This window comes from Barbatula barbatula, assembly GCF_947034865.1.
Source record: "Barbatula barbatula genome assembly, chromosome: 10".
Classification (NCBI taxonomy): Eukaryota; Metazoa; Chordata; class Actinopteri; order Cypriniformes; family Nemacheilidae; genus Barbatula; species Barbatula barbatula.
This window is the reverse complement of record NC_136773.1, coordinates 2,800,164-2,944,342: the sequence shown is the minus strand read 5'-3', so window position 1 is coordinate 2,944,342 and position 144,179 is coordinate 2,800,164. Positions and strand designations below refer to the sequence as shown.

At 39.4% G+C, this 144,179-nt stretch overlaps 4 protein-coding genes across 7 annotated transcripts; 1 reads left to right on the top strand and 3 right to left on the bottom strand.

Annotated features, from left to right (window-relative positions):
* Window positions 1–55,454: 55,454 nt before the first annotated feature.
* Window positions 55,455–63,658, bottom strand: treh (trehalase (brush-border membrane glycoprotein)). Its single transcript, XM_079466303.1, has 15 exons — window positions 63,467–63,658; window positions 62,995–63,095; window positions 62,762–62,909; window positions 62,236–62,323; window positions 62,051–62,151; window positions 61,201–61,293; window positions 60,769–60,885; window positions 60,561–60,683; window positions 60,440–60,489; window positions 59,701–59,901; window positions 58,390–58,607; window positions 57,895–58,006; window positions 57,323–57,435; window positions 56,010–56,060; window positions 55,455–55,725 (listed from the first exon to the last, which is right to left on the bottom strand). The coding sequence occupies exons 1-15, from the start codon at window positions 63,544–63,546 to the stop codon at window positions 55,579–55,581; spliced, it is 1,743 nt and encodes a 580-aa protein (XP_079322429.1). The 5' UTR covers window positions 63,547–63,658; the 3' UTR covers window positions 55,455–55,578.
* A 2,437-nt stretch (window positions 63,659–66,095) lies between these two features.
* Window positions 66,096–75,915, bottom strand: ddx6 (DEAD (Asp-Glu-Ala-Asp) box helicase 6). Its single transcript, XM_079465849.1, has 14 exons — window positions 75,805–75,915; window positions 70,545–71,152; window positions 70,403–70,466; window positions 70,198–70,302; window positions 69,981–70,110; window positions 69,748–69,894; window positions 69,573–69,667; window positions 69,364–69,486; window positions 69,164–69,292; window positions 68,937–69,053; window positions 68,674–68,737; window positions 68,203–68,304; window positions 67,940–68,124; window positions 66,096–67,813 (listed from the first exon to the last, which is right to left on the bottom strand). The coding sequence occupies exons 2-13, from the start codon at window positions 70,751–70,753 to the stop codon at window positions 67,949–67,951; spliced, it is 1,461 nt and encodes a 486-aa protein (XP_079321975.1). The 5' UTR covers window positions 70,754–71,152; window positions 75,805–75,915; the 3' UTR covers window positions 66,096–67,813; window positions 67,940–67,948.
* Window positions 75,916–84,994: 9,079 nt separating this feature from the next.
* Window positions 84,995–88,590, top strand: cxcr5 (chemokine (C-X-C motif) receptor 5). Its single transcript, XM_079465933.1, has 2 exons — window positions 84,995–85,111; window positions 86,755–88,590. The coding sequence occupies exons 1-2, from the start codon at window positions 85,046–85,048 to the stop codon at window positions 87,814–87,816; spliced, it is 1,128 nt and encodes a 375-aa protein (XP_079322059.1). The 5' UTR covers window positions 84,995–85,045; the 3' UTR covers window positions 87,817–88,590.
* Window positions 88,549–123,830, bottom strand: bcl9l (bcl9 like). 4 transcript variants are annotated; one of them, XM_079465930.1, is made up of 9 exons: window positions 123,474–123,830; window positions 101,230–101,294; window positions 100,585–100,980; window positions 97,299–97,424; window positions 94,846–95,020; window positions 94,636–94,720; window positions 91,901–94,307; window positions 90,602–90,859; window positions 88,549–90,353 (listed from the first exon to the last, which is right to left on the bottom strand). In XM_079465930.1, the coding sequence occupies exons 3-9, from the start codon at window positions 100,970–100,972 to the stop codon at window positions 89,143–89,145; spliced, it is 4,650 nt and encodes a 1,549-aa protein (XP_079322056.1). In that variant the 5' UTR covers window positions 100,973–100,980; window positions 101,230–101,294; window positions 123,474–123,830; the 3' UTR covers window positions 88,549–89,142. The 4 variants fall into 4 exon arrangements, with proteins under 4 accessions (XP_079322056.1, XP_079322057.1, XP_079322058.1 ...); XM_079465931.1 differs by having other exon boundaries at window positions 100,585–100,958; window positions 123,474–123,787; XM_079465932.1 differs by having other exon boundaries at window positions 97,299–97,421; window positions 100,585–100,958; window positions 123,474–123,777.
* Between the last annotated feature and the right edge of the window lie 20,349 nt (window positions 123,831–144,179).

The following is a 144,179-nucleotide window of genomic DNA, read 5'->3' as shown; positions in this document are numbered from 1 at the left end:
CCACAAACACAATTATTTACCATGACGATGATCAATTAAAATACAATAACTAGCTACAGAATATGTGTTGGTATAGAATTCCGAGCCGAGGCAAAGCGCTGCAAAGCTCCTCCCTCTCGTGACGTCAAATGATGCGATGTCGAAAAAGCCTTTTTGTTAGTTTTTGAAGACTGTCAAAGAAACTATCACTTCTTCATATTTTTTTATAATTTAAATCAGACATTAACTTTTCACATGGCATATATTTTTATTGAAGGTAATGTATGTATTTTATTATGTAGACAAAGCTTTCTGACACTGGGCAGTACGTTCCGCTCCAGAAATCCTTGATAGTCTTGGGATGTCATTGTACCCTGCACGGATTCAAGACACCCTGTGCCAGATGCAGCAAAGCAGCCCCAGAACATAACCGAGCCTCCTCCATGTTTCACAGTAGGTATGGTGTTCTTTTCTTTGTATCCTTCTTTTCTGCGTCTGTGAACATAGAGCTGATGTGACTCGCCAGAAAGCTCCAGTTTTTTTCTCACCTGTCCAACGAACATTCTACCCAGAAGGTTTGTCAATATGCATTTAGTCAAATTCCAAAAGCGCTTTTTTATGATTCGCCTTCAACAGTGGTCGTCTTTCATTAGGTACTCTTTTGCTCAAACAGCATTGGATGGTGCGATTTGACACTGATGTCCCTTGGACCTTGGATTTCACCTCTTATCTCTTTGGTTGTTGTTCTGGGCTCTTTGGTTACCATTCGTATTATCCGTCTCTTCAATCTGTCTTAAATTTTCCTCTTGCGGCCATGTCCAGGGAGGTGGTCTACAGTCCCATGGAGCTTAAACTTCTGAATAATATGTGCAACAGTAGTCACAGGAACATCAAGCTTGGAGATGGCCCTCATAGCCTTTACCATTAACATGCTTGTCTATACTTGTCTTTCTAATCTCTTGAGACAACTCTCTCCTTAGCTTCTTGTGGTCCATGTTCAGTGTTGTGCACACCATGATACCAAAATCACTTTTCACCCTTTAAATGGCCAGATTGGCTGATTACAAGTTTGAGGACACTCTTTAGTTTAACATGTCCCTATGGTCGAATTATTTTCAATCTTTTTTCTGGGTACCATCAATTTTGTCCAGGACAGTTTCTTTAGTTTGTTCATTAGTAAATGCTTCTGTTGAACCACAATTCAAAAGCAATGACTGATTTCATTAGTTAATTTTCAGCAGATTTTTATCTATTATTACTTTGGTTAATTTCAAGTTATTTCAGTGACCATTGTGGGTTTTCCATTCTTTCATGGAGGGTACCAACAAGTTTGTCCACGTCTGTAAGTGTACATGAATTATCACATCCATAACGACACATATTCCTCATAATTGGCACATTTATTTATGTTCTATGAAGAGCCACCCATTCTCCATTTGTTGGGTATTATTCCTTCTGGTTTGTGCATTTTAATTCCCAGAAATCCTACAAACCTACGTTGTCTCTTAAACGTTCGTGCTTTTTGTCACATCCATAACTCGTGATTTTTCTCTCTCTTACAATAGAAAACTTGTGCATATACAGATATTTTTCTGGACTCTATCAAGGGTTCAGTAAAATATATAAACAGATAATTCAGTGTATTTATATTTCTATTATAGAAACTATAACTATTACTTACTATTTATATTTCAAAATAAGAACTTATAAGAATATAAGTATGAGTTCATATTATAATATATTTTGACTGGAAATGTCACATGCATAATTGCCCATTTGGCTAATATATAACATCTGATCAACATTTGTCCGGATATTTTGTTCATATTTTCAACCATAAATTGTTTATGATTGTTTATAAAAAAGTGTGCTTTTGCTACCTTTTAAAAGAAATGCCAGCTTAGCTTGACATTTTGTTATCTAATGAAAAACAGTCGTGCATTTTATGTGTGCTGTCAGTGTCCAGACACTCTAAATGCAAACCGTATAAAAAAAAGTAAATTTATATTCATAATTGCCGCAGTCGTTTTCTCCGTTTGGGCGTGCAATACATTTGACCGCTTCCTCTTTTCACTTAATTTGTTTTTGGATCACTTTGTTGTTGATAATGTACGGTGGCCCTTGTATAAGGCCCATGACAGACCTGGAACAAGTGCTGTCTGATTGTGGAGCTTGATAGCTAGAGCTGGATAGATTAGCTCTCATAAATGTCAACACTTGTTGACCCTTGAAAAACAGACATAATTATCCTCTGTCGAGTGAGTCTGCCAGTGTTTTACCTAATGCGTGTCTGCCGAGTTAGACAAAACATGTTTTTCGAAACTTTGTCAACCTTATTTAGAAGGGTTCCTATTTTGCCTGTTTTACTAAATCTTTATTAAGATTATGAAGTGCTAAACGATCTGTTTTCAGTCTTTTGTGATTGGTATACAACTTACAGTGTGTGTTGAGATGTCCCGCACATTAGCCTATCGGTGATCCAGGGGGCAGGGACATTTGGGGATTCATGATGTCACCAACCCAGGAAAAAGTTAGTTTTTGCTGTTCATTGTTGTAGTTTTTAAGTGATTTATGGTAAAGTAAATATCGTACTTTTCTGTGAACTGTGAGCATTGTACTGTTAATGCTCAAACAGCTAAACTACTCATTTTAAACGAAATTCCACCAGACCTTTCTGGTGGAATTCTGGTGTAAGGTCTTTTAGACAAAATGATAATGATCATTGAAAATAAAATGAATAAGGTGATCTTGGAGCTCAACTAGTATTGTGTTAGCAGCGTAATGACATCATATAGCTGTATTGGTAACACTTTACAGTAAGGTACTATTTGTTAACAATTTACATTTAGTCATTTAGCAGATGCTTTTATCCAAAGGGACTTACAGAGAGTTCAAAGAGCAATAAAGCGATACATCAATGAGCGGGAAAGCGACTTATGAGAAGGCAATGCAACGCCCATTTGCTGAACGCAGGGTTCTTGATGGGGTGTCGGAAGGTGTTAAAGTATGCCGGTTTGATCCAGTGATAGCCCTGTAGGCAAGCATCAGCGACTTGAATCTGATACGGGCTTCAACCGGTAGAGTGGAGAAAGATGATATGAGCTCTTTTGGGCTGTTGGAAGACGAGGCGTGCTGCTGCATTCTGAACCGGCTGGAGTGGTGCGATAGCCTTTGCAGACAGGAGAGCATTGCAGTAGTCCAACCTTGAGATCATCAGGGCCTGGACAAGGAGTCCTGCAGCACGTTCAGTGAGATAGGGGTCTAACCTTTCAATGGTAAAAAGGCAAAATGGCATGACCGCGTTGTTTTTGCAATGTGATCATTGAAGGAGAGCTGTTCATTAAATGATGCTGTTTTGGAAGGAGGGATTGTTGTATTGCCAAGTTGGATGGTGAGATCGTGTTGCACCTTGGGGTGTGCCGGAAACACGAGTAGTTCTGTCTTGGCAGGGTTCAACTGGAGGTGATGCCCAGTTCATCCAAACTGTCTTCTAGGCAGGCTGTAATGCGAGCTGCTACAGTGGTATCATTTGGGTGAAATGAGATGTAAATCTGGGTGTCGTCAGCATAACAGTGATAGGAGAAGCCGTTTGCACGTATGATGGGTCCCAAGGATGTAGCACTACCAAAAGCGATGTGCGGTCGCAACACACGATAACAGATGTGTTTTCCATGTTTCTTCTGGGAGATTGTGCCTGATAGCTCCGCCCACACAGCATTCTCATTTGATGGAATTTTTGCACCTCATGAATATTAGTCATCAAAAAGGGATCAAGAAACATTCAGAAATTATATGAGAAGTCCTTCAGTTTCTCAAGTAAAGCCATTAAAAACCTACGATGCTTGAAGCAGGGTGCGCAGACATAGAAAAACTGTTCGGATTGTACGTGTTTTCGTTATACGTGAATCACAGGGAATGCTATAAAATTGAATAATGTGACCCTCATATGCTTAACATTTCAGAAACAAAATCTCGTTCCCCAGAGGTCCACATTTATCAAATGATTCCCCATCAGTCAGACTTCATTCACAAGGACTGTTAAATAGACCCCCCTCCGTGGAAGCACTCGGGGAGGTTAAAGGTCAGAGAGGCTTGTTTCTAAGGGGGATGTGTGATGCGGCCGCTTTTGTGTCGAAGCAACACATTACATACGCAGACACCTATTGATTCTGAACAGCTCTTGTTGTGATTTTGTTCCCCAGAACAATCGCAGCATGTGCCGCGGTAACACTCATGCGCACAGCGGGAGAACGGCGGCTTCCTCAGAAATGTCAAAAGTGAGTCATTCGGATAATAAATGCCTTCGGAAACAAGCCCTTTGTTTGTTATTTCTGCCTGATTCTGTCAGGAAAACCCCACAAGGTTACGCTTCTGAAATGAAGACATCAAAAAAGAAGCCAGTTATTTGTGCATCTCAACTGTACATGTGCTCTCTGTACATAAATAAATCAACAGCGTACCTTCCCTTTGTTCCCACTTTCCCAGAATCCAGTTTGCTTGTCTTCAATAGTTACATTAGTAATCTTAGCTCTGTGTGTGTTTCAATCAACATGAAAAAGGGATAGTTCACCCAAAAATTTTAATTCAGTCATCACACTCATGTTCCTCAAAACCTTTGTTACTATTTCTTCTGTGGAACACAAAAGAAGATATTTAGAGAAACGTCTCAGTGGTTTTGTACCATACAATGGAAATCAATGGGGTTCAATGTTGTTTGGTTAGCAAAATTCTTCAAAAACATCCTTTACGTCTCAAACTGATCAAGCCAAGCATTGACCGCTACGTATTGTTACATTGTAAAGGTCATATTGAACTTCTAATATTTGCTTTTCACAAAGGGTTAATAGTGAATGTACAGGATTCATAACTCGGCACGTAAAAAAACATCAGACTAGATAAAAACCATCCAGCCATTTTCTTTGTATATGCATGTCAGTCCATACCCACTCATCCTAGTTAACACCCGGAGAGGCACGCATTCACCACATAGAGACTTGGATGGGACTTCAGGCTAGTATTTTAATCCATGATGACCTCCTCTTACCACACACCGGCAAGGTCATGGGGTCTAGTGAGGAGGAGAAAGCATTAGGGCAATTAGACTGAGCTACCTTGTCATGGGAGAAGTGGTGGTGAGGCGAGCAGTCAGATGTTTCTTTACCACCCACTCCCTCTCTGTTCATCACAATGCCGCTGTAATTTAGAGTGTCACACAAGCGTCACCCTGTGGTCGTTGCGTGCGCCACAGCTGACACTTTTTCACTCCGGGCTTGCTGTGACACAAATGGGTGTGTGCTTCGGTGTGATTCTTTAAAGGAGCAATCGATCAGCGCCGTTATGAGAAGACGCTTAAATCATTAATAGAACTGTCTGGAGATGAGCACAATTTCAGCGAATTAGCTTATAGCCATTGGGTTTTATTAAGGCCCGGAGGACAGTATGTGAAACCTGTAGTATTATGAAGGAGTTTTAAGAAAGAGGACAAGGGTCGCGGTGTCATACGGAGGGACACGTGGAATTTGTGTGGGATTTGTACATTGGAGAAAGGTCTCGGTAAGCATGACCTTGAAGCCCAAGGATAGCCGGTTGGTTCATGTAGCCTTGAAAATAACGAACCTGCGTTCTGTCATCTTTATTTTGGGCACAGAGTTTTTTTCTGATCTGTAAATAGTGCACTTTGGTGTACCGATTGCATCAGAAGGTGGCACTTTAATATGTACCGTGGCACTGAAAATTGGCAATCTGCAACTTTTGCTTCTTTTTCTCTGTTCGTAACAAAATTGCAGTATTCTTACAAAATGTTATTTATGAAATTTGAGTTCTGGCACTGCTCCCTCGTACTGTTGAATCTGGGTTGCCAGGTATGTGTTACAAAACCAGCCAAACGGCCATTTAAAACTAGCTCGAAAAAATGCAGATTTGGCAACAATGTCTGTTTTTTTGGTTTACAGGTGTAACCATGCAAATACAAATAAATCTTTCTCATGAAATCTTACCCGCCCTCTTAAAAATACAGTGGCTTGCGAAAGTATTCAAACCCCTTTGTTTTATTATTTTATTTTATATCATTTTTATATATTTTATATAACATAACATATTTTGTTATGTTACTGGCTTATGTTTAACTGCTTTAAATTACATTTTTTATTATTTTACACTCCACACACTATAATGAGGAAAAACTAAAAAGAGATTTGACAACCTATGCAATGTATTTGCGAAGTATTCAAATCCTTAAGTGCAAAGCAGCTAAATAAAATAAAAAAGTGAACGGGGTTGAATACTTTTGCCATCAAAAGTAAAGTAAGATGAGAAGAATACTTTATTTTTAACAGAAAACAAATGGTAGCTCTATATGGTTCTTTAAACCTTTGTGGTATCATTGTCCAAATTACACGGGCTACATTCAGAAAACCGTGGCATGGTTACATGTTCCAAGAGCCCATTGGTTCATTTCCAGAATGCCACTGTAACACGTTCTGGTACTTTTCGTAAGTGAGGAACTCTGAATTATGATCTCCATTTTCAATTATGTTTTGAATCACCACTTAGCAAAGACATCTTCATTATGAAGCATTGGTTATAATGGCTCATTATGCAAAGAAGTGAGGCTCTGCCGTCCAAAAATAAATTGGAAGGGCTTTGGCCATTGTTAGATCTGCAAGTGTAGACAGAAGTCGTGTAAAGTGGATGGCTGCTCTTGGCACGCACCGCCTGGCATTTACATACGGATCCAGCTGCAACGGCTCTCTGGTTCATCAGTGCATCCCACTTTGAGTTGCCTTCTTGGCCCACGTTTGGCAGCCGAGCGGCTCCAATTTCCACAATGTTACACTTCAGAAATGAGCATTTTACGCACAAGCGAAGCGAGCGGGGATGCCAAAATCCCGGAAATTAAGCGAGTTGGCACGATGTGCCCCGCTACCCCCTTACGTCCCGGCTCGGCAACCTTGAACCAGTTTGTTAGCCTCCCAAATGAGCAGCGACGGGGCAGAGATATGAATTGCATAAATAAACGAATGGGTAAACAAACCAAAGCGAAGGCCGAAGCGGGTCTCGTGGCAATCTCGGGCTCCATGGTTGATGATTAGCAAATAGCTGGAAGCACAGATAAAATTAATTTGGACATGAAAACAGCCAGCCTCAGAACTCGAATGCAAATTTTAAAGCGCCTACATGACAATCCCAAAGCGTATCTCCAGAAACCCTCTTGCTTTTTGCCTCTGGCCCCTTGATCAATGTCGAGCTCTTATATTACTTAAACATTTTCTGAGTTATTTGAATCATGTTTTTACACGGCATTCATCTGAAATCATTTGTGCAATATGAGGTCTCAAATGAAGCAAAGGAAATATATTTGCATCAGAAGAAGTGCCCTTTAAATGCCAAGCAAATGAATACACATTACCTCAGCATGCTAAACTGGCAACATCTTCCCAGACACTGGCACGAACGCTCAGGGCGGGTTAACCATGAATGTGTTTTTCTAGCGAGTCACTCTCATAAAAAAGATTTTAATGCTGGTACTGGTTAATTGGCTCAGAAAACTATTTATGCATTTCACTCCCCTCTCCTCCATCTGTCTCTTCAGTGAATATGCTGAAACATTTGTTTGAATATGGATGAAATAACTTTGTTAAAAGTTGAGAAGAACATTTAGATTATATTGTTTTTATGTCATGTTAAAGTTGCTTTTAAATACTTTCCTGAGGGTTAACCATACGCCTTACCTCCAAAATTCTACCTTGCACAGACAACCCGGTGTCAAGAAAACATTAACAATGACTGACAGCCGAAAAGTGTTTCTAATTAAAAATTGTCTAGTGATGTCACAGAGTTCTTGATACTGTATTGTGTATTAGGCAGTTGTTACGTCTTGTCTATGGTTTACAGCATCTTTAAGAACAATAAAAAACACACAATTATTAATGATAAGCTTTAGATGAAAGTCAAAAAAACTACTTAAAGTCAGTTCTGCTGTGTTTGTGTCAGTTAACAATAAAACTACTTAATCATTTATCATTCGTCCAGTGTACTTCTAAAGACACGTGACGTAATATATAACGCAAGGTAGGCTATAGCCCAACAAGATTAAGCTAAATATTAAATGTCATATGAAAACAAATACAAGCAAATTGTTCAGGCTTATTCAATGAAAATTGACAGAGCCTTAATTCAAAAATATATCCGAATGCTGCGTATTTAAAACGAGCAATTTACAAAAGGCACGATATAATAATCTTTCAGTAATATGATGTCCAAGAATGTAAGTTCAAAAATAACTTTATCGGTTTTTTTTAAAACGATGTTTAAGAAACGTTTTTTAGCATTAAGATTTTGTAACCATCTCGGAATAAGATCACACAGATCGAATGAAAATTTGTTAACAGTGCATAAAGCATATTGCACACATAATGCTATAAAAACCATAAATAAACACTAAGGTCGGTATATGATCATCATGTTTATATTTACAATGTTTTCGTTGAGAAAAACAAGCACATACATTTTTTCGATTGAATGTTTTGGAGTTAGTCTGTTGTTATTAGCATGGGCCGATATTCGGTTCCAAGGTTTACAGCGGTTTTGAAAATCCACGGTTTCAAAACCACTAAAATTCCTCGTTACACCGTCCATGCGGTATGCACAGTTTTTTTATCGTCCTCAAAGACGGAAAGTCCAGGAATCGCTCAGGTTGGGTGTAGCGAACGAGTCACATGGCCCCTCCGGTCTGTGCAAACAGTCAGTGAGTGAGAGTCACCTGTGTGCAGAATGACCGAAGGAGATGAATACTTGGAACTTGTTTCCCCGTCGAAAAAGACACAGTTTAAAAGAACGCTGGCAGTGTTCGGTTACAAATAGCAGCCGAACGCCATGACTGCAGAGGCAGCATCTGTGCATGAAGGCAGCCCAGAGAAACAGATAGGCAGCGTTACAGACTACAATACTCATTTCTCGCTAGAAATGTAATCATAAGTTGTTGAAAGTGAAAATTAAACGTATAATTTTAGAACACTATTCTCCAACGGGCGTTTCGACCGGCAATTAATTTTTTTGACCAATCACGTTCCTCGCATGTTGTTATGGAAACGACTGGTCTCTGTTATTGGATAGCTGTGAAAAAGGAGCTTGACGTGGGATGTTTTTTTCAGTAAAGTTGAACATTTTTCAACCTCAACAGACACTCAACAGCTGCAGAAAAAGACGCGGCGCTTAAATAAGCGTTTACTCCGTAGGATTATAATGGAAAACAGACGCTAACAGCTTAAAAAAAGAAGTCAAGTCAGAATAAGCCTTTACATTTACATTGGCAACCATCTAAGAGAGTTGGCATGTTTAGCATTGTTGAAAATAATACTATTTGTCTTTCTACCGAGGCAAATAACATGGCTAGTCTGAACTAGGTAAACATGCTTACGTTCCTGCATCAAGACTTGGACTGAAAAATAAATGTGTAAAAAGATAGCAGGTCTCAAAAACATTGTTCAGCTGCAGGTTCGATGACTGCTTTTTTACAGAATTGTTTTAATTGTTGAGCTGCAGGTTAAGGCTCACTTCAGCGAATGCATTTATTTTAATTATTTAACCTGACATGTTTACTGCTCCAAAATGTTCTGTTTTATTTTTAATAAAACAGATTGTGTTCCGTGGAAAAAAATGTGATTTTTATTTTAAAATAACACATTTTAGAGATGTAATAGTAATGCCGTGATACAGTCAAACCGTGATGGGTTTGCTCAAGGTTATCATACCGTCAGAATATCATACCGGCCCATGCCTAATCTGTTTACAGTAAACGGGTTTCCATCAATCTGGTTTTATTCGCATTTTGAAGTTTGGCATCAGAAACAGGTGATGTTTCCAAGTTTCTAATTAAAAACCCTTAATTCGCACAAGAAAATGTACGCTCGCTTGAAGTGGTTTTTCATTTCATTGATTGTGTTTCGTAATCGTCTACTTGCTCAAATATTGTTATATATGAAAATTATTATATTCAGTGGCTTCTCTTGCTTTTCTTACTGATTTTTAGTGGCAGTTTATTAGGAAAGTGACGACTAGTTGGAAGGAGAAACTTATTCTCATGTGTTTTATGCGATATTCCAATTTTGCACAGAAACACAGGGGCCTTCCGACGCACGGGCACGGAAAGTGCATACAGCTGTGTTTTAAAGGTTGGTCAACAATCAAGTTTATCGAAGAAGTGTTTGTATTTGTTTTGATAAAAATTATTTCAAGTTTAAACTGTGTTTAGAAGCCGACAACACTATTTTCGCATCTGACCTAAAGTTTAGTGATTAGGACTCTTGCATTCATCCATGATTTAGCTAAAGACAAATAGTAGGCTTATTTTTTTAGTTTTTGATTCACTACCACAATTACTCCGTTAACTATATTTGTTTTCATAGCCGAATTATTTACGATTTATAATAGATGTGTGTCATCACACCACACAGCTTTTACGGCATTGTTTCTGCTCTTTGTTCACACAGGGCGCTTTCCGGGACTGATCCTGTTAATGTTACTAGGTCCCCTTTCCGGAATCACTTTTCCGATCGATCCGGGATGCGTTTGCGTTCACACAGAAGGGACTCATTTCTTGGCACCCGTAATTTTCCACCAGCAGAGTAATTCCTAGTGGATCTCGTGGCCTTTTGCATGCTTTAACACTGACTGGGCTGATAGCGAGTCAGCTGAACCATAAATACCAGCACCATCCCTAGAGCTAAATGACTGGCACAGTGACAGAGAGAAACTAACTTTTTTCACATTTCTCTGAGCGCAGCCGCTCGTCATAAATCAGCGGACGCTAATGCTGTTAATCTTCTTCGCTTTGTCACATGTGATGATCAATGTTTTGTTTTTTAGGCGAAGGACAGTAATGAATCATTAACCCCAGAACGCTCTGAGGCGTGAGGCATTCTCTTGTGAAATGAAGACTGCGTCGTTCAAAAGAAAAGCTTTTTTAAAATTCAGACAGGTTTCCACCCCACTTCATTTTTAAGTAGAAATTGACCAACTTTTTGAAAACTTTTTAACTTTTTGTTCTTATTGGAGTTTGACAGCTCTAGTCCATAATCACTTTCATTAAATGGGAATAAGTGACGAGGATATATTTGTTCTTTTTAATGAAAGAACAAAACCAAAGTTAACAATGCCAGAGTGAGACTTTTAAATGAACTATCACATATATATTTTGAGTAATTCAGGAAAATAAAACTGTTATTTCAGTCACTCGGATTATTACAGCAAATTATTTTGCAACCTTTTCGCCAGTCTTATAATTAGAAAGACAGATAGCATGCTTCAAATTATGAACCCCAAATAATACCACGAGTCCAATTGCTAATGCCTTCAGACGGTTCAGAAAAGGATAAGGATGAGGGAAAAGGAAGAGAAACGTGGAAAAGGGCAAGACGGAGAAAAGGAGCATAATCAAATCCAAAACTAAACAGTACATCACATCTGGTCATTGTCTTTCAACTTTGCAATGTCAGAGGTACAAGCCAAGAAGAAGAAAGAAATAATGGTGAGTCCATCACCCATTTATCAAGAGTAAGGTGCATGAAATTGGCTTTTAACCTCGCAGTTAGGAGATTTAATTGGAAATCGTGCTTTTGCCAGGGGAGAGGAGGGGGAGGCAAGGTGTCCAAACAGTGTGATTAATGACTTTTGGGACATGAGACTTTGAGCTAATGAGAGGCAGGGGGAGGGGCCTGGGTTCAGGTAAACTAACCAAACGGGAGAGACGGACACAAATTACAGTAACGACAATGAGCAGATTATAGATGGGGGTAGCTTGTCTGGAACATGAAGCAACAGATGCCATTGTGACTGTGTTTATATAATGGCAAATATTGTTTTTACAAACATCTGACTCATTTGTTTTTCTGTGCTTAGATGCTTTAAGATATGGAGAGACACTTAAAGATAAATGAAAAATGTATTTAATTGAAACATAAACATATGGATCAATTACTTTTATGGAATAGGCATATTTAAAATGGCTTATTTTCTTAAAATAAAACAACAAAACAATAGAAAAAAGTTATCGTAAAATAAAGAGCAAAGCATTGTCGCCTTGGAATGTAAAGGCTGTATCTGAAATGATGTCAAAATTGAGTAATATACACATTCTTATCATGTGAAAACTTCTTTACATTATGTGGTGTTTTTTCGTTACGTTGTGTACATTCTGGGACTGATTTAGAAAACAAAAAAACAAAACTCTCAAGCTTGTCGTCTCACAACTGCTCAGAATGCAAATTGAACCTTCTAATACCAGACTCTGAATTGTTTTTTAAGGGATTCAAAACGTCCACTTGCATTTTTATTGTACTTTCAATTGTTTAGTTTTATTTAGGTTAGGTTTGATTAATTTATATGTTTATGAAATTGGTAAATCGTATTTGGATTGTTTTAAGTGGCACTCATGGTCGTCCATATTAAGAAATTTTTTTGCTATCTGATTTGGACCACTTAAAGACGTGGTTCTATATTCAGAACGCATCCTATTACATGCTAAATTGCATGTTAACATTTACAGTCAAATTACTTATTTTAGTGTTTTAAAATGAGTTAAAATAGGACAACGTTTATCTCTTTCTTTCTCTCTCTTTTTTATTGCCGAAATATTTTTTTAATGTGCTTGCTCAACAACTGGTTTACCTTTTTTAAGGATTGAAGCCTAAATGTGAGAGAAATTCACAGTGGGTCTGTGGTCTGGAACATGGGCAAACAGATGCCAAAATGAGTCCAGTGCCTATGGAGGAATCATCTCCAGACCAATGCAACCCACGACAGATGGACAGACAGAGGGAGAGATAGAGGGTAAACGACAAGAGCTGTCTGCACAGCTTGTTTCAATATGGTACGTCAACAGCCTTGCTGCGCTTGGAGAGACATGACAGTGTAACGGCAGGGTGCCGGGGTCACTGCCCGTTGTGGAACGGTTCCATGTGTTTTCGCTTCAGATGAAAATGTCTAATTTTATATGTCTTGTTTTTAGAACAACAACGTCTGATAAGTCATTCAACGAATAGAAAGCACCATTTCAGAGGGAAAATGTGGTTCCCTATTGATACTTCACTCATACTTTGTAGCAGGAGGCTATGGGGAAAACTTTTTTTTCTCAGATGACTGAGCTTTTATTAATGCAGTGAATACTGCACGGCTATTGGTAAGTGCAAAGTAAAACTTTGAGCCAATGGCAGCGAAGTAGCACGGATCTATGGCGATGGTGCCCGCCAATAGGGGCAAGGCTTATGGCTATATAAGCAGAAACTTTGCCGCAGGGTCCTCGGATCACTTTTCCTTCAGCAACAACCTCTACCTCGCTAACTCTGACTGAAAGCTTTGCTGTCGGAAGAGAACTAGACTCTCTGCTCAGCGACTTCGCTGATCTCAGCAGCGCTGGTTCCGGTTCCACTAGACCAAACCGAGTCATGCTTCTATTGCGCTACTTCCTCATACCCAAAAAGGATGGCGGTCTCCGCCCCATCCTCGATCTGACATCTGAACAGCCCCCTTATGAAACAGTGCTTCAAAATGATTACAATTCTCTCGCAAATATGTCCAGGGGACTAGTTCTTCTCCCTGAATCTGAAGGATGCGTACTTCCACATCCAGATAGCCCCCATCACAGACGATTCTTGAGATTCCCCTACGAAGGGGTTGCATATCAATACTTGGTACAATATCTCTGTCTCCCCGTACTTTAACAAAGTGCATGGACGTGGTTCTATCCTCTCTCAGGCAGATGAGAATCCACATTCTTAACATCCTCGACTACTGGCTTGTTCTAGCACAGTCAGAGGAAGACCTAAGTCCCACAGGTCCCTCCTTTTCAGCCATCTGGAATGCCTGGAGTGCTCTCTTGAACGTTATCGCCACGTCTTAGTCCGATCGGACAGCATGACAGTGGTGTCCTACATAAATCACCAGGGAGAACTCACCTCAAGACGTTTTCTGCAATCCCCTCCTGCGAGCAGGACCCGAGAACTAAACCTGCTCCGTCCAGTCAGAGTGCTTAAGATTTACATTGAGCATTCCACCCCCTTCAGGCAGTTGAAACAGCTTTTTTTGCTGCTGTGACCGCACCAAAGGGTCTCCGGACTCAAAGCATAGACTGTCTAAATGGATAGTTGAGCCGCTGGCATATTTTCCCTTGGTTCTTCAATGCCCCACGGGAGTCAAGTCAAGTCAGCTTTATTTATATAGCGCTTTTTACAATTTTCATTGTTACAAAGCAGCTGTACAAGAAAACATTGACTACAAGTAAAACATGAAAGGTTATGGAAGTCAAAACAGTTCAAATATCAGACACACAATAAATTACTATATGCAGAGTTAATCAAATAAGACTATCAAATTCTAGCAGCCCCCCCGGCCAGGCAAACAGTGCAAAACAGTATGCAAACGGTGGCGAGAAACCCAAAACTCCATTGGAGGAGAAAAAAAAACCTCAGAGGGAGACCAGGCCTAACCAGGGGATTCCAGATCCCATCTGGCAAAAACTGCTGCCTCTGCACAAGCTCGACAGTGCTTGCACAACAAGGCAAAATAAAAAACAAATTTAGATCATTAATAATCTAATAGCGACTGAAGTTTTGTAGAGTTAGAGCCCATTCTACTAGAGGGCATGGTCTAGTGGAGTGTCCATTGCGGATATTTGTGCGATGGCCTGCTGGGCTTCGCCTTCCACATTTACCAGATTCTACAGTCTGGACGTTCCGGCCTTACAGGCCCAGGTCCTTTCTGCTTATGACTGGACAGCTGGATCGGCAACTAGCACATTGTTGGGACGATTAACCGGATTAGGCAACCTATTAGCTTGGCTTTCTGCCTTCCGCTGGGTTTCCTGCTTCATACCCTATCCCCGAGACCCGGCTCTGGGATTAACTGGTGTTTTTCATTCAATTTGTAGCACGGCGGGATAATTCTGGTTCCCCATAGCGTCCTGCTATGCAGTACGAGTGAAGTATGGAAAGGGAACGTACTCTGTTACTATTGTAACCTGAGATAAGGGAACGAGTACTGCGTTCCTGGCCATGCTTACAAGCTGCATATGGTTGTCGCTTCAGTCGAAGTAACCTAGGGATCCTACACCAATGTGTCTGCTTATATAGCTGTATTCACTGCGTTATTAAAAGCTTTAGTCATAGGAGAAAAAATGTGTTTTCCCCAGAGTGCCCTGCTACACGTACTCGTTCCCGTATATCAGGGAACTGAGGTTAAGTTAGTAACAGACTGCGTTATTGTCAACCAGCTACTGTTGAGCCAAAACGCTCCCAGGCTAGTAAAGTAGCACCAGAGTATATTCTCTCTTAACAAATGACCTCAGGTACTGTTCAAATATACATTGAAATGAATCTACACACATCCAGCACAGCTTATAAATATCAGCAGCATATAAATCAGTCCCTTTCCACAACATATAAAAGGTGCATTTTAAACGGAGAAGTGTAATTTCCAAGCAGCAGATGAGATTCTGGAATATAAATGATGTGCTGACTGTACAAGTGTGGGCTTTGGGTAATTCCACCTGTCGACTCAATCAGCATATAAATTCAGGCCATGCGCCATTCGGTTGTTAATTTATTTCGCTGCTTGCGCATTTGTGCATCTGGGTTTGACACTGTAAATTTTTCATATCATCATTTAACGTCAACTTGTACAACAAGACACGAGTGATTCTGACAAAATGTGTGTCCATAAATAAACATGAAAAAAGTGAGAGGAAAGTTGCTGGCGAGGAAGTTTTTCCCTTCAGTGTTACACATCCTATGATTTGAACGGTCTCCCCACTCCTGAAAATAATTCCACAATAGCAGGTGTATCACATGTTTTTTTTAAATATAAAAAAGATCACTGTAGTCACTGTAGATTCTAAAAGTTTGCATAGTGTGCTTAAAAAGACAGAGCACCGATCCATCACCTCTCTCTCAAACGGACCCCAAAGCAACTTTGACATCCTCTGAAGAGTATGCTGATTTTAAACCTTGAGCCTTGAAAATAGTCATATTTTCCATAAATATATGAAAATAATAATGATGTTTTTAGTTATTTTCAAACAGTATTTTCTTCTTCCATGCCATCTGGAACTAGAGATTTGAGTCGTTTGGGGTGTTTTGTTTAATTTTTTTTTTGCTTTGTGACATTATGATTTTTTTTAAACTTCATATTTGAGCAATTTATTTTGTGTTAAGACGTTGGTGGGGTCACTATAACCCCAGACATTAAAGCTGCTGTGTGTCATTGTTTGGAGGATGCATTGACATAAAAGCAATATAATATACAGAACTATCGTCTTCAGAGGTGTATAAAGACCCGTCATAATGAAGCGTTATGTTTTTACTACCTTAGAATGAGATATTTCTATCTACATACATCGCAGATACCCTTACATGAAATTCGCCATGTTGTTCATAAATACGTTATCTGATTTGGCAAAGAAGTGAAAACCACATCTTAGTCCTGTGTCAGCCACCGTAGTGCTTCAAAAGGGAGGGGTGAAGGGTTGAACTGAGACTTTGATCGCATTACGAAACCTCTAGATGCCGTTAAGTTTATACTTATATTATTAAACATTTAACATACTTATTAAACATACTTATTACTGTGCGTTCACACCAGACATGAATGAAGCGTTAAGCGCGAGTAATTTACATGTTCAGTCAATGCAAAGACGCGATAGACATTCTGCGGAGCGAATAATACGATTCACACGAATTGAGCGTTTTGGGCATTTGACGCGTGATTCGTGCGTTGAAATATTTGAACCAATCAGGAGCTTGCTCTAGTAGTGACATGATGACGTAGCGAGCGGAGGCAGAAATCCGAAACAACAATGGAGGACTGCGCCGCTGAAGGATCTGATGGACCCAGACACGGCACCGAACGAGTCTACGATCTTTTTCAGCCTTCAATAGCATATAAAGCGCAGCTACCCTCTCAACAAAATCCTTGTCAGCCATTTCGCAAAAAGACTGGAGCCGCCTGGCAGAAGCCCCTCCCATGACGCGAATTTGTGTCTGTTGTGAAATGAAATTTACGTGCGAATGAAGCGAGTAAACTCAAAATGATCAAACGTCCAACTACTCACGAATAGTGCGATTTACCGCGTTTGGTGTGAAGGCTCTATTAGACTAATTGTCATAAAAAAGAGAAAACACAATTATTTTTTAAATCTGTCACAAACTTTACAACTTTTTGTATTTATTTATTATGCAAATAACAAACTGAACCAAAAAAATAGTCTTCATTCACATACATTAACAAAATTTTGTGTGGCCTCCTTTTGCCTTGATAAAAGCTTGCATTCTTGCCGGTATTGTTTTTACGTCTACCTTAATCTAAAAATGAATGGAATAAAACAACAAATGATTTTTGTAATCAAAGTGTTAATTTAGGGCAGTTGATGGTCTGATAAATTTGTTTAGCACTGGATGTGTATATATATATATATATATATATATGTGTGTGTGGTATAAATTGACCAAGTCCATTGACAACTGTTTTAATTGATATTGATACATGCATTTAAAAGCACCTACTGTAGTAGAATTTGTTGGGAGAAACTCAACTATGCTTTCTGCCATAGCTCAGTACAGCACAGGAGAAAAATGCATCACATAACAAGGTTTTGCTTCGGTGGTTGCAAATTTTGCTTAGGCAGCTGCAAAGAAATACGGGATAACCCTGAGTTATACACGGCTGTTCCCACAGCCAACTTTGTTGTGTCCCTGCAGAGACTGAGGACAAGTCCTTGAGCAGGTGCCAAACATCAGTGTGTGTTTTCTATATAAAAGATCAAGAGAAGTGAACTCGGGGTGCTGCAGACAGGAACAGGAGAGGAACCGGAGATTTTGAAATTAATACCTGACCCTTCCCTTCTCACCACTTTCTAATTATATTAGGATTAATTGGATGGATGGCACCTAGATTGACCAGAGCTGTGGGTATAACAGTGTTAAAAGTGTGCTGAAAGCTTTGTCGTGGAGGCCCTGCACAAGTGGGCTCAATAATCAGACTGGTTACAAGGTGCGACAATGTAGCCAGGTGTAAACGGCATGCTGCGGCAAACAGAAGCCTTTGATAGGGCCACTTTAACAGAGGGCACCGGATTAAAGACACGCTTTACCCACTTAGCCATGTGTGATGCTGGCATTGAAGTTTCCACCTGCTGCTACGCTCTCAATCGCTATCGACCCAAAGCCCTGCCCATATTGCCTGAGGCACCTCTGTGAACACCAGCAGGCCCACAGAGACCAGCTTTCCATCAGAAATTACCACCACCTCATACAAATCAGTATGTGTTTTCTCTGTGGCGGCTAAGCCATTATCCTACTTTTGTTGGCACCTGTTCATCTACAGAAACTAGTCTACAGAAAATAAATATGCTTTCAGTAAACTTCTTGTATATTCTTAAGCATACTTTATGTAGTAAATATGCAGATATCATTGCACTAGTGGTATATTTGCCCACCAATTTATAAGTGAACTTTACGTGTAAAAGTAGTAGTAAAAAGTAGACGTTAACTTTGAGTACTAGTTTACCACCACTTTTTTGTTTGGACTGCAACTATACTACAAGTGAACTCTGATTGTTAACTAGCTCAATACTAGTATTTTTGTTCACTTTAAAGTATACTTTCAGTAAATTACTGGTTTAGTCTTTTTATACTGCAAGTATGCGTGTAAGTTTGCTTTAAGTAAACATAATTTACTTATGGTTTACTATTTATACACTCTTCATACTTTTGTAGTATGCTTGCACATCAATGATGTAGTAGCAAACAGAAGGTTTAGGTTTTAAATATCACACGCATGACAGTGTTGTCAAAACAATTCATGTTCACACAGAGCGACGAAAACAAATAAAAATGCTTTATTTTGCATTCCATGCCAGTTTTTACGATATCACTTTGTAAGGTAACACTACGCGCTTAACAAACCAAATAGATCAACAACAGCACAGGCTTTCACATATTATCACATTGTCACGAATCTGCAGCAGTTTGGACGATGGAGAAAAACTTAAATAATATCAATCCAAAGCATAATATAAACAGGCAAGAAAATAGAGTAAATACAGATGAACCGTCAGTTTATTTCCTCCAGAATTATTTTCATCAAATAAAAATAGCAGGCCTATCTCAATCCAAATCTTGGCTAGTTTTTATTTAATAAAATAACATGTTTGCGTGTTGTGGGAACAGTCTTGATCCTGTTTACAGTTATACCCACGACAGAAAACGCCCTTTCAGATGGTGCGGATGTCCCGGGAATGCAGAGATATCGTCTCGGGAAGCGTGTTTCATTTGCTTTCCACCAGCCATGATTTATATCCATTAGGGGTATAATGGTACGCCAATTCGGACCGAACCATCACGAGCTGTCACGGGAACATTCCAAGTGAAGTCATCATTCCTATGCCCTACTCCCTTCGAAGGGCAGAGCCCTTGGAGTTTAGAATTCGGAGTGAACAATATCAATTTCTAAAAAATTTAATGTATTGTTTATTTCCAAACAGTTAAGTTTTGTGCTTAAGTTATGCCATTAAAACAGCGACATTGCGGACGGACACACTGCTTCTTTTTCACGGCAACATGCCAACTGAAGATAATGAGGAAATTACATCGCTTCCTTTGCCAAGTGCCTTCCAAACGTCTTCATAATGGCACGCAAATGCCCTGTTTGCTCCAAAGTTTAAACTCCAAGGGCTCCACGCTTCGAAGGAGTAGGGCATAGGAATGATGACTATATTTGGAATGTTCCCTGTAACGGTTCGGAATGAATACACGTACTGTTACACCCCTAATATCCATGGAGGGCTAAAGAGATCTTAGCCAAAAAATATATAAATCTGATTTGCTATACTGCTATATAGACCAGTGGTTCTCAGATTTCTTCAGATCAAGTACTACCTTTAATAAATTGAGTTGATCCAGGTACCCCTAATGACCGCCATAGAAAAATCACACAAAACATTCAAATTAATTGTAGAGCAATGAATCTTTATCTTAAAACCTTTTCCTAAAATACCAATGTATTATTAATAATACAAACACTTCTTTATTTACCCGCTGTTATCAAACTAAAGAACATGTTTCACTGTAAGTCACTGTAGTGCACTTTAAACAGGACTCAATTACTATTAAGGGGGATTTATTTACTTTGTGAGGACTTGCTAAAAAGACTACAAACCTATATTAAAGACAAATAATGTGGAAAAATATTTAACACAGAAGATAAATAAATATATACTTAAACATCAAGTGAACAGCTGTATAACAAACTGTTACTGCAGCGGCTTGACAAAAACTAAATTGCTTTATTAGCACTTTGCATCAACAACAACAGCTTCAAACAGCGGTATAAGTGCAGAAATATATAAGATGCTTCATTTAAACGCAGCTCATCGGGAAGAGAGAGTGAGAGAATTTTGTCTTCTCCCGTTCTGTGTTTCAGCTGCCTGTCACGCGCTTGAGTTACATCGACTAATGATAAATAAACAATAATTCATTATACACAACTATTTTAAAATTGCACATAGGCTGCTGACATTTATTCCATATTTGTCATCGTATTAAATTAATTTCTGTCGTGTCACGTACCACCGGGGTCTCTTCAAGTACCACTAGTGGTACGGGTACCACAGTTTAAGAAGCACTGCTATAGACTAAACACGCAATACATACGGTAGATGCAAACTGTGCATGATGTAACAGTTTGCGATTTAAACGTTGAGATGGAGATGACAGAAGCTTTTTCAATACCCCAAAAAGCTGTTGTGGTCTAAACGGACAGCAAAACGCTTCAGTTTTAGTAGAAAAAGTTTTTTATATCCTCTAAATACTGTATATAATTTTAAACTGTACTTTAAGTAGCGAATTTGTGCTATCCGATTCAATTCCATGCTGCTTTTGTTTGCTACCCCAACATAGCTTTTCTACTTTTTACTATACAAACTTGATCATGTACATTTTTGAGACCGTATATTCAACTGTGGAAAAGATAGTTTAATAGTCTTCTCAATTAAGATTAAATGCAAGTCAAGTACACTTTTAATATATTTCCATCAAAAGATTGAGTACAGTGTAAGTCAAGGATATACGTCAAGTATAGAATGGTGTAATTTCTAATTTTGGGATGTCATTAATAGCGGTTCTCTTCGGCAATTTGGTACGATTGGGTTAATATCAGCAGCCAAGCGTACTGGAGTTCACATGAACTGCACCCCAGACCTCCCTTTTTAAGCGGACTTGGGTACAGTTCGAGGGTGCGCATTCAGGTTCGGAAGACAGCCGATTAATACTAAGGACAAAGCGGAATATATAGGTTTGCTCATGTATATTACTTGCCACTGAGTGTCTTAAAATGAAAGAAACCAGCCAGCCATGCCTTTCTGCGTACAGTATACATCAGACCATCCACAAACAAATGACACAGCTTCAGACCCGAGTCCTCAATCCATCCCTTAAATTCTTTCACTGACTTTGAGGCAGATTAGTGCTCTGTAAAAGCCAAGTGCCAACTAGATCTGCAGTCAAGTCTTCTAGTCTGCCCAGCTCACAGTGGATCTCCCATCAGTAAGATGATGTCATGCTCGCAACAGACACACATTTTGTCATCTTAACCAAGGTATTGAGTTTAAACCAAGACGTAGTGAAGAAAGTTCATTGAAAGTATGAGAAAGTGATACAATGAGCACTTAATAGTGGGTGGTACGAATAAAGAGCAAGAGGTGACCAGACACTGCTGTTGGGTACTTATCAGAATCGTTGAAAAACAGAGTTGCGACACTCGCAAAGACGTTTGTTGAAAGGATGGAATGTAGAAGGAATTCGTGTCATGGAGGGCTCTATAGTTCCAAAGATTTGGTCGAAGCCCATTTTGCCAAAGTTTTGTTTCCCAAACAGAATCGCAGGTAAATAAATTGTATAATAAAATCTCTTACTGACTGAAATTGTTTGTCTTGTTAATTTCTCAGCGTACTTTGTGCTGCATTTACTTGGAATCATTGATTATTTATTGATTAATTACTTGGTCATTTTTATGTGAATGTCTTAACATAATTTATACGAATGTAACTTTATCAAAATCTCACTGTACGGTAATACCTCTGTTTAAATCCACTGTATTATATTTCCAGTATTTAAAATGCCAAATGAGGACGTGCCATAAGCATCCTCTTTTCATAATTGTTGCTTAGAGGTATGAGTTATAGTATGAGATGGGTCAAATGACCTAAAATTCCTGGTTATCAAATAAAATAATTGCACCAAATGGACCTTGCCAAAGGTAACATCTATCTTTGTTTCTAAAAATCTCTATGTCAGGCCCGAAAGACCAATTGTTTCATGCAGTCATGTGGACCACAATAATACTGAGATCATTTTGCTATTGCGATACACGATATCGATAATATTTTAAATCCCTTACAATCTAACATTGGTATGTACTGATGATCATGGATGCATAAGAAACTCATTTCAATCGCACTTTGGAACCAAACTCTTCATATATTGTGTTTGTATTTGGTGAAATTTGTTGAGCTGCTTCCACCGCCTCTTTCAAACAGACTGACAGTTTGAAACTATTGAGAGCTCTTTGAACCACGCGGCGCCGAGATCAACTCGGTTATTCACAACTTTGGTACTAATTACACAGGATACTTTGCTGTGTTGTGTTAGCCACTTGTTTAAAGACACTACGAAGTAGTAGTAGATAATAGCATTCTCACAGCTTCTGCGGTCTATCTGAAAGTGTTCGAGTCAGTTGAGCCTGCAGATCTCTATCAAACAAACCATCAGGGGATAGAGCTGCTGGTCTTTTGTCTTTAAGTAAAACCGTGATGTTTGGCTACTGTATGAGGAGAGTCAGATATTCATTTTATGGTAGCTTGTATTTATAATATACAAAAGGAACATGGAGAAATAAGACAAGACAAAGGTGTAGAACGGGGAGTGTTGGGTTTGTGATTGTGTTGGGCCATGTCTTGTCCCTTGGCATTGGTCATCCAAGCTGATGTTTAAGAAATGATGCCACCTGGCTTCTTTATGCCAGGGAAATATGTCTACACGAATCATTTTTTATCACCATATATGAAAGCCTGTTTTATAATTAGATTTGGCTTTCATCTTTGTTATGAGAACGCTATTGGATTATGGATGGCAGTATTAGGAGCCGCATAAAGACTCATGAAAGCTTTTTGATTTGATAGCTCTGAAGTTCTGTTTACGTCTTGATTGGGTTTTGTATTAAAATGTTGTCAAGAGCCCAAGTCACGCATGGTTGGTGCCAAAAAGAAATCATAACTGAACCGCGAATCAGTTCAACTGTAATTACACTGACAATCAACAATCTCTTGAAAGAGCGCTTTAAAAGCAAGATATATTGGAGTGTCTTTTACTATATGAACCCGGGTTCATTAAAATATCACGTTTGATGAATACAATGAAACGCAAACCCTGAAACACAAGTCGCTAATGATTAAGAGCTTTCTGGTATAGAAGAGACAGATTATAAATCATTCTGTATGTGCTTTAGGGGGTGTAACACGCTATAAACAGTGACGAGAAGTAACAAGTCGAAGAGGATGGGTAACTAGTTAGGTCACACGTCACATTGTTTGTAGTTCATGAGTCCCTGATCATGCTGATCCTGGCTACCTGCTCGTAATGCTAAGTGATTTCCCTAAATCATGAATTTGATCCAGATAAGTATAATTGATCATAATCAACTAAATAAATCCCAATTTGGTTGGAGAATATACTACTTATTATTGTTACAACTTTGGTGGAGAACAGTGTTTAAATAATACTGTTCCTCATTGAATCCCCTACAAATGTTTATAAACGGTATTTATTTGTACCTTTATCTATAGGACAGCAGAGGCGGACAGGAACATGAAGGTAAGAGATGGGGAGTGTTATCTCACATCCGTGTGAGCCAACAGCTCATGTACAGTATAAGTGTCCGGAGCGTTAACCATAGTGCTACCGCACGGAGTATAAATATCAAATATCATTAAAATATCTTTTGAACAAACATGGCTATGCTTGTCTGTGAGACTATGTCACACCAGTACAAACAAACGTAACTCGGGTTGGACCAACATGAAGATTTCTGTTCACTTCTTATATCAATACCTTTTAAGAAAAGTTTGACTTCTTTTCCCATGAAGATTTTCAGCAAGGGATTTTATTATGTAGAAAGATTCGAGCATGAGAGGTTGTGCCAGATACCAATACAGAGACCCTGAGGCTAGTATCACTCTCACGCTCCTTCACCAGCACAGGTGAGTGCTTTAAAACAGATTTGCACCTCGTGGTTTCATTCTGAGGTAATAGGTTGCCTGGGGAAGGCTAGAGAAAGGAAAAGAATGAGGATCTAAAAAGAATAAGAGAGAGCGAGAGAGAGAGAGGGAGGTGGGGTAATAGTTAGAGATGACTTTAACAAATTGATGCACATACAGTTATACCTGTGGGCACTCAAGTCACTTCTCAAAGCAGCGCTTACCCTCCAAAACCAGGTCTGAACTCTTAATCTAAATCAATCTGAGAATATCTCACATAGTTATGTGAAACTATTTTTATAGCAAGTTTCTTTCTACCATGTCACACAGATTCTGCGATTCTGATTGGACAAGAATTAGTTGTGCAATTTCAGTAAAGTCAAACCTATGACCCCATGTTTTATAATAATACTGTATGTATAGACGTTGCCTACACAGAGTGCAGATAGCCTGCCTTGTTGGCAGAGGCTCCGCCCGCCAATATCTGATTGTAATACAGAAAGTGTAAATGCTTGTCAACACCGGGGCGATAATCGCATGCGTTTATCGCCTACGTTTAACGCCTCGTGACTAAACAAAAGGGCGCCAATGTTAGTGTGCGCAACGACTCACAAAAGGCCAGGCGTAAAAGCGTCATTTAAAATAAAAGCCTCAGGATTATTGTGTTAAAAACTGTCCGAACATTGAGATTCGTTCTTTTGTTCACGAGCACCGGAGCTGCTGAAGTTACAGTAAAACACTGAGGACACATTGACAAGAGGAAGCAAGATGAATTCTTCTTCTGTGTTACAAGCAAAGGCTGCAGGCGAAATCGTCTACTTCCATACTATATAGAAGGCGAAAATGAGTCATGAATAGTATGTCCGAAACCTCGGTATGCAAAAAACAGTAGGCGAGAAATGCCAGGATGGTCTACTACTTCAGCCGAGATTTGCGAGTGTGGATCGGATGGACACTTATCTATCCCAAGATGCCATGGGAGCTGAGCAACGGTTACATTTCAAATGTGAATCAAATAAATATAGCGGACGTCCTTTTAATGTAAGTGCCAAAAAATGAATTTCTCCTGACTTAATTATGTTTTAAGCAACGCTCACGTATAGGTTGTTGTTAATATGTCATGGGTAAAAGAGCATACAGGTCACATGACCATTAAACATGGCGGACGCATTATGTCAGAAATGTATTCATACTACTCCCATTCATATTATACAGAACGTAGGGTTTTAACGGCCGGTAATTCGGTACTTAAAAAAATTCGCTTGTGAACCAGGTTATTTCTGTTTTTCATTAAGCGCCATCTGTCTGAGAGTGAAATTGCATGTTTATTCGTCTCATCGCCAGTGAAAATCGTTTGGGTATGAACATTGAAAAACCCGTCCAAAAGTTGATTTCTTATTCCTAAAGGTGTATTTACTGAAGCGCATGAGTTCAAGCGTTTTTTCAAGTCACCAGGCCAGTGGACGTTTTTCCAAAAAGACAGTTTAAATGACTAAAGTTTGAATGACAAAAATTGGGTTCTCTGGAAGATGTTTATGAAAGTCTACCTTGAGTGAGGGAACCAAAATACCATCACCTTAATCCCTCATGAATTTTAAGACGCTAACTAACAGCTGCTGGAAAAGATTTCAATATAACACAGGCAGACTGCATTATTCATGGCATTTAACTACAGAAATAATGAGTGTTACTGACCTATAACACATCCACCTGACACCTGTTAGCCATAAAGATTTAAGTTTGCTGTTTTTCTTTCCTTTTTTTACAGCAAATGGTTTTTCCCAAATTGTCCACATAGAGGTCGTTCCTTTACTTGACTTCTGTGTGTCTGAATGGCGACACTCTCCTCATGAATGGCTGCTGAATAATTCATCAGTTCAAATTATGTTGGTAAATGTTTTTATACGATGGGAAGAGATTTATCTTCAACGCCAGGGCCTGAGAGAGAAAGCTAACGTATGTATTATTCTGAAATAATGCCTGAAAATGGGAGCCTGTCTTCCACTGCAGCAAAATCGGTCGCATTTTGTATTCATAGACAGAAGAACGGTGACGATCAGAGTTCAAATGACTGCTATCCGTACACAACACATTTAGCTGTTTTCGCTCCTCCGAGTCAAGTTTTACCCCTTTCACATCATCTCGCCTTTTCCCACGTAAAAAAGACCGATTCAATCTCGCCGCTGTTTTTTTGGTTACGTCCCCACTTTGGCAGTGGAAAATAAAACTCAATATAGATAAGATATGAAGTTGTGTCGGAGTGACAGAACGCTCCATTAGAAGTGACACGCCACGGACCCGCTTCGCTATTTGCTGTGCTTATCAGAGAGAGGCCGAGTCGCATCTTCATAATATCAGTGAAGTAATGGTGTGACAGGGCTCCGAGAGAAGGATGGGCTTCATTTTGAAATCACAGATAGAAAGAGGCTTAGATTTCTTTGATATTCTGGAGCCGTCACGGCATAGGAGGCTTTTGCTGTCAGGAAAATGACCGCAGAATCTAAACTGTTCATTTGTCTGTACCTGGAAACAGATAGTTATATAGAACTTCGGAAGATGTAAACACTGGTCCCGAGGCACTTCCGGTTTCATTTTTTAAATCTTAATATAATTTGATCTGGAAAATATTAATTTAACATTTTGATTATTGATTGTGTTTTATTCAAACGTGTTAAAAAACAGAGACGGTAAGTTCCTCCAGACCAGCGTGCAACCAGCGCTGTTTACTTCATATGAAGTGGTCTATAGTTTTTAAATATCACGAAACATCAGGACAGTCGTTCAGGTTCAGGATCAAGTGAATGCTTATCATCCAGCTGGACATATTGAATGGGCATTTTTGGATTGCCATGGTAACCAAGTACTTGGTTGGTAATATTGAGCCCTGGAGGTACGCAATTTGAATACCTTGCTAATGAGCAATAACGTTCTTTTGAGTCAATCGGCTGAGCTATGAAAAGTTCTGGAAATGGCTGATAGCATACAGAAGGATGTAAGCACTCCCAAATTTTTTACTTGTAAACATCTTCAACAGTATAGTGAATGTGCTATTTATGTTTTCATGTTTAAAACATTTTTATTTGGTCAGTGATTTTGGGTGGATTGGATGCAGGTTGTATAATTGCTGTAATCTTTCATCTCCCAGCAGTTAAAGGTCTGGTGCTTTTACAAATTGAACAGGCAGGAAGTTTTTATGGGCTGCTTAGGAGTGGGCTTATAATAAACAACGTTAATAGACCCCCAAAAAATAATTACATTCTGTGATGCTGTCCGGAAACATTTATGCAAAATACAGAATTGATGTACTCATCGGACGAGCACTTTCAACCAGTTGGGATGATTTATTAAGGTCTTCATGAAATGTTTGGAACATATTTTGCTGAAAAACACTCCATGGCTGTGTAAACAAAACACTTTTTGCCACATCATGCTCACAGCAACCCGTTTTGGTCTCTTTAAAAGATTAGGGGCGCCCCCCACCCCCTTTCCATCCAGCGTGTCAACACATCAGAAGCATAGAACTGCCATGGCAATGGTTTAGCTAAATTATATTTCCTGAACACCTCTGCCGTTAGTTTCATTTTAAAGTGGCCGTTTCTGTATATCTCATGTTAATCTGGAGTATTTACAGAATAGTATCGCACCCTACAAATATCTGTCTTTTGTTATATCGCATTTGTAAAAGATACAGCTGTACGATTATTTCTGAAAACAGGCGTTCTCCAAATCCACTGTTTATATAACATTCATCACCCAAATGCAGCGAACAAACAAAACAGCTGAACTTCGCGAACGTAGTTCTCTCTCTCTCTCCTGCACACAAGTTAGTGACTTGTGCGCATGCTCCTCCAGCTCTCCATGGTTGATGCGTTGGCGTGCCGCATGCTTTTCCGGGAGAATTGTCCCATACGGTCTAAGAAAAAGATGTTACGTAACGATTTTTCATGTTCGAAAAAAACTTTCTGAAACCTGTACGAACACATAAGTCAGAAAGAATGACACACTGTTGCACCACCCCTTTAAATGTTTCAAATAATTTGTCCAAAGACTAAAATATCTGTCACAGCAAACATATCCTAATGCGCTCATGGTGTTTGTGTATGCTTGCCTAAAATCCACGGAATGCATACCTGCAGATCTCAGCGGAATTACGTGGATTTTAGCGCTTATAATGTTACACACTCAACGTGAGAGCATAACTAGTACGCTGTGACAGAATTTTCAGCGTAAGGACAAACGATTTGAGACGTTTAAAGCGAAACTTACCGCTGTGTTCACAGGCAAAACAAACAGCTTGCCACAGCTAAACATATTAACGCACATAATGTATTAACATACACACAGCGCAAGTCCAAGTGCCCATTTGCCAAATAGCATATAAATATAGAGCCAGTTTAACAATGGCTTTGAATGTTCTATTCAACCCGTGACTGATTTAGCTCCCTTCGCTATCATACATTACGTCAATTCAGACTGTTGATAAATAGTACTTAAATCGGTAGCTTCGTCTCGTTCAGTTGGTCTCGATCCCTCTTGAGGATCAACTTTGAAGCTAATCCTGCTTGTACTGTCCCAGGTTGATAAAGCACTCCGAAGTGATTTGCATAAACAAGCTGGTGTCTATTGTGTGTACGGTTGACTAGATCTAGATTAGCATGAGTGCAAAACTGGTTTTAAACACATACATGAGTTTTGACTGAATTTATAATTCTCATGATGTTTTCGTGCTAGAGCTTGTGCTAAATGCTTGACATTACTTTGCATGTAAATTGTCCTTATGTAGAGGAGATGAGTTGGAGCTGATAGTGATGTCAATTAAGTTACTATGAATTTAAAGTAAAAATTGAGAGATTAATTCAGAGCTGTAAATTTCCTAAGGGTCATAGCTATTATTATAGCTAAAGGGGATGTTTTGGAAGTTCTGCTAACCGGTTGCTTTGACATTGACCTGAATGAACATAGTTATAATTAGTTACACTTTAATACTTCTAACACTCCTTAACCTGCCTCTCTTAGATGGAGCCACTGGTAAGGGGCTGTTTTCTTAATCCATGCAGTTGATGCTGAAGAAACTTCTTCAGTGGGAGCAATGTTCTTACTTACTGTACATTTTGAACAGACAACCTGTAGGCTTTTTAACATGTTTTACACTAAATAGTTCCATTGGGGTTTACAGTAAAACAAATATTTTCAATAAAAGTCAGGGACATTTTATGACTGCAGGCCTGGGCCATTTGGAGGCTGGTTGCAAGCGACTTTTGGTCCAATTGGGTAGTGTCATAATCATTTTTCCATCCTCCATAATGTCCCAGGAATTTCAAGGCACATGCACGTGATCCAAATTAAATGTTAGACTTTTCCTAATGATACAGATGCTGAGGTTGCCATTTCCTAATATAATAGGAAGCAAGGTTGTTTGCACATGACATCACAAGCAAGATATATTTATTTTCAGTAGAAAAATCACTCCTCTTCATAACATGAGGATCATGTCCAACATGTGATGTGATTTTCTGTTTATACTGTACCTTTCACTTGTAATAGCCCAATCTTTGATCCAGTTTATTAAGGACTGCATTTCGCATGTCATCAGAACTATAACAAGCTATTGTTCCTGTGCCATAGGCAACCTGTAGACAAAGTGTGGAATTTTTGATGAAACTGATTTAGAATGATTGTATATATTTTTTACTTGCTGCATAATTCCTATCTGTATTATTTCATTATGTTGATGCCTTTACTATTATTTATTCCTTACTCTTTTGACCACTGTATACTGACAAAATATATTGAATGCACTCTACAGCAAGTAGATTCGGATAAAACTTTGTGACGGGAAGAACTACCTTTTCTATTTATCTCTTTTCAGAGAGATAAAAGCTGGTAAACAATAGCGCTTTCACAACCAGGTTGACACAGGAATGAACATAATAATAATTAATTCTGACGATGCAACAGGCTATATAAAACACATCTCTTTGGCAGGCATTGTTTACGCTCTTGTTTGTTGATAGTTTCGCCTTCTCAATGACATCACACATATCATAAAATATCAAAGCGATTACACGTCAGGAAGCAACATATAGTCTGACATTCTCTCTTGTCCACGACATGACGAATTTTAGGAGTCAAAATCCAACAAAATATCAGCAGTTTGGAAACTGTAATAATAAACAAAACGTAGGAATGTCTACATTTCTACTGTTGACAACTATGAACATTCAGTTGAATAGAGACATGTGTTTCTGAAGATAAAATTTTTTTTTAATGTCATTAGATTTGTTGAGCAACTTCAAACCCCTTTTGTTATAAACCCATGAAGTCCAAATGATGGATTTGTAATGTCGTTTCTGTTTTAATCCATTTTTAATTTATATGTATTTATACTCTTTCTTTTGTGTGGTTTCTGATTAGAAAACTGCAATTAGATAAAAAAAATCAAAGCACGCCAGTTGGTAACTTAAGAAGTCATTAAAATCTTAAATGATTAAAAAAAAGAAAATTAAATCAAAAACAATGTTGGATTCTTTCCTCGAATTCCTTTGAGCAAAAATAATGTATGACAACTTCAGCTCTGTGTGTCGGATTTAAAACAATGTTTCATCTTTCTGCTTTGTATTGGTGTCTCAAATTGGAAATACGGGTCGGTGTCATAAGAAAATAACACAAGTACATTTTAAATGGTCTTATAAACATGCCAATGTCAAGATAGAGATAAGCTGTCAAAATCACTATATATGTTTGTATTGTTTACTTTTTGTGAAAAATGGCAGGAATTGTATTTAGAACTAGCACATTTTAAACCTAAGCAATATATAATTGTTCCCTTTTGAAAGAACAATACATTTATGTAGATTATTTTGTCTTCTGATATATGTGGAATGGCTACAGATCATGCTTACAAATATGCAAGTAAGCTAGACAAAAACCACCAAGGAAAAAATGGCAAAATGTTGTGATGATGATGTTTTTTAACAATGCAAGCATTCTATCACTATTGATGTGATTATATGCTATTTACAGATATCATGCGTTTGCTGACACATCATAATGCTGCTTGATCTCACTGTGATTCATGTTAATAACTCATTGATGTTGCAAATTATACTGGATATGAAAACACTGTCAGCAAAATGCATGTATGTAAAAGGGAAAAATCACAGGACTTGATGAAAGAAACCCTAAAGGGTAGTAAAAATGTTTAATGAATGTCAAAATTATATATGTAAAAGACATTATTAGTTAACACGAGACTCGAAAAAGAAACAAAATAAATAAGAACAGAATCTAACAACATGCATGTTTTCTGCATTCTCATAAATTGAGGTCAGTAAGTACAGTGGCGGTTGTGAGATGACATTTTACTGCTAACAGCAGGAATAAACAACACTCGGATCGGCCTGAATGAGATTGGCTTTCCTCTGCAAAAGGTTACGCATGAAAATACCCCCGATCAAATCGACCAGAATATACATGTGAGCTGGTTATCTGAAATGCCTTCATAGACTGAACCTTGGTGGTTTAGTAAAATGTTTTTTTTTTAATCCCACAAAAAATGTGATTGACTTCATAATTACTTGCCGTTTTAAAACGCACATTCACGACTGAACGAAATTTGGCATCATCTCCTTAAATCTCAGAGACAAAATCTTATTTTAGCAATCTATCCACACTCAAGATAATGGCCATGACTGAGAACATATACCCGTAGATTTTAAGCCCCTCAGTCAAGCGTTCTGCAAAACGACAAACAATACGAGTGAATCAACAGTATCTAAGCCTTCTGTAAGCGCAGAGGTCGTCTCTGCTCATTTGATCCAATGTTTTCTTTTGAATAAACTGATGTAATTTCACGGCTGGCTCAATCTTGTAGACGGTGCCGAGAATTGGCTGGGTGAGATTAAGTGGGGTCCCAGCTTGTTCGATACATGCGGCCCACTGTTTAACCCAACACACGGAACAGCCGTCTCATCAATGCCCTCATTTGGGCACGCTCGCACGAATCGCTGGCACACGCTGCTGTACGCTGCTGTTTATGCTAAATAATAATTGAGATGTCACGTTGAGCTTGTTTTCTGGCACATTGGTGGTGTTTTAAATGGTAAACCGCAGATTTTGTTCTCGTGTTGCGATGCTGACATGGTTTTGAGGGGTTTCTTGATTTCTAGATGAAAAGTGAGTGGGCTTTAGTTTGACTGTCCTCATTATAAATGAAAGTCCATTCCATGCAAATTATTAATTCTGACGATGCAACAGGCTATATAAAACACGTCTCTTTGGCAGGCATTGTTTACTCTCTTGTTTGTTGCTAGTTTCGTCTTCTCAATGGCATCACACATATCATAAAATATCAAAGCGATTACACGTCAGGAAGCAACATATAGTCTGACATTCTCTTTCGTCCACGACATGATTAATTTTAGGAGTCAAAATCCAACAAAATATCAGCAATTTGTAACTATTCTATGAGGTGGATGGATATCGTATGAATTTGATCTTATTTGTTTAAGGACTATTTGCTTTTTCACCAGTGATGTAAGGTTTAGGGGTGGAGGAGCTTCAGTATGGCTTTTCTAATTAAAATAAATGCAAACTAGCCACCTCGTTATATAGTTACAAATTCTAGTGAGATCAGGGTGTCAAAATCGCACAATCAAACACAGTTATTATTCTAAAAGAAAATCTCAAGTTGTCTGAACCGGGCATAAAAGATATAAGCTTGCCTGTGTGCAGGCAGCTCTTGACCAGAATGAACTACAAAAAAGTCTGTTACAGGAGTCCATGTGATGAATAGAATTTGCGAGAGTTCAACCGCTTTTATCAACAAAGGGGCGTTTAACTCAAAGCACAACTGTAGGTTACTCGACTGGTTGGTAATCATATGTTCTGCAATATAGAGATCAGTGAGTTCACGCTAATGTCCGACTTCCTATTAGAAGGAAAGTGAAAAGATTAATAAACCGAGATCAAACCGCGGCAATAAAGATCAGTCAGAACTCAAGTTCACTGCTGGAGAATGATGGAGATTTTATAGTAGAAGTGTATGAGGTAGATTATTTCCCAAGGGATCAAGGCCCAACGCTCCTTCGCTATCAATACCTTGAGATCAAAGGCGTATATGGACTTCCTGAGCTACTTATCCAATTTGCCACCTTGTTTTTACTTTCTCGTCTCGTTTTTTTTTTTACTAACCATATCTTCAATAAACTCATCTCAAACTTCCCTTCAGTGAAAAGAGAAGACAAGACGAGAATGTGTACATCAGAAGACAAGAACAGCATGCCAACAGCTAGGCATGGGCCGATAATCGGTTCCAAGATATACCACAAAAATTCCCTGTTATTTCCATCGGGTAGGCACAGTTTTGAACTTGTCCTGAAAGACTGAAAGTGAATGAATCGCTCAGGTTGTGTGTAGCAAAGAGTGTAACGTGTCACATGGTCCCTCCCCCTCCGGTTTGTGCAAACAGTGAGTGAGTGAGAGTCACCTGTGTGCAGAATGACCGAAGGAGATGAATACTTTGTCGAAAAAAGACGTTCGGTTACAAATAGCAGCCGAACGCCATGACTTCGGGGGCAGTGCGCGAAGGCAGCCCAGAGAAACAAGTAGGCAGCGTAAAGGAAGTCTATTTGAATTATAAACACGTCTTTGCAATAACAAGTCACATTTTTTAAAACTACAAAACTAATTTCTCGCTAGAAATGCAATAAAAAAAATGTCGAGCTTGGGCCTTTTCGACCAATAACATTCCTCGAGCTTGGGCCTTTTCGACCAATAACATTCCTCGAGCTTGGGCCTTTTCGACCAATAACATTCCTCGAGCTTGGGCCTTTTCGACCAATAACATTCCTCGAGCTTGGGCCTTTTCGACCAATAACGTTCCTCGCATGTTGTTATGGAATCGACCGGTCTCTGTCATTGGTTAGCTGTGAAAAGGGAGCTTGACGTGGGGAGTTTTTTACAGAAAAGTTGAACTTTTTTTACCTCAACAATCGCTCTGAGCTGCAGAAAATGAAACAGACGCTTAAAAAAGGACACGGTTTACTCCATAGGATTATAATGGAAAACAGACGCTAACATATTAAAAAAGAAGTCAAGTCAGAACACGGCCTTTAAATTAACATTGGCAACCATCTAAGAGAGTTGGCATGTTTAGCATTGTTGAAAATAATACTATTTGTCTTTCTACCGAGGCAAATAACATGGCTAGTCAACTAGCGCAACATGAACTAGTTTGAACTAGGTAAACTTGCTTACGTTCCTGCATCAAGACTTGGACTGAAAAATAAATGTGTAAAAAGATAGCAGGTCTCAAAAGCATTGTTCAGCTGCAGGTTCGATGACTGCTTTTTTACAGAATTGTTTTAATTGTTGAGCTGCAGGTTAAGGCTCACTTCAGTGAATGCATTTATTTTAATTATTAAACCTGACATGTTTACTGCTCCAAAATGTTCTATGTTTGTTTAAAAAAATACATATTGTGATAAATAACAGATTTTAGAGATGTAATAGCGTCTCTAATACCGTGATACCGTCAAACCGTGATGGGTTTGCTCAAGGTTATCATACCGTCAGAATATCATACCGGCCCATTATCAGTGGATTCATCAGTTAAGCTTATCCTCTTGACATGGAGATCAGACCTTTGTTGTATTTGGCGTATTAGCCTCTCTATCCCAAACTGATAAAACATGCTTGAACGTTAGATGGCAAATTAAATAGGTTTTGATAGTAACCATCTTATCTCTGAAACACTCTTAGTCCCACGCTGTGAGACTGACAGACAAGTAGTGCACCAAACACTGCTATTACACCCAAACACAAGCACCGAAGCCTTTCACAATCCTCCATTGACTCCTGCTGAGAGCTTTCTCAGATGTTGCATTAACAGGGGTTTGCATGGGTGCGTGTGTCAGGTTTGGAACAGGTAGGCTACATTTTCTGAACGAAATAAGATATTAAAGGAAAACACCACCGTTTTTACATGTCACTATGTACTTCCCTCAACTTAGACGAGTTGATACATATCTTTCCCTTTTCAGTGCGTTCAGTTATTCGCTCTAATGCGCGGCATAGTGACAAACGGTGGTGTTTTCCTTTAAAATTCTGCCAACTTTTCAGTAGGGAAATTTAGACTTTAAATAAATCATTTAATGTGGGATTGCATGCACGTGAAGCCCACATTTATAGTGGATTATAGGGGCATTTGTGCTAAAATGGAGACGCAGGGTCTGGCATGCAAGAGTAGTGTGTCTTTGAATCAGGGTGACACAATAGCCCTAAACCGTTTTACTGTCCTCATAGGATGCACATTAAAAATGGCCGCCAACATAAGTATTAATTTCTTCACTAGAGAGCTGTAGCAGTTTGTGTCTTCTCACTCCTGGAACATTTCCTGGGCACCATGGGGCCAGCAGGTGGAAAGATTTGACTGAATATTGCTGAGAATCCTGCAGAAGGCCTGATAGAGAGTGTATCTAACACCGAGTGCTAGTTTCACCGTGCCATCGCTGCAGGCCAGATAGGGAGTCAGATGTAGAGACATACTGAAGGCAGGTTCATAGCTGTCCCTTGTGCTGTGGTTCACACCGGTGTTAGTGTCTGCTTTCATTTAACCCACAGATTTCATAATGAAACACTTGTAGCCCCCTTTGTCTCGTATACCCTTCAACAGCTCAGGCTAATGAAAGTCCAATTGACATAATGAGTCCACAGCAAGTCCGGCTTTGTGCAATGCAAAAGGTCAGTTTTAATAATGTAACACCTATTAAAATGAGCATCTACAACACAAAGAACAAACTTCAAAAGTGTAAGGGAACAACCCAGACAGTATCATGCTGTGCAGGGCTCCATCCAAGACATAAGATTCATATTTTCAAAAGTTTGTCGAAACATTTAGGGTAGCACTTCAAAGGCACTTAAGCAAAGTCTAGGTGTCACATGGAGATCACCATTTATGTGGCAAAAATTCTGGCAAAACAAAAGTAAAACTTCTAAATTTGTGTGGCAAAGTAAGAGTAAAACTTCTAATAAATTAAAATACTTGGTGTTTTATACACAAACATTAAACAAGCCAAAAATCATAGTAACGAGAATCTTGTGCAAAGTGCAAAGTCTTTTTTTGGATTGCAAGTGTAGTAAAGTAAAAGTAAAACGTGCAATAAATGTAAAAACTAAATGTTTTATCTACGAAAAAATAAACAAGCCAAAAATCATTGTAACGAAAGATTCTTGTCCAAAGTAAAAATTATTTATTACTTAAAAAGTGTTGTAAAGTAAAACTTGCTATATATTTAAATTCTAAAGCTATTTTATTTACAAAATAATAAAACGAGCCAATATAGTAACGAGAGATGCTTTTGCCAAGTAAAATTATTTATTTGGCTTTAAAGTGTTGCAAAGTCAAAGTAAAACTTGCGATTAAATTTTAATACTTTTTTTATTTGATTATTTAAAAAAATCAATAGTATGTAAAAAATCATAGTAATGAGAGATTAAAAAAAGTAAGATAAAAGTAAAATTCGCAATAAGTTTAAATGCAAGAAGTATTTTATTTATGAAATAATAAAACAAGGCAAAACATTACGAGAGATTTTTTGTGCAAAGTAAAAATTAGTTAATTGGGAAAAAAAATGCAGCGTGTAAAAGTAAAACTTTAAATAAATTAAAATACTAAAAGTACAAATTTGTAAAATAATTGCACTTTGATAAAGTATGCCGCTACATTTTCACATGACTGGCTTCTTCACGTGACAGGCCTCTTGGTCAGTCCTTGGCCAGTGTAGTCTGATATGGCCATTAGTCTGAAAGTCTGGCTACACAAGTCTGCTGGACAGTCGTACAAGACTAAGAAGGTCTATTTAGTATTTAAAACACAGTTCCTGGTCATTCTAGCCCTGTCAATGACCAGATAAGAGAAGCCACAGTATGTGTCTCAGTGGTTAGAGCATGGCGCTAGCACATACTTCCAAACAAATGTATAGTATAATGCAATGTGAGTCACTTTGGATACAAGCGTCTTTCCAAATGCGTAAATGTATAGCGTCCAAAATACAGCTATCAGCCCAAGATGGATTTCCCACCAGGGTCGTGACCACGTTTAAATCGATAACACAATTCACTTCCCGCAAGGCGTTTCTTCTATTCCACTGCGTGCTCTCACTCCGCTGTTAGCTTTCCGATGAGTGGCGTTTAGGAGGACAGTGGTATATCTCCCGCTGTGTGCAGCTGGTGAGGTGTGTTATCGGCTGTTTTGTGAGTCCGAAGGAAACGCAATTGAACGGGAGTTTACACAAGCGTAACGATGCAGATGGTGAATGAGGCAGCTTTCCCGGGCATCAGGAACATCGTGACAGTGTGAACAGTGTGTTTACGGGCGTCGGGTGACTGGTGTTCTGCATGCAGGTTGAGTACACAGTGTCACAGCACAACTGCAGTGTTTCAATGCACCACGCTTCTGGTTTCATTTCTTTCCTTTTGGTAGAAATGTCATAACACGATCTTAAACATTCTCTGGGTTAAATGTTTTATTTCTGTGCTTTACACAGAACCGGTTGTAGTATAGCTTGAGGGAGTAGCTTTGTCGTCATTTATTTACCCTCCTTGTGTTATGCATGACTTCTGCTTTCTTCCTTGGAGCACACCAGAAAATATTATACAGAATGTTCTCTTTTACATACAAACGCCAATGACCTAAGAAAATGACACACAAAGTAGCTTGCACGTATTGTGTGCAATATCCCACAGCCTTTTCCATTCATTGACATAACACGTATGACCTTTCAAAAGAGTCATACAAACGTTTACTGCCATTTAATATGGAGTTGTCGTCTTATAGTTTATTTGTCTTGTTTGTGTCTTCGTTTTATCTTTTTGGTTCAACAACTATTAACAGCAACATCACTTTTACAACTGGTCACTTTGTCCTACTGTCTTGTCATTTATTTTCCAGCAATTACTCTTTATCTTTTTTTGGGGAGTTATTTGACAAATTGAATTTTGTATTGTGTCCAGCTAGCTATGATGCGTCATATTAAACAACTGCAACATAATCTGACCACCGAACTTCCGTTGCTACAATGTAACTTTGTGACCTTGCCAGTTAGTAAATACAATGTTGTGACAACGTCTTCGTTGTGACTGATTCCTGCTTACTAACTGATAATTGCAAAATTTCACTTTTCCATTTGTCACAATGTGACTGGATTATGTTGCGCTTATTTATGATGTTTCCAATAAGTTACGTATTTACCAAAATAGTACGAACAAAGAATAGCCACCGGACCGTTTACGTGGCTGTTACGTGATTTATTTTACAGTTTCACAGTACTTGTTTATATGACAGTAAAGGACTTTGACCATGGCTTGATCTCAACACCATCCGCTCCCTTTCCTTTTCATGAACATTCTGACTAAAAAAATATCTTATTGTGTTGAATGGAAATCTTCTTGTGTTTGAGTGAGATAGACTTATGTTTGAGCAAATGAGTTTCGAACGGGCTATAAAAGCAAGAATCGGGAAGAGAATTAAGACGTCATGTTCACATCATAAACCTTGAGCCTTGACATTTACTCTGGAAGAAAATGTTATCAATGAGCCATACAAGCCTCCTTGCATTCTCCTCCCTCTCACATCTCTGAAGCATGAGAAGTAAAGGGTGCCTTTTCCTCTCATACATTAAAATACATCAAGATCAGAAGACTAGATACGGAGCATGGCTGTTGTCATGACAACAGTGAAAGAAGATGCTCCACTTTTATGATGCACTCTTTCTTTACAACCCTGTGCTCAAATAGCACAAAGAGTCAAAGGAAAAATGGAGGCGGAGAGGTCAGGTGCTGGCATGTACAGCACATAGCGGTGTGTTCTCACTTGACATTTATGCTTTCTTGACATCTACAATTGTCGTTGACAGAATGTTAAATGTTTTCTAATTTTTAAGTCACTTTGATTAAAAGTATCTCCTAAATGAATACGTGTAAATGTAGTTACAATTTGTGGATGTGACTAATGATTAAACAAATCAAGTACTAGATTACATTTTAAATGGATAGCTCATCGCAAAATGAAAATTCATTTACTCACCCATGTCATTTCAAACCTGCATGACTTTCTTTCTTTTGCAAAACCCAAAAGAATATATTTTGAAGAATGTTGGTAACCAAACAACAATGGTACATATTGACTTTGTATGGGCACAAAACCAGTCCATGTGAATTGGTTCCGCCATTGTTCAGTTACAAGCATTTTCTAAAATATTTTCTTTTGTGTTGTGCAGAGGAAATCAAGCCATACATGTTTGAAATGAGAAGGCCCTGTTCCTTTGCTGTTCAAGTGTTATAGAGGTATGCACACACGCACAATATGAGTGTATTACAGAGTCAGCTTTCACAGCCGATGTTAAAGTCATGGAAGCTGTTATTTGAGCGATGGTTATCCTAATGTGTGTAGCTGAATTCTAATTACCAGCTGTAGGACTGATGAAAGTGAAAGTAGTTTAGCGCGTAGCTCAGTCAAATGTTTACAATCTCTGATAACCAAACACTTCTCCAGCGGCTCTTCCTCTTCTCTATGGAAGGCCTCGCCCCTTTTTTTGGGCAGAGATTATTAAAAGCACTCGGAATAGTGACATCATGTGCCCTGGAAGTAGATGGCTGTAGTCCGATTCCAGCCGTTCTCTGTAGTCCTTGAAAAGCAAATTCTGTTAAAGACAATATCTCGCTTGGCACTTAACTTAGAGTATTAATAATACCTGCAAAATTATAAAGCTCAAACAGCAACATTAAGCACTAACAAAAGATTGAAAAATGCGATCGCGTGGAATGGGACCTTTAAGGTATCACAATATTGTCTGACATTCAGTTTATTAGATTTAAGGGTTAATATCGCAAAACTTAAAATGTTAAATAGCTTTTCACACTTCATCTTTTTATAAACCTTGGAGATCAGGTGTTTAGATTTTATATTTTATATTTGAAAATGCTTGATCTAATATTGAATTAATATATTACCCTGCAAAGGTTTTAGGCTCATTAGTATTTCTACTCCAAAAAAATTTTTAAACCAGTTATTTGTATTTGTGTCGGTGAGAAATATGAGTTCACATTTCCAAACAATCCTTTTGCCATTATTTGTAATAATTATAGACTGTATAAAACATGGACGTAAGTCTGAGGGGTTTAAGCCAAAAGTGGGCGGAGCCATCACCATCTTAGCCGTGCGAAAATGGGCAAAGAGGCAGGACATAGTTGGAGCAGAGGTGCCTGGTTGCATTAACCACCTGTCACTCAAGTGGCCACTCCCTTAAATATGCAGAATTTTGAGGCTTTACATAATTTAAAATTACCCCCTCGCAGTTGTCATGAAGGGCAAAATTAGCTTTTTTTGTATCAGGCTGTAAACACATTTTTCTGCTATAAAGTTGGACATTTTAACATAGGGCTCAATGAGATTCCGCTCTCGTTTGGAGCCAGTCTCTTGCAGCCAGACGATGAATTGCAGTTTAAGTAGATACGTGTTCGTTTCACAAGAGAGACGGGAAGGTTGCTGCTTGCTAAAACCTTCCTTAAACTTTACACAGTACTGTAGCTTTGCAGGTTGGTGTCTTCAAGCATATTTTCAATTTATTGACAATGATTGAGCAAATGTAGCATGTCCCAGTCTTGATGACCCTATCATGTTGGGTTACAACCTGTAAAGAGCTTGTCCTGGGCCTTTATTTTAATTTTAGTGATGAACTTAGTTTGTCTATTGATGTGAACAATACTGTTATAAATCTAACCTTAGTAAAAAATCAAAGCACATTATTAAGACACGTATTGAGGCTAAATCTATATATACTTTTAAATACATTTTGACAACCTTTTAGACGCTGTTAGTCTGGCGACCGGATTTAAGTGTGCAGTAGCTTAAATGCTGTGTTTTGACCCAGACAAATCAAATCTGCTGTGGGTCATAATACATGGGTGGTAGAAGCTTACATGACTTTCTGCTGCCATCCATGGACACCTGTAGTAGGTCAGTTTACAGAAGATTAAGACAAAATAATCTAGTTTTTTGATATGAGTCTACTGTTCACCAGGCCTTGGACTGCGCCTCCCAATGAAATGGTCTGTTTTTGTATAAAACCCCAGGGTCAGTGAGACATGGAGAGCCATGATATTCTTCTTCCTGCGGCGTGTAACCTTATTAAGAGTGATTAATTTAGCCACATGAATAATATAGTCCTGTCTACCCCAGGAGCCACACAGTGCACAGTCCCAATCCTAATTTACAAAGTTAAGCAACCTAGACAGGTGCCTTGACTCAAACAACAGCTGCTCCTACTTGTTATCCGAACACTGCACAACACCAAAGCAATAGACCTGTGAAGCACCTCACAAAACAGACAAAGACATGTTTGCCCTGAAGCTCTTCCTAATGTACTGTACGTGAATGAAACAACGCAGTTCAATTTGGAGATGTCACCAATCACAGACTCCAAGAAAAGCCTAGCGTATTTTAAAGTTTTGCGAAGCTTTTTTAGTCACTGTCTCTCTCTACCACTTCTTAAGCTTTTCCGGAACCCTGTCATTCCCACCTACATGCAAACGCAAGCCCACGCCAGCTGACTGCTGTTTTGGAGCTTAATGTTCTAGCATCTAAAGTGAGTGAGACATTAGCTTTACAAGCGTATCCATCAGCGCTCTCCGCCTACTGCAAATGTGCGCCACGTTCCATCAGAAATACATCATCACACCCCCCCCCCCCAATTTGACACGCATGATGTAACTTTTGCATGAAAACGAGTAAGCATTATCGAGCTTTCAGCCACCACCACACCGGCACATTCCTGTATTAGTACAATTTCTCAATCCCTGAGGGGACATCCAGCCGCTCCTCATACCAACCGTAAAGACGCTGTCTTGAGTTTCTCCAGAAACCTGTGAAGTTTGATTTGGTGGTTACAAATACCAGCGGTTTTCAAGCACCCCTGAGAACACCAGAAAATCCATCCTGCCTGAAGCTTTCTCTCCGAAAACTAGCCGAGACAAGGATATTCTCCCCATTGAAAGTCAGAGCTGGCACCGGGAAAAAAACATTAGCATTTCTATTCCAATACATCACATTGGTGGAACCTCAGCCAAGTGACATCCTCACAAAACTCTTGCTGATACATCGGAAATCCTTTAGCTTTAGCTTCTACAAAGTAGACTTGAACAGTGTCGCACGTCGACAGACTTCAGACGAATAAGTTGGCACTGAAACAAGTTGAATTTTTTTATATTGATTGATCAAATCCCATTTTTAACGACAACCAGAATTTCATTCGATTCAAGCTAAGTATTTTCAAGCAAACACTCCGGGAAAACAAGAAATTGCTTTAGATTCGACCAATTATAGCTATCAGAACTGAGCATAAGGGCATAAACATTCAAAGGATAGTGATCTCATATTCTCCAACTTGATATTAAATTCGGTTACTCTGGGAGGCTAGAAGCAATCATTTTAAAGAAATCAGACCTTGGAGTATTTTGGCTGGTACAGTGAAGGCCAAAGGGATCATTTCACTCAGAGTGACTAATATATGGGGTTTCCTCGTCACCATTCTGTCATGATTCTCGTGGTGAGACACGGAGAGAGGAGCCCAGGTACAGACAGCGGGAAAGGGGTTAACATATTTTAACAATAAATAATAAAACATAGACCCATGTGGGGGTAACAGAACAAAACAGGGATACAATAACATGACAGGACTAAAACTAACTACACTTAAACAAGACTTAAATTAACTTTTGACATGAACTACAAATAACTAAACTGACAAGACATGAACTCACCAACCAAATCACAATGAACCAGCGCAAGACAGAAGGCACAAGGGCATTAAGTAAGGGAGCAAATCAAGAGGGAAAAGGGTGTAGGGCATGAATCAATAACGAGGGTAACGAGAGGATGGGAACAAAGACGAGACCAGAGAGAGTGTCTGTAAGACCATAATAATTGCCTCTCTCCACATTAAACATGAGGTTCTGTCATGATCCTGCCACTACACTAAGAGAAACATGACATGATGCAGCAGAATCATGACACATTCATCCATCAAGTCTAAGATCTCCAATTAATAAAGCTCAAGAGGTTTGGAAGGGGGGCGGGCTGCTTGTAAAATCATGACAAGATGATCACTTAAACCCAACTGATTAAAAGATAATCAAAGAGCAAAAGTAGTGAACTCCCTATTTCGGTTAAAAGAACAGTCTGTTCTCTCTCTTCTCCCTTCTGTCGCCTTCTGCCTCTCTACTGCTCATCATTCAGATGATGTTGAGGGACCCTCGAGGATTCATGTGCTGTGTTGATGAACCAACTTCTGGATCATGTTAATCAAATCAAACGGTCTCTGACGGTTAGAGCTACTTTCGACTCTCACTTGCAGCTTGATGTTGAACTGAGATGAGACGGATAAACTGAAATAGTGAGATTTGCTGGAAGTCTTTAATAATCATTTAGGGCTTAAAGGGACCCAAGTTCACCCAAAAATGTAAATTCTGTCATGAATTACTCGACCTCAAGTTGTTCCAAATCAATTGGGCGAGTGTGTCTGATCCTCGAATAGCATCGGGAAGGTTGTTCCAGAGTTTAGCTGCTACGCATGAGAAAGCTCGACCCCCTTTGGTGGATTTAGTTATTCTAGGTGTTATCAAAAGTCCTGAGTTTTGAGATCTTAGAGAGCGTGATGGGTTGTAGTGTGATAGAAGCTCTGTTATGTAGGTAGGGGCTAAACCCTTTAAGGCTTTATAAGTGATTAAAAGAACTTTAAAGTCAATACGATACTTAATGGGTAGCCAGTGAAGGGTTGATAACATTGGGGTTATGTGATGGTATTTTCTGGTCCTGGTTAGAACTCTGAACTAACTGTAGTTTGTTTATTGATGATGCAGGACAACCACTAAGTAGAGCATTACAGTCTTGAGGTCACAAATGCATGAATAAGCTTCTCTGCGTCAGCAACACATAGAATATTTCGTAATTTGGTAACATTTCTAAGGTGGATGTCCCACATTTGTTAACTTTTTTTGTTGTGTCTTCCCAGTTTTTCACCTTTGAGAATCCACTCCAGTATAACCTGGTATGCCACAAGTCTTCACTACACAGAAACAGCAGCATAGTTACTTGCAGTGTTGCACGTGTATCGCCTCATTACATAAGTCACTTTCTCTACAGACAGTGTTCCTCAGGTCCGTCTGGCCTCAGATCGTCACTTCCAAATTCACTTTCGGCAAATGATGAATCACTTCACGGTGGCTTAGCAGAGGTGTAAAGCCAGGATCCTCTGTTAGATAGCGTCACATGGCGTCTCACAGACTGGATTATCTCATTTTTAGGATGTGGCATGACGATATCCCAATCGATGCGGCACAAACTCTCCGGCTCTGCAGGTATCGCTTGGCATGGACTACATTTACACCACTAGATCTCCTTTGCTCTCTGTCGTTCTGAAGCTTGTAGCTGCAGATGTGTTGTATTGTGTAATAAATGGTGGCAGAATTGTAATCACATAAATGCGTGAGACCAATGCACATAACATGACCACAAATGTATAAATAGAGGAATCGCTCCCGCCTATTGTTGCAGCAACGATTTTGCCTCAACAAGTAGATAGTTCAGTAAGGAGGCCATGCCCGCTTGTGAGGGAAAATAAAATACCAGTAGACAGTTTAGGATCAGTAAATGACACGCCTAGGCTTCAATAACCTTTTATGACCAAATGTTGTCTTGCGTTCTGACTTCAAATGCATTTGGATTGATATTTTAGACCAGATCTGTAATGAGACTTTCCAAACAATGAATATTAAAACAGTTCCCTCAGAAGGGCTTTACAGCACAATTCCTTAAGTAAACTGTCACACACATCCGCTTTTTATATCCACTTCCATCTCATCTGCACACCATCTGTGTAGCAGTGATAAGCGCAGCGCTCACCGTCTTTCCCTTGTTGTCCCCCACGGACTCTCTCTTCCTTGTCTTCCTGTTCCACAGACACACCTTCCCCGACTATTTGCTTGTGACAACACTTAAAGTGAGATATGGAGTCTCTCTGTCCGCCTCCTGCGGGCAGATTGTTGTTGTCAGTGACGGGTAACACTGCTATTACAGACCACACTGCATAAGTTCGGGTTGGTACAATACAGAGGCATCTGCACTTACATTTACATTTATTCATTTGGCAGACGCTTTTATCCAAATTGACTTACAAGTAGTTCTCTACAGTGACACATTACTGCAGAGCAATCAGGGGTAAGGTGCCTTGCTCAAGGGCACTTCAGTCATGACCTACTGGCACTGAGATTAGAACCGGCAACCTTCTGATCACAAGCCCAACTCTCTAACCACTAGGCCACATCTGACCCCCACTTGTATGGCAGTGGTATTGTAGGTTAATAAATTGCTGTATTAATATTTGATTAATAGTTCAATAATGCAATAATAGTAAATGGTTTTAAAACATACATCAATGTAAAGTGTTAACCATTTTATAAAGATGCATTCATTTGGTTAACTCCATTTAAAAAGCAAAAACTTTACTAATATTGAATGTAGTTGTAGTTTATTGCTTATCGAGTCAAGGGTGTGAAAAAAAGGCCAAGATACCTTTTCAAATTTTTCACAATGTTGTGTTGTGTTAATGTACTGTATGTGCACCCCCAGACTGAGAACCGTCAGATCAAGATCCATAAAACCACCCACAGTTGTCTAAATACTATCATAGCAAACCAAAGACAGGTGTAAAAACAACAGGTTTGGTGAAAATAAGAGCTTGGATATGTAAAGGAGTGCCCATAACATCAGCTTTTACAGACATTGGGCGACTGCTTTTCCAAGAAAGCTGAAATTTCAGTTTCTGTGCAGTTTGAATTCATTGAACTATTAATAGACTGTTGTTAAATGTGCCATTTCAGAAGTATGTGTTTAATGCACAAGGTGGTATTTTACTTACACGGTGAACAGAAAGAGATCAGGTGACCATTTAGCTTTATAATGGAAATACCCATGGGGAAGAAAAACATGTGAGCCAAATAAACAATTAAATAATCACTGAATTGAGCAATGTAGTGCGTAGGCTTTGAAAATGTTTTTTTTAAGCCAGACGCTTTGAAGAGAAAGCAGACAAATGTCTAAACAACTGTGTTGCCAAATAGAAAGACCTTTTAAGATACTACAAGAAGTGTTTATGTCTATGTGTTTTGATCCTTGTTGAAAACATTTTTTCTTTGAGCCGTAATCTGAATAAAAGCGGACATGCTCAACAAGATGTTACATTGTAATTAAAGGAAAATAAATAAGAAACGTCAAATGAAAAAATTGCGTATAAAGTTGACGTTCCCTGATAATTTGCATACATTAAATTAACTTTAACAGGGCAGCAAACAAAATTTATGTTGATATTGTTAAAAACTTTTTTCAATTTATTTGAATTTAATTTGAAATCAAAGTGTAATTTAAAAGCTAAATTTGATTCTAAATGATACACAAAACAGTGGCGTTTCATATCCATCATCAATACAGCGATAGCGTTGGCAAAGTTGCCTTCGGAATATCAATGTTTCCATTTCAGTCCACATTAAATCCTCCAAAAGGCAATATCAGACACCATGCACATCAATGCCCGCTAACACAAATGTATTGATATTTTAAAACTGAACTAACAGATGATTAATGCAATAAACATAACTCTAGTCATCGGGTGAGCAAATCCAGATGGAAACCAATCCAAAACCACCCTCACATCGATATGCATTTATTAAGCGTTTGTATTTAGATTAAAATTGGTTTTTGGATACTAGATTTTTAGCCATTATCTGTTCTCTAATTCTTCTATTGTAATGAATACCAAATGGTCCAGAGGCAACAGTCAATCGATACCGCTCCGCCTGATCTCTCTGCTCCAGTGAAGTTTATGAAACCGTGTGAGGTCAAAGCACTTACGCTGGAACAAGCAGCCGTACTGTTGACCAAGTGAACCACTGTGCTCGGTTGTGATGAACATGTACAGCGTATTCATGCTTTAGGAGGAAGCTATTGTGTGTCTGATATTTCACCTGTGTTTTGACTTCCATAACCTTTTATGTTTTACGTATAGTCAATGTTTTCTTGTACAGCTGCTTTGTAACAATGAAAATTGTAAAAAGCGCTATATAAATAAAGCTGACTTGACTTGACTTGACTATTAGCTCAGATCAGATTAGCTCATCGAGTAAAATAGCATTGGGTTACATCATCTCTTTCTCTAGACAGCTTTTGAGTCGACTGCTGAATGAATGGTGGTGATAAGTTGACAGTGAGTGTAAAAACATATTGTGTGTAATGGCATGTGGAAAAACCTGTTATTACATAACGTGTAAATAACGTTATTAATTTGTTATTACAAACCCGATTTCCAAAAAAAGTTGAGACACTGTACAAATTGTGAATAAGAACAGAATGCAATGATGTGGGAGTTTCAAATTTCCTTATTTTATTCCAAATACAACGTAGATGAGATATCAAATGTTTAAACTGAGAAAATGTATCATTTTTAATAAGTTGATTTGAAATTTCATGGCATCAACACATCTCAGAAAAGTTGGGACAAGGCCATGTCTACTACTGTGTGGCATCCCCTCTTCTTTTTATAACAGTCTGGGGACTGAGGAGACAAGTTGCTCAAGTTAAGTTAACTTTTTTGGAAACGGGTTTGTTAAAGTGTAGTCTTGGTACTATTAACATATCTCATCCTAATGTGCAGTTATGTTCAAAGACCCAAGCGTTCAGAGCACACAGAGAGAACAATGCTTACAAGAGACACAAACATCCATTAATGTTGTTTCGCTTAAAGGGATGGCTCAACCAAAAAAAACAATTCTGTATTCGTTCGGTGCCGCTAGGCATTCTGGGCCTCCTGTTTTATTTCTAGTCTTAGCCCCATGCGATCGCCCCTCGGTCTTATATATTTGTCCTAAAAATATCATTGTACGATGTTTAATTAAAAGTGTAGTCAAAACACATGTGACAGAACATTTACAACCTTAAAATGTTTTGTTTAAACTAAATGTCAATGGCCAAATATTTACAGTATATTAAATGGTACTACTGTATGTATAATGGTATGGTTAGTTTACATTTTATTTGACACTTTTCTAGACACAATTTTACTAGTCTCTGTTTTCATAGAAGCCAGTGATGGGAATAACAGCGTTTGATCTCACTGAAGCAGTTTTCATCCAAAGGACCTGCAACACATCGCACGGATCAACCAATGCCTAGGAGTTAGTGGTGGGAAGTAGGATGTTTGAATCTCCAGCAACATAAACTAATCTTTTTTCAAGTCATTTCGTTCGTCCGAGCGGAGTTAAATTAATGTTCCATGTTAATAGGCAAATTACCCCATAACGTTTGTTTATGCTAGATTTGATCAGATTTAAAATAAGAAATAACTTTTAATGCAGTTAGGGACAAGTTATAAGAAACAGTCATTTCATTATTTCATGACTGCCATATAAGATCTGAAGTCTGTACAAGAAACAAAAATGATTATAGCTCAACTCAAGAGACTTCAGTCATTCGTTATTTTGCTCATATATGCTGCATTTATAGAAAACATAAATTGTTAGTTCACCTGTCGAGTCCACGGGTCCGAGTCGATCGTTGTTTTTTCACGTGACAAATCCATAGGCCACTCTATGCAGACTGTAACAGAAATGATGAGTTCACTTCCCGAGTCGTTCGTTCTTTTGTCACGGGTCATGTGACAGATGCGTGTATAATGTATACATACAAAAATTACTTATTTCCTGACTTCCCTTACAAATATTCATGTAGTTAGTTTTTAACTCTTGCTTTTGATGCATTTCTGTAGTGTTATGTATTTTTATGTATTTTGAGTCATTCGGGTATGCAATAAAGGTTTAAAGGTTGTTTTTTGACAAAAAAGTCTCATGCAGTTAGCAAAGTATATAATAATAGGCTGATGATGTCATTTAAATGTGCTATTATTTAATATGAGATCACTTGTGTAATATATGCATTAGACCTGAGGCTTATATTTTATATTTTGCCAGCACATTTCTTATGCAAAACAGTTATTTATTAAGATTTTAAAACACGCGCAGAAATCCACAAGAAACTTTTATTAAAATATTCCGACAGAAAAAATAAAAAGACGGGACTTTTTAGAGAAGATGTTTATTGCACATATCGTTTGATCATATTATAATATTTCCTACGTAAAATACAACATATAACACTGTTATATGATGATCCAGGAAGCAGTCACGTGACGTTAAAGACTCGGACCAGATGATTCGTGAGACTAACTAATCATTTCTCTTTCCGGTGTGAAAGAACGAAAGGACTCTGACCTGATGACTCGAAAAAGACGATTCATTTCTGTCTCCGGTACAATGTTGCACATGCGCAGTCAACACTAAATAAACAAATCACTCTCTGAGACAACTCATATCTCATGTTCAAAAAGAACGAATCGTTCATGAACGACCCATCACTACTACGACTCAGAGAGCGATGGTAGAGCAACAACCTCAAATGTAAGTTAGCTTTCGCAAACTGGAAATAAGCACTACACTTTCCCTCATTATTGTGATGGAATGTGTATGAAACGTGCAACTTATTCCCATGAAGAAGAGGCTCCACGTTGTTGGCAAGTAAGTTAGTAGCGGAGACCTTATCCATCCGTTTCCCTTTGAAAGAGTCTTCGACCACACTAGCGTTTCCAAATTAACGTGTTTTCCAAATGCTGCCTATCCGTGCTGAAAACGGTATACATCCATGCTGCACAGTAAAACATATGACGCAACAGCCTGTGTTGGCGTTTGTTTACTTTCTGCCTGGCAATGTGAAGCAAAGCACAGACCCTCTTTAAATGGATGGAATGAGGCAGGGATGCTGCTGCGGGGAACACAAAACCATAAAATTTCCATAGCGAAAGTGAAACTATCCTCGCATTCCGCTATCATACTGCAAAGCAGGCAAAACATTAAGTTCTCGCGTTATTAAACGGTTTACTTTTGTAAGAAACGAATCAAAATGTGTAGTACCGTACAGTATAGCAGTAGTGAAGTTGGTACAGGTCTTTAGAAGCATCATTTATTTTTAGACTTATTTGTTGACCTGTTGTGGTCTGTGTAATACATAATAAAAGTTCCAATCTATTCTATTGTGTTTTATTGTTCCAGGATAGTAATGATACTATTTACAATTATAATACAGTATATTGAATTTAATAGGTGTCTCTCACATTGAAATAGTGTCGATTAGTGTACAATGTTTTATACAAATAATTGATTCTATTTAGTTTACTTTCCATTTCATTCTTTTAACATATTTAATATTTAGGGCATCCAAGTTATTATGTTTATCGCAATAGTTACATTCCCTGGTAACGAGTTACTTTTATAGTAATTAACACTTGTTACCAATTCATTCCATGAACTGATAACAATGGTTGTATTAGTCTTACTTCTTACATCCCACTAAAAAAGTCATAATCAGCTGCTGGGCCCATTATTAATCCGTAAGGAACTTTTTTTTTAATCTTTACTCTGATAAGCAGTTTATACGAGTGCTGTCCGTCACTTCTTGTGCAAGACTGAGTTCATCTAAACATACAGAGTAATGTGTTTTAAATCTAAATGAAAGTAGCGTCATGGTCGCTTTCTGAAGTATTACCTCGTGGATGTGAAGCGCTTTACCCCCCCTTAAGGCGCCCCTGCCTTTGAATATTCCCAAATCTGTATAGATGCTTTGTTCTGATGAACATAGAGAAATATATTTGGAAGAATGCTTCTAACCAAACAGTCCTTGGACCCCATTGACTAACTTTGGTAGTCACTATGGTAGAGAGAGTAATTCATAACAGAATAAAATTTTTTAGGTGAACTATGCCTTTAATAATGACCACAATAAATGTCACATTTGTATTACATTGTATTTGTGTGACATTTGTTAAGTTACATCCAGAATACATCAGAACGGTTAAGTAGTACAGAGCCCAAATGAGCTCAACTGGTCTTACAGAAATTTGTAAGTATTTTACAAGGTGGCTAATTCATATGAATTTGAACAGTGCAAATCGTACAAAACGCATTTCTGGGAGATTGTTTCAGGCGAGCAGTCTTATATGAATAGATGTGTGGTGTTTATTGATGAATATCAGACAGCTCGATAGATCACCGTAATCTTGACTTTTGGAGAAAAAGAGTAAAGAATTGCAAAACATTTACATTTAAAAGAGCAAGTTTGACATGCGTAACGTGTGTTTGCGTGGATCGCGCAAGTTGAAAAATGTAAAGTGAATTTCAAATGCGAATGAAGCGAGTAAACTAAAAATGTTCAAGCGTCGAACTACGCCCAAATAGCAAGATTTGGTGTGAACGCTCTATTAGAAATGAACAACTACCCTTTTATTTTTCTGTTCTTTTATGTCAAATAACAAAACTAAGCAATATTAACAAATATCAGCGTAAACACTATGGCCCCTACTGTTCAAAGCATGTATTGCGATTCATTAAACATCTCAACCGACTTTCATCATGTATTATAATCGATTTTCAACCGGATCACGGTGAATCGTTACATGCCAAGTTTGCTATGTAACACGGTTCAATAATAGGAAGGACGCGGCAAACAAGCTTTTAATAAAATAAACAAACAAACAAAGTAAAATGACGGCAGCACCCTCACGGTCGACTGCCGGCCACACCGGTCCTCTTTCGTCGTACCCTTCTGTCGCTCATCCTTTTATGCTCCTGGAGCTCCTCCGTAAGAGATGCGAGACCGGTCTCGGCCGTTCCCTCACAGCTCTCGTCCCACCTTGCTCGTTTCACGCTGTATTGACAATTATAATAACTTAATCCTTTACCTTACCTTCAATTATTTACCTCATATGTCTGTTGATTTAAATAATTGTTTTCTAACACAAATCAGCACATATTTCATTCATTGACAAACATGAAATACTACTTTGGCTTTTATGCATGTGTATTTCATCACTTTCTACATCCTAAAAGGACAGACTTCAAAGGCTGTAGTGTATAAAGGTGTGAAAACAGCATGCAGACTTGGATAAAGGAATCCATTTGCAATCGAAAACACTTTGATATGATCAGACATGGTTTGAACTCTCCACATTAAAGTGTTATTACACCTCACTGGCATCAGGCATTCATTTCTCTAATAACATTCGCACAAAGAGACACTCCTCCTCAGTATCACAGACCAAATCCGCCTCCTTTCAGTGGTCTCTGATGAGGTTTTTTTAATGTGTGACTTTACAATGTAACGCTGGCCATCAGACTCCAAGATCCTCGCTGAAAACGTGATAATTTGAACCCATGTGAATACACCGTTGTATAAGAAATGCGATACTGTAATTATTTGTCTTTTGACTTGTACAGTGCATCCGGAAAGTATTCACAGCGCTTCACTTCTTGTCATGTTACAGCCTTATTCCAAAATGGATTCGATAAATTATTTTCCTCAAAATTCTACAAACAATACCCCATAAAGACAACGTGAAAGATGTTTGATTGAAATCTTTGCAAATGTACATAAGAATTCACAGCCTTGGCTGTAACATGACAAAATGTGGAGCGCTGTGAATACTTTCCGGATGCACTTTGTTAAAACAATCGATTTATATTGAACCAGTTAGTATTATGTGGTGACGTTAAAAGGAAAAAGATCCAGTGGTAAACATGTAATTGCAAGCACAAGTACTGTAGATTTTTACATATTATTAGAAATATTCAAGTCATTTTAGGCTCTGGAAAAGTTGTCGTCACACTCTCGTGTACTCGAATGTTGGTAGGGTGTTGCTAAACATTACCAGCGGTTTTGGGTTTATGTTAGTGGTCCTTACAGCCTCCAAACACCAACATCTTTTGGTCCCTAGATATTTCCTATTAAAGCAGCACTATGGAACTTTTGTTGATAAATGCAATTGTCATCAATAATGTCACTTTATAAGGCAGGGGATGGGTGGGGCAGTAGTAGAGTTCGTCCAGTTAAGTTTTTTTTTCTACATAAAATTGTACCAATATCTATCCATGTACAGTATGTGTCACGATGCACACTATTAATGTTTGTTGGTAAGACATGCTTGTAAAATGTACGTAAATGTCCCAATTTAACTAAGGCCTGACCTAACCCAATCCCTGTCCGGGACACCGTCGCTACACAATACAGAAGGCCAACCTTTCAGACAGCTTTGGGTCAGGGGCCTCCCAGTTAGTCCAACTATTTGTGTGGTTTCAATTGGATGAGTATAAACGTGTAATGAGAGAAATAAAGACACTGCAGCTACCTCTCGGCTCCCGCTGCGATATATCGATGAGCAACCCCTGCAGAACCATAATCACTTAATCTTGACTCTTTTTTTTCCCTCTATTCTCCTGGGAAATACTTTTCTTGATAAAAATCTGAAACGGTGGTCATTCTTCAGACTTGGCCACTCTGACCTTCAAACACATTTGCTGGAAAGGTAGCAATAAAGCCTAGACACTTAAATGAAAGCAAATGTCAACACACACACACACACACTTATATACATTCAAATACCACCAAGATATGTGCTCAGTCATATATAGATTCAGATGCTGCGTGTGAGGAACAGAACATCATTGCAAAAGTTCTGATCGGCAATAAACCCTCTAATTGGATTAAAGCAAAATTACAATTTGTAATGTCAGCTCTGTTTCAGTCACGACGATAATCTTCTGATCCTGGAACTGTCAGAGATTAATTACCACCTCACACAATGAACTCGGAAAAAAATAACATGTTGTCTACTGGATTTTCAGCTGCGTGAGTTTCATTCCAAGCTGCTTTATTGAAATTATACATCTGGTTAAATCCAATGGAAAAAGCTGCACAGGTAAGTATATCACTGCCAAAGTTAATAGACAAATATTTAGCAAGTTTTACAAAATTCAACCCATTTCAGAACCATTAACATGTTTGGATCTGCAACATTATTTTTGTTTGAACGGTTTTCCTCCCAAATTGTCATTATTGTGATAAAAATGTCAAGTCCTAAATGTGCTTCATTCTCTTTAAATCTCAGTGGAGAGGGAGAGGAATGTGGCTTAAGGCGAAACGTGACGTGGACTTTGGAAAAACTCCTTACTGGCACTGACAAGTACGAAGAAGATTGAGTGAGGCAAGAAAGACATTCATTCTGTTATTTCTGCTTCAGCTAGGGTGACCAACAGCTAACAAATGCAGGACAGGTCATCTGTTTTTGTGGGACACTACGGGAAAGGTTGCGTAAAACTGTAATATAATAACAAATCAAAACATTCTTATACCTTTTAGCTCGTTCAAATAACTTATTTAGTCCATATACAGTTATACGGTGTATATATATATATATATATATTAGTGCTGTTCGATTAAATCGCACATTAACATTCCAATTATTTCACAATTAATGTTAAGTATATCTCCATTTTATGAATAAAAGCCAACATTCTGATATTAGTACTGCAACTGATCTCCATTAAATAGATTTATATTCTTATTTTAACATTAATTATAGCCGTTCAACATTGTTGTAAAGCTCTCAATTATAATGAAAGTATAACAGGTAGGAAATAGAGAAATTGAATTAAATTCTTTTAATGCTCAATTCTAAATTAAATGAAATAAAAGCTACAAAACACATTGAATACCTTTAAATGTGCTTTTTCACAACTCTCTGCATTTTATTTAACACTTAGAAATCTGTGTTTACGAAAATGCTCGATAAAACGGCTTTCTGACATAATCTTGTGTGTTTGTTCATTCAAGCACGAAAGAGAACTTCATACTGGTGGGCTGTCTGACAGAGATTCACTGAGACAGACTTTAGCTCGTGACTGTATACACCAGACGTTGAGTTTACTGATGGCTGTGACATTATTGCCTGCGTGGCAGGGAACTGAAGATTGGCTTGAATCGGCAAAACTGATCATGCAAAAATGGTCGGTCAATCAGTGGACCTCTATTTTGAAATCACACTTTAAAGGACTTTATATAACCACGTTCTTATTCATGTAAAGTAACCCGTTGACAACATAAACTAAATGTCAACGCATTTGATCCATTTTTGCAGATGAACGCAGCATCTGTTTATGTATGTATGTATATATATATATATATATATATATATATATATATATATATATATAGAGGCAAAGAGGGACGGGTGGTCACCCTAGCTTCACCTGTTTAATTGATGATTCGGCCATGTTCTCTCTGTTCTGAAAAGCTTGGCCTCTCTTCAGTGGTGTCAGAAGGCTAAAAGCAGAGTTGTCAAGGTGGGATAGAGGAGTCCAATCAGAACACCAGCACTCAGGACACGCCCTCCAGAGCTCAGCCTATCACCAAACTGGTTCAGCAGCTGAAGAGCGACACCATTGGTCCATCCAAATCCCAACTATGGCCGAATGAGAAGATGACCCAAGAGGTGGAGGTAATAAATTGAATAAATGCACAACTGTCTTTGCAAAAACACAATAATAATGGCGAACAATTTATGACTGATAAGAATTCCTTCCAATCCAAAAGTAAAACATGCTGATCATCACTAAGAACACCAAGCAGTTCACACAATTGCAATAAAGCCTTTTCCATGATGTAACTTTCGATGATCTGAGCGTCTCGAATGAGCTGTGCCCAGTATGGAAGCAGAATTTGAATATATGAAAAGACCATTAATACCTGAACTTCATATTCGCCGCCTCCTCCTTCGCCATCACCGTTGACATCGTACTGTAACAAGGACATAAGGTAAGGAGAAGGGCTGAGCGAGATTAATAATACAAAGTTCAAATGTGTATCATTTACGGTAGATCTCCTTACGAGGGAGACTTCCTAATTGCAAACAAATGTAGAGCAAAAAGCATGAAATCCTTTCCATTACCGATGTTCTAGGGAGCCTTCACCAGAGATTACGCTCTTTAAACATAGCGTTGCAGGTCCTGTGGTTTAAGGTTTGGAAAGTGTTTTTTTTTTTTTAATAAAGCGCAATGTGAATTGTCTTATTTTCTCCTGTAAAGCTGCTTTGGAACAAACACAGCACTGTGAGGTTTTACCTTGGCTTAGTTTTTATGGAACAGGCTAAATCATTCTAGCAAATAATATGTAATAAAAGCAGTCTCATGTTGTAAGTGGTAATATTACCGGTCTGACTAACAAAGTTTTAGTTTTGCCTTTTTATATTGGACCCAAGTTGGATAATAAAACAAGGAGACATTTGCATGCACTTCAAAGGTTGTTTCATAGAAGTGTTTTAGAGGTATGCGTGCACACACACATACACACAGTATCAGTGTATTACACAGAACAGCCGGTGTTAAAGTCATGGACGCTGTTATTCTTATAAGGCTTGTTACCAACGCAAACAAAATGTGTAAACGGCAAACTTATCTAGAATCTTCACACAGAATCTACAGACCACCATCACCACACATTTGACAGGCTGCCTGGTAAGTAAAGTACTTGATCTGATCTTATTGTCCAATGTTGCATTATGTAAATATTTGTTCAGACGTTTGGCAGTGCATAACCAACATTAGGCAATAAAATGTAACAACTCGTTTGTGGAATGAATGACAGATTCTGTGTTGACTGTCAAAATGTCATGTTTTCACTTCCTTTTCTAAACCACCATTTACAGCAATTCCAGTTAAGTAGATCTTCACTTAATACATTTATCAAAGTCACCCTGAAGGTACATTTGCTCATTTGTTCTTGGTTAATGACCCTCATATAATAATAATACATTTGACTGCAACAATTACTCCATTAGAATCCAGTTTTTGTCAAATATCTTGACATTAATAGCTTTAAATCACTGCTGACCCCAAACTTATTCTTGACTGTTGCTCAATCCAGTGTTAACAGTCTTCAGGGCAATTCAGCTAAAATAGATTTATAGCAGTCTTTGCATCATTTTACCACCGCGACACACACCTGCATTAAAAACTGTAGTGTAATATGCAAAGAAAAGTAAAACTCCATGTAGACTTTACCTTCTCATACATGGCGTCATATTTGACGTAAGCCAGCCAGTTGGTCTGAATCCAGCGTTGGGTCAAATCAAAGGCGAGCTCTTTAGCGTGGGCAGAGTCGAGTCCGGAGAGGCCTGGGTTAGAAGTGGGCGGGTCATTTAAATGGCAAATTCAACAACTACACATCATAATAGCCACTTCACAAACTCTGAGACAAGATGGGGCAGGAGGTAAATGGCATTCAGAAGGCAATAATGGGATATAGTTCACACATTTAACCCGCTGAAGATTCTTCATGTACGCTTGCTTCAAGTTATATATTTACATTTAGGCGTCCCTAAGGACACGGATACATACACAACACAGTAATATCTTTTATTGCACACAGAAAACCTTAAATTGATCCACAGCAGGGTCTACATATCCGATCACATGTTTATGGTTTAAAATGTAAGTTAAGAAACAAATCAAAACATGTTTTGTTGTCATTTGCTAGACAAATAATGAACTGAAACAACTGTCTGTATTCATGTTTTATTCCCAAATTGTTTAAAATGTGTTATGACAAGTAGCATATTTGGGAGGGCGTATACCTTCTATTATCATGTGTTGAAGAGGAGGCCAAGCATTAGGCATGTCCCATTGCTGCCCACTCGCACTCAAAGATGTGGGGACCCCATTCGGATAATCCAGACCACCACTTCCCTAAACAAAGATGCACACTCCGAATCAGACAGGATATTAAACAACAGCTTGATATCTGTGCATAGAGCGCCATCTGGTGTTACATCAGAGCTCTGCATCGATTCAAAAGGGCTTCTCACAAAAACACTGTCTTGATTATTTGTGGCTCTTTGCAAACAAACAGACAGGTGAGCAAAGGTGTTGCCCATGAGAATGTATTGGATATATAGCAATAACCATTTTAATTCACTCGCAGTGTATGGGTAAGGTGCGAATGAAAACACCATCACCTCATACGGTGGGACATCTGGAGCAGTCAGGTGAGGAGGTATCGCTCACGTCGTACAGACAACGGTAACCCGGTGTAGTCTGTAACAGGAGTGTCTTTAATGTGATAGACTTACCTTAAGGTACAGCATCGCCTGATCTCCCATCTCAGGTTTAGAGTAGCAGCGTGCCCACAGAGGTGCCATGTTAGACGGGTAGAAGGATGTGTGTCGGGACTGGGTCACCAGGCTGAAATCGAACCAGGCTTTTCTATCTGGATCCCACAGTAAACTTTCAAGTGCTTGAATCCTGGCAGAAAGCGCCTGGTCGTATTTTAAGGCTGCCTGCTCGTGACCTACAATAAACAGATCCGAGAAATTATCACACGGTGGTTTTATATAACCTACAACATCTATTTGCCCCTGTAATTCTTATGATTTTGTATTTATAGAATGGGAATAAAATCCTTTCTGTATATATATTTATATATAAACGATGTACAGTATAACATGAATATGCACATGTACATACGGACACTGATAATAAAAACATTAAATTTTGTCATCCATGTATCATAGTATTAACACTGCTGAAAAAAAACACTGGCCAAAACACTATAGAAAATCTTATGGCTTCCATTAAGGTCAATACGATTCCCATTATAACCCGTGTCTACTGGAATGTGATGGTAGGATGTTATATCCTACTGGAATAAAGCCCAAAACACTACAAACTGGATTTTTGAATTGTTAATGGTGTAACTCATTAGTTATTAGGAAAATACAACTTTTCCGTTTTCTTTAATAAAACGTGTATAAGTTACAAAAATATCAGTTCGTTCTCTATTACATGTTACTTGTTTGGACCACATGCTATTAAAACATTACTATTGTTAGAGGGTTGAAATCTACCTTAAGTAACAAAAACACAACTGACAATGTAGCATGTGCCAAGCAGGAAGTTCACGATTTCCAAAATTGTGTCACGGCAACGCACCTAATCCAGATGTCACAAAGGGACTTCATTGGTCAAGTCCCAGATACTTCTTTAAAGGCATAGTTCACCCAAAAATGAAAATTCTGTCTTTTACTTGGAACGCTTATAACCAAACCTAGCATTGTAGGAAAGCTTGATTAATAAATTATTTGTTCGGTTGAACACAAAATAAGATATTTGAAGAATGTAGGACCGCTAACAGTTCTGTGGCACTTTTGACTACCATTGTTCTGATGTCCACAAAGAAATATTACAACTCGAGGGAGAGTAATTAAGTCTTTTTATTTTTGAGTGAACCATCCCTTTAAGGGTTAAATGGGAAAACACCAGAAACTGAGCTGAAACAAGCTTTTGCTTTAAGAGCGTCACAGCTCAGTACATCTCACAGTTAGGCCATGACTGGACCCTTACATTAGCTTATGAAGGTTTTAATATAGATGTGTTTTCTTTACCCAGGGTCCTGTGGAAGGAGGCCAGCAGTCGCTCATTGCGGCACATGATGGCATTGAGGTCAGCAGGCAGGATGGAGCTGGTCTGTGTGTCACGCAGGGTGCCGCTGTTAGTGTTCTGACTGTCTATGTACCAGCGTGAAGAGAAATCCCACCCTGACTCCGCTCCGGCTTTCAGTTCTGCCCAGAGTTTCTGCTGAGCCTCTGCAGTGAATAAATAAACAGTGTAACGAATTTGTGTGATATTCACACTCACTGGTCATTTACGTGTTAATAAACAAGAGTACTGTAAAATATTAGTACAGAACAGCATACAATGTTTTACAAAATGGCAGCTGTGGTTGCCATATCACTGTAAAAAACAGCTTATTTCTGTATACACAGCACAAACTTTACATTAGTTAACTCTTTTTAGTTTTGCTTTCTTTATTCAACAAGCTGTTGTCTTTTTTATCGTATTTGTCGTTTAAGGTCTGAAATTACCCAAATCAGAGCTTAAGAGCATAATGTATAGTTTGAAAAGAATTTGTCCAATTTGACCATCGTTTCATTTCAAAACTATATGAATTTCTTTCTTCTGCAGAACACAAAAAATATTTTAAGGAAAATTGGTGACCAAACAACAAAAACCCCTTGACTATCTTTATTGATTTCCACAGAAGAAAGTCATACATGTCATTCAAAACCTGTGTAATAATTTTCATTTTTGGCTAACATCCACAAGAAGCATCTGGTTTCCTACCTATTGACAGACCCTCGGCCAGTTCTACATCATCACTGTAGGACTCAGGCCTGCACAGAACATCAGGTCATTTTCTTGGAGCAAAATGTTTTTACTCTAGGCCTGTAGAGAAGAGTCTCACCTGGGCCCTGCCACCTGTACATTATATCTATTCAAAATGTGTTTCGCTCCATTCATCACTACAGCATGAGAGCGATTCTGCATCCAGAAGCTGTACTCCTTCTCCAGCACCGGCAGAACCTCCCTTAACACACACAGATCACACGCAGAGCTGCACAGCACCACAATATTCAAGAAACCTACAGGAAAGCAATTTTTGGGAAGGTTACCTGAGGAAATCTTTATCTCCAGTGACCTCGAAGAAGCTTTCCACCATTAAGGAAAGAAACGGAGGCTGACTGCGCCTCTCATAGTAAATTCGGCCTCCGTTGGGGACAAAGCCGTACCTGAACGGAATCAGGAAGGAAATGTAGTGAAACAATAATACAATATCGATTCAGTCATTCGATACGATTGAAATGAAAGCAAGCACTGTTTAAGCTTAGCTCTTGTTTTTCATACAATAACACGAACATCCCATTTTCACTAATTCAGGTTATAATAATCAAAGGTCTATTAAAGGCCAGTATGTTGTTTAATAATACAATAAAACTGCTTATGCTTGACATGTTTGCACAGCTTTTTAATTGGATGTTTTGCTAAATTACCCTCAAGCTGTCGAGTTGCGATCTCTCACACACACATACAAGAAAAGCGCACACCTTTCCACCAGGTACATGAAGTTCAGAATCATTCCTCGAGCGGTCTCCGTCATTTCTGACAAAAGAAGACCGTTTATAATCCAATAAGAGTCCCTGAAGAACAACACAGAATTAGCAACATTAATATAAGAAAGGTTACCCTTCCCAACTCACTGCCCTGATGCTGCGGGATATGGGTGGTTGTCAGGGTCCGATACATAAAACACGCCTGTACATTCCATTTCTTGAAGTAATTTGGTCACCACCTCATGGTTAAACATGTCCTGGGACCATCCATTCAAGGTATTAGAAGAAAACCTGACCCCTGTAGGCAGGGAGAGGTATTGCGTGTGTACAGGTATGATTTGAAGTATACTTTGCAAGGCTGTGCGTTTGGCCGTTAAAGCAACACTTTGTAGTTTTTCTACCTTAGAAATAGAGACATTATTTCTGTGGTAGAACAACTCTTAACCGGTCAAAATTCCACTGACACTGCTATCTGAGCAGCCTTAGCGGCTACAAGAACACACTGTAAGGTCCGTGTCAGTTCACACAGCCCCGCCCATCCCCAGCCTGCGGAAGCCGATGTTTCTGCATTCGCTGGATCCATCAGCTTAGTAAACTAATTCATGTGTATTGCGCTGCCCACAGGGAAGCTTATACAGCGACATTATTTCCATCACTGGATTACAAGAGACAACTGCACTTATCAAACACATGGGGGAACCATAAGCAAAAGTTATATAGTGCTGCTTTAAAAAAAGAAGTAGAAGCAATAAGGAAATACACCACGTGCTTTAGGGGTTTGTATCTAATCCTCAAATATATGAAACCGCTCGTGTAATATTTAAGTGTGCTTGGAGGGACTAACCAATAATAAAGTTCCCTGAAGCGTCCACCTGGCACAACGACTGGATGTGGGGTGTAAATCTGCGAGTACAGCTCGGGGTGGTCTCTGACATCATCACGGATCTGTACGGTAAAGCCATAACATTAATATTAGATGGTTTGATATTTTCCATAAGCCATAACAACAAAGCACTTTTTAAACATTACCTTTCGACCCAATGACTTCCACAAACCATGCAGTTCTTCAGCCCAGCGACGATATTTGGGATCAGAAATCTTGGACAAGAATTTTGGGCTTTGAAAAAAAGAGGTTCATGTATTATATTATAATGTTATAAACAAAAGAATTTTAAGAGTTATTTTACACAATGTGTTTGGCCCTTTTTATTTTCCATACAGTGAAAATGAATGGGGCTTTATTGGCAGCTCAACTTGAGCCTAAAGTGATAAATCATGTCATTTCAAAACTGTACGACGATTTCTTTTGCATTACACAAAAAAAAGATATTTTGAAGAACGTTAGTAATTGAAACAACAGTGGTACCAATTGACTTCTATTGTATGAACACAAAAAACATTTTGAAGAGTGTTGCACTGGTTTTGCAGAAGAAAGTCAAACCAGTTTGAAATATCAACAGGGTGAGAAAACAATGATAGAATATGCATTTTTGGGCAAACCATCCCTTTAAGGAATCAATTCTTTTTCGTATATACCGATAACCCGTCCTCTTACTTCAGATGCCAGTCTGGAGGAGTCCACTTCTCAAACTCTTTACCCGGCTCTTCAAAGTGTACGTTCAGGAACTTCAGTAGCTCTGATGATGGGACAGTCTTGTTTGGGAACACAGAGGTCAGATTCTCAAAAGCTTCCACAACGACCTCTACAGGTGAGAAGGAAAAGCAGTGAGCAAGAGAAACCACATCACAACATTAAAGCTTTTCAGAGAGTAAACATCTTCGACCCACCAGGATGAGCAGTCAACTTCATATCTACAAAGTGCTTGTCATCATCAAACAGACGAGCCATCTGTATCTGATTGAGAATTTGTCCGGTACAGTAGATCTGACTGGTAACAAACAGACATGTAATTGACACGGTTCCTCACAGGAGAGTTCACATAAAGGTGAATAACCTTCTGCTGCTAAAAGCTGAAGTTCAAAGTTCAGCTTTACGACATTCCACCAGTGTTGTCGTTGATTCAAAGTTCAGAAAGACGAATATGTGGCTGTGGAAGTCTTTTAAATCTGACACTGAATTATACGTCACTAACGCTCGAACTACATGACTATGACTGGATCTGCACCGGCATACTTCCACAATAATTCAAGGAAGATTTCCAATGCAAGGACTGCGGCATTTAATATTGAACTCAATGTGTCCAACCTATAAGAAAAGGTTCTTCAATGGTAAAAACCTGGATGTGATGTGGGAACTAACCTGTCACACGGTTCTGGGAGTGCATCTCCATATAAGAAAAGCAGAAAAGCAGAAAAGATCTTCACAATAAGCCAGTGCATTTTCAGATAAAACCTCAGGTGGATCTGATGGCTCTAGAACTTAAGTTTAAAGCTCTGACCCGCTGATCATTGCTCGCAAACAGTTTAACAGCACTTGTCATAAAAATTTATTAACAGCGCAAAAGCAGACTGACCCGTATGAAGATAACATCACGTGGGATTTCATTAATGCCAAGTATAAGTTGTGTAACACGAACGAAATAAGGAATTTAACACAGTACTGCTTTGTTTCACTAGAAGGCAGTGTTTGTCACACAGGGTTTGGTACGGGACAGACTTCCATTGATGTAAAGAATGCTGCGTATGTTACAAAAACAACAGTCATTAAAACAGAAACTAAAAGGAACCTGGTGCCACAAACAAAACATCAAGGTTCATTAAAAGAAAAAAAACGTGGCTTTAACATTTCTGCACTTAGACTTTAGGAGTCTTACACTCTTACCACCTTTGTCAGAGCCAGTGCAAAGACACAAACCGAGTGCATTTTCTGCTACAAGCAGAAATGCAGTTGCTTTACACTCCAGTTGGTAGCTGAATGCATGAATGATTCCCCAAACATTTAAATATAGAGAAAACAGACTTTCGTAAATGGGTGTTTTGTTTCCCCGAACCTCTGATATTTTTGTCTGGTACTCGCCGATACAGATACTGATGCCTGTAACTTTTCATAGGGACAACAATGAAAATCGAATAGCTTCTTAATGACAAACAAGTCTGCCTTTAACACAGCATCAAGAATAAACAATTTGATGTGCTTTCACATAACTGACAGAAATTTGCTTTGAAAGTTTGTCACATGAGGTATGGGTGCATTTTTTCAAGTTCATGAGCTTCGTATCCGGTTCAATCCCTAATAATCGTGTCATGCTTAAAGGTACAGTGTTAAAATGAAAACCTCGCACACTTTAATGGAACTTCAGTGAGCTTTATTTTTCAACAAAAAAACCATCACAGATGTTAACCATTGCATTTACTACACGTCACATAACTTCAGTCTTTAAAATGTAGCATCACTGAGAACAATGCCAATTGAAACCGCCCAATTTCAAAAAGGAGCAAACAAAAACAACTTTGTAAATTAAATGGTCTTTTTGATATGCAACATCCAACTGGTGCTTGCTTAAGAAAACAAAAATCTCAAATTTAAGGGCAAAGTTTAGAGATCGAATTTTCCTTACCCAGAACTCCAGATGTTGATTTCAATTTTTAGTTTTCCAAATTCTCTCCATTATTTCCCACCCGCTCACCCTCAACCCCGACTGATGCATCTGAATATTCCTACTCTGAACAGACCAACAGGACTGCTAAGTGTCAAGAATCTACGGATGCATCAGGGCAGAAATCCCACCCACCCCACCCCACCCAAACAAAATATCATTTAGAAGAATGTGTGGATGTTGGTGTCAAACAAAATACGTTTTGTATACAAGGGAAACTTTGCTTTTAAACAGGCGAGATGTTCTCCACATCATTCTTCCAAATAAAAGTAAACAAAACCCCAAACCACTGTGGTCAAGAGCACAGCACAGCCAACAGATGCTGCTTCACAGCATTTTAGGATCACACAGTGCTTTTCACAACAATGGTTTTTGAAATAATAAAAACTCGAGCCTGCTGCCAACAAGCCCGTTAACCCATAAACTCTTCTCTAAAGCAGATATCTTGATTCAAGAAAAAAAATACACATGGGGAATGTGCCCACACAAAGGGTCACACACTATAGAGAAGAGAATACAAGTTTGACTCGAGCAATGCCACTGGGGAAATGTTGCACGTTATTAATATTACAAGTCAGGGAACAACTTATTTTGGCTTTAAACAGACAAGAGGACAAACAGTTTGCTTTATGGTACCTGAAAAACTCAATGCAACATTCCACAGCACACAATGACGAGCCATTAAATAAAAAAACTAAACATCTCACCTGCATGTGATTTTTATATGGGGACATAAATCAATTCATTTCAGGTAAACATCGCCAATTATCACAAAACACATATTGCATCCCTCCCAATGTCCAGCCCACCCAAAATAAACACCCCTCAAAACGGCATGGGCCCAAATTTACTCAAAAGCAGCAGAAGGGCTGAAGTGTATCAAACAAGCCCATGTCAAGCCCCCCAAAATAAGAAGCGAATCATTAAAGGCTATTAGTGTTTGGGGGGAATATTGCGCTGCAAAAAGAGAAAAAAACATTTGGTTATCAGCACCCATGAAATATCCAAGTTAAATACCCACATCCCTGCCATAATTTCTACAAAACAAAAACTCAGTCTGAACACTCGAGTGCCCAAACTGAGGAAGTGCCCCAAAACGTGTGCAGCCCGTATTATTATTGCCCAACCCCTGAACTACTGTTCAAACTTAAGTGCAGCCCACACTGCAACGGTTTAGATTCTTCTGTTAAATCTGTGCAGCATCTTAAGAACATGGTCTTATTACACAAAAAAAGACAGCTGACTTACGGTGCACTATCTCTCGGCCGCTACATTATATCGGTCCATTGTTTTGAATTCTTGGCATCCAGTTTTTTTCAATTTTTCCTTTTTCCAAAGGGGTATGTCCAAGTCAATCCCACCACCCCAAACGAGCTGTTTTAAGTCATGACCTAGTGCCAATGGCGGTGAACACAGACTCACGTAAGAGCTACACATTTCGCTCATGTTCAACTTTTTGCGCATCACCAATTCGAGCTGCACTGCAGCAAGTAGCACTATTACATGATGAAAATATTAAATTATCTCTACGATCAGAGTCGCCCGGACAAGGGGACCCTGCCGAGTGCCTCGTAAGTCAGTTACAAGCAAAAGGCTGGAAAGTAAATAAGCCTCGTGTTTTCACAACCCTTAAATGAGGCCGATTATTTGAGCTACCCAACGTCAGGAACTTCTGTCAACACTGGCTTACGGATGATGGTTAATAATTTATAGTACACAAGTGCAAATTTAACCAACCGCACCACCGGATGAAACTAGACTTTAAGGCTTTTAAGCTTATACCCAAACTCTTGAACAAAATGTTTTGAATGAAAAAAAAAAAAGTCCAAATAGCTTATTATAAAACATGAGTGGTGCGCTGCATGGAAAGCTTTTGATTTGGCTAAACTTTCCCGAGATATAGAACAAAGAACAGAATAAGCAAACAAGACTGTGCCATCCAGTGCTGACAGAGTCCTGCATTTAAAAGATCTTCTTTGCGATATTCTTCTCAAGAGTCATCCAGCCTGTTTAGCTTGTTTTAAAACAATCTATTTAAAAAAAATAAATGAAGTATTTACAAAATGTTTACAATGTGCCAGATCTGTATAAAATGGCACATTTAGGACAGAGTGCCTAACCAACAAGAATGTGAAACTGCTCTGAAATCAAAGGAAAAGGGTCCACATTCATCTAAACGGGGAGTCCTCATGGCCAGGAGAAAAGGCTTGTGAGAGTCTGGTCAAAGTCTCTTAGTGTTGGCCCACTGAAGACCGAGGAGGAAAGAGTTATGGGTCTCTAGAGGCACGGTATGTTCCATGAGCGCATGAAGGTAAAAGCCATTGAGAGCCTTGTGGGACTTTTGAAAGCTTGCCACTGGAACGTTATCCCCATCACTGTTGCCACGCTCATCGCTGATATCATCTCAGTTCTCCAGGGGGTTTCTCTCTTCACGCCAGAGACTGCGCAAATCCCATTCGCTGGTCTATCCGCTCTCTCGCTGTGAAATCCTGTCCCAAAAATCTATAGGTGGCAAACGAAAATGGATCTTCTGACATCAAACGAAACGGGCTGACAAGCAATACTAAAACGTGTAAGATCCTGGTGTCTCCAAAACAAGTGATGGGAAAGGTCATAAATTAATCAGGTTATTACTTTTGAACAAGTTAGACTGCTTCTTAAGGCACTTGTTACAAATGACTGGAAATATGAAGATGAGCCGAGGGATAGAGCGACACAGCAGGGTGTGGATGTGCTTGCAGGCGACGAGTCATCGTTTCTTTTCATGGCTGATAAATCCTCCCGTCCCCTCTATCCTCCTCGAAGTGATTCGAAGTCTTCAGGATTGAAAAAATATTGGTGCAACAGTCCTTTATTCGGCCACGAGTCCTTCCCGATTATTGGGATAACACCACAGTCCTTGTGGTGGCACCAGACGAAAAGGAAGGAGCTGGGGTAAGAAGGTGTGGGGAAAGGAAGACAGACGGAAGATATAGTTTTAAAAAAAAATCCCCTATTCCCTAGACACAGTAGGGGGAAAGACATGGAAATAGGGGAGAAGGATTGGTGATCTGTAGGGGTAGAAAACAGGAAGCCACATGAGCATGAGTCACAGAACGCTAACATCAAAAATGTCAAAAACATGTGAAAAACAATATGCTTGCTAAAGCGCTAGTACGGATGATGTTTGAACTCACCTCTCCTGCTCACAGTTTGACCTCCTCCCCACTTTCACTGTGGTACTCGGCCACATATAGACTCTTGTCAATACTGCTGGGAATGGGCTTGATCTCAGTACCCAGCTGTTCTTCAATCCCCTTCAGGTTAAAGCGGTCATCGTAGGTGATCAAGTTAATGGCAAGACCCAAGTGTCCAAAACGACCTGGGAGCAGATGAGAAGGTCAATGTGCTATTCTTTCAAACGCATGCTTGCCAAACTATCAATGCAAAGCGGACTCACCAGATCTGCCAATGCGATGGAGGTACGTCTCCCCAAGTTTGGGAAAATCAAAGTTGATCACCACATTCACAGCTTGTATATCAATTCCTCTTGTGAAGAGATCTTAAAATAAGACAAACATGGTCGATAAACATTGTAGTTATTAAACTATTGAGCGCCAAAGTGAGTTCTTAAAACAATCAATTGACAGGACCCAAAGACAAGATTCGTCTTTTTAGGTTCAGATATTCTGTACTTTTCCAAAGGTGTCTAGCAGCGCCACCTGCTGTAAAAAAGTACAAATACCAATTGCCGGCAGGGAACCGTTGATTTTTAAAAGACGAGATAACTAGTCAATGGCGGGGAAAGAGTTATCGAAACGCTGTCGTTTTTAAAATCGAAATCTACAAAATATCATCCTTATTTTTTGAATCTGTAATGGAAACCAGGCTACGGTCTAAACAAATTAAATGCAGAGTGATAAGTACTTACCAGTGCAGACGAGATTTCGGCATAACCCATTTCTGAAGTCATGGAACACACGGTTTCTGTGTTCCTAAAATAAAAAGGTGAACATGCATTAAAACATTACAAAGAGAAAAACATCATGAATGCCAAATTCCATCTGGTACTATTAGCCCAAACTAATGAAAACATCTTCCAAGGTCTTGAGAAATGATTACATAAGGATTAGCTGTATCAGTAAATTCTGCCAGGAGCAGTGAGGTAACACCACAGGCACCAGTTACACCCACCTGTCTCATCTTGGCGTGAATGTAGAAACACGAGTAACCAAGCTGAGAAATCTTCTTGGCCAAGAGCTCCACTCGCTGGGATGAATTGCAGAATATTATCGACTGATTGATCTGGAGCTAAACACACACAAACACACAAAAACTAAGAATGTAATAAAAATGCTGTTATATTCTGCAATATTCAAAAAAGTCCTACAATTGGCATTAAACACTGAAGAGATTTTTACCCTGGAGAAGAGCGTATTAAGGCAATGGACTTTCTGCCTTTCGGTTACATATGCGTAATACTGGGTGACCCCCTTGAGGGTCAGCTCCTCCATCAGGTTTATCTCATAGGGCTTCTGCAGGTGAGCGTTCTGTGCACAAAACAGGTGTAAATACACCACTAACACACCCAATATTTAAAACTCAAAACCAGTTGACTTACCATGAACTTCTGCACGCTCAGTGGGAAAGTGGCAGAATACAGCAGAATTTGCCTTTGTTTGGACAAGAAGCTGAGAAGTTCTTCCATCATCAGTACAAAGTCCTGTGACAGGAGCTTATCAGCCTACTCGGTAACACGGAGAGCACAACATCCATGAGATCTCCGTACTTCCAGGATGACAGTTATACAAGTAAAAAAATAAAACTTACCTCATCCAACACTACCATCTGTATGTGGCCGACTTTGGCCACCCCCTTTTTGATGAGGTCTAAGATTCTTCCTGGAGTGGCAATGATAACATGCACTATAACAGAATAGAAACAGCATTAGGAGACTGCTCGCAGTTTCTGAAATCATGTCAAAAGCCATGTTACGATGACTTGCCCGTTTCGTCCAGTCTCATTATGTCATCACGGAGGTTGGTTCCACCTGTGGTTGCCATGACCTTAACCCCGCCCATGTGTTTGCTGACCTGGATGCTGATCTGACTCACTTGGAGCGCCAGTTCTCTGGTGGGCACAATGACCATTGCTGCAACACCCACAAGTGTTTTAGACATTAAGCCATTTTAAAAACAAACCAAATGACCCACAAAATCTCCCCTGCTGTCACCTTACCTTGTATGCTGTCTTTCTTTAGATCAATGCGTTCAAGTAAGGGAATGAGGTAGGCGCCACTTTTTCCTGTGCCGTTCTTGGCTCTGGCCAGAATGTCCCTTCCAGACAACGCAATAGGAATGCTCTCCTCCTGCAGGAACGAGCAGATGGATCGGATTCGAGTCAGACTTGTCCAGCAAATATCTTCATTCATAATATAGAGTCGAGTGACAGTTACCTGTATAGGTGACGGTTTCTCCCAGCCCATTTCAAAGATTCCCATGAGTAGCTCCCGCTTCAGGCAGTAATCCTCAAACTCGTTTCCCTTGGTGGCCGTCACATCCTGTAAACGAATGAGAGTCATTGAGTTCCTGCTGGCACCGATTTGTCCAGAACACAAGCAGCATTTAGCTTCAGAGGCTACTGTATACAAGTGGACTTACTGAAGTTCTCATGCGCATATCCTTCGGGGGAAGCTTCAGATTCTTCTTCCAGTCATCCCCAGGTCTAAAGGGGAACAAAACAAAGGCACCCACATGAGGAATAGTTTATTGTTTTATGTATAATGGACATATAATGACTTACTTAATGATGGTGTTGGCTGTGGGCGTGGGCTGGGAGTTGCCATTGTTGACTGTGCTGGAGCCTTTAACCTGGGCAGTTTGTGTTGTTTGGGACCCCCCTCCACCACCACCACCACCAGGGCCTCCTGCTGGCTTCACAGAGCCCCTCATTTGGCCATTCTGATTCGACAGTCCCAGAATAACAGGGTTCTCCATTCTGACTGTACTCATGACTTAATATTCTCTCCTCCAAACAGTGAGCGACAAAAATAAGTGGAAATAATACTTCGCCTGATGGGCTTGAGAAAGGTGCGGCAAGGACAACCTGCAAATTATTTTGCAAGTGTCCAAAGCGCACAAAAAAGTTAAAGCAATATTTTTCAACAGTTCCTTTTTTTCTAAATATGCAAGTCTCTCATGGAGCTTCTCAATATGAATGTCATTCACGCAACAGGTCTAAGATATTTTAAGCAGGAATATTAGCTTCAATTATCCTTCCACAAATGAATGAATCACTCCTTTGCAAAAGGGACGTTTCACAGACCAAGGGCCAGGACGCCAGTGTTAGTCTTTTCAATTTTGTGGCCCATTCCTTTCTCTCCAAAGCATCAACAATTTAAGGTTTTCCACCTGCAGGAGAGAGAAAGAAACACCTTGAAGCTTATAACTAGGGATGCACGATAAATTCTCTGCCATATCAGTCTCGTCCGTAAAGAAAACATTTGGCCGATATATTATAGCAGATAAATCAAAAATAATTTAAGTTTAACCACAGTTAAAATACAGCACAGTACCACTTACTGCTATTAGCAAAACATTGTAACTGCAGGTAAAGTACGTAGATACAGAATTTATGAATGTGTTTATTATAGGAACTAAAGAATATTGTTTGAATCAGACTGATGTCTGAATGCTTTCTGTCTTGAGACCTGTTAGACTTGTTCTTCCAGAGCAAACATTGAAAGTGTTCTTAATAGCCACATCTATAACTTGTTTATTCAATAAAAAAATACACCAGGTTAAAGTATTGTTAACTAGTGTAAACTAAAGGGAGCTAATGGTTACCTTGTTTTCTGCAGTCAATGTTTTCAAATAAAAGCAGTTGTTCACTTTTGCCTTTTGTTTCAGTCTTAGGGAATTTTATATAAATATTTAGATACTGTATATCAGCCAACATATCGGTTTTCGGCTTCCAATTATAATCATCTAAATAATTAGGGCTAAACTATTATAATAAGGTGCTTGAAAATAATTTATATTAAATAATACAGAAGATACTGTGATTTAATAAAAGAAAACCAATAAATCATGGTAGCCAACACAATATAAGACAGATTAACCATAAACTATTTGCCAGGCATCAGATGATATTAGTTGATGTATTGACTGACATTTTTATAGAATTACCTCAATCATACTAGTATATTGAACGATTTGTCAAATTACGAGCCATGTAGACATGTAATAATTATGACAAAGCACTAACAAATAAACTGTGTATTATGAAAGTCATAAATCACAGAAACAGAAAGTGCATATTACATAAATATGAAAGAAAACTGGCTTTACCACACTCATGATTATTGCAGTGAATCTGCATCATCAAATTACTATGATACACATGTTTAATGCACTTAAACACTGTCTGTTAACTTACTAGACAATTTTTTTTAATAAACAAGTACAAATATAAACTATTAATATATGTATTGTCTTATATATTGTGTGAGTGCTGCATGACGTTATTAGTCTTTCCCCTTGAGGTAGCATTAATGTTAGCACACACAATAGCTGACACCGCACAGCATCATCCACACAAAACATCCAAAATAGTCCAAACAACTGACGTGCGGTCTTTAAATCGAGTAGATACAATTTTCTAGCCTTAATCACAAATGCAATAAATCGTTCAGCCCTAGTGAAAATGTACATATTGGTGCATCCTTAATTATAACGTGGATGGAATAACCATTAAAATTTACAGCAAAGACAAAAATACTATATGAAAAAACTTTCACCCAAAAGTGAAAATTCTGTCAAATGATTCGGGAGGATTAATCGTATGCTCAGTTTCTCAATGAATTACGGTTTAATTCCACCACAACCGAAAGTCAGAGGGCGCGCTCACGCAGAAACTCTACAGGCAACAGAACGAGAACCATTTAGATTCCAGGAAATGCCAATGGGCATATGCTATCGCTGTTCGTCAAACCTTTTCAGGTACTTTTATGATAATAAAGTATATTTATAATGATGGTTGAAGAGTGTTGCTTTTTCAAATGTCCCTTATAAACGAAAAAAATTATTTTAGAAAAAAAAGGAGCAGTAGTTCATTGAAGAGCTGTGCATAAAACACAATCAAAAGCATTTGCGATTTGATAATCGCACAGAAATGTATAATTGGTGTGAATCGCGATACATATCATCCCATCCCTAAAATGACTTTCGAAAGCTTGTTTCCCCAGTACGAACTAAATAAAAATGGAATTGCGATTTTAGATCTCAAAATGCTGACTTAGGATCTCAGATTTGTGACTTTATATCTCAGAATAGCAACCTTTTTTCTCAGAATTCTACGGTGTACTCTTCGTAAAATAACAATAAAGGTCAAAATTTTATATAAAATTCTGAGAAATAAGTAGGGCTGTGCAATTAATCATAATCGACAAAGTCGAGGTGAACCATTATTGTGCCGCAGACCATTATGCAAGGATCCTCGCTTTTCTTGCAGTATATATCTACATCGCAAACCTTTCCTTTACAGTGGTTCAGTATTGCCATTGAATTTAACTGAAAAATAAATGTAATGAAGAGTTTAAAAGCAAAGTTAATTTCCTATGGTGTTTTAAAGGTTAATGAGTAATCACGTTAAATGATAGTGATCTCAATATTGGCCAAAATAATCGTGATAAGGATTTGTATCATTTCTAGAGTTGCCGGATTATAAAGACTCTGTTTTGAGAAATAAGACGCAATTTTGACAAATACAGTGGCAATTCTGAAATATAAGAACCTGTAACAAACAGAAACAGTGCCCACTGAAGCAGCGCAAAGAGACGCACCAATCGCCTTGTTTGGTTGCTTTTGCCACCTTGCATTGTGCCAAGGGCTGTGACTGTGTCCATGACAACCACACCACTGCGGTGGTGAACTGCCGCCGGCATTAGTGCACGTCATTGTGCCAAATAGAAGTGATAATAACAGTTGCGTTAAGGATTGCTATTTGTAGCGATTTTCCGCTACAAAAAACGATTCACTATAGTCTCTAGGAAGTTTACTGCCATTACTCCTTGACACTATACAAATGTGGTATATTTTCCACATAAATTACTGTGGTATACAATAGTATAGCAAAAAATGAAATAAACAGAACTAGAAACAAATAGGAAAAAGGATTTGGCCTTAATTTATCCATCTGTATGCAAGATTAATGTAATTCGTAGGTTTCCTGCCAATTCATGTGAAGGATTGCAAGTTATATTTTTAATGATGACAGCAGACATTTTATACTTATATACGTACAAACCTGACACTAATAATAATTACTGCTTGCCTTTGTTCTATATATTGTACATGGAGAGTATTAACATATTTAGGTGCAGCAGACAGTAGGTAAAACACATAAGCAAACTTGACCAATCAAGATCCGAGACATTTATATTGACACTTTAAATGAAATATTAATTTGTCATTCTCTTGTCCGGAGATAAAAAATTATTTGTCCGAAGGAGCGCAAATGTGACGCGATGAATTCTTGCCATCCATTCATGGATCTTTGTTTTGCTTCAAATCATTTTCCAGTGTAGCCAATTATGATCCAACAGTTTTCGTTTATTCATATTTTTAGCCTATAATATTTTAATATCACTTTTAAATGAAGTGTTTTGTTGAAGGGTACAGAGTACAGTGCATTTATTCAGCAGTCAGTTACAGGACTAATACAGGCTATTCATTTTTTATTTAATTTTAATTTACTCGTTTTGCCAAATTTTATTGAAAGTGATATTGTATTATATTGAAAATATTACAAGCCACTTGGTTTATGAAATTGTAAAAAAAGTTTATAAATAGAAGAAATGTGAAAAACTATGTTCGGCGTTCAGAATTCTGCCTTTGTCCAAGCGTTTCATTTTTATTAGGCTTCGGCAAAGAATTTTCATTATGGTGCGTCGCTATTATAAAACTATATCTATAAATAAAGCAATTTAAAGCAGTAACACTTCCAACATTTGAAAATAAAAATGACCAAAACACCAAGCAACGAATATTTAACAAACACTGTTGTAGACGATATTATTGGATGCACGCGCTTGACCCGAAGTCAACTTCCGGTCTGTGTTAGGTCATCTCCTGACGGGTTATATATTTATTTTCTATTAAAACTACTTCGCAGCTATTGATTCTTAGTTGACGCTGAAACCCTCAATACGGTTCATCTATACGAATACAAAAATATTTAGAAAAAAGCTGAAATATGCTCAATATGAAAAGCACGCAAAGGTTAGAAAAACGAATGTGTCTTTGATGTCAAACCGGATAGGCCTCTTGATATAACTGACCTGCGATGCTTAAAAATACAAACAAACGCATTAAAACCAAAAGCACGTCAAGCCGATGCAGCAGCGCTAAAACTAAACAGCTGTTAAGTCCAATTAACATAAAACCGTGAAATCGGTTAAAGTTGGGTGGTTTTAAACGGGCCCTGAAGCACATAAACGACAACAAAGTTAACGCGTCAATGTGTTAAAATAACAACGCAGTCACAATTCCGACCATCTTCCCGTTTAACGTTTGAACTCTATCGTCTGAAGCCTATAGGCCGTTTCGACTAATTGCTAATGCTAAAGTTAGCTACGCAGCTAAACCGGTGTTCGTCACACTTTAACAAACAGAGTGAAAATAAATGCATACAACGACACCGTCTTGACTTCAGACAAACGCGTTGAAACGAAGTTTAATACATAAAGGGTGAAAATGCAAATGGACACAGAACTCGAGCTCCGTGCAAAGCTAGCGCGTCCACATAACTCACAGGCCGCACGCGCATTCAATCTGACTGACATTTGGATAACGTAAAACATTCAAATTACAATCAACACCTGACACGAACACACATTAAAATAACATTCATTTATCCATTTATGGCGACTGTCTAGATTCCGTAACGTTAGCTGGGCCAAAAATAAAGGCGAGACGGCTATATAAACACAGCCGCGAAAGCTAAACGCGAGCCCACCAAACACAGTTATAACGAACCTACATTCGACACGATGTATACTCACCGACGGTGGTTGAAAATGTCTCTCCGTGTTTTCGTGTTTGTGAGTTTGAAGTGTAGAGTTGTGACATATATTTGGGGGTGTAAAGCGAGTGTGCAAGATGGCTCCCGATCATTTTTAAACCCTCCCACAAGCGGTCACATGAGAGCCCCGTCTAATCCACAAAAACACCCTTTGTTTTAGCATTATTTATTTGGTTTCAATTCTCTTTATGAGGTGTTCGCGTCAAACGCACGTTAAAATATTTGACCGGTTTTTATAATGCTGTTTTTGTTGTGTATCTTTTTGAGCTTTTATATTGCAAGGCGTAAGGAGTTATCATCACACATTTCCCTAAAGTATAATATGATGTCATGATAAGTTAGTTCTTACCTCAGGTCTGTTTTTATCCCGACTCAAACCTGATTTCAGCTGGCACGCGAGGGGTCATTTATGAGGTGAAGACATCTGGGCTTTTCTAAATGCTGATGCTTGCTTTAATGTTTTTAATTTCACTTATTGTGGTCTCACAAAGAGAACAAACTAACTTTTTTGCTCCACTTTTCGAGATTTAGTACTCATTTCAATAGCATTGGGTCTGTTGAGGTGCACATGGCGTACTTGATTGGAACACCTGTGAGGTTTGATCTCGTCAATTATTTGCCTTTAGTATCTGAATGACTTGAACTCATCAATTACACCAAGGCCGGACTTACCATTGGGCTTGACTGGGCTCAAGCCCATGGGCCCCGCCCAATAGGGGCCCCGCCCTTTTACGTTTGATTTTTTCAATAATATGTCAGTCATTTAATTTTTATTTAAAGCTTGTTGATTGGTCTGGTATTGTTACCTGGCCCTGCCCTGCAATGAAAAATGTAATTTAATTAGCTAAATTAAATGTCAGTTTATCGGTTATTGGTAGTTACGTAGTGCCTCGTTTACTGCCGTTGAAAAAACCTGTCTCATTAGACAGTGATGGAATGGCGGACAAACGGTATCAGAGTGGCGCGCTTAAAAGAAAATTAAAGAGTGAAAGACAGCAACGCAAAAAGGAAGTTCTCGGTAAAAAAAAAAGGATTACTGGATTTTTTACACCACAACTTGATGTGCAAGCGAAGAATCCAGAGGACAACATTCCGAACCCGCTGGAAGAAACGGTTGGAGACGATCTGAATTCACGAGCAGAGCAGCCCATCAATGAATCATCATCTCTTCGGTCAGAAACAGCGACCGAACAATGTCCAACTACAGATTCTTTATCCACTGATCCTGCTCGCTGGGGTAAAATTGATGAAAACGTGCGTGCTTATTGGGCGCGAAAAGGTCCAGAATCCGTTCAAAATAAGGATGCTAATGTCAAGGCTTCTGAACGCCACTACAAACATCAGAAGAGACTGTTTTCAAAAACTCATTTCAAACTCAAGCATTTCAATAGTCAGTACTTGCCCAGAGAATGGTTGCTCTACTCACCATCCACTGGTTGTGTATTTTGTTTTGCTCGCCGCCTTTTTGGCGAGGGTGCCGGTCAATCCCTTTTTGAGTCTGGCTATAATGACTGGAAACATGCTACCAGACGCATTGCCGAGTAAGAGAATAGTGACAGTCATAGAAAGGCTATGTTTAGTGTTTAATTACATAAACAGAGCAGCAGCCGACGGAGTTATAGATTCTCAGCTTAAAAAGCAGTTCGAGTCGCAATGTAATTATTGGAGTGAAGTTTTGCAAAGAGTGGTTGCAGTTGTAAAATTTCTGTCAGAGCGGGGTTTGGCTTTCCCAGGCTCCAGTGAAATATTTGGTCGAGCTGACAATGGGAATTACATGGGAATCCTGGAACTGATCAGTGAATTCGACCCATTCTTGAAATCACACATACAGATATATGGCAATGCTGGGGTAGGAACCCCCTCATATCTCTCATCAAAAACGTGCGACGAATTTATCGAGCTAAAGAGCAATAGAGTGCTTTCTGAAATCATTGCTGAAGTGAAAGTGACAAAGTACTTTTCCATTTGCGTTGATTCAACTCCCGACATGACGCACATTGACGTCCAAGGCACTGTGCAGCAATTATGCCAATATTCAAGAGTCACTGATGAACATTGCAGAAGACAGCAAACAGAACCCGACAACACAAAATGATGCTCGGTCACTGCATTAAAAAATGAACAGACTTGAGACTGCTTTTCTTTGCACCATGTGGAATTATGTTCTCCAACGCTTTCATGGGACAAGTGTTGCACTTCAAGCTGTGGATCTGGACATGTGCAATGCTGTTGATTTGGTGAGGTCACTGCGGGAATATATTGTTGGTTTGAGAGATGAATTTGATTTGTTTGAAGACCAAGCAAAAGCGATGTCTCCCACCGTTTCAGCAACATACAAACAAGACACACAAAGACAAAGAAAACGCAAGACTCACGTGGGTGAATCTGCAACACCTGAGGTTCACTCATCAGGAAGAGAACGGTTCTCATCTGGTGTGTTTCTAGTTGTGATGGATATGCTGCTGGCTGAACTTGATCGCCGTTTTCAGTCCTATAATGACCTCAACAGCACTTTTGGTTTCCTGAACAACATATCTACCCTCTCTGCAGAACATCTTCATAAAAAAGCAGCAGATCTACAGAAGAGATACCACACTGACCTGGGAAATGAATTTTGCGAAGAAATCATCCAGTTCAAAGAATTCATCTGCCATGATGAGCCATCATCTGCTAGAGAACTTCTTTTGTGCATTAAAAAAAGAAAACTGCAGACCATCTTCCCAAACGTGGATGTTGCTTTCAGACTTTACCTGACATTACCAGTCACAAATGCAAGTGGGGAGCGCAGTTTCTCCAAACTGAAACTAGTAAAAAATAGACTAAGATCCACAATTGTACAGCAGAAATTAAATCATCTCACTCTGATGTCAATTGAGAGTGACCTTCTACGTAAAGTGGATTTTACTGATTTGATCAAAGACTTTGCTGCAAAGAAATCCAGAAGATGCCACTTCTAAATAGTACTATGTTAATATCTTTAAAATGAGATGACATACATTAAGTCATAACCTGATTACCTTTCTCTCTCTTTCTCTACATTGCCTTTTGTTGTTTTAAATGATCAGCCTCTGGATTCTGTTGTTGATGTCATGCTTTCTTAAGATATGATAGTGTACTATATTTTATTTTATTGACTGTACATTTCTAATTTGTGTGCATAGTTTAGTTTTTACTACAACACATTTACATACTGCACACACACACACAATTTATTTTGCACTTTGTTCAATTAATTATTTTGCTATATTCTTGCAATTGAAGGCACTTCCTATATTATAATTGCTATCTTATATTACATGTGTGCATTGCAATAAACACATGATCACTTTGAACTTTTTTAATCATTATTTATTTATTTATTGGAAAAAACTTTTTCAAGCTCCAATCAGTGGTCATATAAATAAATTATCACGTTGTTTGTTGGTTTTTTATTTTTTTAATTTTTATAGACTTCAGCAATTAACATAAATTATGTTATTTTGTTTAGTTGTTTGTTCAGAATCGTGATCTCTATTTTTATTCTCAGTTTATTCAGAATTGTGTTGCTCTAATACATAGCTTGTGTATCATTTTGTTCTATTTAAAGTAATGTATAGAAGGTAGGGCCCGAAAGCGACTCAAGCCCCACCACCCTAAGTCCTGCCCTGAATTACACTGACAACTGAAGGATTGATGTAAGTTTCCATTGTCATTGTGATCAACGCAGTGAGGAAAATGATTTCTCCTGTTGAAAACGGAAGGCTAAACAATATTAATAAGCAAAATATATTTACATTTAGTCATTTAGCAGACGCTTTGATCCAAAGCGACTTACAGATGAGGAAACATTGGAAGCAATTATAACAACAAAATACATAAGTGCATCAAACTAGTCCATTAAAGCCTAGCACAGTATAAAAAGCTAAGAATAGTGAGGTTAGTAAAATTTTAGTTTGATAAGAAGACAGAAAAGATAATCAGCTATATGTTGACGGAAGAGATGCGTTTTAGGTGTTTTTTAAAGATGGCAACCGAGTCTGCTGATCTTGTAGCAGCTGATAGATCATTGCACCAATGTGGAACAGATCCAGAGAAGGTACGGGAGAGTGACGTCTTTCCTTTTTGGGATGGTACCACTAGTCGTTGTTCCTTTGCAGACCGCAGTGATCTGGCAGGAACATAGATCTGCATTAGCGAGTGGAGATACGATGGTGCAGATCCGGTGTTGGTCTTGTAGGCCAGGAGCATAGCTTTGAACTTTATGCGGGCGGCAACAGGGAGCCAGTGTAACCTGATGAAGAGTGGAGTTACATGCGCTCTCTTCGGTTCATTGAAGACCACTCTTGCCGCCGCATTCTGGATCATCTGGAGAGGTTTGATTGTGCAAGCAGGAAGTCCAGCCAGAAGCGCATTGCAATAACCCAGCTTGGACCAGAGACAAGAGCCTGGACTAGGACTTGCGTAGAGTGCTCTGATAGGAAAGGTCTAATTTTCCTAATGTTGTAGAGGATGAATCTACAGGACCGGGTGGTGTTGGCAACATGACTTGGGAGGTTAAGCTGATCATCAGTTACCACCCCTGGGTTTCTGGCTGTGCTGGACGGTGTAATAGCTGATATATCCACCACCTAAATGAAAAACACAATGCCGGTTTTAGTCTGGAACCAGCCATTATTCACCCAAAAATCACAATTCTGTCATCATTTACTTACCCTCTTTGTCATTTCAAACCTGGATGACTTCCGCAGAACACAAAAGAAGATATTTTGCTTTTCTTTTTGTTAACTGGACCCCATTCACTTACATTAGTTTTGTGTCCATATAATGGAAGTGAAGGTGGGTGTTCCAGAAAGCTGGTTATGTGACATACATAAAATAATCTTTAAATAAAATAATTTAAGGTGTCTTTGTTAAACTTGACATATTTATATTGCATACTACTGTATACACTTTGAATTAGGTTTATTAAACCATCTCCTAATATCAATGGATGAATACACACACCTTACAATTTCCAACAGTTAAAAGGATGTTAATAGTGAAGTATGTTAACTGTAGAGCGATTGCATGTCATTATTCTTGTCCACTTATTGGGCAATATTTGATGCATTGGGTCAAGTTGTGGCCTGATGGTCAGAGAGCCAAACTTAAAACTCAACGGTTGTAAGTTCGATCCCCAGGCTGCCAGGATTCCAAGGCTTTCTTATATGTGACACCCAATGGGAACTATGGCACATACAGTATTTCAATTCTAATTATAACTTTAAGACCATTTACATAAAAAATACACAAAAACGAAGACTTAAGGTTTTTTCATACTTACAGTTTAGTATTGAAAGGCCTTTCTCCAAATTACAATGAGCCTTTCAGGATAGGCCGTTACCAACTCTTTTAACATTTGGAAAGCCATGGCCTTTAAGCGAAGAAAAGTCAAACCAAAAAATGAAAATGGATATTTTTGAAATACATTCATTTAAAATGGATATATTACATGGCATGTCTCCAATAGCATGAATACATCAGCAACAGTTCAAAATAAAGACGATACATTGCAAAGTCAGCTTTCACAAAACCAGACAAAAGTAGTTTTTTAAAGGAACAAATTAGAGGCTCATTATACAGCCTGTGTAAGATATAGCCTACTATATACACATAGTCAAATAATGGTTACAAATATCTCAACAACTCTAACAGAGATAGCCATGAAGAATATACATTTAAAAAATACTTATACATAGTAGCCTACATATATTTAAACTATCTCTAGATTGTAGTTTTAGAAACTGATTAATCCAATTACATAAAATGTATGTTTTTTTAACTTTGCACTTTATACACCGATGCATATTGAAATCCTTTTGAGCAGAAACGTGATTTATAACGTATCCACGGTGACTCGTGAAATCTGTGATCCATTGACAATGTCTTCATGTTGTTCCTGTGAGCGAGCCGTATAACTCTGGGTAACTTGCGGGAGGTTGATTTAACGTACCCCTCAAACCTGTTCTGGAACCGACATACCCAGAGTAAGCAAGGCTTGGGTTAAATTGAGTATATTAAACCTGAAATGAGGGATACTCCGTTTTCCATTTCAGATTGCGAGGTATGTCAAGCCCGAGAGAGCAGGGTTTCTAAAAGAGAGGTACCTAATACTCAGAGTCAGTAACCATTGTAACTTGTGAACGTAATGTGGTCCGGAGCAGGTTTTCCTTGGTAAACCCAGAGTTTCTTTGGATCTCTTCTCCTTGTTAAAGCGCAAATTCATTAATACAGTCACTCATTGCACACATTTTGATCACACAGAGACCATCTCAGTGACTAAAATGTGATGTGCTGTTATAGAGGATCCTGAATCTGAAGAGGCTGCATTCATTCATAGGGATGAACTGTGCAATTTAGGACCCGAGTGGAATTTTTTCCCTTCCCTGTGCATTTGTATTACAAGTCTACCATTTTTCTTTACAGTGAATTAGATATATCCAAATCTATCATCCATCATTACATCAATAACATCAGCCATCGTGCGTGTATTACATCAGAGCATGGTTTTCTATGGACGATGAGAAATGACTTAAGAAAGTGTATAAATATAACGCGTGAATAAAGAAATGAATACCTGCGGACATAATTGCAGAAATGAAGCGATAAATGGTAATCATTTTGACATGCAGCCGTTCCTACCCAACTCTGCTCAGAGCGGGTTTCCATCCAGCGATCAGTCTGACTTTGACACGAGAGTCTGACGCCCTATGCACCAAGACACACGCTTAAAACTAGAGCACTGATGGGAGAACATAAGATTTGTTTTATTTCTATTGTTTCGTTCATGTACTGGTTAATTTGATTGTTTATTAGCGCATTTATCTATTAACTTCAGTCATTTTCAGCACGTTAGTAAATCCACCGTATGCAGAGCGGAAAGTGTGCCTCGCTCTCAAGGGCTTTCTGCCGCCATGTTGCTTTTTCTTTGGTGCCGTTGCCATGGCGTATCATATATATAAATGTATAATATCGGAGCTCAACTGATCATGGCTTGTGTGTCTCGGTGTAAATCAACTCAGAGTTCAACCTCCTTCTTGAAACGGGTCCCTCGGTTACCAACTTGCTTTTGCGGAAGAAAGAAAATCATAAAGGCTTGAAATGAATAAAGGGTAAGCCTTGTATGGGAAACCAGGCACATATGTAAAATAATGACTGAAACTGTTTTGAGTAAAACTGATCTTTATAATAATATCTTAAGTGTAAACAACCCATCGTTTTAAACAAAGTATTTCCTGGAAACATGGTTGGCTGATTTCCATGTGTATTGTTCCATTTACCCTACGACTACACTTAAAAGTTGGCAAAAAACATACAGTATTAATCTACTAGCTGTTATAATTTTTTATATTTACAATTATTATTTAAGGTTGTCACTTTCTTTCCATCCATTTACAGTAAGAAAGCAAATAAATTTTTTTACTCAAGAAAAAACGTTTTCAATGTATGTCCAAACTTCTGTCTGTTTTGATGTGCCAACTTATGAAAAAGTGACAGTTCAGTTTGAATAATTGTAAAGAAGTTTGCTAGGTTTTGGTCTGTCATGAACACTGTTAACCCTGATTTTGTTTTAGCCCATAAATGAGTCGTGAAATAGTCCTTCCATTGCAAGTACTTTAGAGAAAGTTTTAAGCACATTGTCTTAGCTCATTTGAATATGTTGATTTAAACATCAAGTATACTATTGTACTACATACATCATTGGTTGGACAAAAATATATTGGCTGAACCAGTCATTTTGCAAAGAAAAAATCAAATCAGCTGTTGAAAATATTTGAAGAAATCCTAGATCCAGGTGTCCTCGTCTAAGAATTTACATAGTTGAATCAGAATTTTCACGTCTTGACTATTGTCAACTTATAGTCGAATGGCATGCATGTATGTGTGCACGACACCAGGTAGTTAAAAAAACACAAGCCACAAATAGTAAATTGAATGGGCATTTTCCTTAAACATCACGTAACTGTGCCATACAATACTAGACCAGATCTCACATCAATAAAGCAGGTTCATTAGCAATGAACTACCAATTAAGTGATCGCATGTTAAGGAGGAATGCAATAAAGCATCTAACCATTTAAACAGTCAAAAAGTAAGTCATCAAACCTTTTTTCCTGCGCACTCTTTCTCCGTCCTCCTGATTGTTTCAGGCCTTTTTGGATAATGGCTTTGTAGCAACAATATGGAAAAACACCACTGTTATTCCAGTAGATAAAATACCTCAAGCTAGAGCTCTCACAGATTTCCGCCCAATTGCGTTTACTGTGAATCTGTTCTATGTAAATGCATGGAGTGTATATTGTGTGTAGGGAACTGCAAATTAAGGACAATGTAGACCCGCTACACCCTTACTACTTAAAGTCCAGTACCATTTAGACAAAACAAATGCTTATATCAGACTTCTTTTTACCAATTTTACATCAGCGTTTATAGTACACTTAGATATTTAAAAAAAACAGACAGTATGGATTGAGAATTTCCTACAGGCCCCGACGTGTGTCCGTAAACGGAATTTCATCAGACAGTATAGTCTTGAACTCTGGATTACCGCAGGGATGTGTATTAGTACCTCTACTATTCTCCGTCTATACTTATGAACTCCAATGTAACAGAGAGGTTATTCACCATGATTAAATATGCTTATGATTCGTATTTAATCTCTTGCCAAAAAGACACGAACAGCTCCACGCACTTCAAGGAATTTTAATAGGCTTGTGCGGTGGTTCGATAGTTGTCACTTATTGAATGTTGAGAAGACAAAGGAATTGTGTTGTGGGAACCAGAGAAGGAAAGGAGCAGCAGGCACTCAATAAGAACAAGTTATAAAAGGAGGAGCAAGTCTCAAAATTTAAGTATCTGGTGCACAAAATTCTCATTTCAGGAAAATGTGGACCACATGCACAAGAAAGCCGGGCAAAGACTAGGTCTACTCAGAAAATTAAAAAATTTCTATGGAAATATAGCAATGAGGCATTTAATATGCCAATTCAATTCAGATTTTTTTAAGGTAAATGAACCTGTGCTTATAGTGTACAGTATAAATCTCTTTCAGGATCGTGAAAGTTGAAGTGTTGCGTCCTAAAAAGGAGATGTGCGGGTTACAAAAAAAGTCTTGAGGTTCAGTTCAGAGGCGTTTTTAGACCAAAACGTCTAAGTGGTCCACTGCGTACACATCTGTCATTGTTTCCTTCTTTTTGGAGTAGATGACACAAACTTATAAGATAATGGATGACCATATCATGGGTGCAATAACAAAGAAAATCATTATTGTGAGTATTTCAATGCTTATTTACAAACAATAATTTTTTACTTTTGATTTCTACTAGGTTCAGTCTAGTTGTCATCACCAATTCATTTCATATCCTATTAAAACTCTAATGATTAGAAAAATGCACAATGATTAAACTTCATATTTGAACTATATTCTACTTTTAAGAAGCTTTAAAATTTAAATTTTATCACACTCTAATGTATATCTATTTAAAAAAATTATTTGTTAACATTTAATATAACTATTATTGTTACTATTATAATATATAAATCTTAAATACTAAATAACAGGAAGTGAGACATTTACTTTTAATAACATCTTTACAAGCGGATCACAGCAAACGCCTTTTGCACTACTAAAATTGTTCAGCTGTAAAAATGAAATTGTGTATACACTTTGGCTTTCATCGCCACAATTTTAAAATAAATATGATACACTAATGTTTTCATCTTTTGATTTATATCGCTATCTGTTGTGGAATCTGTTTAAAGTGATTAATAATTATATTTAACAAAAGTAGACTGAGTGAAATTATTTTTTTGATCCCCTCATGATTTTTTAAGTTTGCCTGCTTACAAAGAAATGAAGGGTCTATAATTTTTATTATTTTAACTGATAGAAACAGAATATAAAATCAGGGGACCATTTTTAATGTAAAGGTTATAAATTGATTTGCATTTCAGTAAGTGAAATACGTTTTTGATTCTCGTCCAAGATTTTACGGTACATGGGCCCGTCCCTCAATGGGGTGAAGTCATCCTGTACCCGTAGAAGAGAAAAAGCCCCAAAGCCTGTTTGTCACACTGTGCTTCTCTGTAGGGATGGTGTTCGTGGGGTCATAGTCAGCATTTCTCTCCCTCCATAAAGAGTACATTTTGGTCTCACAGCACTCTCCAAAGCCTTTTCTGAATCTTTTAGATGTTCATTGTCAAACTTCAGACGAGCCATCCTGGGCAGGAGGACCTTGCGGGTGCTTCAGGATTTCAACCACTTGTGGCATAGCATGTTACCAATGGTTTGCTTGCTAACTGTTGTCCCAACTGTCTTGAAATCACTAACATGCCTCTTCTGTGTAGTTCTGAGCTGTTTTTAACCTGTCTCATGATCATCTTTACCCCATTCGGTAACTCTTGCAGGGACCTCCAGACCAAGGGCAATTGGTAGTTATTTAGAATGTCCAAATAATCACCAACTGTTGTCTCTTTCTCACCAAGCTTCTGTCTGTAGCCTATTCAAGGTTTGTGCAGGTCTACAATCTTGTCCCTGACATCCTTTGAAACGTATTTGGTCTTGACCATGGTGGTGGAGAGGTTGAAATGGAAGATGGGAGGCATCTTTTATAAACATAACAAGCCGACTTAGGAGTACTTTCTTAAAGTGACAGGACTAATCTGTGGTCCACATTGGCACATAACCAATCCAGAATTCTTGCTGGTTGGTAGGGGATCAAATACTTATTTCAATGACTGGAAGGCAAATCAATTTATAACCTTTATATAAAAAACATGCCTGATTTTTTTTATATTCTGTCTCTATCAGTTAAAATAAACCTACCATAAAAATTATAGACCCTTCATTTCTTTGTAAAATCAGCAGGGGATCATATCATTATTTCCCTCATTGTATGTTTTATTTTATTAGGACATTAATTTCACGATCACTGATTTTGAAAACATAACAGAGGCACCTTCCTCTGTTGAAGAATACACCTGTGATGCCAAAAACAACACACTGCACCTGTTTCACACCGTGTTCCAACCCCTTGTGTACGGTGCAGTGCTTCTCCTGGGCCTGACAGGCAATGGCTTCCTCCTGACGGTCCTGCTGAAGCGCTGGAAAACCCTACGCATCACAGAGATCTACCTGGTACACCTGGCATTCGCCGACCTTCTCCTCCTGCTCACTTTACCCTTCGCAGTGACTCAAGCAGTGACTGGATGGGTCTTTGGAGAGTTTCTTTGCAAGCTTTTGGGCCTCATCAATCGTCTAAATATGGTGTGTGGGAGTCTGCTTTTGGCATGCATTAGCTTTGATCGCTACCTCGCCGTGGTGCACGCCATCCCCAGTCTCCAGATTCGACGGCCTGAGATCGTTCACTTAATCTGTGCCCTGCTATGGCTCCTCTGCATGTCTGTGTCCATGCCCAACATTGTGTTCCTCGCCGTGGTGGAAAATGATGATGGACCTACGCGCTCCTGTTCTTATAACAATCACGGCATCCACGCTCACAACTGGATGTTGACCAACCGATTGATCACGCACCTGCTGTGCTTCTTTCTACCTCTGATGGTCATGGGCTACTGCTACACTGCCATCATCCTCACTCTTTACCAAAGCCAAAAGAGTTTGGAAAAGCAGGGGGCTATCCGATTGGCCTTGCTGGTTACGCTGGTGTTCTGCCTGTGCTGGTTGCCGAATAACGTCATCATTCTGATCGATTCTCTGGTGCAGGTGGGTGCTATCTCTAAGTGGAGCTGCTACGCTCGAGCCACGTTGGATGAAGCGTTCATAGTGACTGAGTGCATTGGCCTTATGCACTGTTGCTTGAATCCAATCTTGTATGCATTCATTGGGGTACGTTTCCGACGAGACCTTCTGCAGTTGCTAGCGAAAAGGAAGTGTCTGAGAGTATGCCTGCCAGAGCTTCGAGCTGGAAGTCAGAGCAGGTCGTCTGTGACCCCAACAACAAGCAACCATATCTAATGAACATCGAAGGTTCCTGAAACTTCTTTATTTTTGTAGAACTAGTCACATGTTTTCATCTCTGTACATCTTTGAGCAACTTGAGACCTACGTCTTGAACCCTATACTAATTCACAATGCATTGCTAGAGCCTACACATAGAAACATTGATGCCCATAATGTGACTATGTATGGAATCTTTTTCTAAAAAGACGTGTGATTTAAAAGGGAAACTTCGGCCAAAAATCTTTTATTCACCTTTAAGTTGTTCCAAATCTGTATATTCTCTTTTGTTCTGATGAACAAAGAGAAAGATAAATACTTATAACCAAACAGATCATGATTGACTCCCATAAGAAAAATACATTACAATTGTATTTGTTCTGTTGAACACAAAATAAGACATTTTGAAGAATGTAGGACAACAAACAAACAGTTCTGGGGCACTTTTGACTACCATTGTATTTTTTCCTACTATGGGAGTCAATGGGGGCAAAATCGATCTGGTTATTAGCATTCTTCAAAATATCTTTCTCGGTGTTCATCAGAACAAACATATATACAGATATATTAATATACAATATACAGATTTGGAAAAACTAATGGTGAGTAAAAGATGACAGAATTTTTGGGTTGAAGTTTGGGTGAAGGATCACTTTAAGACTGAATTAAGACAATTAAAATAAAGTTTCTGCATCATGTCAAACCTGTAAAAATGCTTTGTTTTGTATACTGAATATGCCAAAGTCTGAATGTCAGATAACAAATTATTCTGAAATAAAGTGTACCATAATGAATGTCTTGATTTATGTAATATGATTGCCGTCAACCAGTCATAAGCCCCCACCACCTCCATCATCACAACAACAAAGCCAACACAAAGTTGCTGAACAGATTTTTTTCTTATTTGTTATTAGATTTCTAATAAAACACAGTATACAGAACAGTTGCAAACAAGCACAAATTGCATCTTATTTACAGCAACTATATATATATTTTAGATTTATACATTTGATATTTATATATTACCTTCCACAACAGTTTGGTAGCCAGAATGTAATTAGAACATAGAAACCCAGAGGCTTTTCCCCCGTACGCCTTTGCAATGGAACACATTAATCTGAAATATACATATTTTACAAATATCTTAAAAAATGGCTTGAGATTTTACTGAATTGTAATGATAACCCTCAACAGTTAGTTCCCGAAGTTCTCTTCGGCATCAAGAAAATATTACTAAAACCAATGTTTTTAGCATTTGTTTGCCATAATCAATGGCAATGACAACATTCCAATTCTGAAATAACCAATAGGAAACAAGGTTTTTACAGTTTTACAGACGCCCGGTTAATAGGGCATGTTGGCCATATTTCCAGGTCCGTAGCCCAATGGACTGTCCAGAGACATGCTCCGTTGTCTCAGACTCTGATGGCCCATCATGCCTGACTGTGAATGTGGAGGTCCCATCATAGGCCCCTGAGGGGACATGAGGGGCCCTGGCTGGCCAAAGTGCTCCCCAGGAAGGGCCATGCCCCGCTGCTTGGCCTGCATCATCATCAGATTCTGCTGAGCCATGAGATTATGAGAGTGCTGCTGTGGAGAAAGCATACCGCGGGGAGGGTGGGAGGGATGTTGTAAGATGTTGTTGGCCATCATGGCCTGTTGCTGCTGATGGTGTTGTTGCTGGAGCTGCTGTTGTGGAGACATGCCTGTCCTACCCATCATATGCCCTGGGTGGCACATGGGCCCCATCCCACCACCTGAACCCATGCCCCTGGAGCCCATCTGAGGCATGCCCATACCTGGACGCATACCACAATGGGAAGGGTGAAGGGGCAGTTGTTGCTCGGGCATCATGTTCTGTAAGTTAGCGATATGGGGGTTGGAGGAAGGGATACCGCTATGGGGTGGTCCAGACGAGGAGAGCTGCTTGAGAAGTTGGGCAGAAGTCTGCTGAGGTGGTTGACCCTGGTGGGGATTCTGCTGTGGCTGGGACATGGCTTCACTTTTGGGGAAGTACTGTAGGGTGCTGCTGGGCTTGTCAGCAGGAATGATACGGGAAAGATCGAACTCGGGAATGCCTGTATGTGTGGGCCTAATGACCTCACTCAGGTCTGGACCATCACCCATGGTTAAGGGTGGAAAAGAGTCTGGTTGGTGAGGAGGTCGCTGGTGAGACATGCCTTTATTTAAAAGGTGTATCTGTTGATGTGGTAGGACGTCATCGGGACGCTGGGAGTACTGCTGTCCCATACCAATAGGGGAGTGAAGAGGTCCCTGCATGCGAGGGAATCCACCCATTTGGTTCTGAGGATGCAGTGGGGAAACATTACAAGGTCCTATTCCATCAGGAGGTCCACCTCCCATTATTGCTGAGGCCATTCCTGGCATGCTCATGGTGTTAGGGGATGGGAGCATGGGACCAGATGGATCATGGGATAGCTGCTGACCTCCTTGGAGGACCATTCCCATAGGGCTTTGAGGACCACTGTGAGGTCCCATTGAGCCCTGGGAGGAGAGCAGCATCTGGGTGGACTGATGATTTCCCATGTTTCCCACTGAAAACAAATGGAAAAAAGCTAATTTAAATTAATTTAATAAAGTAATTTTAAATAAAGTTATATTTTACAGTGTACTAATTAACTACTATAATATAAAATACCTACATTTAAAATAGAAATATAATAAATGACTGTAACAATATAACATCAAACGATAATCTTAATAAGAAAAAAAAAACATCTTATTTAGTAACTTTTCTTATACAGCTTGAGATTTTGATCGTAAGAAAAGTGATGAAATATACCTGACATGTTGATTCCAGACAGGAGGGGTCTATCGGGTAGCATCTCATCATCTGATGTGGCGATTGTCTTGATGGCGTCATGGTAAAGTGGAGTGGAGCTGGGCATGGCATACTTTGACATCTGAGACATTATAAGGGAAAGAGGATTCTGGGATGGGGGATGATCAGGTGAGGATGTGAAAGGCATACTAGGATTGATGGAATTGGGCGGCTGACTGATGGGTGTTGAGTTTGAACTCCTAGGTGGCAGGGACATGCCTAGAGGAAGATGGAAGACATTGTATTCACTTTGCTTAAATCATTCATATATACAAAACGTATCAATGCCAAGCCAATTAAATTTACAACAAACATATTTCAGTGTTTTCCATACATTGATTTATTTGTGGCGGCCCACCACACTATCCGCCACATATAGATGAAAGTAAAAAAAAAGATTTCATGAATCCCCTTTAAATTAGTATTTTACTATTTAAAACAGCTTAATTCGTTGTAGAGTTGCGATCAGCGTGTTGACACTCCGCGCCTCTCTCATGTTGTGTGCAGCGCCCAGACGCTAACGTCTCTCTCAATCATCTTGTGTGCTGCACCTCCATGCTAAGCTTCTCTCATATGACCACGAATTAAAAGGTGGCGGCGTTTTCAATATGCGTTCCTCCGTGTACTTGCCATTCCAAGTAAACGTCAACAGTCAAAGATGTTAGTGACAGAATAGACGGCTAACTGGGTTGATCAGGACTTAACAAAAATGTACCAATATTTCCCACACAATCCTTATATATGAGTTCGTTGTGTGTTTGTGTGCGAGCTCTCGCCCTGAGTTCAGTGTGCTGTGTGCACGCACTCTAGTAAGCTCCATGTTTTCTACTATATTTCTGAATATGCACTGAATTGTCTGCGCTTTACACAATCTACAATAAAACTACTTCTTCCATTTAATACAGCAGTACAGGTTGTGCGCTGCATGAGACAAATAATAAGGTCAAATATAGCCCAAATCAGATTTTGTTTATAAATCAGGATTTTAGCAGCAGTTACAATGACTGGTGGTGTAACACAAGGTATAATTGGCTCGTGTTCAGTCAATATTTTATACTCGTTTCTTGTCTGACAACAGAACAGAAGATATGTGAGAATGGCATTGTTGTATTAAAATACAGTAAAAGCTAATTTCAAGTGCCAATAGTAGACCAAACCAATGCAAACACGACACAATGACATCACAGATATGAAAATTAGTATGTGACATCATCAGCACCACAAGTCTCTCAAAATCCTGTGGGAAACACTGTATTTTACCTGTATCCGTGGAGCTGCTTCCCACATTTCCGGCGACCTTCACACTAGGTGGCCCTCCAGGACTGGGCATTGCCGTCTTGGGTGAGGCAGTCCAGCCAGGTGAAGCGACTGGCATTGATGGAGATTTCAGGTGTCCGGGAGAGCCAGATGGTGATCGGAGAACAAGAGAAGGGCCTATGACCTGTGGTGACTTGATAGAGGTGGACGAAGGTGTTCCAGCCCCGGAAGCTGCTGGTAGAGGTGGGTGAGAAGGACCACTTGGTGGTAAATGGCTGGGCGATTTCAGGCCTGCTGCAGACGGTGATGGCATGAGAGGTGACGACTCTTGGCTAAGAGAAGGTGATTTGAGCTGGTGAGATGGAGGTATGGCTGGGGAACCCATTGGATTTACACTAATGGACAGGTCAGGGGGATGCCGAGTGCCATGGTCTATACCTCTTGAGCCAGTGCTCATTGGAATGTGACTAAGTCTTGGGGTGCTGTTCATGTGGAGAGGCTGGTCGTGTACAAACATATCAGGCTGCTGCAAATATGGGCCATCACCTTGACTACCAGGAAAGGAGCCCTGGTTGGGGAACTGAAGAGGTCCTTCAGGACCGATGATCATTCCTTTGTTAGCACCACCACGCCCATTCTGTGAAGCCCTGATACGAGAGATTTCTTCCGGGTTCAACATCTCCCCAAGAGGGCCACCAAGTCCAGGCCCTCCTCTCAGCTTCTGTGCCAACAACTGCTGCTGCTGTGGATTCATGCTCATTCCCATATTCATGTTTAGATTACCCCCCATGGGAGAGTCTATTATGTCTCGCATTGTAGGGCCACCGTCGCCACCTACCCCACCAATGGGAGAGCCCATTATAGCCCGAGAACCAGGAAAGTCCATTGGGTCACCCCGGGAGGGCGGTCCTCCCCCCATTCCAAGATTCGGAAAGCCTGGTCCTCCGGTGTTATCTATCATCCTAGGGCCACCAAGGCCTGCCTGCTGCTGCCTCGATATTTGTTGTTGCAAGTCTAGTCTATGTAATCTGCGGAACATCTCTTCCCGCGTTAAAGGCCGATCCACATCTCCCTGAAAATGCTGCGGAGGTCCACCCGGTCCCCCAGGAGGGTAGCATCCATGAAATGGGCCCCCACCACCCATGTTTGGGGGTATTTCGTCCAACCAAGCCATGCCTGGCCTTGGAGGTCTTTGAGGGCCCAACCCCTCCATAGCTAAAACTCCTCCAGGGCTTTCTGAGTAGCCTCCACCACCTGAGGGGCCTCTCATTTGTCCAAGAAACCTTGGCCCTCGAGGCCCCTCCTGATGCATTTCCATTAATCTAGGATTTCCGCCCATTCCTCCCCCTACCATCGGCCCTGGCCCCCACTGCTGATCACCAGGTTTACTGTGATATGGGGGTGGGGGCCCCCTCATTAGCATTGGCCCCCCGGGCATGCCCATTTCCGACATCATGCGGAAATGCTGGGGATGTTGGTGGGGGTTAATTTCTTGTTGTCGCCTTTTCTCTAGATAGTATTCTTCCTGCAGCTTTCTCCAAGCCAGCTGCTCTGGTGTTACACCATCAGGCCCGATCATGGGACCCATATCCATCCTCGAAGGTGAGGAGAGGTGGTGAGAGTGCGGTGGCATACCATGGTGCGGCCCCATCAGTGAATCTTCCAATCCAGGACCACCAAGATTCTGGGTCTGTGAGATGATGGACTGTAATGGTTCCTCGTACTTTTTCATTCCACCCACAGGTGGCATACCAGGCATACCAGCATTGTTGTTGTGGCAGTTACCAGTATTCCCACCACCATTTTCACCATCTTCAATCCCCCTAACCCCATCGTTACTATTATTGTTGTTGCCATTAGTACCATTAGGATTGCCATTAGGACCTCTTGGTTCCTCATGGCCAGCACCGGCACCACTACGGAGAAGCAACCGCTCAATGTCTCGAAGAGTTTGCAGTGATCGTTCACGATGCTCTAGCTGTTCCTTAGAAAGGCCATCCATGTTCCCCGGCCCTCCACGTTGACCCTGCTCACCCTGCCGATGGGCAGATAATGCAGAGGGACTAGAGGAAGGAGACAGTCCTGCACTATGGTGAGGAATCGGACCTGGCCTGTCCACTACATCTGACCCAGAAACCCCAACAGACTGTGGGCCTGACCCTCCTGGACCCATTGAATGAACTGCAGAGCGGCTGTTGCTGCCTGACGTTCCTCCTCCTCTGTGGGTTTGGTGTGACTCACCATCTGGATGCCCAGTGGAAGAAGGAGTACCGGGAAGGTGTCCTCCCACAACGCCACCAACTGAAGCTGGCCGGGGAGTACCGCTTTGGGACTTGGGTGTGCCAATGGGTGGGGTGTGACTAGAATTGATCTGCTCACTCAGGTTGGTGAGTTTTCCAACACCGATAGACTGCTCAGAGAGACAGATAAGGAAACAGAAAAAGAAAAGAGAGAAAGATACAGGTGGGGGTTGCTATTAAATGTCATTTTTTTATCTCAGCTCGACACATAACAAAAGACTTTCAATTATACTATTCTTGTGATTTCTCAATAGAAACAGGAACAAAAACATGCATTGTGATTTAAATAGCCATTTTAAACAAAAATTGTGTCTCACGCCACTGAACACCTGCAATTGTGGATGAGAAACAATTCTTTCACACTTGGTTTATGTTTACGAACATGACACACATTCTATGTTAAAGCATTACAATATGAAGGCTTGTGTCGGGACAGACCTGGTCCAGTTTTGTGCGGGTTACATTCTGCTGGTGATATAAGAGGATGGAGTCTGTGTGGCCATGCATCACTGCCTCTGCAGCACTGCAGAACAAATATAAATACTTTTCATTCTTTATAATTTCTCGCAAAACAGCACAAAACTATTTTCAAAACATTGTTTTCTATCATTTTCTGTGTTTCCCATTCTGTCGCGTGAACACACTAACCTGTTGGCTAGGCTGGTGGTGAAAACATAAACTACTTGCTGAGGGGGCCGAGGATGCAGATCAGTGCGAATACCGGGTCCATGACCAGAGCCCAAACCTTGACCTCCGGGATCACTTATCGGGCCCGTGGCAGATGAAGCAGAGTGGGACTGACTAGGGCACATCACATGCTCTCCTGAGCGAGGGCCACAAAAGAAACAGTAAGACAGAAGAAAAAACTAAAGAAAAAACTTTTAGAAAATAACACATTTACCACTTTGACAAAAGGATAATCTACCCAAAAACTAAAATTCTGTCATGGTTGATTACCCCCATGACATCCAAAACCTATATTTGACTGTGGAAGACCAAAGATGATATTTAGAGAAATGTCTCAGTGGTTTTGTGTCCCTACAATGAAAGTCAATGGGTCATGCAGGTTTGACATGAGGGTGAACTATGCATTTAATGTCACATTTCAGTCATTTTCATAATCAACATTTATATAGCCAAAAAGGGCCATGAATAAAAAACGGTGATATCCCTATTCATAGTTTACTATAGTACACTGTTTAGTTTAAAACATACGACCTGCCAGTTAGTTTTAATTCATGACAAAGAAAATGTGAACCTAATAAGCCAGATTTATGCTGCAAAGAAATACCACTAATGTCCCAGAAAACCACAAGGAGGCGCTAAATTCCACAGAAACACTTTCCAAAGCCTCGGTTCATGAGCGTCTGATAGGTTGGCATTTACGTCAAGAAATGATGTGGGCAGATATGAAACACTGAAGATAAGTGAAAAATACTAAACAAATAGGCCAGTTACTGTTAAGGTCACATGAAATTAATTGTACATTTTGTTGAAAATCTTGTAAGTGGTCTAAGTTACACCACACATAAGAAAACCTCATTTTGATAATATGATTCAGACAAGGTCAAGATCAAAGCATTGGATATTATCTTTGGAGTGTGCTATGGGTGTTGTGTGGGGCGTGTGGAGGTTAATGTTTCGTGACACACCTCAGTCACGTGTTTATACAGAGAGAGATGAGAAAGTTTCCATATTCCATAGACCTGTCGGACTATTGCAAGGCAAGTTTACATTAAATGACACTTTAATTTTCGCTTGGTCCATTGCTTTGTGTCATCCAATGCCAAGGAAGTTGTTGAATGTCTTCATGAACGGAGCATTTGGTATAATATAAAAACTGCAAAAACCATTTCCTGGCTCATTATTTGTGTCTTGTTTTCCACCCAAACTTAACTTCCGGTAGAGATCAGCAAAGAACATGTTATTTCTGAATACAAAAGAAATAAGAATTCAATTACATTAGTTAAGTTAAGTGTGTATAGCCAGCTTTGAGTTACCAGTAGAAAAAAACGTTACTTGGCAGAACTTAAATGTGACAAAATGACACGACCCATTTCATAATATGATAGAATTAGCATAAAATTAAATTCAACAAATGATGTGTTTAATACAAGTATTACACAATCAAATATTAATATAAATTCATATCAATATAAATGAATTACATATTAGTCACTAGCCAGACCGTTAAACAACACACAAACCGGAAATTCACTTTGGGCCAGGCGTGTGCGAAAAATAATCTACTTTTGTCTTTGAATTAACTTATTTTTTACTGTATGAAGATATTTGTCTTCTTTTCTTTTTTGATATGTTAAAAATGAAGTCAGTTTATGCTTAAAACAAGTCATTATCTCCAGCAGTAGATAGACTAAAGATGATCAAGGCCGATTTATCCTGTCAATCAAAAGAGGACAGGAATTTGCAATGAATTTGTGCTCTGTGTGTAGAAAATGTTAGGAAACATCATCAGTTTAATGTGTAATATTATTACTCATTATATTAATGAACAATATTCAGAAATATGACTTTAATCTTCAGGATCTGTATCTGCAGACATAACTCTGAACAAACGGCTATCGCTGGAGAAATTTACCCTCTCGATTTAAGAATGTTTACATATTTCTATTGGAAAACCAGACAAAAATACTGAGTAACAGATTCTTCTTTGCAGTGTAGGGTTTAGAAACAGCTTAAGCTAAAAAAAAGAAACGCGTATGGACTTCAAGTATATCAAAATATCATATAAAAGCAATTTATATGAATAGCCTCTGTCCAGTTGTGTCGGTTTAGACCAATGTGTTTTAAACCGTTATTTCTGCCGTTAAGTCAACACATCTTCATTAAAAAAAATTATGTTAACAACTGATGTTAATATTTATTTAATGAATTATGTTATTCATTCATTCTTAATGACTTTATTAATCCTTTATTAAGTTCATAAATACAAAAACAACCATGCTTTCACTTAGGAACTCCTAATGTGACCCCACACGTCAACTTTTGTGAACACGGTCTACAGGAAGCAACTCACATTAGGCCTTCTAAACACAGGTGTTTATGTACAGGTTTGCGTTTATATGTACGTGTGCACTCACGGTGTGTGGCAGAAAGAGGTTTCTCATCCTCTTCCTCAGTTTCAGCCCCCGAGCACCATTCATCGCCACTGTACGGCTGCTTCCTCTCCAGCACACACCTGCGTTTGCTGCGCATCACGCCCTCTACTGGACACCATTGAGAAAAACACAGAAAGGCAAAATAATGCAAACACGTTTCTAATGAACATGTACGTCAAGTCATGCTATAAGCGGACAGCCACGCCCACGAACTGACCAATAAACCCACGGCAGAGCTGAATTGCGCCATACTCCAGAAATGTAAGGCGTTCATAGAGTATGAGAGGAGACGGGGCCTTCAAAGCCTTAAAATATCTCCCAACCTTGAATACCAGACAGGGAGAGTAAGAAAGGGAAGAGAGAGAGAGCGAGCGAGGGGTGTTAGGTTGTGGTGTCCTCGGCTTGTGCACGTCGGGTTTGGCGGCGAGCGGAGATAAAGAGCTGACCTTTTCTGCATCCTCTTTTGTTCCCAGCAGACATCGGTTTACGTAAATGAGTGAGTCAGCCCTCTCTCTCTGGTTTACTTTCTCTTTAATCATTGGCCCTTTCCAGGTGTGGCAATCGGGTGATCTGAAGTGGATGGGTGACTTGCGTTTCATTTGAATGTTTTTCTGTTTGCTTTTCTGCCGGTTGAACAATATTTGCAGAGAAAGAAAGAGGCAGCGAGAGAGAAAGAGGGCCGAGTCTGCTTGAGATGTGATAGACGGGGATAGTGACTGAGTGACTCTCCTTAAAAAGCAGTGGATTAAAGTTACTATTATCACTTTATTTCTTTAAAGTTTCATTCAAACTTTAACAGGTCTCAGATATTTACTGCTTTCTGTACATTCAAAACCCATATTAAAAGACAAAAAATTGTTTTTGCAATTAAAAGTTATTCGTTTATTTACTTGAATTACAATAAATAAATAAACCTGGGTGCAATCCCACCTTTAACCTTCCATGCTCTTATAAAGCCAAACAGGTGTGTGTGTGTGTGTTTGTGTGTGTGTGTACGGACACACAAAGGAGCTCCAGTTCTATTACAGGAAGCCCAGATGACTGACACGATAGCCCCGTTATTTCCCCTGATCTCTAGCTCTCTCAAATATAAACACACGACTTACAAAAAACACGGCTGAATGGAATTACATGAAGAATAGTGCAATGAACCAAACAAAGAGAAACGCACGCGGTGAAAAGAACAACACACCTCCACGGTCTAGGAAAGGAAGAGGTGTTATTGCTTTTAATATTGGGCGGAAGCTGTTTGAGTGAATCTCACTAAACCTGTCAAGAAAACGTCAGGCCGGGCGAAACATGAAAATAAGAAATGATATTTCGCCCTCATGACAATAATGCCCTTTTCGCGTTGCATTATTATTAAATGAAACACCCCCATTCACATGAACGTAATACGATCTCAAAGTCATTAGTGTAACGCGTAGAAGATAATGCTAAATAATTTAAATGACAAAGAATGTATTAAAGAATGACGTGGTGGTAGTATTTAATTACGTATAAATGATGTACCGCTTTAATAACGTTGATTCACACTACCACAGAAATGAATGAACACAATACGTCTCGATTTCTTTACAGATTTTCACATTTTGGAATAATATTTGAAATGATAAAATGTGTGGAAAGTATGTGGTGACCAACAATGCTCAAGATCTCCATCTAATATCGGAGTTTCTTGGAATCCAGTCTGGACATTCTCTCTGGTGAACAAGGTGCATTATGGGACACTTTTTAAACAGAGTAAAGGGAGCTTACAGCTATATTCACTTCCAACACCCCTGTCTAAAGTGTCTTAATAGGCTAACTTTTGGAAATGAATATACACAAATGTATAGACCATCACAACATGTAAACACTGCTCCAGAAGCACTTCCTGTTTCAGTTTTTATTGACTTTTTAAATCTTACATAATACTTATAAAGCATTTATTCTGCATGACAAGACTCTACATCCCTGATCCTACTAACTACCTTAATAACTATTAATAAGCAGCACATTAAGAGTTTATAGGGGGGAAAGTCATAGTTAATGGTTTGTGTTAATAGCGAGAATTGCCACTATAATGAAGTGTGACCTGAACTTGTTTTCTGTTATTTTAATATTTCTTCAAATTAATGCCAATAGAAACCATATTTTTATTAGAAATTTGGGAGAAATGCTGTTAGTATTTCACAGAATGAAACAAAATAAGATTTTTTTAACTATAAAAGTATAAATCGTAAATTCGCTCTCTTGATTTTTCGCAGCTGCATAATAAAATATTTTTTAAATGTTCATTCCTCATTTCGATTGGGTTCTAAATGTTCTGTCGGTTGTATTCGGATCAAAACTGAAACAGGAAGTTCTTCGGTGATGTATTTTTTTTCTACTTTAGACATTCAATCATAACCTTGATTTTCAGATTTATAGGTTCGTGAGAAACACATTCATCATTATCAAATATATCATCATAATCTTCTTTATGTAAAATATGATTTTTGTCAGTTTTTATGCTTTCAGTTTTAGAGTGAAATGTAGCCTGACGTACCGATTTTGACCACGTAGGGGAAACATAAGCATGTGCATGCGTGTGTGTGTGCACTGAGCGGACTGTTGACATTCAGGAACTTGTTGCGTCGAGTCTCACTCCCCCTCAGTTTCTCCACCCACTCTATTCTACTTCCTGTCTGTGCGCACACAGTCTCTCTCTATCCCTATTCAATTAGTGAGTGACACACCGCAGGGCGACCGACAGGAAAACACGAGCACCTGCATGTGCACGCGGTTCACACTGATCCATGTACATGCTACATAAGCACACGAACAGACGTGTCTTCAGAAAGGTCAGGGCATTTTGGGGTTGCTGAAAACAGTTTCATATTTACTGTGTTTCCAGTCGAAAGGGGAATTACAGAAGTTTGGGCTGTTGATGGAGAGATACAGGACGACGATGAATGAGTAATATATGTGGGGTTGTGTAGGTCGGTTCTCGTATAGCCAGACGTTTGAGCATTGGCACAAAGTCTGGTCCATGTTGTCGTGGCTTGTTATGGAACACGGTTCGCTTTTTCTCGTGACATTTAAGGAGCCGCTCACTCAGACTGTTCATAAAGCACAATAAAAAACAACGGCTCATGTCCCGGACGGACGAGGTCTGCCCCTCGTGGACTCTCTGAGGTTGCGGATTTAAAAAGCATCATTCCCTTTATACATGGAATACGCAAGGGATGGTCAATGAGCGGCGTGGCGGCATGCTTTTTCAGTCTCACTCAAGTATTATACCTACCTTTGACATCCGGCTCCAAAACAGGAGTGATCGACTCCCTCTGGTCTCCCGTATCCATGGATACAGTCCTTTCTCTCTTGGCCTTGGTCTTCATGATCCCACCTGCTCCGACGCCAGTGCTTGATTGACCCTTCAGTCCAGGGTTGCCAGAAGATATCTGGTTGGATTTGACTCCATGGTTCCCGGACGCACTGCTCTTTGACCCTTGGGTGCTCGCAGGCCCTTGCTGCTGCGCTTGGTTTACATTAGGGAGCTGTGATTGGGCCCCGCTAGTCACTTGCTTGCCATGATTGGTGGGTTTATTTTCGGAGTGCATTTGATTGGCCGGTGGTGGAGATTGGGTACGTTGCGTCTGTCTGTCAGCGAGACGTGCACTGCAAACAAACATACAGACAGCTAAAGAAAGAAACGGAGAGATGAAGAAGGTGTAAGTATGGCTGTTAACTTTAACCAACTTGCAGCATCTGCATTCATGAAACAACGAATAAATAAAACCCCAAATTCCGTACCAGGATAAAAATCGTTACGTCACGTTACGTCATCTCATTTTGGAAACGCACTCATCATATATTGTCTATTTCCTAGCAGCGCTGAATTCAGAAGTGTTTGCATTTGTTTGTAAATATGCTGCAGGTTTTTACGCACCTCACTGGGATGAAGGTCCAACAAACAAGTGCATTCCGACGTCTTCTCACTTCCCAAGCACTGATCTGTAACACACAAACAAACACAGGAGAGTTTTAGTTGCGATGCTTTCATTAATGCTATTTAACTATGACACAAAACCTTTCGTATCATTAGCACATTTACAGAAATAAATAACCAGGACACATTTGAAGCATAGAAATGTCTCTTTAGGAAGATGAGTGTAGGTGACACATTAAATAATAATCATCTCCAAACACTCTCACGTTCAACAAACATCTCACTTTCTAGGTCTTCTCTTTCTGACAAATACATAAAGATATCTTCTTTCTTTGCCCAATGTTTGCTAGTCAACACAATATTACAGATATACATTTTAACATGTTAACTATATGTAATAGATGTGAATAAGTATTTTTAGGGGCTTGTGTGCTACTAAAAGATTTGTCATAAAAGTTAAAATATACAACATATACAGTTCTGCAAATAAAACATAATAAAGAGTCGCCCTGTCGCAGGGAAGGGTCTATACAAATGTTTGTCCAATAAAATGCTTCCTACAATGACAAATCCACTCCCCCTGAATCCAAATATCACTGCCTACAGGTGACAACATTCATAACAACATTTACATTACGGTCATTCATTCAGCAGACGATTTTATACAAAGCGACTTACAGTTGATAGAGCATTTAACATTTTGCCAAATAAGCAAAAAACAAGTTTAGTATAAAGCTGTGTGGGATTAGAATTCAAGTTAGGGAAAGATAAATATCACTGAGGATTTTTAATATATTAATAGAGGTTAGACTAAAAAAGTTTGTCTATTTAGGTCTACTGTAGAAACAACATAGAATGAGCTGTTTCTATCTACATACACTTGCATGGAATTCTCTAAGGTAATCAAAACAATTATTTAAGGTCTTTATACACAGCTCAAGACTTAGTTATGTATATTATTTGAATTGATCAAATTATTGAAAGTTGGAGGCCTAGCTACTGGACAGTCAAACAAGTTTCACCTCCAGGAAGAGGCATGTTTGTAAGACTCGCACGCACCTCTCACTTCGGTGGCTCTCAGCACAGCTGCCAAATGTGTGTGTTTGTGTGTTAGCAGAGCTGGATTGGGTTTCTCTCATCTGAATGGAAGAGAAACGACACACAATCCCAGCAGCCACCCGCCTGTGTCCATAACCTGCAGAGCTCTCCAACCATCTCAGCTCTGTCTGTTTTGTGTGTGCATGCGCGGGTGTGTGTCATGTCGTTTCGGGCCTGTCGTGAAGCCTGTGTAAGAGTGGCATGCGGTTCATGTCTGTCTGTGTACAGGCTTGTACAGGACACCCCAGCACCTGTTGCACACACACCCAATGACATCATCCTGTATTCAAATCGGCCTCATTTTACATATACTTGAAGGGAAAATTCTGTCATCATTTACTCACCATTGAGATTGTTCCAGACCTGTATAAATGTCTTCGTTCTGCTAAACACAAAGGAAGATATTTGGATGTCGGTAACCGAGCAGATCTCGCCCCCCATTGACTCCCATATCATTTATTTGACCTACTATGCCAGCAAATGGGGAAGTGATCTGCTCGGTTACTGACACTCTTCCAAATATCTTCCTTTGTGTTTAGCAGAACAAAGAAATGGATCAATCGGGGGGTGAATGAATGAGGACAGAATTTTCAAATACAAAAGTATGTTTACGTTTTAAGTGACGGATACACAAACTGAGAGATGTAAAGTGTGTGATGGAGATGCCAATGATGTCCCACACAAGTTTCCATCCTAGAGCTTCAAGCTTTAAATTGTTGACCTCAAAAACAACCAAAGCCGTCTCTCCCCCCCACAGAAACACCTCTGCCTCCAAGTCTGCCGCCATCACAATCTCAGTCTCATGGCGAGAAATTTCAGTTTCTTTCCGTTTGCCACCATTCCCACACATCTTCTTCTTCCTCCAAGAGCTTTTTAGACTTACTTTATAACTCTTTCACTCCTCTTGGTGCCTCGTTTTAGCACCACCAGTGGCACTAAACGGTAATGCAAAAATAAACTTGGTCTTTTGCCATTAGGTGAATAAACATGGTCCTGCCCCGAACTCACAATATAAACAAAGTTACTTTTTGACAACGTCACACATTGACAGCTTTTACACCATTCTTTGTAAAGTCGGAACTGTATTGTGATATGAAATGGTAAAGATCCCTATACAAATAAATCAAACGAAATTCACGTTTTTAATAGAAAAAACTCAACACTTCGCTTTTTCACTTAGACAGAGTTTGGCTAAACATTAACACATGCACCATTCATCACATATTAACTCAAGAGGAAACGCGTTCTATCTATTGCGATAACGCATCGACTGACAGATGTTTTGTAACACCTTTTCTGACCATCTCGAGCTCTTATGGTGAGTGGATGGGCGGCGTCAACTATATTTCCTGGAATCATTATCATTTGTGGTCGACTAATGTCAAAAGCAATAAAGATACTTTACGTTTGGTTCAGCTGAATTGATCGCTTTCACTTTCGCCGGCACCTGCCAGAATCAGAAGATGACGAAGAAGAAAATGCATGCGTGTTATTTTTGGACTAGGTCCATATACTGCATGTTTGAGCCAAGAGGAGTCCCACACACATTGTAAAAAAGCAGAAGACGTTCAGGACAGCATTTAATTGGACAACAGTTTGAGTGCAAGATGAGTCATCAATACATTTTCCCAGAATTGAAAGGCTGTAAAACAAAGAATTCTGACATATACAGTAGATGGCCTTGAAGCAAACACACATGGACAAAAGACACTACACTACTAATTCATGGGGTCTTTAAACCATTGAAAACCTATGAAAGTGAAGATTTATATTTATTATCTATCCGTCTTTTTTCTCTCACATTCTCAGAGACCGACCCTGAGAACTCTTTGAACAGCAAGATTTCTTTGCCCAACAGTTTATTCGGAAAACTCGGCTTTAACCATCTGCCACTTTGATCCCATTGAAACAGTCTAGAAGAACTGAGAAGAGGCGGATATGAGAAAACAAGAGTCTGTCACCACCAGCAAATGACAGAGAATGAACATCATTAAAGTCAAGTTAGCCAAAGAAACTTTGAAAAGAAATGTGACATGATCGAATTGTAAAAAACCGAGGGGGAATTTGACACACAATAATGCTGCATGAAACTCTGAGAGAGAAAGAGTGTGTTTTTCAAACAACCCTATGACATCACACCAAAACCCAGAGGCCAAGAGGACACGCGTGACAAAGTCAAAATGGACATTCATATGTGCGTGTTGTGAAATAAAACAAAACTACCAAAATGAGACAAAGCATACAACAGTGAATGTGTTACAGAGGTATAAATGGTGGGTGTGTAACAGGACACAACAGCTATGTTTCATAGAGAACCTGATTTTTAACAATGACATAAAAGCCTTTTATTAAGATACCCACCAACTGTGACACTGTATATGGTAGTGATGCACAGGAACTTTGGCAAAAATTGGCAATCGGACGGAAAAAAAGCTGATATATGTGCCTGTACCTTCAGCGCAATCTCTCATTCCAGTTGTTAGAAAAGGACGACCTTGTAAGTGCGCCATAACAAAGGCTAAAACTAATAAATATTACAAGAAAAGCACACAGAAAATGACAGGAAAGCTCCGTGTGGTGCGCAATGATTTAACGGTCAAGCAGAACTTTAAACGCAAGCAACTCTTCACATATAGATGTGAATGATCAGCGAAACGATCTGTCAGTAAATGATGATGTAGCTCACGTGGAACCGTCATCCGGCAGGTGCTGATTTCACTGAAGCACATTTGAAGCCTGTTTACATGAACTGACTCAATATTGCATATTATAGAAGATATAGAATTATAGAATAATTCTACAACTGCAATGTTCAGATGATTGGTAAAAAAAAGATGAAGAATGACCACTGGAGCGAGCTCCTGATTGGTTAACGCGGCGGGAATTTTCGCCAAAGTTCAGATTTTACAACTCAATTTGCGTCAATCGCGCAATTTTCGCCACCTCATTCGCGCCAATCGCACCGCAAGTAGGTCATCGCGTCTTTGCATTGACTTAACATGTAAATCACTCGCGCTTAACGCTTCATTCACGTTTGGTGTGAACACACTATTAGACTTTAAAAAATGCTATCGGAGCATCCCTAATTAATAATATAAATTCATAATAAAATAATCCTTATTATAACCAAACTTGGACCGGAACTTAACTTGGCGAGTAGATCCGATGAATAACAAAAATAACAACAATGCATTTACATGCAGCGATTTTCATCGAACTCTACTAACTATTGATAATCAGAATCTGACTTTCCTGTTTTAAACCAGTTCATTAACGCTTTTTTTAAATGTATCAAACAACAGTTTATGGGAGAAATAATTCATTCGCTGACTTTTAAAAAGCTATTTCCTCCTGGAACCGATTCTGAACTCATCCCCCCAAACACTGAACCATTTAGTCTTAAGGTCTAGCAGTGAGTCCCACACACACAACTTACACTGTTGCACATTTTTTGCATGCTGAGGTTTTATTTATAGCTACAAATTCCCAAACGGGAGCAGCAGAAAAGTAATAGGAAAATTCTGTTCCCTCTCCTAAGACACACACCTCTCGGGCTCTCTTCTGCTTACGTAAACACATAAATCTCTCGCACACGCACACAGAGAGGTACTGTAGGCAATACAGGGTCAATACTGTGACCGAAGTGTGTGACAGAGGAGTTAAACGTTAACAACACACACACAGACACAGTGAAGGCTTTATGACACCGGCCCCAAACTACACTTGAGCACAGCGCCAGTGGAAATACGGAGAAGAGAGAGAGAGAGACATATGGATTTTGATGGTCTGTCCACTTAGACGTGTTTTTCTGACTGATGAAATTATTTGTTTCCAAAACAACAGGCTCGACCTCTGATTCTGCTTTGAGTTTTCTTCATTCGAATGACGAATCTTATCAATTGAGGTTTTACCTTAGAGGTCCATTTCAGCAGTCTGGAACTAGCATAGGCTGGAAAAAAATACATCTTTTGGTTTCCACGAGTATTGAGCACAGCAAGGCGTCCTTAAAACCCCTTGTGCATGTGGTAAAACCAACTTAATTCTACTGTAATGATATTAATCCTTGACTCTGCATATGTATAAAGCAATAAGAGATGTTTATTTGATTTATTCTTAGTATGTGAGAGAATAAAGTTTCACTAATGAAATATATACAGTAATTCATTACGTCAACTATAGTTTTTTTGTGGTTGCCAAGAAACAGCTATCTGGCACGTTATATATTCGTCTGATCACAATTCAAGGTCTGAATGATCTTCTCTAATAGATCTATCTAGTTAAATTGAGATAAAAACTAGTTACTCTCTGTGAGGATCTGACTATCCGGGAGTATCCTGAGATGCCGGGATAGGCTCCGATCCTCCCACGATCCTGCAGAGGAAAAGCAGGTTCGGAAAATGGATGGATGGGAGTATACGAGTTAATCTCGCTGGAATTTCAACGGAAAAGTCTTTAACATAACAACCATATAATATATACTGTACTTCCAATCACATGAAATGAATAAAACATTCAGTTAAAAAGTGATTTCATCTCAGAGGTTGTACTTAAATGACACAAAAGTTTGATGCCTCTTTTCTGTGATGTCGATAGTTCGATCAGAGCCATTCAGAGACAACGGAAGATCGAAACATGTTGTGCGTTGTGATTGTTTGTTTTATAACCATTTTGGGCTGGACTTGTCCAATATACGCTTTACAGTAACAGTAAAGTTAACCGATCGTAAAGTTGCATTTTAGGACAAAGGAAGAACCTGAAGACCTTTGAAAAAGCTGTGAAAGCTTATCGGTCTAGTAAAGGTTATAAAACCATTTCTAAAGCTTTAGTGCTCCAATGAAGAAAGTTTCGAATAGTTGCTATTCCTGGAATAGGAAGTGTCCTTCATCCTGCCAAAATCTCACTTAAAGCAAGTATCAAAACTATCAAGTCAGTCACAAAGAACCCAAGAGCAACATCGAAACGCTTTGGGAGTCATGGGGCACAAGCCATTGCTTACACTAGTTTCACCTGGAAGATCGCAGGGATCCAGACTGCGCCTAAAACGCATATTACAATTTTTTTTTTAATTTGCGAGCGATCCAGCGGAGTGACTTTCAGATTTCAGCACGCTCAGCGCTCCGTTTATTCCACACTAAGCGTACCAATGCTCGATGAGAAAGCACCGGAATAAGCGCTCGCAGATATACGCAGAAAACTCTTTGGAATTCTGTGGAATAGCCTAGCCTACCTTTTCTTACAGTACTTTGTGAAAACATTTATATTTGTAAATGTTAACGCATGTAAAACCATTCTGTGGAAATCTGAAGATTTTTCCCAAATTTTGCAGATTCCGTATGACCTTGCTTATGAGGGAAAAGTACTTGGAAAAAAACCTTTATGTGAGCGAAACCTACGAGAGGGAAGATTTACACACATCAGGATGACAAAGTATGAGAATAAAAAATGTTCAAATTCATATAATGTAAAAAATTATTTGGCGCCTGCTTTATTCCCCCATGGCTCCTAAACTTTTTTTGTCTGGAGCCCTGTCCTCAAGAACTTTGGCAGATATGAGCCTGGTTATGTCTGGAGGAAAAGACGTCACTGCATTTCACACAAAGAAGAAAACAAGGACCCAAGGCCTAACATTCCCTTACAAAGATATAGACAGTAAACGTCTCCGGCAACTATCTGTTTTCCTTTGCCACGAATGAAGCGCTTGTTTGGTACAGTAGAAATGCTCCGTTTTGGCAGGTTCTGTCACAAACACGCTTTGTATAATCAATGCAAATCACAGACAAAGACTATTCATACGCCGTGACTCACTGTGACGCATGTTTATGAACACACACTGTCTTCCCAATGGAGTTCAAAGAGCGGGATTAAGTACAGCTCCAATGAACCTATCACCGGATTCCCGGACCTTTGCTCCTACTGCTTAATGCAGTCAAGGAAAGGTAAACAGTATCAAACTGACGGACACGCTGAAAGCTCTAATCATTTACCTGCTACCGGCATTTTAAAGCTCATAAGCGCATCCAGGCCACAGTTGACGGTTCACGTCCTACAATAAGGACCTTGCGCTTCGCTGCTTTTGGACGAGCCAAAAAACGGGTCCTCGGCGTCAGCTATGCAAACAGATATAATGCTTTTAAAAAAAGTGAATATAATGTCACATAGCAGGAAACTCAACTTCATTTGGGCAAGAAGTTGTTATTAATTATACAAGGGATGGTATAAATGGGTTCATAGACTTTACAGTGAATATATATGTTCTTTTCCAAAAAAACACAGGTTTTGAATGCCCATTGTTACATGGATATCATATACATGTAATATGCATTTAATTGCTTAAAGATGCATTTAATCACATGTTTGCGTCATCTACACCAAGAACACTTGCACTTTGTGTTAGAATGTAACAGTAAAAAAGTGTGAAAACATCCTATTTTTGCAACAGGGTTTAAAGGGTTAATATATATCACATTATTAAATAATAATAATAATAATATATAATACTCATCAATAATATATTTTCAATATATTCTAAATAAATGCCAAAACTTATTCTATTAGCAAAGTGTATATGGGCAATTGCGTGAAAATGTTTTCTGCAACGTTTTCTACTATATGAACATTTGATGGTTCATATACCCATGTGAGATCTCTCTTCAAATTTCTAAAGCATTTGTTTTATTTTTAGTGCATGATTTCTATAGTCTGGTAAGTGCCATTTTCAGGATTGACACATCCATAACGGGACATATTCCTCATAAATGGACACGTGAAAATTTTAATAAAGTAACTAGTTATTGTTCTATAAAGAGGCATCGCTTCTCCATTCATAGGGTATTATTGCTTCAGGATTGTGAATTTTAATTCACAGAAATCCTGCAAAGTTTGTCGTCTCCCAAAACCACATCTATTTTTGTCACAACGCATGTTTGTTTCCTTTTTTTTCTTAAATGGAAGATTTGTTCATAGACTGACATTTTTTTATGTTTAGACAAGGGATTAGTAAAATATAAACAGACGGTTCAATACATCCATAATAAATTCATTCTCGGAGCATTTTTATCCCACGTCCATAATTTCCAAACGTTCGGAATTGCCCATATAATTTCTGTAAGACAGTAAGTATTGGTGTGCTGGATAAATATTAAATAAGATAATTTATTATTATAGAAATGTTTTATTATTAATACCGGAATCAAATAATAGTATTATAATAATATTAATAATAACTGATATTACTAATAATATTAAATATGATTTAATAACAATATTTAATACAGATCAATAATAGCTTTTTATTGGTTCTTGCTACAATTACTTCCAAAAAATGCTAAGTGTATATCCTTCCAGGAAGAAAGCGTTGATGTGCTGGATGGTCATGGTCTTGTCAATTTGTCATTTCAGTTGTGGTTTTAAAGCTAAAGTCAGCCGTTGTGACTTGAGGGTTTGTGCAACGCTTTAGTCAAATGCAAATTCTTCTGACAACAGCCACGGGATATCAAGCCTTTTTAATGCTTTTTATAGTTGGTGAACCTCAGCGTGAAACACCATAATTTGTGTAAAATACTTAGTTTAGACTGATCCATCGATTCTGATGGGTCTAAAAAAGCCCAAAGCTCTAATAATCTTTCGGAAATGCTTCGTTTCAACCCCACACGCTGCACATTTTGGTCATTTTCAGCTCAATTTGAATAAAGCTGTAATCTAAAACAGCTCTTTCCGGCGTGCCGCGCGAACCCCAAAGTGATTTGTTTGCAATCTCGATCATCCCTAGTCAAGAACTGAAGTCATTTACAGTCAATTTCAACACACTGTAATTCTACAAAGTGAGCACTCGGCAGTGAGCATACTTATGTCGCAGCCACAGAAATCACTACCACACACCCCAGATAACAACCGGTGACTCAGCGCTCACTTGCACAGCTATACTCCATCAGGACGAGAGAAACACAAAGAGTCCTTAATGTCACAAGTCGGGCCGATCATGCGAAAAGCCTCGTCTTGTTCAGACATGAATCTCACAAAACAGAAACCTGAAATTTTTCCGCTAACGTGTTTTTCGTCTGACTAATAGATCCACACACGCGATGACTAACTCTTTTCGTTTTCTTTCATTTCTCCTCGGCATGCGGAGACTACTTCACACAGCCTGAACGCTTGCCTCTCCTCCCGTCTATCTCTATTTCTGTCTCGGCATGTGTTCTTCTCAGACCCTAATGAAGTGTGTGAAGAGGGAGCCATTAAACACGTTTAAACTGTGTTCAAACCCATTATTCATGCCGTCTGTAAGATCGTCTTGACATTTGACTGAGCATCAATTATGTCTGACAGCTCTATAAATGATACGCTGATGACTTGTTACTGGTGCTTGCGAAGACAAGCTGTTACTATTGCTATTGCTCATCCTTAAGGGATTTTTTTAATCGATATAGTCTGTTTCTTTAGATATTTCAGCTTATTTTAGTGATTAACAATAAGCCTTCGAGTTTATAACTTTCTTTCATCCGAAGGACACAAAAAAATATTTTGAAGAATGTTCTTCATTGATTTACATGTTACGTAGACACAAAACCATTTATCAAAATATCTTCACAGAAGCAAGTGTCATATACAGGTTTTGAACAACACGAGGGTGAATAAATCATGAAAAATGTCTTTGTGTGTGTGAACTATCCCTTTAAAATGGAGGAAATTTGTACAATACTCCAAATTTGTATGCAGCCTTACCATGCGCTCGGAATTCGATGATTCCCACTTCAACCCGGACATCATTTATGGAACGGTGCTCTTTTTATGTTTGCATGTAATGTTTTAATGTAACTAAATGCTTCTAATGTTAATAATCGAATTTCCGAGAGCAAGTGAAGGCAGCATTAGCAATAAAAGAACAATATGTCCAGAAAGTAGATGTCTAGCAAACACCCATAAGGTACAACACCTGATACTCATTTTCTTCAAACCCAGTCAGAAGCCCTTTCGCACGGAATCATGGGAAGTTGCCGTAAGACAATTGTAGGTCAAGAGACAATAGAGGTCAGTAGGTCACAAAAATGACCTGATTGTTGAATTGTGCTTAAACGTAACAAATTAAACTAGGTTATTGCTTTTGTGCTTGACTAAATACACCATACACAAAAAGAGAGATGAGTAAAGAGTAAAGAATAGGGCTCAACACTCCCAGTCTGGCTATTAGTCCAAAATGAGACAGATCCTGTCAAATCCTCCCGTCATCACAAGAGAGAGTTTCCCTAGAACCCTTCCAGTGTCAGAAAGTCTATCTAGTATTTACCGCTCTCTCTCTCTCTTTCTCTCTCTCTCTCTCTCTCTCTCTCTCTTAGTCCAGCTGTGTGTCTTCCCTGCTCAGTCACTCCATTGTTCCTCCACCGCAACGGGCCGTTTGTTTTTGTGTCATTCGTTGTCGTGGGAGTGAGCGCAGTGCAGTCTCGAGTAGAACAAAAGGTTACGAGAGTGCAACAGTCACATGCGTTAGACAGAAGCTACAGTAGCTGCAGAATGTGTGTGTGCGGGACTTGCAGGTAAGAGAACAGGTCGACTCAGAAGGGAATCGGAACAAAAAGTTACGTTTGTGCTCCACGAGGACCCAAGATCGAGTTTGGGAGAGACGAGACTTGGGGACGCCAACTGCAGGTTGCATACGTCAAGAATCAGCTTATTAGAACTGATCTAATTTTCTTCTGAGGGGCTCGCTGTCCAAGCCACGCTGATGTGTCATAGAGAGCCAAGAGAAGAATCCAAGCTGCGGTTTTTGATCAAACTAATGGCTTGACTGATGTAAACAGGGTTCCGCACCTTTCGACCAATTCATTTGTTATGACTTTTTCGGTCTTTAGTGATCATTGGATAAAGATTGGTAACACTTCAGTGTTGGGTGTAACTAGTTACTAAGTTAGATTCTAAATTAGTTTCCTTTAAAAAGATTAAGTAAGGGATTACTCTTATTGTTTCTGTAATTTAATTACAGTTACTTGAATGTAATTGAACTAAATAGTGTAATGTGTACATTAGTGGAATTTACATTAAAGTATCAATTTGTAATACTTTAGTCAGTTAATAAGAGAACTATTTGTCGTTTCATATTATTTATTTGAATGAATTGAGAGTCGTTTCGTGTCTATCCTTGAACTACTCAAGGTTGATAAAGAATATAGAAAGTAATTCAATACTTTTCATTTGTCATGTACAGTAATCTAACTACACAATTTTAATATGTATTAGTAACTAGTAAGTCATTACTTTTTCAGAGTAACTTACCCAACACGGTTTACAATAAGGTTGAATTCATGAACTGTTATTAAACAATCATTTTTCCGTGTGTATTCATTTTGTCAATGTTAGCTAATGTCAAAACAATGGTGTTAGTTCGTTGTGCATTAAAGGAGTCATAGGACATCATTAAAAACATGCTATACTTGTGTTTTTGGTTTAATACAATGTGTTTATACGTATTAAGCTCACAATTTTTCACATGCCGTACATTATTGTAGCTCCTCTATGCCCCGCCTTTCTAAAACACGTAGATTTCTACTAAATTGTGCGTTGTGATTGGCTGAATATCTCAGGCATGTGTGTGGAAATGTTATGCCCCTTAGCATCACCGCAAACTTCCAGGATAAGGCCGATTGTAATTTCATCCCTCCTCTCACTCGAAGACGTTTCGCCTTATAACCGTTGTAAAAACAGTACGCTAATAACTATGCAAGCACAGCGACAGTGCGCGTAAGCCCAGAGCGTGCAACTGCATCATCACGGTTGCAATAACAGAAGCTCTATTGTACATTTGGGCAACGGCATGCAAACATTACCATTTATTGACGTAGAGATGTGGGGGTGTGATTGATCTAGGCGTTTTAAGTAGATCTGGAGTTTTGGGACTTTGGATGTCTCATATATGCACAAACGATTATACAAGACGCATCGGCACTGGACCACCATCTGTAAACAAAATTGTGTTTATAATGTGTCAATTTAGTTAAACTGGTAAAAAACACAAACAAATTGAAACTGTACACCTTGAATGACATTGCAAGTCACTTTGGACAAGTGTCTGCCAAATTCATAATTGTAAATAATATTTCTTATTTTTATTTACATAAAACTTATTTCATATAAGAGTTCATTTTTAAAAACATTTAACAGTTACTTCCTTTATTAAACATCTGGAATGTCCTTGACAACGCCTTATCGAAAAGTCACTTTTGCAAATCACTTCAAGCCGATACAGACAAATATAGAAACATATCAAATATCGCCAAAAGGCTGAAAAACAGAGCTTTTTATATTAGCTAAACTGTCCAGCCCTGTTTGACAGATCATGTCACTCTGTAATGTGATCTCCAGCATCCTCTATATCCACTGGATGTGCCGTCATGATTGCCAAGCAACTGCAGTGTCGGGAGAGAGGAATAGTCCTAATCTAGAGCCGTCATGGGAAGATGGAGGATGTAACAAATCAAAGTCTGACTGAAGCGCCCTCTTGCTGAACACATAAACAGAGGCGCTGGTATTAAAGGGGTCATTGTGGAAAACAATATTCCCTTGCTCTGATGTGGCTGATGTACTGTGTAAACATGTCATACCTTTCAGAACCAAACATCTAATGAAATGATGCTGCGAAAACAAATCATTCGAAAAAGATGTCATGTCAAAACCATATGGTATGACCACCCAAATATTTACATATGCACATACTGACACGTCAGACAAAGTGCGCGCTGAAGAAGTCAAATAATGGGAAAGCACAATAGCTACAATTACAGTTGGAAATCCTCCAAACCTTGTGTTATTCTTGGCGGCGTAAAGCACCTTGCACTTCTGCATATGCTTCTGTGGGATCTGTTAGTTAGTGAAGTAAAGTAAATGCATTGTCCCATGAATGCTTTGCACAATAGACACACTGGCAAATCCTTTACGCCGTATGTAACGCATCGTTTTTATTTATACCCGTGCGTCAGTGTATACTAATCGTGTAACCAAGACAAGAGCCGAAGAAGAAGCAGCTTGTGTATGCTGTTGGAAAAGCATTAGCAGTGATAGCAGAGAGTAAACAGTCACTATGGCACCTTGAGTTGTTAAATACAGAAGAAAAATGTATTTATATAAAAAAATTTGATGAGGGCTTCAAGCAGACCAATCACAATGCTTGCGATCTGCGTTGAATTTACGTGTTCTTACATTTTTAGAGAAGGTTCGCGCATTAGGCTAAGACGTAGGGTGCGCGGCTCTGCGTTGGGTTTGGCGTAGAACAAATCAAGCTTTACTCACACTGATCCAACAAACTCCAACACACTTCAACAAACACCATAAAAACAAAACAAACACCAGCAGATTCAAACAAACACCAACAAATTCTAGCAAATGCCAACAAACGCCAACAAACATCAACATTCTAAAATCTCATTGGCAGTAATCCAATAAACGTCAACAAGAGTTTCAAACTGATCAGTGTGAATACAGATACCAAGTTGAATTCTAAGGGAAAGAAAAGTGGTCAAAAAATACAATGTGATTAAATTATTTTCATTGAAGACGAGTTGAGTTGTGTTGTATTCAAACCCTAAACATAAACCATGTATGCCAGCATGCACATGAAAATGTGAAATAACAGTTAAATAGCTGGACCTAGCATTCATTTAGTTGGGTGTAAAACGAGATATAAAGTTGTCGTGAGGGGGTTGTTGCATCCACCCAGTGATCCTCTTCTGAGGCAATATGAAGGCATGAGTATAGAATGACATCTTGACAGCTGACAATTCACCGGAAATTCTTGAGCTGGACTATTGAATAGGGCTTTCAAGGTTATGAAATCTGTCTACTAAATAATTGCGATTATGGCGATTAATTGTCTGTTTGAAGGCTTTGATGATTGAACTATTAATGTCAATAAATGTTTTCAATGACGGGAATATATACTTATAACTAATATTATTTACTGTAGCGTGACCTTAACAGAGAAGAATTGTGTCTTGAGTGCTAAAACTAGACATGACGGTCTTGCTGTGTAGATGCAGGAAACAAAACAAATCAACAACAACAACAACAAAAATACAAAGCTAACACAACTCGAATGATGGAGAAATGTCTTTGAATGAAACAGTGAGTGCAGATCAAGAACAAAGGATGTGAAATGCAGCAGATACTGCAGACCACCCTTGTTTTGAAAGGATTCACGATAATTGCGGTTATCTTGAAATAAGCGATTTGGAAAAAAACAATACAAAATTCGCTTCCAATCTGAATAAAAAACACATTAGCACGAGAAAGACACCAATGGGCATCAGGTTTAAGCATCTTTAAGCATGTCCCCAGTGTCCTTCTGAAACCTTGTGTGTCCAAATTCACAGTTTTTCAGGAAATAGAAAAACACGATGCTTTTTAAATGATTACATACCGTGTTGTCAAAGTTGACGAGCACTTGTTAAATCTTTTTATTGGATAAATATTTGCGAAACCCTGTGACAAACATAAACGCTGAAAAATCTCAAAATAAAGAGATACAAGGTTTCAGAAGGACATCAGCGATGTACAAGAGGACACCGGCCAAGCATTCGTAACTGCGTTCAAGTACCGAATGTAGAGTATGTTTCAGGCCCAGAGACATATATCATCTTTCCAGTGTGCAGTGAACATCAGAGACACCCTGCTGAACAACTGATAAACAACATTATCAACAACAACCCACAGCGAATTACAATCACTCTCTGAAACCTTCTTCGGCATCAGGTGATTACTTTTCTCAAAAGCCATTTTTGTCATTATCTATAATTACTGAACGCATCTCTTCCAGTTTCTCAGAATCAGTTGGATACGCGCGGCTCATGCCAGGATATTTGTAAATGCAAACCAATCATGATCATGTTGTAATAAACATGATTGCCATTTACAAAACGAAGAAACCGGAGAAAAAAGTACCTTAAGGACAATTGCGAGAGTCACTTGTATATACATGAGAGGTCTTTGTTGCGCATCTCGCTGTAAACGACAGTGCAGTGCATTGTGGGACTTTGCGCAGGTGAAAGCCAAGAAATAAGCCTGTCGGGGGTCCGGTCAGGTTGCTGTGGCAACAGCACACGACAAGGGTCCCAGCAAATGAAAGCCGCATGAGAGAAGAGCGGAGAGCGTGAGGCTGGATGACGACGACAATAAATAGAGTGAGAGCGGATGCAGTCAGGGGGTGATTATCTCGCAGCCGTCCCTTGTTTGAAAACACTGGCCGTGCCCTCGCGCCGAACAACAATGCAACGACAAAGTGAAAGAATACTGTTTACCTAAGAGGGAGGGAGGGCGGACTGGAGAGGTCTGAAGAAGGAAAAAGAGGAAGGAGGAGCGCAGCAATCGAATGAGCCAATATAAACAACCCGGCTGAAGATCCACACTGGGAATGTGTTAACAAAAGCATTACGTATTCTGCGAGAGCTTGTGAAGTCTGAAAAAAACACCCAGGGTAGCTCGAGTGTGTTGGTTCATGACTGATAGTATAAAATGACTGATAGTATAAAATAGAAAATTGTTAGGACTTATTTGTTATCAAACACTACAACAAAATATTGAACGTCATCCAAACGCTTCTTCGGGCCTTAACAGCCAATATTTGTGCAATACATATGCATCTCTTTGTGTGTACACAGTGTGATCACATGGTAGAATTGAGTTTGTGCATAGCATGTACCATGTGACCCCCAATAGAACGTATGAAAGAAAGAGTGAGAGGAGACGAGCATAAACAGCAGACTGTCATGGCCACAGAACAGCCGTGTACTGTGTATGTATGCTAAGGCCGCGGTCCCTTGGTGAGCTCTGAAGGCCATTTCTCTCGCTCTCCCTCTAAAGACAGGGAAGATCTGGTCTCACTTTGCCCGGGGGTCAAGGGTTGTTTTATCTCTTACACGCTTTGGGACGTCTGCCAACTAGACCAAGGGAAAAAAAAGAGTGAACTGCAGCCGCAGCACCGAAAGGCGAGAGATGCAGAGTGAGAGATGCCAAGCTGGGGTGCTTCAGTCCTTTTCACAGTATTGGTAACACAAGACAGGCAGACAGCTGCTTTTGAACAGTCTCATGCATACGTGCACGTGTATGTACGACCTCGATGGCGCTCGCAGGGCTGCGGCTGCACGTGTGGGATAGTCGAATGTAAACAGTTGTGACAAAACGATTTGTCAAAATATCAAATCAGGACGATGTAAATGCAGCCTAGAACACCTGTCGCAGTCTGTTACGCAAGAGAGACAGAGAGAGGGTAGGAAAGTGAGAGATGCATTTGAGTAAAAGGATTTGGCGCTCAACATGTTTACACAAGCATGTTTAATGTTTGTGTGTGTGTGTGTGTGTGTGTGTGTGTGTGTGTGTGATGAATACACAAATGACTCACGCAGAAGGGTTTGTCATATTTTAAGGTTAACTACATTTCTGAAGTAAATGTGAATGGTGGCCAATGCGAAATTCTCCTCACGATGTTCGCAGGTGGTTGTCAAGACTTCTCTATAAGGTTGCTAGGGTGTTCGTAGGGTTTTTTAGTGTGGTTGTCATGTGGCTGTAAGGGTGAAATGAGTTATTCACCAACATTGTATACAGAGTTTGGGGTTAGTCAAATTCCATATCTTTAAACACGATCAAGAATGATGCAAACATCACAAAAAATATTTTACCATGTGGCATCACGCATCACTCAACCTCATTTTATGACCCACAAACTATTTTCACAAATGATGAAATTTGTAACACGAAAACTTTTACTTCCAACTCAAACTACATCTACAGGTCTTTGTAAATTCATAAATTCACTAAAGTATCAACATTGCCCATTACAGGGGAAAGAATACCATAAATTTGCCCTTATGGAAGACATTTCACTTCGCACAGCTAAATATTTAAAGCCTTAAATTAAGTTTGTGTATACACGTTGCACTTCGGCCAATCGCACAGCGTCATTTCCATTCCACTGTAAATGTGGGGCAAAGTTCTGGCACGATTCAACCAAAGAGCTCGTGCTGAAGGTAAAAATGCTTGTTGTGTTGAGCTTGGAGTGTTTCGGTATCTTCGTTGAGCCTCACAGCTGGACGCTGTTGTTTTCGTCACGCTCAAAGCTTCTCAATATCACATTATTCTTTCATAGCTCGCCTTAGCACGCTGGCTTGTAACTCATCTGGAAGCTCTCAGATCACCTGACCAGATAAGAAACACTTTGTTCCGAACGTTGAATCTCATTGTCCTTCCGACGCATTACAAACGGCCTTTAATAGACCCGAAACACATGTACAGTCGACGACACATTTCACCTTCCTCTCCGTAGTTTCGTCCGGTCTTTGGAAGGTTGGACTAAGTTATCAACTCTCTGAATCACCTTCAAAGTATCGCAGATTTTACGATGTGGCAAAACAACATAATCCTGTGGTTTTCATTTAGTCATTTAGCAGACGCTTTTTATCCAAAACATACTTGGGTTACTCGTTCTTATTCCATCACTGACCGATTAGTCACTTTTTTTGTGGCAGAGCCAGTAACAAATTTTAACCACTTGCCCCACTGGGCCAGTAGAAAAACCCGTGCAGTGTTATGGAAGTGACATTTTTAGTTGAAATATTAACTCTCGGAGAATGTATTTAACAGCAATATATTGAACCATCTGTTTAGATTTTACTTAGCCCCAGAAAAATGTCGGTCCATGCATAGGTTTTCTATTTCAAAAAAGGGAAATAAACATGCGTTATGGAGGTGACAGACAAGATTTTACTGTTTTTGAGAGACAACATAAGATTTCAGTGAATTAAAATGTGCAAACCAGAAGCAATAATACGCAACAAATGGAGGGCAACAAAGGGATGACTCTTCATGAAACATTTCTTAGATTTTCATGTGTCAATTTAGGGGAATATGAAACCATTACGGATGTGACAATTCGGAAAGCGTCACCTACCTGACTAGGAGAAATCGTTTTATTTTTGATAGAATTTAATAGAATTGCAACTAGGTTGCGCTAGTCTTTTTTGTTGTCTGTCATTTTGACGGACAGGCTCCTAAAACATCCGTCATAATCTATTATTACCCGTCACGATGGTGCAAGGCGGTGTCACATGCTAACTGGGATGTTCGTGACGTCATCACACTGTACTTTCGTATACTCTCTGAACTTACTGTATTTTAATACAACTGAATGCCCAATAAAGCTGTTGAGGCCTATATTCATATGTATATTTCATATTTCTGTTGTCAGTCAGACAGTCAAGTGTTTATGTTTATATGTCAGTAACAACGACAGGTGCCTGTAAAATGTGTTTTGTACTCTCTCGCAAGTAAGCTGCGGTTTGGTCATGAATGTGCTGCTTCTGCCGTTCACTGAACGGAGAAGACGCAGAGAGAGACATTTTTCCACTCACTGAAAGCTAATGCTCATCCAAAAAGACACCAGTCACTTTTCTAAGGGAAAAAACTCGGTAAAGACCGCACCACTGCACGCCTGGGGGGTGAGTGACAGATGCATACAAATTGCCCATTTATTGTAATCTGTCAAAATGATGGAAGGCCTTCAGATTTTTACGTCACTTCTTTAGTATTTAAACCACCAAATATTGCACTGTCAAAAAAACTTGATATTTTAATGACTTTTTTAACCTGCCATGAAACAATTGACCACTTGATATAGCTTAGTTATGTTTTTACTATATTATTTCTAAGGCAGCTAGTTCTAATCTGAACTTTTTTCTGTAACCATATACAATAATGTGACCTGAAAAAGTAGTTTTCTAGTAGTAAATTATATTTACACGGTGTATGGTACATTTTATACAAATAACTGAGGGTTTTGTATTCATTTCATTGTTGCTTAAGTCCGGTAACAACTAAAAAGTGTCCTTATTTTTCCTTTCGTAAAACATTTCATCTTTATTTTATTACAAATGATCTTCCCTTGTGCTCTGTGGTCTGATTTATAAGACAGCAATCTGAGTCAACACTGGGCATGGAGACTTTCGTCTAGAGATGTTAGAGCGTGTACACACAAGACGCTGAACAGAACAGAACACAGAGGCCTCCATACAAGCATATAAACGATGAGATTCAAAGTCTAGACCGGCGATAAAAAGTACATTTGTGCACGTCCCCATTACAGCTAGCTGCATAAAAGAACAAATGTACAGGAAAGTTCTGCCAACCGTTGCTTTGACAATGGATCGGAGGACTTCTCAACATCGGCCTTTTGTAACATTTAAGTGCAACGTCACAATAACAGTTATTGTTCATGAGACAAAGCTAAAACAGAAATGTTCTACAAAGTTTCGTTTTTAAGCTTCACGATGGCGTATCCGTGGCAACCAGGCATCTAAAGACATGTCATACTGAGAGTCTGATGAGATTTAGCATGTGTCCCCTGCCCACATTTTGGATAGTTTCTTCATCCACGTCTAGCAGTTAACAGACATGCTCCTACACAAAGAGCCACAGGTTCGGGCGACGTTTTACTGTTCCGGATCCCTGCGTTTCACACCGTCTATCTCCAACTCACTAGTCACTACATAGAAATGCCAAGCAATTCTCAGACAAATGTTCTCTGTGGCTGACATGCGATGATCTAGTTTAGTTCCTTAAAGCATCACAACTTCAGGTCAAACCATTCTAACCACAGACTGAGAGTTCCTCAGGTGGCAACGCTCTTCTGCAAAGCGCAAACAAATGCACTCGAGTGTCTACATTTACATGCGTAAGAGGATTTAGATTGGCTGATCAATATTTCCAGCGATGATTGATAGAATGGCGTAATTATGATGTCAGAGGTTTTAATAGACCATGTATAAAAGTCAATGTGAATTGAGTAAAAGCCTACTAACGTACTAATAAGGTGATCCCCCAGTCTGTCTTTGCAAAGTGTACAGGGTAAAGGGTCAGATGAAAGTAAGTGGATTTTCCAAACCTCACACGTAAATACTTAACAAATTATAGATTAATTTGATAAAGTAAAAGGTATATTTCCAATGTAGAACCTTCTTAAAGGGACAAATCTGTCATCGTTGTTCCAAACCTGTATACATTATACATTCTGCTGAACAAAAAAACATTTAGAAGAATGTAACCAAACAGTTCTGTTGAGCAACTGAATACCATAGCGGGAAGCAAAACTATGATGGTGGTCAATGGAGATCAACAAAACCAAGTTTGGAACAACTCCAGGGTGAGTAAATGTTGCCAATTTTCATTTTCGGTTGTCCTATCCCTTTACAGCGTAAATTAACTCCATTTCAACGTTTAACTGTAAGGGCATTCCCAACTGTTTTACTCGATAAACAAATTGAACGTTGTCTTGAATTACCGCCAGATGTGGCTTCATTGAAAATCCGTCGAGAAGCTCGGCTCTAAACCACTCGCTGATGTCTATGAGGTGTTGGGCTGAACACACTGCGTGCCTTTCGGCCTTAAAGACAATTCAGATCAAGTTGCAAACTCTGTGAGCTGCTATAAATAGCGTGGTAGGATATCACGCTCGCAACACTAGCTAATGGGGAGGCACAGGCGTTGTGGCCAGTGGGCTAAAGAGCAGCCAAACACTGCCAGAATACACTTCACACATTCTCTCTCTCCCTCCGTCCCTCTCCGCCTCTCGCTATAGTCACACTCTTACTGTGGCTGACGGTCTGTCGGCTTCTTGTGATGGAGGAAAAGATCCATTTAATTTAAAAGGACCGCTTTGCCCAAACTCTGGAGATGAAATGCAACCTTATCGGCCGTGCCTGATCTGGGGTCGGTTCTCGGTATCGCTATCTCTCTCTATCACACGCAGCACTAACTTAATCAGCTTGCGTCACTGAGACCCTGGAGATCGGACAGGAAAAAGAAAATTAGCGGAGCATGGGTAGCAAACAGAGGCCAAAAAATGGGAGAAGCCTTATAGCCAACAGTTTAATTTGACCTTATTCATTTTCCCAGTCCTGTAAGATCCAGTTGGCCAAACACGGCCAAAGTCACCAAGGAGGCTGACAAGAATCGCCCACTTTTCGCAATCACGTCAATATCTGATCAATAAAATCACAGGCCACATTCTTCTCATCACGCGCGTGGCTTGTGTTAATGCAACAAATCCAGAAAGAAAAATAGGTTGCGGATGTCATTCAATTGTGCCTGAAAGAACAGTTTACCGTGTCACTGCGATGAAAAGGAAATATAATACAGTATATAAGCGTGTTTGCCTTCACGTATGGAGATTGCTAACATTGTCCGCCAGCGATTCAGCCAACATAAACAATATTTCGGTCAGATGATCTTTTAAAGCACTTCATAAGGTCTTTGTAGACTTTTCGTGATGTGAAATGATACTTTCAGATGACCCGTGAACACTTTCAGTGAATGGATACGGTAAAGTAACCAGAAGTGTAGTTCATCCCAATAAGTGTGACCATGTGAACACATGACAACCAGAGCATCCAAATCCTTCATCATTGAACATTTTGTCACGTGTGCCATCTTTCTGCAGGCCACTTCTAGACGTTATGGAAGTATCTAAATAAAGTTACAACATGAAGCCAGTGCATAGCCTATACACACAGTGTGTTGGTTTTAACCAATTGGACACTTTGCAACCCGATAAAAGTGAACGCAGCTCTTTAAAATGTTATAATAAAACTACTATAGTGTTGATTTTTCCGAACAACAACTATGTTTCCATTGACCAAATAAACGCGATGGTGAGTCGCGGCCGAGCGCGCAGATCAACAGCACCATCACATTCTTCAAGTGCCTCTTACTGCCATTCAAACCTCCTTATACTCGTTTCTCAACGCAAACCTTCAAACGACACGCGTACACGACAGCCACAAGCGCAACAAAGTCTTCCGTGGCGTTTCGTGTCGTTTCACGGTCACATGGAGACGGGCCCGACGCCTCTCGTCAGCTCATTAGCATCCATTGCATAGAAGCGAGCCAGTTAGCTAGCCAGCTAGCAGCCGAGGCTAACTCCAGGATTCCTGTCAGCCGCCGCGGTGACCGCGAGTTCCGCGCCGGAGCGCTTCGCTACAACACAACCGGCGATCGAATCGCTTTCGCGCGTTTTCCCAAAACGTTTCCTCGCCAGATCCGACCGCCCGAGACGCGCGGCGCTGTCGGAGCGCGCCCGCATTTCCATCGCCGTGTGCGTGTGCGTGCAGGTTTCCTACCCCATTCCGCTGTGCGTCCGAGAGGGGAGGCCGATGTCAAGAGTGACGGCCAGCCGACATCACCCGAAGCGGTGGTCGCTCGCTGCCACTGCGCAAGATCCTCTCCGGCCGGCTGCGTTCAGTGTCCGGTGCGATTCCCGCGGCGCTTCGATACGAGGCGAGACGCCTTACAGTGTTGTTTTCGTCGGGCTCCGAGCGGATGACGAGTCCCCGGGAAGACAGCAGATCATGACTCCGCTGTCTGCATATTCCAGCCCATAGTGTAGAGGTAGCAGAAGGCGCATTCACTCAGCCAGCGCTCACTGATGAGGCGCTCAGACAGACAGCAGCTCTAGCGTTCATTACTCAACTCACCGTACACACACACACACACACACACACACATGAGAGTGAGTGACACTCTCACCCAGACACTGTTTCCTGTGGTGTCAACTCAAGAATCTTTCTGCCATGAAAGAACACAATTCAATCAAACATTTCTATATGTGCACTTGCAAACTAAAGAATGAAATCCAGAAAATGAACACTCGTTTTACTATCGTTGTATATTTAAAAATAAGGTATTATTGTGATGCGCCATTGTCAAAGTATAAATAAACAGGCCTACGCTCTCATTTGTAGTCGAAAGAACGTCTTGGTTCCATATGGAACCTTTAACCTTTCACAAAAGGTTCTTCGGATTATGATAAAGAATCAAAGAGGTGCTTCTTAAAAGAACCTGACTGAATGGTTCTTTGTGGAACCGAAATGGTTCTTCTATGGCATCGCTGTAAAGAACATTTTGAGCTCCTTTATTGGTAGCGGGACCGCCGCTTTGAATGAAAGCGTCTGCTAAATTGAGTAAATCAAAATCGAAAGGAATTTCGATTTACTTCCATATTTATTCTTGTATTATTGTGAAATATTCATAATAAAGACAACAATAGTAATAAAAACAATTATGGTTATCAATATCGTTATTATTAATCCTTCCATTCATTGGGAGAATTCCCATATGAAAGTAATAATAATAATATATGATAATAATATGCATTATTATTACTGTCGTTATATAAATACACCCTTTATTGACTTTATATTAACAAAAAACATGATGTGTACTTCCATTCTTTAGGTTAATTCTGATATGAAAATATCGAACTATCACATAAAAATAGTAAAAACAACTTCTTGTGACGGATAAAATTGTGTATTAAAGGGCTTTACTGAGAGCTTACGTGTATACCTACATGCACATGTAGAAAGTAAACATTGCTATGTTTCTTCAACCATTGTTATTCATAATATGTTACCTTTCAAGTATTTTTTAACCATTCAATACAAAAATTAAATGTATCTTGATTCAAATCCATTCGTTGAGCAAAACAGAAGAAGGCCAACTTTCTAACTTCCTCTATTGGTTTACTAAAGCTCAGAGGAACATAGTTGTGTGTCCGCGGTTGGGCGAATGAACTTCACTTCTGCTCTGGGTGAGAGCTCAACGTGATCTGACAACAGAGGTATCAGATGTTTCGGATCCCTTAGATCTGACTTCATCTGGCATATATGCCTAGATCGCTACTCTTTCCCTTGGAGGCATAATGCCTTGTGAAACGTTTGGGTGTTCAGACATCATTTCTCAGGTGAGCACTCCCTCTGGTGGTGCTGAAAACGGTTAAACGTCCTCTCGGTGAAGCCCTCGATGAATTTACTCTTACTGTCGGGTTGGCAAAAGCAGGCAACACCTCGTTCTAAAACACAAACGTGTACGATTATGTAAATCACGTGTCCCAAAGTGAATTAACTCGAGTTTCATATCCCACAGACTTACACGAAATGTACCAAAAGTTGCACCACCAGGAAATCAGCTCCACTCCAAACCACAATGCAAGATAATCCAATTGTGCGCATACAAATAGCTCCTTTATGAGCAGGATTTGTTTATCACTTTCACCTCGAGGAAGTGTGCGCTATAATTCCATGTACATGATGAAACCTGGAGAAATGTATTTAGTGCCGAATGGACAGAGCTGTGTAAAACTGAGAAGTCAAAACTGCAATCGTTCGGCTGGGATGAGACATTATTGTGTGGACCTGCATTGGTTGGGTGTTTTCCTTAAAATGGGTTATTTTCTTTGTCTGGTGTTGAGTTACACTTTCAATAGCCAAGATACTGGAGGAAGTTCTGTAAGAGAGAGAGAGAATGAGAGAGACAGACTGTAGAAAGCCAAATACAACAAAGATGAAATGTGTAAAGTTTCTCACATCTCAGCTTCGCTGTTGGTACTGTAGGTCTTATTCTCTGTTTTAACACTGGGGTATCAAATAATAATAATAAGACCCGGGTCTAGGCTGGCTCGACTGGGGGTCCTATATTCTGGTTGGGCAGATAAATACAGTAGTCGTAGTTCCTTGCATGCATCATTTTTAAATGTTTCTGTGATGAAACTGACATCATACAAACAAGGCCATATTTAGTATTTCATTTGAATTATTTTATTTGTCAGCTATGTATTTTTGAAAGGGCCCAAGAAAAAGGGGCAATGACCCCTAGCGCCCCCCTCCCCAGACCTGGCCCTGATAATAGTAATAAATAATAAATGCTTTATTATAGACCACTTCGCAAGATGTGCACACTGGTCCAGAAGCAGTTTTCAGATTTCCATTTTCAGGTCAAAACAACTCTCAAAATGTTTTCTACGGATGCGAAAAACAGAGGAAATCTAACCTGGTCCGAATTTTCTATGACGGACAAACATGTTGGAGGCAGTGTGTAAATGTGATTGACACAACATGCTGTTGAATTTATGACCTTTAGACAGTCGGTATTATTGGTTTTTAGATTTTGAAAGAAATAAAATAATTTACCTTCTAAGAGGCGGCTCAAATAATTTTCTCTCAGTATTGATCATTTAACACACAAAGAGCATCATGTATGTTAACACGGGTGTTTCGGGATGTGGCTCTCTGCATCTCCTGTCTCTCTGCTCCGTTCACACCTTCAGCCGGCGCGTGCCAAAACCACGGACACATCAATTAGGCAAAGAAATGAGAAGAAGCAAACAGAATATAAAGAGGAAGAAGAGGAAGGTCAAGAGTAGAGCAGGAGAGCGAAACAGTGGGGAATGAAAGATCCCGAGTGGGAGAAAGGAGGGAGAAGGCAGTGTTGTCATGGAAACTGGCAGAGATCTAAAGACAAAAAGAGGAATGTAAATTGGTTTACCCTCCGAATGTGATGGAATTGGATAACAAGAGGAGTATAATAGAGCGAGGGGTGAGTGATCGAGGTGGAACGGAAATGCTTGCGATAACCTGGAATGGTTTCAAAATCACATATTGATCGCATCCAATCACATTTGTATAATATAAGAGACGGTATTAAAGAGTTCAATAGTCAGAGTTGGGGAGTGTTAACTGTAATCCGTTACCGTAACGTGAAAAAACTAAATAATCAGGTTACAGTTACAATTAGTAAAAATGGATTACTATCAGGAATACAACTAAAGTAATTGTTTTAAAATGTTAAAGTCGAAGGTGTTTTTGTGTGTGCAACCAATTTCTGTATACAATTTCATGTACATTCCTAAAAAAAAATATGACGTTTATAATTTATTGTGTCAATTGACATGAATAAACATGATAACAATATCAAATTCAACAATCAACAATAATGATTTCATTTTAATCTTGCAGGCCTCTTAAAATAATTGTATTTACATACTGTATGTGACCTCAAAATAATCCAAAAGCAACCGGGCTACATGACGTTTATATTCTGATACTTGGATTACATTACTAGTTACAATTTTATTTAGTAATTTGTTTGTAATCATTATTAAGTAAACTAACCCTCCCAAACCTGTCAATAGTGCAGCACAAGCTGCAAATAAATCATACCCAAGAAATGCTTTAAGAGAATGGCTGGTGTGATGGGGCAATTGGAGAAAAGAGCAATCGGATTAGGAGGTGAAATCAGTGACTTAAGTCATTACGAGTGCTTTTAATTCGCCTCGGGAGGAACTAATGTGGGTTGTTATAGAGATGTGCGTTTCTTTGTTGCCTTGTTTGTCTTTCACAAGTTTAATTTAGCTTGTTAGTAGTGGGGAGTTCTCCGGAGACTTTGCGCTTCCCCCACATCAGTGGTTCTTAAGAAAAATGAAATCACTTCATCGCAGACAGCCACAGGCAGAAAGAGAAACAGAGAGACAGCGGGTTGAGTCTCCATGGAAAAGTGAAGATATTCAGATAGCAGACTAAAAAGTCAGGGTGTGTATTATGTGCATTGCTCATTTATATGACTTCAAGTAACAGTTAGGGGATGATAACACTTTTGGGAATATCCTTATACAGCATAACTGTATTTCTACAGAATATAGTTGTATGTGCTAGATATGTAAACTGTGCTCGGCATGCAAATATATTGCACGGAATGGTCAAATTACCTTTTGCCGAAAAATGCTTCGAGAATACAATATGCTCCACTTGTCAAGGTCTTGTCACATGCATGTTTTCATTTGAGGTCAGATGATAACAGGGGTTTACTGCGCAGTTTTCATTGAGTTGTGAACATATTTTTGAACATAGCAATTGACTTACAGTAGCCTGTTCCAAAACAAACAGATGAATGACTTTAAGGGGTCCTATTTTGCCTTGTCTTTATTATGTTTATGATGCAAAACGATCCGTGTTCATGTTTCGATTTCAAAAAATGTTTTTATATGACATATTCAATGAAAGACCACCCCTTGAATTTAGCTTTGCTTTGTTTAATAAATGAGGGCCGATGATAAAATAAGAGTTCCAAAACACTATTCTTAGCTTTTTATACTGTGCTAGGCTTTAATGGACTAGTTTGATGCACTTATGTATTTTGTGGCCTATGTCGTTATAATTGCTTCCAATGTTTCCTCATCTGTAAGTCGCTTTGGATAAAAGCGTCTGCTAAATGACTAAATGTAAATGTATTCGACAGAAAGAGCTGTTCTGAGGGAGGGAGTGTGTCGGAGACCGTAGAGGATAAGCGGAAGGGAGAGAGGTTTTGTAGGTTGTGCCGGAATGTGACCAGTGGGGAAGCATGTGTAGTGTCTGGAGAGGTAAGGTCGAGATCAAGAGTGATGAGGAAGTGATCCGACGTGTGCAGCGGGGTGACCTGAGAGTGATGATAGGTCAGTAGCATCCGTAGATCACCAGTCTTAGTAATGGCATCCCCCAATCTTCTCGTTGACATTCTAGTTTGCTTTATTTAGTGTGTAACTGAATAATGTGCTGCCATTGTATTGAGTCCACCCAACTGGACATCCATTAAAATAACTCTGAATAAAACTAAACAGTTTTGGAACACACAAAGGTCACTATATGATGATAGAATTTCATTCACGATTTAAGGATGTCTATTTCATATACAGTAGACGTTGTTGAGAAATGGCAGGCGTGCACTAAAGTTTGTCCTCTAACAGTGAAGGACATATCACATTAAGGCTGGAACACTTTAAAGGCCGAGCACACATCGTACAAAGACCCGTGTTAATGGACATTTAGTCATAACACGCTCGCTAAAGGCAAAGTGTGTCCCACAAAATTCCTTCTCCTCGATACCTGAAAGCTCTCTTTTCGTACTTCTTCGGTTTTCAATACCTTCAACCTCTGATCCCTTAAAATTTCAAAGCAACACTTTACTCTTCCCACAGCCTGCCACCCACATTCGGTCTTTCTTTCTCTCTCTCGTACATACAAACATCACGCAGATGTATTTTAGCACTCCGAGCTGCTGGAATCCCATCATTAGTTGATACGCTCAGAGTCTTGCCTTGATAGGTCAGTTGCCTGGCAACTAATGGTTTCCGTGGTGACAACAATACCCTTGCCATTGTTTCTGTAAGTTATCTTACCCTGCTCCTCACTGTGAATGACCCTCTTTCTGAAAGCGCTCGCTGAACAGTCGGCCCACAATTGCTCAATATATGTTGACAAGTTAGGCCAAGGCCATGTTCAGACATCTGCGCTTCTCTCTGCATCAGAATGCACACAAACACGTGCATAAGCGAGATGTCGAAGAACACATTGGTGGCGTGTTCTTTACACTCCTGGCTATTGTAAAACGACTAGTAAAGTTTACTCTCATGCACTGCAGTGTCAATTGAGCCCATGTAAGGTTTCACAGGCCTAACAAACCACTAAATAATTCATGAATGTTACAGAAGACAGAGATGTTCAGCTACCTGCACATGCTTTAGTGTGAAATAACAAGAGCTCGTTCTATACATTGCGCAGCATTTTACAATACAGTGTTTGATTTACTTTATCAGATTTTTTTAAAACAATCGACGGCTTTTGGTTGGCAATCCACAAGTTTTTATTTCAGTTTCATAATGAAAGTTTAATCATGCGCATGGTATTGAAAAAGGTAATATTGCCATGTATTATAATACCATATTTCAGGTTTTGTCTGTGGACGTTATATTCAACAATGTTCAAAGGCCCCACTCACAAAAACGTGACATTTCTAACCAACAACATATTTGAGAGCTTGACACTAACTGGAAAAAAACCTTATTCGTTATAAAAATGGTGAAAATATAAGAAACCTCTTTTTTAAATAAATTTCAACGATTAGAATTTGTTATCTTGAGGCGGTGAGACCCCCTTTGAAGTCAGCGGTAGCCCCCTGAAGGCCACGTCCCTCCCATTGATAATCACTGCCATATATTGTGTCATTTATGTATTTATCTTTCTATTTATGTATTTCTTTTATTTATGTTTCTTTACAACAGTAACCACTGCGAAAGTCTATGCAAAGCTGTTTGCGACCATACAGCACCCTGAAAGCACTATATATAAAAATATTGAACTTCATTTCTGAATCAAACCTCTTTTACATCTTTAAAAAACATTGTAGGCTAATGCATAACCCCCATAGACAATAAGCCACATCCATCCCAATTAAGTGGTCACTGGACTCTTCAATGACAGACTGCCACTAGATGGCGCTAAAAGGCTTTTTAAAGAGACATGAAGCTTCTTTTGAACCCTGTATCTGGACTGATTGTAATTATTAACATTGATTTTGAGTTTTAATCTCAGAAATGATTCTCTGTTCATCAAACCAGGTTCGCTATAGTTGGACTAAAACACACTTAAATGTATTATAATCTTAATGTGGTTGGACTTCAAATGTAGTCTTCACACGCTCATTTTTTACTTAATATATAAAATGATTCTCAAGTACTTTTCAAGATACATTTAAGAAGTATTGAACTGTGCTATTTTGAGACACCGTGACTATATTTTTTACGGATAGTTCACCCAAAAATGATGAATCATGAATTACTCCACCTAAAGTTGTTCCAAACCTGCATACACAAAGAAGGATATTTAGTAAAATGTTGGCAACTGAGATTTCCGAGGCACCATTGACTAGTATGTCAGTGCCCCAAAGCTGTTTGCTTTCCTTATTCCATCAAACATCGTCTTTTGTGCCCAACAGAACAAAAAATATGCAATGTTGCCTGGGAAATCTCAGTTCTAAACAAAGTGTATTTCAGTTGCCTATTTTTACCTAGGGAAAACAGAACTCCACTGCTACACAAACATAGAAACAGAAATAAATGAATGGTTTATTTTTAAATGCATGCATGCAAATAACACAAGGGGCTTTTTGTCATGATCAATTTAGGAGCACCGGGGCACGGACTAACATTGTCTCTACATTTCCAGGTTTCACAACAGGCTTACAAACACAATCGTCGCAGTATGCCTCATTTGGACAGTTCCAACAATCTGGAATGCATTCGATTCTTTTCTCTCTTCCTCTCCTCCTTTCGACTCTGCGCTATTCCTATTCCTTTCATTAAATCCTGCTGCTCCCAGAATGCACTGCTTCTGGGCTGCCCGGCAGATGTTTCACAGTTTGGGGCAGCAGATCTCTGTGTGTGTTGCGTGTTTAGTTGTGTGACTGTTGAGAATACGTCCGCCTAGATTCAAGGCATTCATGTGACTGGTTGAATGAAGCATTAATGGTTTTCAATGGCACATGTCAACATCTGCAGCCGTGGACACATTTGTTGACTGGAAGTATGCGAAAAATGAATGACGAGGGACGCAGAAGGAGACATGGTAAATGGCTCAAGATGTTTCGATTTTATCTTAACGCACTAATGCAGCTGGCCTGTGATGTTTCTGCCCGAGCTTAAACATCCAGCAGCGCCTCATTACCAGAACTCCCAGAAGAACCTCATTTACCGGGACGGACCTCGATCACCTGCAAGAACAACCAAACTCCGCAGAAAACACCATTTCAGCTACAGGTCAAAGATAGCTGTACCAGTTAACGTTTTCGTGTGTGTGTGTGTGCGCCTGGACCGGATCGAGGCACTAAGTCTGTTCTTAGTTCTTTCCCCCCTTTTCGCTTTCAAATCGCTGTCCCTGTAATTGATCCCAGATTGTCTGCTTCGCGTTGCCAGGAGCGATTCATATCGTTTTTATCTTTCAGACAAGCCCTCTACCGTTTCCAGATGGGGCAGGCACAACAGGGTTCAAGTTTGTTTTTCAGAAATGTAATGCTATAATGTCTTCGACTCGCCCCTCAAAAAAGCTGCGGGCCCGTAAACTACGCACAACCTCGAGCCAAGCTAAGATACAGTATTTGGAAAAAATGTGAGTCGCCTCCTCATCCGTGGCTGTGTTTTTAGCGGATTCCTGAGGATAATTTGTTTACGCGTCTGTTTGTGTATAGACCGATGTTTGCTTGCACTCCTAAGTGTTAAGAAAGCACATTATCCTTTTATATTTTAAACACTGTCATGGTTAGCGCTGTGGTCTGGTTTTCATTGAGAGAGAAAACTCTATGATGGTGGATTTTCAAGCTGGTGCTGATGTGCAGTAAGTGTATGACGAAATGTATTCAGGCCGGGACGTCGAGGCGAAAATCTCACTGTAAATGGTCAAACGGTTAACCGTTGAGTGTTTAGTGGCTAGACAAAATGGACATCCGGCTCAGGAAACTATTCCAAAAGTCTAAATCAAATGAAGGAATCTCTGTTATAACGCGGACTTGATGGGCAATAACATGAATTGCCTTTCAGCTTTACGATGTAAATTCCATTAGAAATTCATGTAGATTTAAAGTAGATTATATTTGTACCGTATTCAATAACATGAATATTGGAAGTGTGATTTAAGCACTTAAGATTAGTTTACCAGTGGGTTCAAGCCAGAGGTTTTCAAGCTGTGGTCCGAGGACCCCCAAGGGGCCGCAAGGGAGTAATTGGGGATCCATGTACACTCTTAAATATTAAGGTGCTTCGCGATGCCATAGAATGTCTTAATGGTCCCATAAAGAACCTTTATCTGTGGCGAAAAAGTTTCTTCAGTTTCTAGCAAAGTAAGAAAGAGAAGGTTCTTTAAAGAACCCTTAACTGAAAATGATTTTTCTATTGCATCGCACCTTTATTTTTAAAAGTGTAGAAGTCTAGAGAACAACTGCTTGGAACAGAAAAATTATGCCTAAAATAACAATAATAACAAAAATTTTTATTTTTGGATGAAAATAAAAGAAAAGGTTTAGTTATTAATATATAAAATAAATTACATTTCAATTCAATAAATAGCAAAAAAACATTAATAGTAATGAAAGTTAAATCCGATGAAGTTAAACACAATAATTAATATTTACATTACAATAGTGCAAAAATATACAATAATGCAACTTTATAGTAACCAATTTAGATATGTAATATAAATATTTCAGTGTAAAAATAGAATGTTTATAAAAGATAGATGCCTTTTAATTTGGGGTGGGCTCCTTCAAGGGGTGATACTTGGGGGTCTGTGGGGATTTAAAAGACATTTACCTGTTAATTTACATTAATCCTTGAATGGAAACGTGTGATTTCTGAGCTGTAAAGTGATCTCTAAATCATCCTTATTTAATGGAGAGTGACATCACAAATTTACATACACATCATGGTAATGTAAACTAGATAGTCATGACAGTTGAGTGCATCTAACATCCATAGGCATCAAATTAATCCACTTAGAAAAACAATCCCATTTGGAAGAACAAAATATCATTCATTTAAACTGAAGAAATAAAAATAAACGTCACAATGAATGTCTTGCCCCATAGACTTCCATTACTAGTGCATTACTCTTTTTCTTTTGTTTTACAAACTGACGTCAAAAGTTTGTGATAATCGACACCAGGCCACAGATGCTGTCACCAGATCTTAAATTGAAATATTCCTTTAAGGAATTTTGTTTGTGTCTTCAGAAGATTGCACGTTGGCCAGTAGTTCAAGGCTAACCGATGCAGTCCTGTGCCAGTTGCTCCAGAGGCGTCCTTGATGTCTCCTTATGGTGTCCTTCATCGGTATTTCAGGCCAGGTGTTGAGAGGACAGGACCAACATGATCTCTTTGAAGGTCCCTCTGTCCAGATGTCCTTCAAACTTCAGGGCGAAGCATAATCTTTTATATCCCCATGCCGTTTATCCATGAGATCATCACAAGCAGCGCTGGATTGTAAAGGCTAATTGTACATAATTGCTCGCTGGCCCTTGCAAAACACGCAGAGGAAAAACAAGCCTGGTTGCACTGAGCTGAGAAGATAGGAGATAGACATCCGAGACCGTTTAGGAAGTCATTTGCAGCCTATCTTTTCCTATGGAACGAAAGAGGAATCGCGTGGATACGAACTACAAAAAGATCAATTAGAATTTGAGAAATCTGAACGGTGTGTTTTAAAGATGTCCACGCCGTCCCAACATAATCTCATGGGAATTCGTAACCATTTTACGAAGTCGCTAATTCGTGTGAATTTGTACAATCTGATTTGAAAGTTTTAGTACGATTTGCTTTCGCTACCAGTAGGGGTGGGGTTTATGGGAGGGGCTTCGGTATTGAATCTTAAACTTTTGTACAATTGACATTGTACGTTTTTACAAATTGCCCACCTCGTAAAATAGTTACAAATTCCTGTGAGATCGCCTTTTTTGTGTTGTGCCGCTGTGTCTAAATTGAGATTCTCATTTTCCTCCGTACCTCAGGAATATGACATCATTCAAGTGCAGGAAATCCAGTTTTGGACTTCATAAACGTATTGGCTGTTAAGAGCCAAGAACACAGTGCCAAGATGTGAAACTAAAAGAACGAATTCGTTTCGCAAGATTCTTCTGCTTTGGCTTCTTGGCAAGTCACAGGAAAACAAAGAGGCCTGTTTAGGGCCACCTGCTCGGGGAGGATTGTGGGTAAGCCCGTCCGCACACTGAACAGCTGAAGCAGAACTGGACCGAGAAAGGCCCTCAGGGAGTCTTTTTCACGGACAGGGGCTCGGTGAGATTAAGAGGAAGCGGAAAGATGAGGTAAACGGCTTTTTATGCGGGAAGCCGGCGTCACCGGGACGCGGACGCGAGCGACGGGGCTTCTTCATTCTGATGTAGGGCAGTCTGCATGCAGTACATAAACGCTCCACGCTACATTAGAGGCCAAAGCCTTTCCACATGTTGTTTGCAGAAGGCCTCTGTGGTGCTTAAAATGACTTTTCCCCATCTGGCTCTTACCAGGTCATCTCGCTCACCGCGTTCCCTCGCTCGCACACCCACGCGTTAGGTTCCCTGAAGTGAACCTACGTTTTGCTTCACAGCCACTCTAGCGAAACGCAAGCAAACCTCTCCCGGGTTTTGCGGTTCGCACTTGTGTGCAGGCTGGTCTCGCTATGTCACGGGTCTCCCGGGCTCTCGCCGACAGGTCAGCTGAGTTGTGAAACTCATTCTAGTGTGGCCGCTTCTTGGCCGAGCCACAAATACATCCACGGCACTTTAAGAAGCAGTTAAGCTCATCTATTCAGAGCCGGACCCACTCTGTTGACAGGCCACAAGCCCCTGTCCATCATTAGATGGTTGAGTGGGCCTGTGAGAAGCCATAACAGTGGAGCCCTCAGTGTGATGGCCAACGTTTATGGATGGAAGGCAATATACAGTAACTCTGACAATTGCAAAAAGGATGGAGCCTGGGAAAATGTGGTTTGTGTGTAGAGTAGGAGCGAAATACAAAACTGTCAGCAGTTCGAGGAATGACAGAAGTAGAATGAAAACGCCGGCTCTGTTCGCCGCTGTCTCTCAAGCTTGTCCGGATAAGTCTGATACAGCTGGAATGTCCCATCAGGCTCCACTCTAATCCTTCTGTGGCTGAAAGTTATGAAAGTTTTGTGCTATTTTTTACCCCACCATTGGCTCGCTCTTTTTTGCGGCGTCCACTTTTGCAGTCATGCATCTTTTGCTTTCTCATCATCTTTGCAGTTCTGTCATCTGCTCCAAACCACAAACACAACGCCAAGACGACCGACCAGCGAAGAGCTAGATGAGACGGAACGAGAGGAGAGGGCTCAGAGGAAGTTTAGGGCACATCAGAGCCTCCCCAGCATGCGCCGTATGAATGATGATAGAAAACATAGACGTCACGTCTTCCATTTCTAACACAACTGTTAGCTTAAAGGAAAAGTGTCGGCCATGTGTGCATGTGTGTATCTGTTCTTTCTGCATTCCCTACTCTAAGTACCGTGGGATGCACCAAAGCGGAAAATACAAACACACATATGGTTATGAGAGGAAATGCCAGGTCTAATAATGAAGAACACGGAGATGTTGTACAGTTCTGCACATTAACTATACAAAGAGCTTACGGTGATAGACTATTAAGCTCACATGGTAAGCACACATGGTATCTCTGCACAAACTCAACAGTTACAATAAAACACCATCTGATCTGGATATGACATTCATGAGTGAGCGGAACAGAAGATAGTGACCAGACCGTGATGTAATCATTGTCTTTCATTCAGCGGACAGATGCAGGAATCATCAAAGGGACATGTGATCATTGAGAAGGAAATCAATTGGATAATGGCTTTCCTGTAGCTCAATGGCAAGGTCATGGTTCGTTCCCGGGGGATTGCACATGCTTAGAAACAAACGTATAGAAAAAATGCAATGAAGCTTCGGATAAAAGCGTCTGCCAAATGCATAAATGTAAATAATCTCTCCTGTTGCCATTTTTGACTGTTTAAACAAAACACGCTGTTTTATTTTGTAAATGTACCATGGTATTTTTTTATTAATATACAATACTCCATAAGTCTTATGCAAGTAATAGATGCTTCACCAAAACAAACATTTCAAAGTGTTTTTTTGCCTCTCAATCGAATGTGCCTAAGACTGTACATTAAAGTATATGACCTTCTCATTCTGCCACAAGTTATATTAACTGATAATACTGTAATGACCAAAACAGATTTCCGGGATATTTGCTAAATTGATCCTACAGCAGATCCTTTTGTTGCAAAATGAGCAAAAATGCAATCTACAGTATACAAATGAATAAAAGTTATATTTTAATATAGAAAAACTAGAAGATCATAGGAAATATATTCAGTGCAGTCGTATCTGTTCTTAATGTATTGTTGATTTGGTCTCGTTTTTGACTACATAAGCATTGACTCAATAAGCTTTTCCTCGTGTGTTGTGTGTCATTTTTTCCAAAGCCTCCTGTCAAAGCTGAGCTTCAGTTTACACTCCAAGCACAACTACTCAACATACACACAAAGGTTTAATACATCGCAATATGCTTGAAAAAAGAGTGAATACTTGACATGTGGCTGGTACGCTACGGTATCTTTTTGTAATTTTACCGTATAGTTTTGTATAGTGGTGCCACAGTATAGCGAAATAACCATGATATTCGAACCGTTGTTTATCGGAACCGTGTTGATCCTACAGGACAACGTTGTAAATATTTTAGAATGCGTTTCAAGGTTTGCCTTAAGAGCCACAATGGTCACAAAGTCTCTTATCCGTAAACATTATATGTGGTTTGCAAGGCAAAAAAAAATTAGAAAACACTAACTACATTAAATCAAAGATCAATTTGATTGCTAGCGGCATCACAGATACCGTGTAATGCCACCGGCCAATTATTTGGACTACGATAACCGTGAAGTGAAACCCTTATATTGTGACAGTAATAGTTTTGTAACATATTTGCCATAACTAAACATTGCTACCTTTTGGCAGAAGTTAAATGTAACTGCGACACCCAATTCTCTCATTCTAAACTAAAGTTAGTTACTGCCCCACCCAGTCATCCAGGCATCAGGTCCGGTAGACGGGGTCTCCTCCTCCGAGGGATCAAGGGCCCCACTCGAATGTGCTGCCAAACCCTCCGCCATGCCCAGCCAGATCTGTGCTGAAAGGGCGCCACACCTGAAAGCTTTTACCCTGCCCACAGGCCTCAGATAAGACTCTGAAACTTGAAATACCTCCCCATCTTGCTCTCTCCAATGCTATCTCTTCACGTCGCAGTTACCCCCTCATGAAAAAAACCCACCCCCAAAACATTTTGTTTTTCTACTGATCACATTTTCCAGTCCTCCCTCTTTCCCTCCCAGGCCTTTAGGTTTGCCGGAGCAGATGTGTCTGGCCTCCGCAGTCTCAGACTGCTTTAATAAGGGATGTATTTCACCGGTAAGGAATTTGGTCAGCCGGCCGCCCCAACTGAAGCTCATCACAAATCAAGTGCTCGCTGGAATCCTTGTCTTTTATCTGCTTTTCATCAGCGTCATCATCTGATGCAGCATCTTTGTCTTTTGGACGTGAACTTTGACGTTCTTGCCAAAGAACGTTCAGTTCAATATGTGCATGTCTCCTTGATGTTGAAATGTACCTTTTCTCTGCAAAAATGCTATAAACATCTCACAGATTAGATATATGAGGATCCAACCAGTACCTGACATCAGCAGCATATGAAAAACACGGCACGGGGGACTGGGAAAGAAAACAGAGAGAAGCAACACAACAGATGAAGAACATCATACCTAAAACTCAACAAATTTCCATCTATTCATTTATCCCTCATGAAGCGTCGCCAATAAGACGATCTACAGATGTTTTATTTACAGCTCTGTTCACCCGTTTCACTTAAACTCTGGCCTCAAAGACCATGTTGTGTTTGCGACCCACAACTTCTCCAAATATATCCGTCTGTGCAGCACCAAGCCCTGTTAATTAGAGCGTTGGTCTGACTGAAGGCCTCCAGCTCAGAGTTTTAAAAGAGCGATGGAGAAGAGATTCCCACAGAAAATATACAACTTAATGAAGTGAATGAGGGACATTTGGTAGACGGAAGATACATTGGAGGAGGTACAGAGCAGCCTTATTTCTGACAGCAAGGGTAGAGATTTAACAGGAAATTATGGAGAGAGAGGACGCTCCTATTTTGTCAAGTGGGACGTATTCCAAGATCAACAACATTTGTTGTTCCTGGAACAATATTTAATATACTCTTCTTGGTTGAGAGAGTAATGTTGTATGCATCTGGATTAGAAATATGTTCTACTTGGTAAAACCGCAGTAAACAAGGGAGTGGATGAAGAACGCAGGATTGCTATTGTGAACCAGACTTGAACTTGGTTCTCCCACATGTGCACCACAGTTTGATGTGTCAGCATATCACTGGACCATGGTTCCAACCATGAGAATTCTTTCATCTATAATAATCACTTGAAAGCAAAAGTGATTGCTTAGTAATCCAGTGAAATATTGTGTAGTGGCGTTTGCTCTTCATAGGAAATATTTCTTATTCAAGCAGTCTGGCAGAATTTCAGAAGGTCCTGCCCATTCAGCCCACTCATTAACCAATGCAGTGCCTCCATCCAGACACCCTATAGCTCTCTCCGAGAACACGAGAAACCCAATGAGGCACACCAGGACAATGCAAGTCAATAATAAATAATTTAAAGTAACTGAGACAATGTTCTCTACCAGTTACCAAATCCCTGTAGTCTTTCGATGGGACAGGAGTGAAACTGTCCAAACTGTTGTCTGAAGGTCTGCTTTCAGCATTTCCTAACGTTTCGGGCACTATGGGGATTACAAACTTCTCCCCACTGCTCTTTTGCTTCCTCTTGGTTTTTGTACAAGGTAAGAAAGAGTTATGATAGAGGACGGTGTCTGATTTTGGGTTATGAACAAAAGTGTGTCAAGAACATTCGCGATATGAAGTAAGAGTGCAGAGTTTAGGTTGAAAAGGATGCCGAATTTAAGACATACGGGGAACAGTTACACTGTACTTGTATATGTGTAATGACAATAAAGTTGAATCCAATCTAATCTAATCTAAACAGGATGACCTGCTCAAGTATTAATAGAAAAGCATTAGCAATAGTTTAGATCAAATGTGATATAATCATTTGTAATGAAAAAAGTTTTCAATAGGTCGGTGTAAACATGTTTTTAACAGGAAATAATTACTTTCTTAATGTTTGTGTGGAGACCCTATTTTGAGTGTACTTCACATAAATATATAGTATGTGTTTAAATGTACTTTATAAAGATAAAGTTTATTCAAAACTGCACTTAAGTACACTGAAAAAAACAACTAGTAAGATTTACAGATTTTTTGTGTGAATTTGCCCAAAATTTGCACACAGTTTTTTAAAAGTAAAGTGTAATAGTTGTTTTTACAGTGTACACTTGTGGACAAATACGTATATATGGCCTATACATTGTTCTATACAATATAAAACATATTAAACCAGTTGTTTACTGAGAGTACTTTCGTAAACAAAACAGAAAAAAGTGCAAGTAAAAGAAAACTTATCTGTAAACTAGCCGTCTACACAAAGTTTAATCTTACACTTAAAGTACATTAATACTTCAAAGTATGTTTCTATAAACTAAATAGTGTGCCAATTTAGTTCCAAGAATATTACACACAAGTATACTACTACAGTGCCATTAAATTAGTAAGCATACTTCATACTTCATTGTGCTGTGTTTTTAGACATTTCCTCTCCTGTATGTTTAGGTCTAGATATTCCTGACCCAGATGAAATCGAGTACGTCAGACGGGAGGTGGAGGCAGCAGTAAATGGCACGGTGTACCTCAACTGTGGATCCGACATGCCGACGCTCTTCATCTGGGTCTTCTCCAAACCCGGCACGGAGAAAAGTGAGCCTCTGGCCTACAACTACGGCCAAGGCTCCAAACTCCTGCCCCTGGCCAGCACCCTGGGAGAGGTTTCCCTGCTCTCCAACGCTTCTACCCTGGTCATTGAGGGGGTCTCGAATGAGGCCGAGGGGGTCTATACCTGCCAGGCCCTGCACAACATGGATGACACCCCTAGGGTTACGTTTTACTACAACCAGCTGAATGTGCAGGACGATGAAGAGAGAGACAAGGGGTCAGGGTCTCACCTCACCGACATTGATCAAGAGGCAGTGACTGAGCAGGAACAACAGAATGTAGCTGATCGCATGTAGACAATGTTGAGTGTGGTCTGTAATAGCTTGGTCAGTATTTTGTGATTTTATTATATGTGTGATATAGTTAAATTCAGAGGTTGTTAAGTACAAAAAAGAACAGGAGTTAAATGAACATTAAATCATACAAAATCGCAAACACAAATAAACTCCTAGGACATTGATGAATTGATCTATGTTGTAATTACTTTACAGTATTTGTGTGTGCTAAGGAATTTTGGATTTGTACATTTTAGATTAAAGTTTGACTGATAGAATGTCCACAAATACTTAGAACATACTAACATACTTCATACGTCTAACATACTTAGAAACAAATGTATATTGTAATGCAATGTGAGGGCACTTTGCTTCTGCCAAATGCATAAATGTAACTGTCGAAATCAAAATTGTGATCAGTCTTTCTTTCTTGCCCCTACACTCCGAAAAAAAGGTGCTTCAAAAGCGTATTCCATTCCAAAGAACCTTTTGGTTCTATAAAGAACCTTTAACATCTGAAGAACCTTTCTGTTTCACAAAAGGTTCTTTGTGGCGAAAAAGGTTCTCTAGATTGTAATAAGAAAGAAAGAGATGGTTCTTTAAAGAACCTTTGACTGAATGGTTCTGTGTTAAACCAAAAATGGTTCATCTAAAGCATCGCTGCGAAGAACCTTTTAAGCACTTTTTTTAAGAGCGTATTGGTGGTCAAGATGGTGTCATGATCTGTTGATACACAATTGAAAAACAAACTTAATTTTAATGTCAAACTAAAAGATGATCAACCGAAGCATACATAAAACTCTGTTATTTTGCTTCCCTGCAAAGCTGCACGCACTGGTATTTCCTTTAGGAAATGCACAATGAATCATATACTGTAATTTCTTTGACGTTTTGAAAAACCAAAAACGTTTTTCAACTAATCTAATTTTGATGGCTTAGCCTCATGTCCTACTGACTAAACAGAGCCAAGTTTCCATGTTTTTTCCTCCAAAGCACCAGTAACAGTCATACTGTTCACTAGATCTATGGTGCTTAACACTGGAACACAGTTTCCTCTTAGTTTGGGAAATAAACAAATGTGAAATAAACAGGATAAACTGTGTCAAGGCCAATACAGCTTCAATAGATAGAACAAGGCAGAAGTACTGACATGTTAAAAAATATTGGTTACAAACTTTTTTATATAACTACGGGTGATCAGACCCAGTTTTAAACTTTAACTTCCTGTGGCTCATTGGTTAGAGCATGTCGCTGGCAACACCAAAGTCATGGGTTCGATCCCGGGGGATTGCATGTAGTCAGTATAGTACAATGAAATGTATTATAGACTTTGCATTAAAGCGTCTGCCAAATGTGTGAACGTAAATTATGACAATGTGATTTCATACGTTTCATATTATACATTTCTTTTTACATCGTATAATACTCCTATTTGCGCCTTCAGATATGATTGACAATAATCTGCGTGTAACAGACACCAGGTTACGCCTCTCAATCCTCCTAACAACAAGAATCTTATTACTCTGTTTACTCTATACCTGTTTACAATCAACTAAGCTATCAAACTCCACTATATAAGCACACAACTCGATCGCACTTGTTTTTTGGTCTCCCTATGGGTTATTGATGCTGATGGTATGAATGGCTTCTTACTGTACCGTCATTGGTCCTTTTAATTGGCTTGAGTCATCTTGATCCCAGCGAAAACCTGCAAAGTTAAGAGTCTTCTGTTTATCCATACTGTCTGTGAAACTACACCGTAGAAAGGATGATCTCAATAATGCATAAAATGGTTTATGAATGACCATCAGGGAATTTTCTGTGCACGTACATTTATGCTTTTTAAATAAAACCACCCTGCCATGATCTGAGAAAAGTATGGTTGGAAAGAAAACCATGGTCAGATTGATCGAAAACAACCTTCCTGTGACGTTCTAAAAACGTTATTTAGGGTTGTAAATTGGTTTTGAAACCAAAAACGATTACAGGAACATTCTGTGCTAGTTGGGTTCCAATTGCATACCAAGTGTTTGATTTCAAAATTCGTGAGTGGTTTGGAATAATCGCATCTGCAAATTATGTAAATTCCTAACCCCAATTTCTCCTCAAATAAGATCGGTAAATAGTCATGTCCCAGATCATCTTTTAAAAGTCAGTAATGACTTAAATTGACATTGGTTTTATTATAGTACACATCGCATAGACATCAAATGTCAGGATTATTTCATTAAGGCAACACTTGTCCATGTGATTTATCTGTGTTATGAACGAAAGCACTGAAAAATAGAAAAGAATCACGACCTCAGAAAAGATGGGAACCTTGTCCCTTCAAGTGTATGAGACACTGAGTCCTGCGAGAGCACCACACAATATACATATAGAGATAGTAAAAGCCATACATTAAGTCAAACCAGGCCACTCGCAGAAGGAGAAGAGAAAGGAGAAAGAAACGCAAGCTAATTCAAGAGCATTATACTCATTCAGGGTGTGCCAAAGAATGGTGGTGGGAGAGGGCGCTAACAGGTCCACTCAGAGATTGGGGGAAGAATTTGGGGATGGACAATGAACGTATTTGTTCCCATGGTGCCCTTAATAAGAGCTATGAGTGACGTGTTGGAGGCAACAGTGCAGTGTTGAGGGAGGGTAAGGAGAGAATGACTTCAGACGGACGCAGATCTGTATCAGAACATTCTCAACCTTATCTTCATCTCATGATCGAAGATCTCCTTCAACATCAACATCTCTTCTAGCTTTTATATCCGTCTCTCTTGCCGTCTGCGACTGCAGTCAATCTTCTCCTTTCTTTCTCGACTCAGTTGAGTTTTGGAGTTAAAGGGGTAGCTCACCCAAAAAATTAAAATCTGTTATTGACTCTGATTTGGTTCCATACCGGTATATGTCTCTTCTGTGAAACACAAACAGATATTTTGATGACGCAGTTATATCATTTATTAATGCAGTGCGTCCGCGTCCAAATACCCCCACTTGCGGTCTTTGCACTTGATCACTTGACTACTTTCATGACGATTTCCTGTTTTTGACCCAAGTGGGCTCGAAGTTCCCAAGTGAGCATGTAGTGTTTCTAACCCGTTGGGTGTTTATGTAATATCTAACTATATAGTCAAGTCAGATGTATTTTTATAGCGCTTTATATTTTTTGTACAGATATAACCTTAACAAGTAGTTGTATAACTGACAGTGGAAAGCTTCCCGCAACATCTCGCAAGACCCGGGTAAAAGGTCTCACGACATATCCAGAACGTGATGCATGATGGGATACCCTTAACCCTGAATACCGCTTGGAAGAACCACCTTGAAGTGGCCTAGATCAGAAGCTAAATGCTTTTCCATGGTCTAGTAAAAGAAAGTCCTGCCTGCAACTGCATTATCTCTCCAATCAAGAATGACAGATGCAAGTCACTACCATAGTGTGGAAGGGTT

What these genes read in the sequence shown, in the direction of transcription:
- treh (XM_079466303.1), bottom strand. Translation starts at nt 63,546, where the DNA reads ATGCACTGGCTTATTGTGAAGATCTTTTCTGCTTTTCTGCTTTTCTTA. An exon ending in CTCCCAGAACCGTGTGACAG is followed by an intron (nt 63,096 to 63,466) that starts GTTAGTTCCCAC and finishes GTTTGTTACCAG; the next exon opens with TCAGATCTACTGTACCGGAC. An exon ending in GTACAGGTGGCAGGGCCCAG is followed by an intron (nt 60,490 to 60,560) that starts GTGAGACTCTTC and finishes TGTTCTGTGCAG; the next exon opens with GCCTGAGTCCTACAGTGATG.
- ddx6 (XM_079465849.1), bottom strand. Translation starts at nt 70,753, where the DNA reads ATGAGTACAGTCAGAATGGAGAACCCTGTTATTCTGGGACTGTCGAAT. An exon ending in TTAATACGCTCTTCTCCAGG is followed by an intron (nt 69,054 to 69,163) that starts GTAAAAATCTCT and finishes GTGTGTGTTTAG; the next exon opens with CTCCAGATCAATCAGTCGAT. An exon ending in CCATCGCATTGGCAGATCTG is followed by an intron (nt 68,125 to 68,202) that starts GTGAGTCCGCTT and finishes ATCTGCTCCCAG; the next exon opens with GTCGTTTTGGACACTTGGGT.
- cxcr5 (XM_079465933.1), top strand. Translation starts at nt 85,046, where the DNA reads ATGACACAAACTTATAAGATAATGGATGACCATATCATGGGTGCAATA. An exon ending in TAACAAAGAAAATCATTATT is followed by an intron (nt 85,112 to 86,754) that starts GTGAGTATTTCA and finishes TTATTTTATTAG; the next exon opens with GACATTAATTTCACGATCAC.
- bcl9l (XM_079465930.1), bottom strand. Translation starts at nt 100,972, where the DNA reads ATGTTTGTTTGCAGTGCACGTCTCGCTGACAGACAGACGCAACGTACC. An exon ending in ACCACCAGCCTAGCCAACAG is followed by an intron (nt 94,721 to 94,845) that starts GTTAGTGTGTTC and finishes TTTGTTCTGCAG; the next exon opens with TGCTGCAGAGGCAGTGATGC. An exon ending in GTCTGGAATCAACATGTCAG is followed by an intron (nt 90,354 to 90,601) that starts GTATATTTCATC and finishes ATTTGTTTTCAG; the next exon opens with TGGGAAACATGGGAAATCAT.